Here is a 144,179-nt window from a genome sequence, read left to right on the forward strand (position 1 = left end):
TTGTTGAAACGCCTGAGTCCCAGAGAATCCATTGTTTGATTGATGGTTCTGGCTTTTGATCTCTGCTGTCAATTACACAATGTTTATTTATGCAAGTTTAAGTGGTTTTAACTGCTTGCATTCTATTATTTATACTTTAAAGGGCTTGGATGATTGACACTTTTATTTTCTCGTCCTGAAGTGACTTTTTTTTAACATTGTGAAAAGAAATGAATGAGTGGCTGCTTTCTTAAAGGTTTTTTTTTTGCACATCCTCCTGTCACTACAGTGATCATTGGTTCTGTACAGTGTGTAGTGGGTCAACGGGCATGGAAGTGCCACAGATTGGCATAGGGGGTATGAGTAGCCATGGGCATGGGTAGAAGGGTGGATCTTAACATTGGGGGTTTGAAGGGTGGATAGAGTGGCATAGCTTGGCATGCAAGGGCATCTGGGGCTACATTGTTGGGTGGGGGAACCTTACCTTGTCATAGGGGGCTTGAGGAGGACCTTTTGAACTCACATTTTAAAAGGTCCCCTCATGCAGACTAGGGTCCATGACTCTTCTGAGGTGCATGGCACCTCAATTCTTTAAAACCCCCTGGCCAAACACCATGAAAATTGCAGAGGACTAGGACATGCCTATCTCTGCAATGGAGCTGGCCAGATAAGAAGTTCAGGGTGTGGGCTTTTGAACAAAACCGGTGTGCACCCTTTATAGGCACTCTCGAAATTCAGACAGGCTGGGAGTGGGGTCGTGAATCCCAGACTCAGGACCTGCTCGTTTCTTTAAAGGGCTCCTGAATCATCCTGACTGGGTGAAAATCCAGCCCACTGTCCCAAACATATTTGTCACTGTGAAATTGGACACATCACAACAACTTAAAATAACTTTCCTCGATTATTGAGGAGTTAATAACAAGTAAATGCAGTATAAGGGTGTAGCACATATAGAGTTAATGTGGGACTGAGTACAGTATTGCCCACACAGTGACGTAAAAGAACACATGACCCGCACCTAGGGGTCAGTCTAGTGTTGAACAGAGCCGTGTGTACAAGGAAGCATGGAGACAGCTCCTAGCTTGAACGCTTTACGTATACAAATAGTTCTTACAGTTAATAAATACTTACAGTTAACCTACTTAAGATTATAAAGCCTTCATTAAGACCTACCGAATGGTACCCAACACCCTACAACAGTAACAGCTTAGTCAATAAGAGCTCTGCTAAACTGATATATACTGCTTTCAATGCTGATGAATAATTACAATTTGCATCAATTAAAGTAATACAGGGAGACGATTTCCTCTGGTCTCCATAGGATCATAAATATAGCAGAACTGCTTCCACCAATTGGTCTTTCCAGGGGAAATGCTCTATCTGAAAGTGATTACAAATTCAGTTGAAGCAGCTGAAAGGAGAAAGCTCCCCGTGTAATGCTTTAAGTCTGTCCATGGTTCAGCACTATTTCATCATAAGGTCATGGATTCAAGTCTCACTCCGGAGACTTGAGCATCTGTTCTGATATTTTGATGTAGTATTGAGGGAGAGTCGCACTATCACTAGGGGCTGTCTTTCAGGTGAGGTATTAAACTGAGACCGTGGTGCTCATAAAAGATCACATGGCACTGTAGGAAGAGAGGAACAGGAGTAAATCCTCCATCCCATTGAGCCTGTTCCACCCTTCAATTAGATCTTGGTTGATCTATATTTCAATTCCATCTACCAGCCTTGGTTCAGTAACCCTTAATACCCTTGCAAAGTAAAAATCTATCAATCTCAATTTTAAAATTTTCAATTGACAACCAATGCCCCACCCCCCACCAACCTTGCCCCCTAGTCTTAACAGCTCTCTGAAGAGAAAAGCTCCAAAGCTACTATTTCGAAGAAGAGCATATGAGATCTGATAATATTTATCCCTCAGCAAACATCACTGTTTGGTCATTATCGCATTGCTGTTTCTTGGACCTTGCTGTGTGCAAACTGGCTGCTACATTTCCTACATTACAATGGCTGGGGCCTTCTGTCCCCTCCTCTCAGCTGAAGCGAATGGAAGTTTGAATGGCCCACCGCACAGGGACTGGAAAATCCTGGCCAATGACTACACTTCAAAAATGCTTTGTTGACCATAATGAATTTTGGGTTTTCCTGAGGTGGTGAAAGGTGTCATATAGCTAACTACAAGTCTTTCTTTATCTACAAGAATGATCTGCACAGGTGTCACTTGTGACATTGTCAACCTTATAAGGGTTTGCCAAGTTTCCATAGGAGGCAAAGGAATGTGTCTTTGGCTCCTCATAGGTGACAAAAATTAAGAATTCCTGCTTTTGTAAAGTTTACATAACTGATCTTTAAAATAGGACCTGCTCCTTCTAGAAATGCAGAACAGAGGGCAGGCTGTCAGGAACAAATTATTGAAGGTTAAGGTGCTTTGATTGTACCATGAATTGGAACTTCTACTGTAAGAATCATAGCCAGTAATAGATGCTTGAGTCTCCGCATGGTCCTAAGATTCCTTTTAACGCCTTGAGAGTTGTGGCAGAGCAAATTTTCTACCTGTCCACCGATTCTAACATTAACTGGACAAAATCCAAGGGTCATGCCAATTGGCATTAGCTGCACTCCCTGGTGTCACTGGGGAATCCTGAGAGGGAGCTGGCAGACAGAGAAAATTGGCTATCGCACCTTGCCACAGTGTTAGCCAGGTCACGGGGTTTTGGTAAAGCCTCATACTTTAATTTTCTCCAGGTTTCCATAGTGTGAAACCAGCTTTGAAATTTCCTAACTCAGCCCACCCTACTCAACCCCTCCCCTCTTCAAGATACAGGTAATGATGGGAGCCAGGAACTTATGACACCCCAACGTTCCAGCATTGCCCAGGGCAGGGTTAAGGAAAATGCATTGTGTGAATTATTTTCCTTAGTTAAGTTGGACTGTAATATATCCCCTCATTTATGGATTGGCACATACATGCTCACATCCCAACTGCATTACAATAGCCATTGGGGCTGATAAAAGAGGTGGACCTCTGCTGGATCTGAGTTCCAACATGAATTCTGGGTTCCCATTGCATGATGCGATGCAGATTTATCCTTCCCAATCAGTACATTTTGGGATTTTTCTGCTTAATCTCTCATTAACATTCCTGTAGTTGTTTTCCTGGCATTGTCTGTTTATGAACAGCAATGTCATTACAGAAAAAAGTTGTGATATGAATTCTTTAGTCACCATTGGTCCTGAGGACACACCAGGAGCTGTGGCTGTATGGAGGCTTAGGCATTCAACCTGCACCATCTTAGCCCAGAAGGTGGACAAGAAACTGTGCACTGTGCTCTAAGGAACAAGAGCTGAAGGCAGCATTCTGAAAAAGGGAATATTTAGCCATATAGGCTAGTTATCTGACAAGTATTGTGCTATTTAGTGTTTTTTCTTGCTTCTATGAATTTTTTTTATTATAAATAAATTTGACACGTCACTTAGCCTGGACAATGTGATATGACGTAATGACTTTTTTCACCAAATATATCCACGGTAGATCAAGAGGGTGGCCTACCTGCTCCCCTGAAAACTATTTACTGTGGTTGGGGTTAATTGTTAGATCTGGGTTATACAAAATAAGGACATAGGTTTCGCTTTAATGGCAGACATGGCCTGCATATAGAAGATGCCATTAATCAAATTACACAAGAACATTTGTTATGGAAAGGTTTTTCTTATGCCTGATATTGTCAAAAAAACAACACATTTGAATAAATATAAAGACATATCAAGAACAGAAACGTTTACATACATATTTTCATTCTTACATAGTGAATTTCAGTAATACAGTACAAGCTCCCAGTTCTCAGGTGGATACACCTCCTTGTTCTAAACTAAGTAATTATTAGTAGCCTCACAACAATACTCTCCTTTTGTCTCTTGGTTATTGTTTATATTTATATTGAGGCAATTTTAATCTAACCCATGCAGTGGGAAGCTGAAGGGCTCCAAAGCAACATTGATTTTAGACCCTGTCCAATTTAACTCCCCATTGAGGTCAAGAAGAACGGTAACATTGGCTGCGGTGTAAAACCAGAACCCACATAATCCTGTAGGTTTCTTGCCTGGGGATTTAAATTAGAATGAGCCCCCGTGCCTCTCTTTCTCCACTTCAGCGTCTCCTACCCATCTTCCAGCTGGTGAGAGTCCCAACTGTTATAAACAGGTAAAGAAAAAGGTAACTATAATTACTCAGCATTAAGCATCACCAGAAAGAAACCCATGCTCGTAATCTCAGGCATGGAGAGCTGTTGCAAGTTAACTACAATTTCTCGAACACGATACGAAATCTAACTTGCTGAGGTAAGCAGGCTGGTGCATCATTTTTCTTGCTTGAGTGTTTCAGGAAGTATACACTGCAACTTGAGTATATATCCATCAAGTTTGTTTATTAACTGCAGTCTCATAATATATTGTACGTTCTCACAGAAGAGAGATGAGTACAATTTTAGTTGACTTTCTTTATCAATTTAAAGTCGCTCCAATGCCAGTGGAAGCTAGTTGTGCTGCCACAGTAAACAAATCCCTGATGTTGATGCACATTAAAGAAAGAGCAAAAGTGGATGAAAGCAATGTTTTTCCATGTCCCCATATCATTTGGCGAACAATTCTTCTGAACAGGTTGAGCCTAACATAAAAGCCTTTGCTCCTTTCTGTTTCCAGGCTCGATAATGGAACTGAAATGGTTCAAAAAACATCTGTAATAATAGAGGTTTGGCATCAAAAGAGGTGAGGCGACTTCAAAAAACAGCAAAAGTTTTGTGTGGGAGTGCTACTCAAGGGGCTGCTGTTCAGCTTTTAGTTGTCACTTTGAAGGGCTGAAAGGGAACAAACAAGCATGATCACTGTTGAACTCTGTAGTCAGAGTTACATGACAGCGAAGATGAAAAGAAGGCAGTTTGGGCTCTGTTGTAAAATATAAAAAGAGAGCGGTACCTCTACATTCACTAATTCTAGCTACAAGGTGCTTCAGACAGCACTTTCACTAATGGCAATAGAGACCTTAAGGCCACAAGACAAAACTTCTTGAAAAAACTGAGCCTACCAACAAGCAAGGAGCAAATGTTTTATGCTAGGTTCAACCTGTTAAGAAGAACTGCTCACCTAATGATGAAGGAGCACAGAAACACATTTTTTTTTTTCATTCACTTTTGCTTCTCCATTTTAATGTGTTTCCATATCAGAGGCTTGTCAATTAGAGGCTAGTTCTCCACCGCCACTGCAGCCTCTTTACGTGTGCAGAATCGCCATCCACAGAGTGATTCATCTTTGTCCTGCAAAAGAATACAGAAAATGACTGTATAAGTCAGAAGTGCTCTGAACATACAAGATACCTCACGCGCATGAAGATAGCTGACTGGAGTTACATTAACAGAATTGTTTTATTTTTGATCATGCTTGTTCTCTGGTATGGCGATGAGTTGATACCGAGGACTGGATTATTAACTAAACTGCGCTCCAATGGACTGCTGAGGGAGTGCTTCACAGTCAGAGCTGCTGCCTTTCAATTAAGATATTAAACTGAGGCCCCGTCTGCCCTCTCAGATGGACATAAAAGACCCTACAACACTATTATGAATAAGAAGCTAAGCGAATATTTATTCCTCAGCCAACATTATTAAAACACAACTATCTGGTCAACTATTATATTGCTGCTTATGGGATCTTGTTATGCACAAAATGGCTGCTGCATTTCCAACATTACAATGGTGACTACACCTCAAAAGTATTTCATTGGCCTTAAAGCACTTTAGGATGTCCTGAGGTTGTTTAAGGTGAAAATTCTTTCCTTGTTTTCATTGTACAGGCTGTCATTTGCTTATATCTCCATTAGTACAGGTTGGCATTAGAAAAAAATCCTGATGACTAGAATTCAGATACGTGCGAATGCATTTTGTGATCTTAAATCCAGTTTCTCATCGAATTTGTCTGCTGCACGAACTGATCATCTGGTTAATCCTTTTGAATCAACCCTGTTAACCATTTTCCCCCAGCTATGTGGAAAGCAGCAAGTCTTGGTACCTTTCTACAAGAAGGGTCAAAGTTAGACACTGATAAATAAACAGCCATCCAGCACAGTGCACTATTGGAGGTGCTGCCTATTGGTTGAGACATCTAGCATCACTACAGCCAAAACTTGTGGAAACTGTCACGAACAAAAGGCTATTAAACTACAACAAAGACATATTTAATTTGGAGCCAGGGTAAAACAGTTGCCTTCTAACACTATTAATCGGATAGCTCAGAATCTCTCAGTGCCTAACACTCCTAAAGTTGGACAAAAACAAAAAACTGCGGATGCTGGAAATCCAAAACAAAAACAGAACTACCTGGAAAAACTCAGCAGGTCTGGCAGCATCGGCGGAGAAGAGCACAGTTGACGTTTCGAGTCCTCATGACCCTTGAAGGGTCATGAGGACTCGAAACGTCAACTTTGCTCTTGAAGGGTCATGAGGACTCGAAACATCAACTTTGCTCTTGAAGGGTCTTGAGGACTCGAAATGTCAACTTTGCTCTTCTCCGCCGATGCTGCCAGACCTGCTGAGTTTTTCCAGGTATTTCTGTTTTTGTTTTGTCTCCTAAAGTTAGAGTTTGTTCGAAGCTTTAATAGGATCTGGCAGGCAGATTCACTGAGTGACTGTTGGCAGATATCGACCGTATCTGAGTGACTGTCGGCAGAAAACGAGCCTATAATTCTATGGAAAAAAAAAAATCAGGAACACTGCAGAAAATCATTTTATGTTTCACGGAGGGCCTGATCTTTAAAAGGGATCAAGGTTTTTGAGAGCATGAAGTCACATTTAAACTTGGATGCCAAATAAAGAATATTAAAGTCATTGTCAGCAGAAGAAAATGAGAAAACTCCTTTCCACAGTTAATCTGATTTTAAGCGACCTTGATACAATACCACAATAATCTAAAATTCACTCATAGATCAATGCTCAATTTTGAAGATTGTTGTCATCAGGAAATGGAGATGTCAGTCTCCAATAGAGGGCGCCCCTACCAGATACTCAGCAGGTCCGCTGACTGACATAAGGAGCAAATACAACTTTGATAAAGCCAGAAGTTGTGACAAATATAGGAAGTAGGGAAGAGTGCAGGTGGGCCAAGTCAAGTTACACAATCAAAAGAGCCACAGATCTGGAATGCAGCATTATTTTTCTTTCCACAACCTACCTCAGAGAAAACAATGCTAAACAACACAACCTTGTGGTGGAAAATCTCTCCAAATACTTCATAGTGTTAGATTGTTAATTGAAAATGCACAGAGCATTATTATGACAAACACCACTGAGATCAAATTGCTTATCTTTGCTCTTGCAGATTTAACTCTTTCATTTCTTGATTACTGGATGTTTTAAGAACAACTTTCAAGCTGTTAAAACAGCTAAGCAGTTTAAAGTTATTGCAGATAATATCACCACCCTTCCACACCTCTTTGTCCTTTTGTCCATGACATCTTTTGGCTATCTCCACCTATCACTGGCCCTCTATCCAGCTCTACCCACCACCCCCTCCCCCCCCACCAAACCAGCTTATATTTCACCTCTTTTCTATTTTTACTTAGTTCTGTTGAAGAGTCATACGGACTCGAAACGTTAACTGTGTTCCTCTCCGCAGATGCTGCCAGACCTGCTGAGTTTTTCCAGGTATTTTTATTTTTGTTTTACAGTTATTGCATATGGGTTTAAAAAGCAATCAGAAGGTTTCTTATTGAAATATACTCAGTTCTCAGCTCAAATACTGTGACACTGAAATTAAACCTAAACTTGTAGGGCTATGGGGTAAGAATAGGGGAGTGGAACTAATTAGATAGCTCTCTCAGAGTGTCGACCAGGCAAGATGGGTTGAATGGCCTCCTTCTGCACACAATGACTTAAGCAATATTGCCAATCAAACAGCAGGAACTGCAGGGTTGTAAGATAAATCCAGCAGTAGAAAAATCCCCTAAAATCAAAAATACTTTACTTCTATCTACACGTTTTATTTTTCCTTCATATTTGCTACCCCTGTTTTATATTATTTTTAACTTATATTAAATAGAAAGGACATAAAAATATTGAACTATATCACATTGCAAAGTGAGTTTTCTATTTCCTTTGCTTCCCAGTCCTGCTGTTCAATTTGGAGCAATGAGCAACATTGACAATTTGCCTCTGCATGTGACCAGAAGCTGGGCTCTTAAATTGAAACTCATATCATAGATACTTCAGTGTAACCTTTTGTATTGAATTAAACTACATTACCGAATACATTCCTTGCCTTGCATAACTGGTAGCTTGTCCATACATAGACATACTAACTTGTCTTTGATCTGCATTTTAGTTTTTAATACAGAATTCTCAGCATTGTCATGTTTTTCAAATTTTCTGGCCTAGTTTCCATTGGAATGGAACCAATGCAGAGTTGGATTCATTTTCAACACACAATTCTCAGGAAATTGTGGTGTAAGTGAATTGCACGATGATTCATCCTGCACCATAATTTGATTGGACTTTTCAAAAGGAAGAAGAAAACCTTGCATTTGGATAGCACCTTTCACAACCACTGGGCATCCCAAAGTATTTTGCAGCCTATGAAAACACCGTTGTAACACGGCAGCCAATTTGTGCACAGTAAGCTCCCACAAATAGTAATGTATAACCAAGCAGATGTTGATTGAGGAAGGGCCAGGACACCAGAGATAACTCGTTTGCAAAATAGTGTCAAAGAATCTATTACTTTCATCTGAGGGATATGTAAGGCCTTAATTTAATGCCTCTTCTGAAAGACAGCATCTCCAACAGTGCAGCACTCAGTGCCGCACTGGACTGTCAGCCTTGATTTTTGTTCTCAAGTCCTAGAGTGAGGCTGGAACCAACAACCTATTACAACAATACCCACGCCAAAATCCAGAGAAGTTCACCCATAACTCTGTATCCACAGGGTTTCTTACTGCTGCCACTTAGACTGGAAACTAATAGCGCAAATGAACAGTATTAAATTCCTCAGTTCAAAATCATTGTTTAAAGTAAAATAAGAGGCCGGATTTTCATCTCTTCATGGAGGCGGAAATTGGCTCGCAAAACACAGAACATCGTTTTTTTGTGACAGGAGAAACAATTTCCCTCTGCCTTTCAGACTCATGATATTTCCATGTGGCCTTTCTGCAGGTTGGAAATCTCTTAGGTACAAAAAGCAAACATACTTCTCGCAAGGTCAGCATCCCCATTGTGAGGACCACAGAATGGGTAATCTGAAGGGATTATGGAGAGGCAAAGAGGGTGGATGCGGGGGGAGGGAGGGTGGCAGGTGAATGGGATGAAGTAGGGGGTTCAGCTACCCTGTAAATAATGTTGAGAATTGGGCTATTGCGCTCAAGAACCAAGCTAGGACTTTGAACCAACATGCCTCCTCCCACACTCCACTATGGTAATCAAACTGCACTGTGAGCCAGCAAAGAGACTAGGGCCATTGACAAGGGGTGGTATCAAGGAACCTTAGCAAAACTGGAGTCAATAGGAATCTGGGCAAAACTCTCCGCTGGTTGGAGTCATACCCAGCACAAAGGAAGGTGGCTGTAGTTGTTGGAGGTCAATCATCTCAGCCCTGGGGCATCACTGCAGGAGTTCCTCAGGGTAGTGTCTTCGGCTTAACCATCTTTAGCTCCTTCATCAGTGACCTTCACTCCAAAATAAGGTCAGAAGTGGGGAAGCTCACTGACGATTTCACAATGTTCAGCACCATTCGTGACTCCTCAGATACTGAAGCAGTCCATGTCCAAATGCAGCAAGACCTGGACACTATTCAGGTTTTGGCTGACAAGTGGCAAGTTACATTCGCACCACACAAGTGCCAGGCAATGACCGTCTCCAACGAGAGAGAATCTAACCATCTCCCTTGACATTCGATGGCATTACCATGAATCCACTGCTATCAACATCCTGGGGGTTACCATTAACCAGAAACTGAACTGGTCCAGCCATATACATACTGTGGCTACAACAACAGGTCAGAGGCTGGGAATTCTGCAGAGAGTAACTCACCTCCTGAACTCCCCAAAGCCTGCCCATCATCTACAAGGCACAAGTCAGGAGTGTGATGGAATACTCTCCGCTTGCCTGGATGAGTGCAGCTCCAACTACACTCAAGAAGCTCGACACCATCCAGGACAAAGCAGTCCGCTTGACTGGCACCCATTCACCACCTTCAACGTTCACTCCCTGGGGTCCCAGTGTGGCAGCGGCACAAGTTATGCTTGTAGAACCCAGAGGAGCATTCCCTGGTCCAAATAATATTATATAGAACTTACTTTTTTGGAATACCTTTGGCTGTGCCACCAGTAAATCTGGTCCAAGGGTTCGTGAAACATGTTTTGACCAATGCTTTCTTAAAGTGACATTCAGAGTATGTTGTTGGACCTTGATTTTCATATCAAAAGAAGTTTACTACCAGAAGCAGCCTGTGCCTTTGTACACCCAGTGATAGCCCCTTGTAAAAAATTGGCAACATCCAGACCATCAGCATTAATTGGATGGTAATCCTAACAGCCCTATTTTGAGGTAATTAGCACCCATTAAAATCAATTTGACTAGTTAAAACTGCCCCAGATAGGTCTTGCTTTGGCTGATTTAGACAATAAAGCAATATGACATTGGCGAATTAGGGATATTTGTTTTTTTTGGGGGGTGGGGTTAGGGTTGAGGCCTTTTTTTGGGCAAAGTTTACCCCTATGCACACTACATCAAACTCGCCAGTGCTTGGTATAGGCTCCAAGCGCCAGGAATGGGAAGTATATTGTTTCTTAGCATTTACATCCTTTTGATGAGCACATAATTCACTTTTTAAGAAAGAGTCTCTCAAGATGAAGCCTAAAGCCCGCAGCTATCCTTCAAGACTTACTTCATCAAATACTATTTCAAATCACAAATTTAACTACATTGTTATTTTCTGGAGTTTTTTTGTACTTGTAATTGACCTTGCCTTCCACCCAGGGAAGATCTTACCATTGTAAGAGGATGAAGACACAACTACTATTCAAAGAATATGTTTAGTTTGTCCATAATGGTGCCTAAACATGGTTGAAACTTCTACATTATGGTAAAGTGGAGCGCTATGTACCTTGAAGAGAATGTAGTTAGTTGACCATGTGACTGTATTGACCAATCACTACACAGCACAGGCTTCTTGGGTAACTGTAAGTCCAGAGCTGGAGGTGATTGAAGAAGCACATATGGGTCTGCACCTTCCGGTCGGTGAGTGGGGGGCGGAGCCTACTCGCCGACGTGTAAAATGACGCCAGGTGAAGTCGGGCGGGCGTACCCACATCACCCCATGACATTTACTTTCTCAGGTCGCGCCCGCCGACCTGTCAGGGGCCTATTAAGGCCATTAAAAAAGTAATTAACATCATCAATGGACCTTAAGGTTGGCGGGCAGGCCGGGAGCCCTGGCGGGCTTCTGAAAAAACATGAGACCTCATCCACAGGCGGGATGAGGTTTCATGAGGGATTTAAAAATTTCAGAATATTTTAAAATTAAAGTTATGTCCCAACACATGTCCCAACACATGTGACAGTGTCACATGAGGGGACATGGCAGCAAAATTTTTTTCTCATCTTTATTTAATGTTTCAAACCTGCGCCGATCTCCCAATCTTGGCACAGTTTTACCATCGCCACTGTGGTATAGTTCTTCTGAGACACAGTTCAACGTAACATCACTTCAGAGGCAGAAGAAGAGAGGCTTAACCTGTGCTGGCTGCACTCGAGGAATCCTAGGGCCTTGAGGGATAAGAACTTTCCATGTTGTCTTCACTGCTTTTGTTGAGTATATGTAACATCTTGCTGAATAAATTCTGCTTGGCTCATGAATACTAATTATTCGTACCTTGTTAGCTCAGGCAGAACTGAGGACCCCATTGTTATAAATTAAGAATTTGAAACTTAGATATTTTAACCTCAAAACCCCTGAAGCTTACACCTCACCACCCAGGGCTGGCAGAAGCAGGCTGGGGAGGAGGGATGTTGAGGAGGGAGTGGCGGGGGGAGTGGTGCAGAGCACTTCCTGCCTGTTTTGGGCACCACAGGGAAACCTTGGACTACACCTTATGTCACTTCAATCCTCATAATCAGACTTTTCCTCACAGACATTCATACCTCAAACAACATATTGACCGCTGCCAAAATAGCATGGGGAAATCTATCAGAAAAAATCTAAAGCTGGACAGCAAGGCTGCAATCTTTACAAATCACATTTAGATGACAACTCTGCTTACTACTAATTGTCCATTGTCCTCTGTTACTTGTATGCAGATTATTCCTCAATAGGTAATATGGTCACGTTTCAAAGCAGATGGAATGCACAGCACAGAAACAGCCCAACTGGCCCATTTTTGTTGCTACATGCGCCACCCCCCCCACATTCATCTTTGTTTAACCTTATCAGTCTATCCTCCTATTCCTTTTTTCCTCATAAGTTTATCTACTTTCTCCCAAAATGCACGGATGCTATTCTCAGTGTGGTAGGAAATTTCACATTCTTTGGGTAAAGATATGTTTCTTGAATTCTTTATTGGATTTATTAATGACGATCTTATATTTTGACCACTCGTTTTGGTTTTGGCCACAAGTAGCACAAAAGAATGATGTAATGGTAGCATTCCACAAGTCAGACGGTAAAGAGTTTGAGTCCCGCTGCAGACAGCCTCAGTGGGTGGAGACTTATACTAATCTGGTGTGTAATATATTTTTAAGACGAATGTTGTAATCGAAAATCACATGATCTTGGTGTCCAATAGCAGAGTAGCACGGGCTACCTCTGTGGTCAGTAGTCTTGAGTTAGAGTCTAACGTGTAAAGACAAAGTTTTGAGTTGTAAGCCCACAAGTGTAGCTGCTGAGTTCCTTTTGTAAATAAACAGAATGTATTTTTTCTAAGAATGGTTGACTGATCTTCTCTGTCTTGGTACCAACTCGATCATCTCGAAACAAGTGTGCAACCCAGATCCTTAAGTCCCAACAAACCAGGGTACAGAATCCAACAAGACAACAATAGGATTCCTGATGATCAAAAGGGGGACTTGTGTCCGGAAAGAGTGAGCACTGGCTCAATGGTGGTATTCCTGCCTCTAAATCAGAAGCATTAGGTTTGGACCCCACCCCAGATAGCACCCCATCAAAAAGGATAAGTTGGGTCTTTAGCCTCAGTTGCAGCCCACAGAGGAAGAGGTACTCCAAAGATCAAAACTGGAAGGAAGACAACAGGAAGCCACCTCTGCTACTCTACTCTACTCTATTAACCGGTTCAAGAATTCACCTGCAAAACTCAAGTTAGGACTTGCCCAAGTCCAGAATACAAAGGATGGACTACAACTTTTAAGGTATTATGGAAAATGGTGGATATATTCAATTAGTTAAATCACTACTTTGATGATTTTTTTATTCACTGGCTGGGCCAGTGCTGATCCCTAATTGCCCTTCAGAACAGATTGGCTTGCTAGGCCATTTCAGAGGGTATTTAAGAGTCAACCACATTATTGTGGGTCTGAAGTCACATGTAGGCCAGACCAGGTAAGGACAGTAGATTTCCCTTCCCTAAAAGACATTAGAGAACCAGATGGGTTTTTTATTAGACACTTAATTCCGGATTTTTTCATTAAATTCAAATTTCACCATGTGCCGCGGTGGGATTTGAACCTGGGAAGTACTATTCCAATGACAATCCCACTACCCCACCACCTCCCCTAATGCAGTAGCATTAGTAATACAAATGGCCTTGCAGTATATTTTGTTCAAATCAACATATGGGTCTGTGCCGCTGTAGGGGTTTAGATATTCGGTGGTGAAATAATCTACATTTATCTACATTAACTTGTGAACTTCTGTACGGTGTTGCAATATTTATTTGAACATGGAATGAAGGCTGCAAACAGATTCTTTTGGACTCTACAGTTGATTAGATTTTAATGGAAAATGTGTGAAGGTACAAAACAATATAGGAGTACTTTTTTAACCTTCGGCAATAATCTCTCTTTCTTTAATATCCAGTTGCTAGGACACCAAAGCACTATTTTGTGATTTAACCTCCTGCAGCATCAATGTGCTCCACTTTTGCTAAAACGTTTAAGTAGCTGAATGAGGTCAACACGAGGAGATAGCTCCACGAATTGCGAGAATTATTGTTTAATGTGGCTTACACAACTAGAATTCAGACATGCCAGCTTTAATTATGATTCATTTACAAACATACAAAAGACGAAAAGCCCAGACTCATTTTCTTTTGAAACCCCAATATTCTTTGCTTACTATCATTCTCCAGGATAAATTATCCTTTTCAAATGCTCATTAACTGACAGAAATGTGCACTGTCGCACGCAGTGCGTGAAAAGAGCCCCATCCATGATATCTTCTGATCTAATAACCTCCAATTTAGAAATAATTTGATATCATTCACACCACTGTACTTTGTTTCATAAGTTGCCAATAGATGAGAAGGTAACCAAACTTACTAGGCCTCACTGGAGTGCGCAATTATAACATTATATTATAAAATTACAGTATACATTTCATTTCCCAAACCAAAGGTTTCATTTTTTTAAATAGTGTGGTCACCGACCATGTGAAATTAGCCTGTGTGACTGCACCAGGTTGCCTTGCCCCGAACTGCCACATTATAAGAAATGAACTAAATGGCATAAACCTATTGCTCTTGTCAATCTACAAACATAGAGGAATCCTTGGGTCACTCCTCATCAAGCAATATCAGCAGTTGCTGGAGGAGGGCTTGTAAATTGCTGAGATTGGTGTGCAAATGAAAGTTAAAAGAAAAAAATCAGAATGAGCAGTCCTTTGTTGAAGGGACAGAACATTCTGTTACCTGGCAACTGGGTTCAACTTGAATTAATTGAATAACCACGGTGGGGATGGGAGGGCAGTTGGGTTTTTTATGATATTTATGATTTTTCAGCACATGAGCAGCCTCAGACGATTAGAGTACAGAAGGTTAGTAGGAGGATAGTGTGTAATGAGATTACTAATATCCAGTAATCTCTGCCACAGAATTCAAGCAGTACTTTGATTTGGACTTGTTTCCTCGTGGGCAGCTCAAGAGCAAGATTTGTAGAAGTGTGGAGTTCATTGCCTGCCACCTTTTTGATCAGGCAATGGTAGCTGATGCATGGAATCTACAAAAGGAAAGGATATGCCAAAATACTTCTGTTTTTAAATGAACACTACCCAGGCAATTTATACTTTTATTTGTTCTTAGTTTGTATGGAGAAGCCAGCATTTGTTGCCCATCCCTAATTGCCCTTGAACTAAGTGGCTTGCTAGGCCATTGCAGAGGGCAGTTAAGAGTCAACCACATTGCTGTGGGGTCTGAAGTCACATGTAGGCCAGATAGGTAAAGACAGCAGATTTCAGTAGGCAGCCAAATATGTTTTTACAATTGATGATAGCAGTTGCATGACAACCATTACTGAGACTACCTTTCAATTCAAGGTTTATTAATTGAATTTAAATTCCACCAGCTGGTGGGACTTGAACCCATACTCCCACAGCCTCAGCCTGGGGCCTCTTGATTACCAGTCTAGCGATATTACCACTACGCCATCTTCGCCCCTCAAGTATGATAAGCTGAGTAGAAACAGGCTCTCAAGTAGCTTCTGGCCCTGTGCATTGAGCTGTAGCTGGGCAAAGTCATGAGAGTGTCCAAAAGAAAGCTGGTCTCCACAGAACAGCAGCGTTCACAGAATCACAGAATTGTTACTGTGTAGAAGGAGGCCATTCAGCCCATTGTGTCTGCACTGGCTCTCTGAACATTTTAACTTAGTGGCAATCTCCTGCCTTTTCCCCGTAGCCCTGCACATTGTTTCTATTTAAATAATCATCCAATGCCCTCTTGCATGCCTCAATTGAACCTGCCTCCAGCACACTTCCAGGCAGTGCATTCCAAACCCAAGCCACTCGCTGTGTGAAAAAGTTTTTCTAACCTCGCATTTGCTTCTTTTGCCAAACACTTTAAAGCTGTGCCCTCTGGTTCTCGATCCGTTTACGAGCAGGGACAGTTTCTCCCTCTCTCCTCTGTCCAGACCCCTCATGATTTTGAAAACTTCTATCAAGTCTCCTCTTAGCCTTCTCCTCTCCAAGGAAAACAGTCCCAAATTCTCTAGTCTTTCCTCATAACTGAAGTGTCTCATCCCTGAAGCCATTCTCGTAAACCTCTTCTGCACTCTCTCTAATGCGTTGACATCCTCCCTGTCAAGTATTGGGGCAAACCCCCAGCTGAATCACAAGCTGATTCAGGAACACTCTGAACCTGCTCCCAACCATTAGTACATCAGATAGGGGTAATAAGACGGAACGACCATGCACTTTAATATCAAACACCCTGAATGCACATTAGGTTCAACAAATGCTACAGCGTCCTTGTTATCCTCTAGAACAAAACCTGGGCAGTTTATTTACTTTCAAAATTTATGACTTTGAACCTAATCACACAAAGAATGAATGATTATTTATCACAAAAACTCAATGAAATATAAAAAGTCTCAAGGATACATTTAATCAGAACTCGGTGTACTCCTCCTTGCACTGAATGTTGAGCAGCAGCTAGCTCATTACTATCATTCTCAACCTTTTTCTCCTGTACCCAAACTTGTTGTGAGGGATTGGAAAACAGTCTTGTTTGTAATAAAAAATTTACTCGAGACATGTTATAGTTATGCCATTTTGGTAGCTAGCCAGCTGTATTTGTGTGCCTCTGGAATATACTTTACGTGTTTTAATGTCACTTCAACACAGGCAGAGGAGTCACCCCTGTCTCAACGTACTGCCTAACAAGTTTTAGTTGCCAAGTGCACACACATGACAGAATCACTTAATATTAATGAGCTGGCTACAAGGAGACAGAGCTAACTGCATGGGATTGCCAGCCCACCATTAAGGGAAATGTAGCAGCACTCTATAACAAGAATTGCATTGTCCCATAGGTGTAAATACTGCACCAGGAAATCCTGTCAAGTTGACTGTTTTTGACAGCTTTTGCAATTGGGAAGGTAGGATTTTTTGATCTTACTTTATTCCAAACTGGCTTTCTAAGCAATGAAGATCTAAAACTGGGACTCTGCCTCACAGGTTTTTTTTAGTTAGTTGCCAGGCAGTTGATGTGCTGGCACGCACGGAGACACTTCATGAACATCTGATTTCATATGGAACTTTTACATCGCCAGTAGGCGTTTCAAGCTATGAGAATAATGGAAGTTTTGAGCCTTTTCTTGTCTTGGAGCAGATTTGAGCCATATTGTATTTTTTCTATATGCGGACATTTGGCTTTTGCTTCAGCTAACTGTTTCTAAAAAAAAACCTGATTTGTCCTTTGTAGAGGGGATATGCGATATCTGAAAGTGTTATACATCCCGTTGGTCAGACAGGCGAGGGGAGTACAAGGTATCCTGTACTATTTACAAGCAGTTTATCAAGAGATTATGATGTTTATTGATCAACTGAGGATTCCCACACTAGAAGTTTGGATGAATCAAGGAGCAGAATTTTACACCGGCAGAATTTTACTCTCCCACCGAAGTCAATTGACATTTGAATAGCTCGCCCCAATTTATCGACACCACCCATGCCATGACTTGGTCATAAAACTCCGCTCAAGGGCTTGCCTGCGGGAATAATGCTTTGCCCACAGTGCCCATAGGAAAGTGTCTGCTGACTGCAGCCCAAATGATAGCCATTTTCCACCAGCTTCTCCAATGCCACCTCCCAGAAAGATAGATATGTCTTTTTCAAGGGCTTTGCTGCATGGTATGCAGAGCACCATTACTATTCTCCAGAGTCATGCTCTTGACTTGTAATCCCTAGAGAATAGAAGATTGAAGGAGGAGAAATGGATAGCAGGAGTCTGGAATTCTCTGCTCCAAAAGGATGCTGGAGACAAATGAAGCTTTCAAGACTGCAATCTATCGATTTTTATTAGGGGTGGAGCTAAGGTGTGTAAATGGAGTTAAGGTACAAATCAACAATGATGTCATGTTCCAGCATATTATGGGCTTTCAGTCAATACTTTATATTTTTAAACGCCACCAAAGGCACAAAAAGATGGCCGCCTGAGGATCACTTGACTTCTCTTGTAGATTGGAACCCTCCCCTGTCTCAAGAGGGAACAAAAGGACCTTTCCAGACTGATGTTGACTCAATGGGCAGAATTGGCTCAGATTTGCACTAAGTGCGGTAGCAGGCGGGAAAATGAACATTTTGCATGTTGGCCGCAATGGCAGCTTTTCACGCCATTTCATCCCGATCCTGCCTTATTAATCATGTATTCCCGGGAAACATGCCATTTCACTGATGGGCGGCCTCCGATTTGCCCACCACACTGTCACCTTGTCGCTACCTCACACCAGGCACCATAGTTAAAATGCAGCAATTATGCACACCTTTCAGTGCTTCCAGCCCAGGACAGCTGCACAGGAAGACGTGGCCATGAAAGGCAAGAAGACTACAGCCCCCAATTCAGTGACATATCCCTGGAAAAGTCTTTGTATGCCATGGAGGCCCGCCATGATGTCCTCTGTCCCTCCTTTGGCCACAGAAGAGGCAGCAACTTTACCAATCTGGCTTGGAAGGCAGTGGCTGCAGTGGTCAGTGCCAATGCCCTGCAAAAGAGGACAACCACCCAGTGCCAAAAGAGGATGAATGATCTCTTCAGTTCCACCAGGGTAAGAGTCTTCTCATCACTCTCAGCTCACACACTCACAAACCCATCAGACATCCAAAGGGATTTCACTCACTGCCAGTTCAAGGGACAACAATATTCACTCTCTCACACATACCTTCATTTTCCTCATCCCGTTCATGGGACCATTCACCACACGCACATGCCAGGCATACTTATCATCTGGCCTGGCAGGTGTTCTGCTTACACCCTCTCCATCTGTCTTCATGCAGGACAAGCTGGCACACAACAAAAGGCAGAGGTTGCAGACTGGATAGAGGAATGTCTGAATTCCAGGTCCTCACAGACTTTGAAAACAGAGCCATCCAGCTGGCTGGCGAGGATCTGGACTGGTCCTGTGCTGATGGTGAGGTCGGCGCTGCTCTACCAAGTGAGGATCCAGCAGTGAAACAGTCATCAGGCAACCATGCTGTGAGTGATGTGTCCTCCTTCACGGGCCACTACCATGCTAATTACCTCTCCTTGCTTTCACAGGCACATCTGGGAAACAGCCGAGGGAGCCCATAACCCAGGTCCTTGACTCAAGCCTCAAAGGCACCTCAGAAGAAGAATCTTTTGATATCCTCATTGAAAACCCATTACAGCACTAACCCACACCCTCCACCAATGCAGAGACACACACCTCGGTGGGACCAAGCTTTAAAGTTGTCTCAGGGTCACAATCTGGTGAGCACATCGTGCTGCCTGATGCACTGCAGGCGGCGGTAGGGACTTCCCAGTTGTTCGGCACTTGGAGGAACGCTGGAGGCCAGACATCTGCTGAGTCTGAGTCAGATGAGGAGCCTCTGGACTCGGTCCTACCTCAAAGGCAAACACGGAAACATCCGGAAGGGATGTCTGCTACACTCCTCAGATTGAATGATGCGATGGAGGAGTCCGTCCGCCTTCAGCCTGAGGTGATAGCGCCGGCATGCCAACATATCGAGGTCAGCACTGGTAGGATGGCAGTCGCCATGGAGACCTTGGCCCAGGACATTGGTCCTGCACTGCTGTGTGGGCTGAACTCCTTCGCTGACTCTATAGCTGGTCTCCAACAGTGGCAATGCGAGAGGGGTGCAGGGCAGCTCAATCTCACTCCAGCTTCCCCTTGTCCTCAAGGAGTCAACCAGGGGCCCTCGAGCACCCGTAGGGAGGAAGATCAGCAGGTGCACACCCTGGGGCCATCCACCCAGGTGAGTCCGGAAGTTTCCAACCCATCCGAATCCCCTCTTCCTGTGACCCCAGCAAATCCAGCTCCACAGGCCAAGGAGAGTGCCAGACCCACACAGCAGGACCCCAAAAAGGGGCCGGGGCCTGACAGGTCTCAGCCTTCCAGAGAACGCTCGTCAAGGTCATCACATAGAGGCCATAGCAGTCAGCAGGCTGCCTCCACCTCCGCTGTGGATGTCGAGGAAGCGCCAAGACATAGTGGCAGGGACAGGAAGGCTAAGAAGATATTGTTACACAGCGTGGGCACAGGTGTTAATCACTTGTACATAATGTTCTCTTTGTTAATAAAGACTGTCTTCTTGCCTTTGGCTTCTGGTTCTGATGAGCAGTGTTTATATCATTCAGATGTGAAACCTTAGGCCCTGCACAAGAGAAAGGCAAGTGTTTCAGTCCAGACCCTCACCCCTGTGCCTTGTGCAACCTTCCCAGCCCACTGATGGCGTGTCTTCACTGTCACTGGACACATCAGTCATGCCTGCACCTCGATGGGGCTTATCATTGCTGCCAGAATGTCCTGAGCCAGCGGCACAGAGTTCCATCATTCTCTCTGTGTGCTCTCAGCACCTTTGAGGTGTGGCTGGTCCCCCATCTCTTCAGCACCTGCGTCTGATAACCGGTGTGGACCTGAAGAGTTCAGCTCACGAAGGATGCCATAGGATCAGGAGAAGTTAAAGCTTCCCTGCTGCATCTCCATGATATGGTCCTGTTCACAGAGTGCAAGCGATCTGCTACCAGACAGACAGGAGTCAGACATTCATTTAAGGTGTGTGACGATCTATGGAGTGTCCCCAATGCATGTCGTCATCATCCTCCTGGAATATAGGGACTATGGGCATCTGCTGCATCTCCATGACAGGAGCCTTATCACAGAGAGTATTTGCACTGCCATCAGCCAGAAAGGAGCTAAACGTTCATAGATACAATGTGAGGATCTATGGTGTCTCCTCACTGCATGTCGTCATCATTCTCCACCAATCTAGCAGCTGAGAGGGCCTCACGAGCACAGCTGCCTTGTCTGACCAGTGTCATCACTGTCATCCTCGTCTTCGAGGACCTCCTCACCCTCATCACCTTCAGCATCCTCCTCATCAGAGGAGATGTGCAGCTCCTCCATCTCCTCCTCAGCCAGCTCCTCTCCCTGTTGCAGCGCCAGGTTGTAAAGGGCCCAGCAGGCGATGATGATGCGTGACACCCTCTGTGGACTGTATTGCAGGGCTCCACCAGACCGATCCAGGCACTGGAACCTCATTTTCAACATCCCGAAGGTTTGCTCCACCAAGGTGCAAGTTGCAGCATGAGCCTCATTGTACCTTCACTCTGCTGCAGTCTGAGGCCACAGCAGAGGTGTCATCAGCCACGTCCTCTGCAGGTAGCCCTTGTCCCCAAGGAGCCAATTCTGCAGCCTCTTTTAGCCCTGGAAGAGGTCTGGGACCTGAAACCTACTGAGAATGTAAGAGTCGTGGATGCTCCCTGGGAACCATGCGCAGGCCTGCAGGATGCGTTTGTGGTGGTCGCGCACCAGCTGCACATTCAGCGAATGGAAGCCCTTGAGAGTGACATAGTTGACCGTTTGTTGCGACGAAGATCTGAGTGCCACGTGAGTACAGTCAATGGCAGCCTGAACCTTTGGGAAACCTGTGATCTGGGCAAATCCCAGTGCTCTTGCTTCCTGGCTTTCCTGGTCCCGGGCGAAATGGGCCAAGTTGTGTACCTTCACGACGATGACGTCCGTGAACTCATGGATGCGTTTGTGGGTGGATGCTTTTGATATCCCACAGAGGTCACCTGTGGAGCCCTGAAAGGAGCCACTTGCATAAAAATTGAGCGCCATGGCTGCCACTGGCAGTGCATGTCTTCCATATCCCCGTGGTGCCAAATCCTGCAGCAGGTGGCAGATATGACTGACCAGTTTCCTGATCTTCGGTGACACTGGTTCCCACTCATCTGCAGGAATGACAAGTGCCATCTATAGACCCTGGGTCTAGCTAAGCACCAACAACAACGGCTCACTGTGGCTCTTCAGCAGTATGAGTGGCAGTCCCAGCCGCCCCCTTATTCCTGAGGGTGCTGCTCCTCCCTCTGCCCAGCCAGGCGCCTTCGTCGCTCTCTTCTCCTTCAACTCCGCTCTCTGTAAGCCATGAGGCACACAGCTAGTTCACCAGGCTCCATCCTCCTGATGTACTCCTCCTGCAGGATGAAAGAGAGAGACGCATGGGTTAGCTTGGGTATACTAAGAACCTCTCTTGGTTAAGTCTGAAGGCCCCTTAACATATCCCAGAGAGAGCTTGGCTGGCCAGAATTTAGTGTGCTGCATGGCTGCTTAAACCTCATCCACCTCCACCCTACTCCACCTGGCAGATTGGTGGCAGCTTTGCCCACTGGACTGCATACTATGCTCTCAGCTCAGGCACAGGCATTCTCCTAGCCCAGACTGCAAGGCTGCGCTGTTAGCTTGAACCTTGGTGTAGACTGGTCCAAATCTGAATGATAACATTGTAAAGGACTCTGGGCACCTGCACCAATGACTGCTCCATGGTCAACTTCCGCAAGGAGATTGTACAACTTCCCAGTCGTCCGACTGTTCTGCAGTCCACTAAAACTCATTAGTTTGCAGTCTGCGCCTGTGTGGTGAAAAGCTCTGGAGCATTTAGTGGCACTTTCAGCCCTCTGCCTTGCTTGAGTGGGCAGATAAACTCTAAGAATGTCAGCGTGACTGCACCTGAACTGTCTCAGCTGTGGAGGAATGGTCACTTCATACAGGGTTTCCCTAATAAGTGGCTGCTTCCCTCCCCGCACCCCACCCCCACACCTGTTTGTGCACTACCATGAACCGCAGTGCTGCCCTTGCCCTCCACCCCCCACTCCCCCAACTGGCCTCAGCTGTAGTGCCATCTCTTGCCCTGGCACCGCACTGTCAGCCAGTTAGGCAAATGCGACTTGCCTGTGCCCTTGCCTGAATGCACGGCGCCCAAACCTTGAGGCCCAACAGGTGACCCTCGTGAGCACTGCGCAACATTACTGTGCACTCACCTCCGAGTTCCCCATGGAGTTCAGCCCGTCAGGTGCAGGCCTTATAAACGCTGTTGTGAAACACGCTGACGTGCAATCACACCAACGTGCTTCGGTGCACTGACACTGTGTAAAAGTTTTATTAAAAATCAATAAAAGATAGAACAACCCTCCAGCCCTCACCCCTCACACCCCCACAAACTCCTCATATCCATTTATGCTAACCCATGCCACCTCATGTCCCCTTACCCACCCACCCTTATGGTCTCTCATACCCTCTAAGCCAACCTATACCTCACCCACCTCCCATGGCCCCTCATACACCCCATGTCAACCTATAACCCCCAACCTCCCCAATGGCCTCGTGGACACGTAGACTGATAGACATTTACAGTGTGGGAGGAGGCCATTGGTTCCATCATGTCCGCGCCAGTCAACAAAGATCTGACTGCATTAATCTCATTTTCCAGTGCTTGGCCCTTAGCCCTGGAGGCCATGGCCATGCAAGTGAACATCTAAATACTTATTAAATGTTATGAGAGTTTCTGACTCAACCACCCTTTCAAGCAGTGAGTTCCAGACTCCCACCACCCTCTGGGTGAAAAAAGTTCTCCTCAACTCCCCTCTTAGCCTTCTACCTCTTACCTTAAATCTATACCCCCTGGTTATTGACCCTCTACTAATGGAAAAAGTGCCTTGCTATCCACCCTATCTATGCCGCTCATAATCAAATAAAGGCAAGTATCCCATATGTCTTCTTAGCCACCTTACCTACCTGCCCTGCTACCTTCAGGGACCTGTGGATATGCACACCAAGGTCCCCCGAATCTTCAGTGCTTTCCAGGGTCCTACCATTCATAGTGTAATCCCTTGCCTTGTTAGCCTTCTCCAAGTGTATTACCTCACACTTTTCCGTGTTGAATTCCATTTGCCACTGCTCTGCCCACCTGACCAGTCCATTGATATCCTCCTGTAGTTTATGGCTATTCTCCTCACTATTTCCCATCCTTACAATTTTCGTGTCATCTGCAAACTTCTTGATCACACCCCCTACATTACGTCCAAATCATTTATGTACACTACAAACAGCAAGGGACCCTGCAGAACCCCACAGGAAATAGACTTCCAGTCACAGAAACATCCCTCTACCATCACCCTCTACTTCCTGCCTCTCAGCCAACTTTGGATCCAATGTTTCACTTTGCATTAGATCCCATGGGCTCTTACTTTCTTGACCAGTCTGCCATGAGGGGCCTTATCAAAAGCCTTGCTAAAATCCATGTAGACCACATCAAATGCATTACCCTCATCAACACTCCTGGTTACCTCCTCATACCCTCCATGCAAACCCATTTCCCCATCCACTTCCCATGGTCTCTTATCCGTCCATTCCAACATATGCCTCTCTAACCATCTCCATCACCCTTTATAGCCCCTATGCCAACTTAGTGCCAACTCATGCCAACAGATGCTCTGAAACCACGACCCTTTGCTCTTACATCTACAATGCCAACTCCCCCAGTATCCACCATGGACAGACCTCAGGATCCATGCTGAGGTTAAATAAAGTTATTAAGTGTCTATGGAGGAATTCAGTATTTCAATAAAACACTCTTTAATAAAAGCAATTTCACTACATTTAACTTCTTCATGAAAACAAGCGTTGGAATTCATAGCTCTACTTCAAAGTGCCTATAACCACTCTGAGCTGTCAATCAAACTGTGAACTGCAAGGCACCCCACTGTGATAATAGAAGGTTGTGAAATCAGTTGTACCGCACCAATGATAGCCCTCAGCCTTATGCCAATAGGCAGAGTGAAATAGCAAGCACTGATTTTTATTTTGAACATTGCAGGCAGTTTTTCTCAAATATTTCAAGGACAAGAGTTAACTGCCTTGATAGTTTGACAGTTGCTTTTCACAGTTGCTTTTGATAGCTTTCTTGACAGTTCCAATGGGTTTGTGGACTTCTATGCACATTCATGCTAACTTTTAAAAATCCAAAATGGCACCTTACCTCTCCCAATGGTGTCCCTGGATCATGTCCAAAAGGGTACCTTATCTCTTTGAAAGAGTGCCCCATCTAACCAAGCAACTCTGCAATGTTTAGACCTGCTCCTACCAGATCTAATCTGCACATGTCGTTTTCCCACTCCTAGCTGGCAAAAATCTGACATGACTGGAGGCAGCTGCTATTTTATATGGGCAGCTGCCTCCTTGAATCATGTATATGCAACTTAGAACCCATGCCCGTCTCCTCCCCCTCCCATCCCTGCCACAGAAACGTTAGGTGCCATGTTCAGGGGCGGGACCTCTGGACACAGGCCTCCACAGCCACTTTTGTAATGATGGAGAAGCTCTCTATCTTTACAAAAATTTAGGCCTATGTTTCTATGTATCTATACTCAGCACTAGCCAAGCAAATGGTGAGGCGTTATTCAAGCACATCCCATGTCTGGTTATTCTCCTCATGTCGTCTCTAATGTCCCTGCTACCCTGTGCTCCTCGCCCTATTCTTCAAGCATGTCCACCATAACAAGGCTCCCTGAAGTTGCTGTGCGGACTGAAACAGTTCAGTTGCTCTTTACAATGCCTCTTGCACCATTCCATGCTGAGCCTTGCCAGCTTCCTTGTAGCACTACCTGCAATGCAGGTTTCATTATGTGATGTGAGCTGGAAGACAGATATGCGCAAATCTGAATGTCAGTCTTTTTAGTTCATGCTTAAGAAGTCTTTAAGAAGTAAAAAAAAAATTGCTTAGTGCATTATATATTCATGTGTGCTAAACCAGTCCAGTTGTGGAAGGAATTTTAGAATGGTTCATTAGCTCTAACATGCACGGTAGTTTTTCAACTTAATTATGCATTTTTGCACATGTTTAGGTGCATTTTTTTAAGAAACATCATTAATGGAATGCTGCATGATTATATAATCTGAAAGGTGAGGTTAGTTATTAGGCCAAATTATCAAAATGTTATGGCATTAAGGTGCAGCTGTAATAACAGAAATTAAACTAAATTAAAAGTTAAGAGGGCAATTTTGTCATTTTTTTTAACAATAATAGATTGAGAGGATGTATATGCATTATGGACTTAAACACATGAAGCAGAATGTTTTCATATGAAATGACCCTGTGGCAGTAAGATCCAGATAAATACTCATGTTCCAGTTAATCATTACCACTGGTGTGTATATGCTTTTATTTTTAATTGCTGTCTCTGATTTTCCTGAATGCACAGTAGTAGCCCTCAAACAAAATAACCAAAAAAAACAAAAAAGAAAGTTGGAGGCTCAATTTAGCTCTGTTAATTGGAGTTTTAAAAACGGTGTTCAGCCAATTAAGCCCTTCTTTCTTCCTGCCCATAAAATAAGTAACTAATTGATAACAATCAATCAATTGTATATTACTGTGCACTTAGAATGCGTATAATGAATAACAATATGCTGGGCTATGTTCTGTGGAAATCAAAGCTAAAAATTAAGAGACAAAGCAGAATGGAGCTTGCAGGCTTCTCTGCTAGCTTTATTTCGTCTTATCCTTATATTAAGCATTTATCTGAAAGAATGGACTATAATAATTTTTAATCTTTAATGGTTAAAGACCCTACGTTAATATTTCACACCATTGAAAATACAGCCTTTACACATTTGTAAAAATATAAAGTATTGGCTCATATCACTCCCCCATCCCGCCAATCTGAAGTGAACAATTAAGGAATGATTGAATTGTGCATGCCCAGCATCTGGGCGGGAGTGTGGTTAACATCCCCCCCCCTGGGGTGCACACACCGACATCCCTCATCACTCCCTCAGGCGAGGATTTGAACCTGCTCTTCTATGCAGGAAGGAAAGAGATCATCAACATGAATAGGGAAGGGAGAACTGTCAACATAGACTGGGGGATAGGGGATGGAGTGTCATCCTGAGGCAGAGGAGATGGAGAAGGATGCCATTTTAATTGGTGACATGTGTTGGACAAAGAAAGGGTTGCCAATTTGAACTGGGGAATGTGGGGCAAGAGTGTAAACTTGGATTGACGGGGGAGCAGAGAATAACTTCAGTTTGGATAGGGGATGGAAAGGGAGATGTGCCTCACCATGCATTGGAAGTAAGTGATTGAAAGATAAGAGATTGTGCCACCAAGGCAAAGGGTAAGGGTACAGAGTTCAGAAGGAGTAGAGTGTATCTGTAAATAGGAGGAGAGGATTGAAGATGGAGATATGTTTTGTGAAGGCGGGTGGTTGAAATGGCTTTTGAGGTTGCTTTATGGCAAGTGAATGTCTTGATTGGTCTGTTGCAAGCACAGGTGTCACTATTTCCTATGTGTTTTGATTAATAATCCATAAGTTACAAAGTCTAAGAGTGTATGGGTACATCATTTTTCTGTAAAATTCAATTATCCTTACAGGAACATCCTTCCAAACCCTTTTCCCACCAGTTCATGCCAAGGATGAGACAGCATTTGGAAGAAGTGTAGGCAAATGTTCATTTGCTGTCTACAGCCCTGACTGGAATCATCTGACAGTCAGTAACATTAGGTTTAAATTCTCTATTTCCTGTGAGACAATTTTTTTAAAAAGAAAATTAATTGATTCTTTTTTTACCTAGTAATAGTAATCTGCTACTGCTGATGTTATGACATGGCAGATGATATGAGTCAGGTGGACCAAATCCACAAGGGAAACTTGGCCACGCTATCACAATAGTTTTACAATTTGTACTTATCGCAAGAAGGTTTGTGCACTGAATTCAGAAGTAATGAGCCCACTAACAACTTTAGAGATTTTAAAAATTAAATGAAAACATTTATTAACAAAAGAAAAGAATTCAAATATAGGCATAAGATTACAGTTACTTGATATTATAACAAATCCCAAAATTCCTAATCAACCTGACTCCCAACTACACATCCCCTTCAAGGCAACAGTCCAAAATAGATTTTAAATTTAAATAAGCAATCCAGGAAGGTTACCACAGCACCCACTCAACAGTGGAATTCCAAAGGCTTTGTACACAAACTTAGTTACTGGACACAGAAGACGTCTGTAACAGTGGCTAGAGGCTTTCCCCCCAAGACTGCTTTACACGGTATGCCTTTCAAGATGTTACAAAGCCACCCACCCACATAGCCTTCCATCGTTCTTTACATGTGTTTTTTCTCTATAATGTATAAAATCCCATTGTTCTACATGTCTTTGGAAATTTCTTTTTCCCATAATAAAAATCTTTAATGTTGCCAATATAGTCAGTACCTTTGGGAAAAATAAACATACTGCTTGGCCTTGTTACCTTGTTAGTCACAAACATCCTACCATCCCTTTGAAACCCAAACAACCCCTTCACTTATCTAAAAATGCATATTTCATTCACACCTTATTTATAGAATCCTCATCCTTGCTTGTCCATCTCCATTTCAAAAGTTTGCTTTACACCTTTGATAATTTTAACCTTGAAGTCTACCTGACTCTAATTCAATTAAAACAGTCACACAGACAGAACCATCCACACTCACACCCATCGGCATACAATAATATTATGAACAATATTATAGTTTCATGACAAAGATTTGAAATATAAAGTGAAATAATTAATTCCCAAATGGCAACAGACAGTACTTTTCAACAACACTGAGGAAGTACCCTTTCTTGTTTAGATAAAGCATAATTTCCATGCTCAACTCCAATATATTGGCATGCACCAAATAATGTACCAAAAAGGTATTTACTTTCCTGTGTAGGCAGACTCTCTTAGAAAATAAATCTTTAAGACTTTAGGAATTGGATCTCCTCAGGCCTTAATGTATTTATGATTTATTTCCACCAATATGAATGCAGAAGTGTGGGGCAGACCTAGAGCTTAAGCTATGAGCCCATATCCCACTGCACTTTCAGTATAATTACTTATTTTTATATGTCATCTCTTTACATTAAAGGCCTTTTTGAGTTGTCATCTATTCAGGGCCACGTCAGCTATTTTAGAGCTGTTGTTCGGCTTGTGCTAATTATGCAAGTTGACATGTTTTTTTCCACATAGATCATGAGAGTAGCATGATTTTGGCATGAATCAGGCTGCTGCTTCTGAGCATGATACAATATCCTTCCTTCCAACTCTCATCTCAAATTATACAATTTACAACAGAATGTGGGTAGGACAAGGCACTCACTACAGCACAGACATGGCACATATAGGGTCATCTAGTGATCCAGCAAATGGAGGCATAATACCACTTCAATCCCAAAACGTCAGCACTGACACACACCAGCTACCGCCAATGCTCTCTCTAAGCTATGCGGCAGGAAAGCAATCTGGAATGTACCTTCCATTGAATCAAACTGGCCACTCATTACTTCATCAGTTCATTGGGAGAAATTCCCAGCATAATGTAAGTCATGACTTTTAAAAGGCAGACTGCCCACAGTCAAAAATGTGATGCTCAAAGGAAAATGCAGAGGGAACTTTAGCTACCACCTCTATTACCCCGTCACTCCAACAGAATTTTTAGCGCAGCATGCAGGAGTGCAGCCGACTCGCTCGAGTGTAAAATAATGCATGCTGAGATCAGGGAAGCATCCTGACACCATCCCACACTCGTGCAATATTGCGGTCGGCGGGCGTGCGGGCAAGTCGGAAGCACTCCCGCCAACCATTAAGAGGGCAATTAAGCCCATTAAAGTTCCAACTGACTCTGATTTTTCATGGTCCGGCCAACCTTACAGTTGGCGGACAGGCAAATCTGCCAGACGGACTTTGCATTTTTGATGAAACCTCATCCAAGGGCAGGATGAGGTTTCCGGTATTAATTTTAATAAAAAGCAAAAAATGTTTGGACAGTATTCTCACCATCTATATGTTCAGGTGACTGATTCTGATGTGTGGACATTTATTTTCTGCATTTTAAAATCTTTATTACAAACCAAAAACAAAAATAACTGGAAAAACTCAGCAAGTCTGGCAGCATCTGCGGAGAGGAGCATAGTTAACGTTTCGAGTCCGAATGACCCTTCAACAGAACTAAGTAAAAATAGGTGAAATATAAGCTGGTTTAAGGGTGGGTGGGACAAGTAGAGCCAGTGATAGATGGAGATAACCAAAAGATATCACAGACAAAAGGGCAAAGAGGTGTTGAAGGTGGTGATATTAGCTAAAGAATGTGCTAATTAAGGGTAGACAGCAGGACAAGCAAGGTACAGATAGCCCTAGTGGGGGTGGGGTGGGGGGAAGGAATCGAAAAAGGCTAAAAGGTAGAGATAAAACAATGGATGGAAATACACTTAAAAATAATGGAAATAGGTGGGAAAAGAAAAATCTATATCAATTATTGGCAAAAAAAGGGGGGGATCAGAAAGGGGCTGGGGATGGAGGAGAGAGTTCATGATCTAAAATTGTTGAACTCAATATTCAGTCCGGAAGGCTGTAAAGTGCCTAGTCGAAGATGAGGTGCTGTTCCTCCAGTTTGCATTGAGCTTCACTGGAACAATGCAGCAAGCCAAGGATGGACATGTGGGCATGAGAGCAGGGTGGAGTGTTGAAATGGCAAGCAACAGGGAGGTCTGGGTAATGCTTGCGGACAGACCGAAGGTGTTATGCAAAGCGGTCACCCAGTCTGCGTTTGGTCTCTCCAATGTAGAGGGAACCTCATTGGAAGCACGAATGCAGTAGACTAAATTGAGAGAAGTGCAAGTGAAATACTGCTTCACTTGAAAGGAGTGCTTGGGCCTTTGGACGGTGAGGAGAGGGGAAGTGAAGGGGCAGGTGTTGCACCTTCTGCGGTTGCATGGGAAGGTGCCGTGGGAGGGGGTTGAGGTGTAGGGGTGATGGAGGAGTGGACCAGGGTGTCCCGGAGGGAACGATCCCTGCGGAATGCCACCGGAGGGGGGGTGAAGGGAAGATGTGTTTGGTGGTGGCATCATGCTGGAGTTGGCGGAAATGGCGGAGGATGATCCTTTGAATGCGGAGGCTGGTGGGGTGATAAGTGAGGACAAGGGGGACCCTATCATGTTTCTGGGAGGGAGAGGAAGGTATGAGGGTGGATGTGCGGGAGATGGGCCGGACACGGTTGAGGGCCCTGTCAACTACCGTGGGTGGGAAACCTCGGTTAAGGAAGAAGGAGGACATGTCAGAGGAACTGTTTTTGAAAGTGGCATCGTCAGAACAGATGCGACGGAGGAGAAGGAACTGAGAGAATGGGATGGAGTCCTTACAGGAAGCGGGGTGTGAGGAGCTGTAGTCGAGGTAGCTGTGGGAGTCGGTAGGCTTGTAATGGATATTGGTGGACAGTCTATCACCAGAAATTGAGACAGAGAGGTCAAGGAAGGGAAGGGAAGTGTCAGAGATAATGAATCTTTATTCATTGATTTTAAATTCTTCAGCTCCCTGAGGCAGCTCTCTGCCTTCAGGGAGCTTTCATTCCGCGCTCCCCCGCACCTGCGCTTACGTCAGCACCCGCCCCCACCCCGGCAGCACTGAGCATTTCTGTGTGCCTTTCATGCTGGCTGGCCAAAATGGAAAATCCTGACAGGTGTGTCTCTCTAGCATTGGATCTTTCATTATATATGGACATGGGACTAGCATAACGATGTCACCTGACAGAATGCCATCGAGTCGAACTAAAAGTCCTGCCCTGTGTATAATTCAGGCTCCAAACTACAAGTGAGGTTTATTAAGCAGTAAAATTAAACAGAAGCAAAAATAATTCAAAAGAATCATAAAGCTGGATTACACTGGGTCGCTTAACTTCGAAAATTTATTGCAAAATTGCAAAAATCAAGAACGCTTTTCAATTCTCTGTAAGATTTTAGACATCTTGGATCCTTGAACAGAATGGAATGTTCATGAGTCCCTTTGTTTGTCTCTGCCAGTGTAGCACTCGAACAAAAATGAATTGGTGAACCAGTCAAATGTTTATTCCTCCCACAGGTGAACTATAAGAATGCAGCTGTCAATAAGCACCATCTTAGGTCAACATGGCCAAAATATCCACAATAAGTGTTGACCTCCTGGTGCACCAAAAATCTGAAAAGTTTAAATCGGTCTCCTTTTTATGGAACTTAATCAATATTAGTTGTTTTTAGCATCTGGGTGAACTTTGCACCCTGTTCCACATTTGAAGTGGCATTGACACTTAAGACAGATAATGTGAATTCCATATATACACACAGATGGTCACAGGCTAGACAGCTACCAAAGCCCCATCGAGAAATATTAAAGACCCCAAGATTTCACAATGCTCCTTCATTGCAAAATTATCCCAGAGTGGGATATGGGATCCACTGGAGATAAGCATGTCCAATCCTGCTGGATATTTCAAGGTTAGACAATTTTCATATTGTTTGACCGGTGCTCATATCTAAATTGGCGCAACTGGCTCACTCACAACATAGAGGGCTCCAGAAAATGTGCCAGTGAAGTGCCACTTCAGGAAAAAGGCAGCAGCTCTGACTGAGACTTGATCAGAAACTTTGAATTGACTCCTTTATAGGATGACACAATTCACACAGCCAACTCGGTTGTCTTTGTGTGCTCTAGGTCATGAGGCCTGCACGAAGGGTTCTGGTGAACTCCACTTCTACTTTAGAAATGTACTGTACATATTCATCTTGAAAAAAGAGGCAGGACAAGAAGGCATTCTGTCAGGTGACACCGTCATGCCAGTCCCATGTCCATTTATAATGAAAGACCCAATGCTAGAGAGACACTCCTGGCAGGATTTTCCATTTTGGGTTGGGAGTCCAACATCAGGATCAAATTCAGGTTCCCACCATGTATCATGTTGGAAGCAATAACCTGACTCGATTTATGCTGGATTGGCCAATTAATGGCCAGAGGGCACACTATCAGTCCAATTAAGGATGGCAGGCAGGCTTTTGAAGTTGGAGGGCCAATAGGAGGCCTTTCAGCACTGAAGCAGCTACAGCCTGTCACTGCAGGTAAGGGAGAGAGAGGTCACCTCCATCTTGAGGTGCCCTGTCAACACTTTTAACATGTTTGAAGTTAAAAATGACCATAGCTACTGGACCGCCATTGCAAAGGGGAAACGTGGCAACATGCGGGCACAGCTGTAACTGGGGACTTAAGGGTGTGGTGGTAGGGATGGCTCAAAGTGACCCTGGAGCATTGGCCTGCGGTTCTGCTGCTAAAAGGCCACCTCCCAGCATCTGCTGTACTCCTAACTCTACAGGAGGCCTTGGAGGCCAGCTGGGAAATTCAGATAACCATTCCTCACCCAGTCTAGCCTCTAGGTAAACGGCTGAAGGAACAAGCTCGCCAGCAGGTGTCAGGAAATTCCGCATCTTCACATCTCTGTTCCTGCCCAGAAATGGGGGCCAAAAATCTACACCCATCTCAGGTTGTCCCCAAAGCTACAGATCTTCATGGCTATGATCTTTTAGAATTTGAAACAATGCAGATCTCCAGGTTGATTCGGAGTTTATTTTGGGGGTTTTTTTTGAGGTTGATGCCATGTAACCTGTGACTTTACTGCTTTCAGTTGTGTACATCAGCAGAGCTGGGATGTCCACTGCTAAATCTAGGAAAACATGGAAGGAATGTAGTTTACACTTCAATCCGCGATTGAATGGATAACAACTCATGTGCATCAACGGCAGAGCCCTCAGTAGCACAGGACATACAGTGTGGGCACAGCTCACAAACACTGCTGTGGAGGGACCTTGGGCATGCAGTCCTGGTTAGGATCAACATGCTTGTAATGCTAACAGTATGTTAATTTTGTTATTAGGATATACAGATAATGGACATTGTTTAACTAAGGGCATGGAGCACATATTAAAAAGGGATAGCTAGGATACTAGGTGTGTGGGAGGAGAGCTGTGAGGCTGAACAAAGTTAACAAACTCTCTAAATAAAAAAAAAGCTCTGTGTGTCTTGGTTTCGAATTCATCAAGTGGCTTGGATCCTGTTAACATGTAGACTGCATTAAACCAATCCTGAAGTATAGATTCACAGACCTACAGAGATCACAGCATGCGGAGGGAGCGCCCAGTAAGAGGAGGATACCTGGAAGTGGCGCAGATTGGATGACTGCCTTTTAAGGCAACATGTGGTTCATCAACCATTTCTGAATAAATAAATACTCTAGAGGCATATAAATAGTGAAAAAGGTGGTGAAGAATGGGTGGGACCGATAACGTGTCAAATAAGGGGATCTATGCTTGGAGGCAGAGGGCATGGCTAAGGTTCTAAATAAGTATTTTGTATCTGTTTTTACCAAGGAAGAAGATGCTGCCAACATGATAATGAAGGAAGAGGTAATTGGCATACTGGAGAGGCTTAAAGTTAATAAAGATGAAGTATTAGATTGGCTGTACTTAAAGTAGCCAAGTCAGCGGGGCTGGATGGGATGCATTGAGCATGCTGAGGGAAATAAGGCTGGAAATTGCAGAGGCGCTGACCATAATATTCCAATCCTCCATAGACTCAGGGGTGGTGCCAGAGGACTGGAGAATTGTAAACATTATTCCCTTGTTCAATAAAGACTGCAAGGCTAAGCCCGGCAACCACCCATGTGGGCGGTGGGAAAACATTTAGAAACAATAACCTGATACAAAATTAGCAGCCACATGGGCAAGAGTGGATCAACAAAGGAATGATTCTGTGATTCTGTGAAAGCCGCATGGATTTCTTAAAGGCAAAATTATGTTCAACTAACATGATTGAGTTTCTTTGATGAGGTAACAGAGAGGTTGCAAGTTTGATTAGCTCAGATGGTTAGAGTGGGGTGCTTAATAACACTGATGATGCAGGTCAGTCCCGGTATCAGTTGAGATAGTTCTTGCCTTTTGTACTTGCCCCACTGTGATATCGTGGCAACATGGAAAGACTGCTAGAGATAGAGATGTGTGGAGAGCCATGATTAGAAACCTCAGACAACCAATGATGTTAAATGAAGAGAGAGAACAGAGGGTTGATGAGGGTAATGCAGTTCATGTGATGTGTATGGACTTCCAAAAGACATGTAATGAAGTGCCACACAATGGACATGTCAGCAAAGCTCAGGCTCATGGGATAAAATGCATAGTGGTGGCATGGATATGAAGTTGGTTGAGTGACAGGAAACAGTTAATTTTCAGACTGGAGGAGGGTACACCATGATGCTCCCTAGGGGTCAGTACTAGGACGACTGCTTTTCTGGATATATATCAATGACTTAAACTTGAGTATACAAGGGCACAATTTCAAAATTTGCAGATGACACAAAACTTGGAAATATTGTGCATAGTGAGGAGTGCTCGACTTCAAGAGAACATAGAATGGTGGAATGGACACGTGAAGGTGAAATATATTACAGAGAAATGTGAAGTGATAGACTTTGGTAGGAAGAACAAGGACAGGCAATATGAACTAAAGGGTAAAATCCTAAAGGGGGTGCAAGAAAGAACAGAGAGACCTGGTAGTATATGTACACAAATCATTGATTGTGGCAGAACATGTTGAGAAAGTGGCTATATGGGATCTTGAGGTTTATAAATTGAGGCATAGAATATAAAAACAAGGAAGTTATGATGAACCTTTTTTAAAACTCTGGTTTGGCCTCAACTGTAGTTTCTTAGTAGCACACTTTAGGAAGGATGTGAGAGCTTTAGAAATGGTCCAGAAAAGGTTTACAAGAATGGTTCTAGGGATGAGGGACTTCAGATACAGAATAGATTGGAGAAACTGGAGGGGGTGCAGAGGAGATTCACCAGGATGTTGCGTGGGATGAAACATTTAAGTTATGAAGAGAGGTTGGATAGACTTGGGTTGTTTTCGTTGGAGCAGAGACGACTGAGGGGCGACCTGATCGAGGTGTACAAGATTATGAGGAGCGTGGACAGGGTGGATGGGAGCAGCTGTTCCCCTTAGTTGAAGGGTCAGTCACAAGGGGACATAAGTTCAAGGTGAGGGGCAGGGGGTTTAGGGGGGATGTGAGGAAAAACTTTTTTACCCAGAGGCACTGCCTGGGAGGGTGGTGGAGGCGGGTTGCCTCACATTCTTTAAAAAGTACCAGGATGAGCACTTGGCACATCAAAACATTCAGGGCTATGGGCCAAGTGCTGGTAAATGGGGTTATGTAGGTAGGTCAGGTGTTTCTCACATGTTGGTGCAGACCCAATGGGCTGAAGGGCCTCTTCTGCACTGTGTGATTCTGCAAACTGCAGTGTTCTCCTTGGGGAAGAAGGGATTTCCTTTATTTCCACAAGCTCTTGTGGCTTGTTAGATCATTTCAGAGGGTGGTTAAGAGTCAACCATATTGCTGTAGGTCTGGAGTCACATGTCCTTTCTTGAAGGACATAAGTGAACCAGATAGGTTTTTACAATTGATGACAGCTTCATGTTCACTAGTTATTAATTCCAGATTTGATTAATTGAACTTTTAAATTTCACCAGTTATGGTGGGATTTGAACCCATAGCCCTACAGCATTAACCTAGCCCAGTGACATTACCACTATACCACCACCTCCCCTAGATACAAGTATTCAAAATCATGTGTTACCTAGGCAGAGTATACAGAGATAAACTGTTCCCTTAGTTATAGGGATCGAAAACCAGATTCAGGGTGACTGGCAGAGGAACCAAAGGCGACATGAGAAAACCTCATTTTACACAGCAAGTGGTATAGGGTCTAAAATGCACCATCTGAAAGTGTGGGGCAAATTCAATCATGGCTTGTAAAAGGAACTGGATAAGCACCTGAAGATAAAAAAAAAAGGAGGGCTATAGGGAAAGGGAAGTGGGGCTAACTGAATTTCTTTTGCAGAGAGCCAGCATGGACTCAACTGGCCAAATGTCTCCATAATTCTATCATTCTATGCAACAGTAGATGTAGCGGAAAGCAAGCAAAACAGGTCAGCCTGATGACAACTGGGGACAATTCATTTCAAATCCAGGGCTATCAAAATGCCTGCCTCAGGGCAGACAGAGGTGACCAGCTTTCCAATAGGCTGCAAGTGAAACCCAGTAGCCACGAAGAGAATCACTTAGGAGAAGTACAAGGCACAATGTCACATGTCAAAACCAAAGGGGAAATCACACTTAGCAGCACTGGTACACAATGGGTTAAATAGATGCAGCACATTAGATGTGAAGATTGCACTCACCAGTAATTATTATTTAATAAAGCCCAGTGAAAGAAGGGAGATGGTTTACATAGAGGAACCACACGGAACATCATAGTTTCGAGAAAGGTTATTTTTCTTTAATGAAGTGCAGCTTTTTGAAATGCTGTCATAAACAACTCTCCAATATTACAGCAATTATCAGGCTTATAACTTTAATTGCATATTCCTCGTCTCTTATCTGCTATTCATGAATGGAATTTCCATCCTAAAATCCTCTGTGCAATTCAACAAATTAACTTGGGGCCAGATTTTCGCTACCAGGGCAGGCAGCTCGAGTCGGGAAATCTCCCAACTTGGCAGATCCGTTTCAGTTCAAAGGGCCACATTACACCCAACGTTCACACCTTGAGCTGTGGGCGGGATAGACTTGGGTTCACTCGCCCAGGGAACAGATCATAGGGAGCCACGGGTGTCAGCAAGTGCCAAGGAGGGGTGGTTTGATGGTCCGCCTCAGTTCTCTGGGACTTTGTCCCAATTGCCTTGGATGCTGTTAGAACCTCTAGCCTTTGGCCCAGACACTCCCTCATCCCCCGACCCACTCCCCATGGGTGCCTCCATGCCACACCATGTCCCTACTCGACCCCCCCCATGCCACCTTATACACCCGTGCCACCTCCATAGCCACTCAGCCAGTGTCCACCAGTGGCAGACTTCAGGACCCACGTGGAGATGAAAAAAAAAACTTCTAACAATCAAATATAGTTCTCATCCCTACACACTTCATACTCTAAAAAACTCCAATTCATGAAACCCATTCAAATGTTTCAGCACGTACTGACAAAAGTAGCCAAATCTGTGAAATTTGGCAAACCTTATAAAGTAATCCAACCCAGTTTGTGTCCTTACTTTGGGCCTTATTGCCCGTTCAGCCCAAAATCAGCCCAGGCCTAATTCTAAGATCCATCAATCAGGGAGGGAGTCAGTCAAATGACATGTCTGGACCCAGGTGAAAAGGTTAGTCAGTCTGTGACCTATGCTGACTGAAATTTTTACCCGGGTCCAGATATAACACAATCCTTGCAGCTCGCAATGGGTTACACTGATTAAAATCAGACATCCAAGAGCCTAACAAGGATCTCTGCACTTTCTCCTGGTATTGCGTCAGGTCATCTGATAGCTGATGTCAACAACATTTTCCCCTGAAATGCCTATTTTTATGATGTATTTTTGATGGATCAAAAAAGGCAGGCAAATGTTCTGCAAAATATCGGAAGTAAATAAATGCATTGCTTGTCTCTAAACGTGTGCTAATACTTAAATAGACTAATTATCCTTTGGAATTACATTCTGCATGAATAGATGGTTTTTATCTGAAACTCCCATAGAAAGAAAATAGCTGAAACAAAGCTATTCTGCTTGGATTGGTCTATGAAAACTACCCTCAAAAATCTGATCAAAAAATGGAACCTGTTGTAAAAGACTTTTAAGTGCTCTGCTTTTTTTTAATGTTGGAGTGTCTTAGAACAGCAAAAAAACACAAATTTGAAACAATGAAATAAAATGGTGAATGAAGCCCTCCTGATGTGGGAATTCTGAAAACTCAGCAAACTACTGCGGCTTGAGGGAGTACAGAGAAACTCCCACTGCCCCCATTTATTCTCCAGTTTAGTTGTGGAGTCTCTTTGATCTAGCATTGGCATCTGTTCGGATTTCTTCACTGCTTTGATTGTTCAGGCTCAGTCCTCTTGTGTTTGCTTTTCAGGACTAGAGTCACATGTTCCCGCTTCTTCCGCAGGTAATTTGGAACAATGACAAGAAATAGGGCCCTGTTTCCACATCATGAATCTAAATCTTCCAAGCTGCCCACCCTCCCCTTTAAAGTTTGCTAAGAGGTCAGTGATGAATTTGGTTCTTTTTAAATGAACAATTTACCTTGCACCACAGAATGCTTAGCCCTTAGAAAGGGGAAAAAAAGCAGCATAGAGAAACCAGATATGTTAGATGGTTAGAAATATTATCTACATATTACACATAATAATACTTGATAAAGTTAAACCAACTTCAGGTTTCAGGTTATTATAGTTGATTATTATGACTTTGTTTCTTTGAATGTGTTTTTATGTCACTGTTTGGTTTTATTGATTTGTATTTGCAGTTGGTATATTACATGCTAGAAGATCAGGGCAGAATATTACAGTTGGCATGCGGGCACACGCCTGAACCTACCAAGCATAAAATGACGTGTGATGACATCGGGCGTGCGTCCAGACATCATCACCCAGTCTCGCGATATTTCGTTCGGCGGGCACGCGCCAGAGTTGGCTGCACGGCCGCTGATAATTAAAAGGCCTATTAAGGCCATTAGCAATCTAATTAAATTCAAATTTATGCTGCTCACCCAACCTGATGGTTGACCAAGCGGCCTTTACATTTTTTAGGAAGCCTCATCCACGAGCGGGATGAGGTTTCCTAAAGCAAATAAACAATAAATAAAAACTTAATTTTTGAATTAAAAACATGTCCCAGCTCATGTGACAGAGTCATATGAGGGGACATGTTTATGCCAAGGCACTCTAGAATGACTTCCTATGGGCAGGATTTCGCTCTTGACGGGTGTGCTTGGCGGGAATGGGCCGGGGTTGTCGGGAAGCCGACTGCCGCCCGCAATCGGCTCCGCACCACAATTTCACGTGGGCGGGCCAATTAAGGCGTGGATCGCGAGCGGCAGCACTAAGCCCTGCCTGTACAGGCGGAGGGAGGAGGGAGAGCCGGGCCTGGTGCGCGCGAGAAAGAGTGCTTCAATCTCCCTGAGGCACGGAGCTGCCTCAGGGAGATTGAAGAGTTGAGTAAAAAAAAATAATGAAGAGAATATGCTGTGGTGTAATAGGGAAGTAGATAGGATCAAATGCCAAAATGGAATACTATCAGGTGTGGGCATTGATAATGTTGTCCCTGGATAATGCTTGGCTATTGAGATGTAGATTTGTTCAAGTCATTAGTTAGAGCACAGTCAAAGTATTCAACACAGTTGTGGGTAGACCATTATATGAGGTGCTCTGGAACCATAAGTAGCATAAAGCAAAGATGGACACAAATGATACCAAGAATTATGGATTATAGTTATAGTTATAGAGAAAGGCTGAAACAAAGGGCTTTTTTCACTAGAAGATTAAAGGTCGATCTAATAGAAGTTTGAAAAAATGTTTTTAAATAATCGTTTGGGAGTCCAGGACTTGAGTATTGCTGAAAAAAGACATGCTTTCAAAACTTTTCATCAGGGGTAGCATGCAAGAAATTTTCAACAGGGGGAACAACAATTTGTACTGCATGCAAAGGGAGCGCTGATTGGTTGGCAAGTGGACTCTGATTGGTGGAGGCATTGCCCTGGAGAATGCAGCATGGAACAGTTAACTGCCCAGCTTTGTTCAAATTCAAACCAGGCCGGTCGACTTTGATTGATCAAAGCATTGCCCTGGGGAATAGATAACGAGGAGACTGTCATAGAACAATGAATGGCAAAAAGGCATATATACAAAAGGGCAAAGTTGGAAGATTGTCTTATACAGAGTGTCATTGCACAGAGTATGGACATAAGAATAAGGATTGTGAAAATACCAACTGTCCGTTGAGTTTGTCTCATACTGATAATGAGTGAAATTTACATAATATCACACCCATTCCTCACACCACTGCCTGATATATGCACACACACACACATCCACCCACCCACACATACACACACATACCTAAACATACATATACACAAGCACACACACACACGGCCATGCAATTTCCGTGGAGAGGGTGAAAAAAGAGATTAAAAACTTAGGCCAATTTAGGAAAAAAACAGCAAAGTTCATCTCTGGTCACTGAAAGTGATGAAGAAAGTCCAGAAGAGCACAGTGACTGGATGATATAATCCCAAAATTTCACATACGTCTGCGTGAAGATATATTAATCATTGCCAATAACTTGGCCAGTTACCTTCTGAATTTTTGTGAAGAGTGCAAACTCACTGCACATGCTAGAAGCATATTCCAGAAGTCATTGACCCTGGGGAAAGAATCACCTTCTAGTACTGTTTTTGTAATTTATGTCCGCCATCTAGCTCAAATACTCCATCCACTTGGACAGGGTCAAATCCTTTTAAAGACCTCAGCCATGACTCATTGAAATCGACACCTTTCCAGAAGAAAAAGCCTCAATTTTCTTAGACTGTCCCGATAAATGAGGGTCCTCAAACTTGGTATCAATCCAACATCTCACCTTTGAACACATTTCAGGACCTATGTACACTCCAACATATCAGGACACCAAAGCTGGATTCAATGTTCTAGATGAGGTCTGACCAAGGCTTATTAATTTTGTTACAAATTCTGCATGCATTCAGTTAAAGGCTCTGTATCTGAATGCGCACAACATTCATAACAAAATGGATGAATTATTAGCACAGATAGAAATAAATATATATGACCTGATAGCCATTATAAAGACATGGTTGCAGGGTGACCAAGGCCGGGACCTAAATATTGAAAGTTATTTGACATTTCAAAAAGATAGGAAGCTAGGAAAAGATGGTGGGATAGCTCTGTTAATTCAGGATGACATTAGTACAATAGTGAGAGATTACCTTAGCTCGAAGGAGCAAGATGTAGAATCAGAGATAAGAAACAGTAAATCTAAGGGGTCACTTGTGGGAATAGTTTATAAGCCCTTTAACAGTAGTTACAATGTAGGACAGGTATACAGGAAGAAATAAATGGGGCATGTAAGAAAGGTACCACAATAATAATGGGTGACGTTAATCTACACATCGATTGGGTGAATCAAATTGGCAAAGGTAGCCTAGAACATGGGTTCACAGATTTAGGACAGTTCCTCAGAGCAGTACGTTCCAGAGCCAAACAGGGAGCAGGCTATTCTGAACCTTGTAATGAGTAATGAGACAGGTTTAACCAATAGCCTCATGGTAAAGGAGCCCCTAAGTGACAGCGGCAGTAAAAGTTTCTACAAGTATTTAAATAGGAAAAGAGTAACTACAGCTAGTGTTTGTCCTTGAGAGTGAGTCTGGGGAATTGATAATGGAAAACAAGGAAATGGCAGAGACTTTGAGCTGGTGTTTTGTGTTTGCCTTCACTGTAGAAGACTTAGAAAACTTCCCAAATATACTTAAAAATCAAGAGGTGAACAGGAGGAAGGAACTTAAGACAATCGCCATCACTAGGGAAAAGGTTCTGGGAAAGCTAATGACTGACAAGTTCCCAGGAGCAGATAGCCTGCATCGTAGGGGCTTAAAAGAAGTGGCTGCAGAGACAGTAGACACTTTGGTTATAATCTTCCAAAATTCCTTAGATACTGGAAGGATCCCAGCGGATTGAAAAATAGCTAATGTAACACATTTATTCAAGAAAGGAGTGAGACAGAGCGCAGGAATTACAGGCCATTTAGCCTAACATCTGTCATAGGGAAATTGCTAGAATCCATTATCAAAGAGGTTATAGCAGGATACTTAGAACATGCTAATTTGATAAGGCAGCGACAACATGGCTTTGTGAAAGGGAAATCATGTTTAACTAATTTGTTAGCGTTTTTTGAGGAAGTAACATGCAAGGTGAAAAAGAGGAACCTGTAGATATTGTCTACTTGGATTTCCAGAAGGTATTTGATAAGGTGCCACATCAAAATTATTAAGATTAAGATAAGATTACATGGTGAAAGGGGTTACATATTAACATGGATAAAGGATTGATTAGCTAACAGGAGGCAGACAGTAGGGATAAATTGTTCTTTATCGGGTTGGTCAGCTGCAACTAGTGGAGTGCCGCAGAGATCAGTTCGGGGGCCTCAGATATTTACAATCTACATCAATGATTTGGAAGAAGGGACTCAATACATGGCAGCTAAATTTGTCCATGACACCAAAATAGGTAGAAAAATGAGTTGTCAAGAGGAGATAGAGAGTCTACAAAAGAATATAGACAGGTGAAGTGAGTGGGCAAAAAATATGGCAGGGAGTATAACGTGAGAAAATGTGAACTTGTCCACTTTGGCAGGAAGAATAGAAAAGCAGCAGATTATTTAAATGGAGAGAGATTGCAGAACTCGGAGGTACAGATGGATCTGGGTGTCCTGGTACATGAATCACAAGAAGTTGGTATGCAGGTGCAGCAAGTGATTAGGGAGGCAAATAGAATGTTGGTATTTATTGCAAGAGGGGGGTGGAATATGACATTGGGACATTTTACTGCAGCTGTACAGGGTATTGGCGAGACCACATCTGGAATACTGTGCACACTTTTGGTTTCTTTATTTGTAAAAAGATATAATTGCGTTAGAAGCAACTCAGAGAAAGTTTATTCAACTCTTTCCTGGGGTGAGGGGCTTATCCATTGGAGAAAGATTGAACAGGTTGAGTCTACATCAATTGGAGTTTAGAAGAATGAGAGGTGATCTTATTGGAACATAGATCCTGAGGGGATTTGATAAGGTGGATACCGGGAGGATGTTTCCCCTTGTGGGAGAGACTAGAACCTGGCAACACAGTTTAAGAATAAGATGGCTCCCTTTTAAGAGAGGTGAGGAGAATTTTTTTCTCACAGAGGGTTATTAGTCTGTGGAATTCTCTTCCCTAAAAAGCAATGGAGGTTGGGTCACTGAACTTATTCAAGGCTGAGTTAGACAAATTATAGATAGACAAGGGAGTCAAAGGTTATTGGGGGCAGACAGCAAAGTGGAGTTGAGACCACAACCAGATCAGCCATGACCTTATTGAATGGCAGAGCAGGCTCAAAGGGCTGAATAGCCTACTCCAACTCCAAAGTCCTCTATTCCTATGGGCAGAATCATCCCAGATTTGCACTAAGTGTGGTAGCAGATGGGGAAAACAGCGTTTTACCCTCTGGCTGCAATGGCAGCTTCTCATGCCATATCATCCCAAACCCACTGTATTAATTATGCAATCCTGGGAAACAGACTGTTTCAATGGCGGGCAGGCTCTCATTCACCCGCCACGCCAACACCTCAACGCTTCAAATTGCCGGGCGCTATATTTGAAGTGCAGCTGTGCGCACACACCTCAGTGCTTCCAGCCCAGGACTGCTACATATAAGACAGGATTGCCCCAAAAGACTAAAGCCTGCAGCCACCTGGTTTAGTGACGGATCCCTTGAGCGCCTTTTGAATACCATGGAGGCTCTCCGTGATGTCCTCTACCCCTGCTCTGGCCGCAAGAGGGGCAGCGGCATTACCAATCCAGCATGGGAGGTGGTGGCAGCAGTGGTCAGCACCATTGCCCTGCAAAAGAGGACAGCCACCCAGTGCCACTACAGGATGAATGGTCTCATCCGTTCTGCCAGGGTAAGTCTGATCACCCTCAACTCACACACTCACAAGCCCATCACACATCCACAGGGATCTCACATCTCAAGGGACAACACCACTAACTCTCACACACCCTCACCTCCATCAGGCTCATATCCTCTGGAGTTCACGTCCTCATCCTGTCCATGGCTCCGCTCAGCACACAAACATTCCCCGCAGTGCCATGTGTCCTGCTCACACTCTCCCCATCTGTTTTCATGCAGGAGAAGCTGGCTCACATCAGCAGGGAGAAGTCCCAGACAAGGGGTGGATAGGCCCACATTGGGCACCTCACTCACTTTGAGGAGTGTGCCATTGCGCTGACTGATGAGGACATGAACTTTGTCTGCAGTGACAGTGAGGTCGATTGTGAACACCCTCGTGAGGATCCTGCACCACATCATCCCTCTCTCAACGCAACTGTGAGTGCTCTGTCTCCTGCTTTTGACTCTGCGGCCATGCACTAATTATCTCTACATTGGTTTATAGGGAATTCTGCCAAGTGACCAACACCCTCAGCCAGCCAGTCCCTCAGCTCCATCTAGGTCCTCATCTCCAGCCAAGAGGACACCTCCTCCATTGAAGAGCTGGAAATAAGCAGCCTGGAAGACCCATCACAGTGCATACCCACACCCTCCACCAGCGCAGAGAGACAGACCTCGGTGCGACCTAGATCTAGAGCAGGCTCGGGTTCTGATGGTCACCGCACGGACACGTGTCCGCAGCAGGAGGAGGCAGGTTCAGCCGAGCTCCCCGGTACTCGGAGGACTGCTGGGGAAGAGGCATCTGTGAGATACAAGTCAGATGTCGAACCTCTGGATTCGGCCTTCCAACTCATCCAGAAGAGTCAGCAGAAGGCAAGGGGAACATCACACACAGCTATTGGAAGCCTTCAACAGAGTGGCTCGTGAGTAGGAGGAGTACCTCTGCCTACTCTCTGATGAAGTGGTGTCTACATGTGTACCCATGTAGGTCTCCATGGGGACAATGGCAGATGCCAGACTTTGGTCCAGCAGAACATGGAGATGTGTGCAGACCTGCACTCCATCACGGGAGCCATGGGTGAGTTTCTGCAGTGGCAACGCGAGAGGGAAACGGGGCACCTCGACATCCCTCCAGGTGCTCCTTCCCCTCAAAGAGCCAGGCCAGGCCTCCAGCACCGAAGAGAGAAGCAATGACAGCTGGACATCCGTGGGTCATTCACTCAGTAACCTCAGAGGTTGTCCTCTCCTTCCAAGTCCTCTTTGCCTGTGAACCCCTCAACCTCATCCCCTGTCACCACAGAGGGAGCAGCTGGCCAACGAGTGATTCTGGAGGGAAAAATGTATGTGTGTGACAGGGTCTTTCAGACCCTCATGCAAGCCTCTCCCACACATGCGAATCGTTCCCGTATCACACTCACCCCAACGTCCTGAGCATTTTCAATGCTGTCTGCTGGGGTTCACTTTCAGTTGTCCATCTGAGCTGAGCTCCATCTCCGCCCATCCACTGATCACACCCCCATGCAGCACCTGATCTCACCCACCATGGCTCTCGTTTCATTTCACAACATGGTGGTGATTCAGTTCTTCATTTGCTCCCCCATCCTTTCCCCTCCCCCAGTCACCCATTTCCTTTCTCCCAACACTGTTGACTCCCTTGGCATCACCTTCCACCTCTCCTCTGTGATCTGCCAACCACAACTCTTTTCCTTCAGGGATGTCCAGGTGAACATGCACATTCCCTTTCTTCCCAAAAATCCCACCCCCATCCACGTTCACCTCCCCGATCTCTTCCTTCCCACCCCGGGGGTCCATATCTGCCTCCAAGTCCCCACCAACCATCCTCACCATCCCTTCTACCGCTACTGTCAAACTCTCACCCTCCCACCCCACTACCTCACTCTGCCCTCGCTCATTCGCACCATTCCCTCATGCCACGCATGCCCTCAGTTCGCTGTCCAGGAGACAGTCATGGATTCATCAGAGCCCTCTCTTGCATGTTCACCTGGACACCTACCCTCTGGACCCCTTCCCCCTCTGGATGCCTTCCCCTCTTGGAACCCCTTCCTCTCTTGGAACACCTTCCACCCCCAGGACCACCCCCCAACCCCGGCTTAGACTTCCCCTCCCCCACCGGACTCCCTCCCCTCTTAGTCCTTCCCCCTCCCTTACTCCTTCCAACACCCTTACGTCTTATGCCACCCTTAGTCCTTCCGCCCTCCTGACTCTTTTCTCAAACCTTACTTCTTCCTCCAGCCTTACTCCTTCCCCCTTCCCAACTCCTCCTCCACTCTCACTTCTTCCTCCACACCTTACTCCTTCCCCTCTCCGCACTCCTTCCCCGCTCCCAATTCCTTCCTTTACACCTTCCACCCCCCCTAACACCTACCTCCACAGTTGTCATCTTCTCCCCCGTTACCTTCTCTTCCCCCAATACTCCCTCCCCATCAACCTCCCCGCCGATACCTTTGTTTTCCCCTTCCCAACCTCACCAACCCTGAGACTTCTGTTTCTCCCCCTCCCAACCTCACCCCCCCAACACTTTCTTTCCCTCCCTCCCAACCCCACTCCCCTTAACACCTTTGTTACACCCTCCCAACTTCAACCCCCCCAACACCTCTTCCTACCCCAGTCGCTCCTAGACCTTCCCCCACCCCCCAGTACATCTTCCTCCTCTCCCAAACAGAGTTGGACCTTCCTCTCCCCTCACCCCTGACCATCACCTGCAGTTAGCACACCATAAACAGTGATTTTCCAACATTACTTCACAGCTTCACAGCAGAGTCATGTCCAGTTGAATCTACCCAGCATGCCATGAACGTTCTTTCGATGTGCTGTTGCTGTCGGGCTCCAGCATCTTCTGCTCCTCAGATGTCCGCAATACGGGCAAGGCCCTGGCAGTAAGTCCCGACTTCTGTACATCACACTCGTCAAGATGTGTTCTGCACCGGTATGTTTTCCTGTCGATGTGGGCAGACGATCCTGCGTGGGGGGGGCGGGGGTGATGATTCCGGTGGACTGGCCTTATTATGATATACAGATGTTTTACAATGAGGTTCCTGATGTCTAATGGCGTGAAACTGATTTTTTGACCTTCTCGCCTTATTGTCCGCTCACGCCACCGAACATGCCCGACATCAGCGGGCACGGGAAATTCCGCCTTATGTTATACAAAGAAAGGCTAGCATTTCCGGTCTTCATAAAATCATGGGGTAGAATTTTCGCCCCATTGGTGTTGGGATGGGGGATGGGTGGACTGGGGGGGTGGGGGGGTGGTTGTGAGGAGGCAGGCACGGACCCGATCGGCGCCCCTGATCTGGTCCACGATGCCATTTTACGTGTGCGCTCCCTGTACGGGCGGTGGGGGGAGAGGGTTCCCTGAGTTGGGAGTGCTCTCTTCCACGCATGCGCGCAAAAGAGTGCAGAAATCTCCCTGAGGCAAAGATTAGTTTAAAGTTTCTAAAGTTTAATAAAGGAGATAAAAATCTTTAGACCATGTCCCCTCAAGCGAAACTGTTACATGAGCTGGGAAATGCATATTAATTTTATTAAAAATTTTTCCAAGATTTCAAAAACATTCATGAAACCTCATCCTGCCCGCGGATGAGGTTCCACGAAAAATGCAAAGGCCGCCTGGGCTCCTCGCCTGCCAGACAACCTTAAGGTTGGGTGGGCAACTCCGTTAATTATTTTAATTGTTAGTTAAATGGCCTTAATGAGGCCTTTGACAGTTCGGCAGGCGTGCAGCGGAGTCAGGTGTGCGCCCGCCGAACTGAAAAACTAAATGACGCGCAGTGACGTCGGGACGCACGCCCGACATCTCCCCGCATCAGCAGGCCCCGCCCCTGCTCACCGAGCCCAAAATTCTCCCCGTAGAATCATACAACACAGGAGGAGATTACTTGGCCCATGGTTCCTGTGCTGACCCTCTGAAAGAGTTCCTAATGAACCCCATTCTCCTGCTCTTCCTGCTTTATAACAACCAGGTTTTGCTGATGTTCAACACCCTTTTGTATGCAGCCCTGCACGCCGTGTACATGCTTAGATTGGCCTCTATTCAAGTGCATCATGCTGCGTTTGACCACATTGAAAGCAAATTACAAGACATGGGATACTTTTCCCAACTTACCTGAATCCACCATCAATCTACTTTTCATCTGAGCTTCTTACACCCAGTTGTACTTTCATGCAATTTTCATCCTCATGAACTTGTGGATAGTTCCCTTTGCACCTTCATCATATTGGTCAAATAGATAATGAAAAGCAACAGCCCTAATACTGATTCTTGTGGGACTCTGCAGTTCATAACTACCTTCTGTTCATGTGAATACAGCCAGCCCTTATCCAATCTGAAGCCTGACTGATCATCCAAAAAATGTTGTATCACAAATGTCTATTGAGGCAGATGATAGTGTCACTTCAAAGAGAATCGGATAAGTATGTGATTGGAAAGAATACAAACCAGTAACAGGACATTTTCAAGCTTGAGATCAATGGATTTTTGTTAGGTACAGGTATTAAGGGATATGGCTCAAAAGCAGTTCAATGGAGTTGATGTACAGATCAGCCATGATCTGAATGGCGGTACAGGCTTGAAATGCTGTATGGCCCCTTTGTGTTCCTATGTAGGAAAATGGCAAGGAAATGGGATTGGAGTCTCCAAATGTTAGTACAGGTACAAGCACATTGGGCTGAGTGACTTCCTTCTGTGTTTCAAATGATCTCATTCTCTGTGCCCTTTGGGTGTTGCACATTGTGGGCAGCAAAAACGGTTTCACTGTTTATTAAGGTGCATGGTGGGATCTGAGAAAATAACCAAGGGATACAGCAAACACGTTACCGAGTAACAACATCAATTTTATGCTTTCCACAATCACTTACTTTTGTATTGGATTGCACTGGAGGGAGTGCAGAGGAGATTCACCAGGATGTTGCGTGGGATGAAACATTTAAGTTATGAAGAGAGGTTGGATAGATTTGGGTTGTTTTCGTTGGAGCAGAGAAGACTGAGGGGTGACCTGATCGAGGCGTACAAGATTATGAGGGGCATGGGCAGGGTGGATAGGGAGCAGCTGTTCCCCTTAGTTGAAGGGTCAGCCACAAGGGGACATAAGTTCAAGGTGAGGGGCTGGAGGTTTAGGGGGGATGTGAGGAAAAACTTTTTTACAGAGGGTGGTGACAGTCTGGAATGCGCTGCCTGGGAGGGTGGTGGAGGCAGGTTGCCTCACATCCTTTAAAAAGTACTTGGATCAGCACTTGGCACGTCATAACATTCAGGGCTATGGGCCAAGTGCTGGTAAATGGGATTAAGTAGGTAGGTCAGGTGTTTTTCACGTGTCAGTGCAGCCTCGATGGGCCGAAGGGCCTCTTCTGCACTGTGTGATTCTGTGATTCTATATACTTATAACACTAAGCTTTTAATCTGATTGGACAACTCACTTTCACAATCTGCAAACAAAACAAGTCAATTTTATGCTTAAAAATTAAGGTGTTGCAGTAATTGTAACTTTAAAGAATGTAATGACTTTAATGCTTATTGTGTTGTATAGTATCATGTGACAGTGTGAACAAATCAGCTCTAAGCGCGGAGAACCTTAGAGCGGGAGTTCTTCTTCTAGTTGTGGAGCTTGATGGAAGCATGTAACTGCTGCAGCAGCCTGTAAATAAAGTTTGATGTTTCTAATGAGAAACCTATGTGGAAAATCAAGGCGATGAGAATAAATCAGGTCCGGCATTGTCTCTTGCCCAGTGACTGTGAATATCCTGTTTAAACAGAAGAAAAGGAAGATGTACTCACAAGATACGCTACTTTTGGCAGGATTGACCACTTCAAACCATCCACAGAGGATTATTATCAATATGTAGAACGCCTTGGGTTCTATTCCCAGACAAGCAAGGGGAAGGAAAAGAGGAGAGAAATTGTTCTAAGCATTTGCGGGAGTAAAGCTATAATTTAATCCAAAATTGGACGGTCTCGAACGCCCTGAATTCGAAGACCTTTGGTGAGTTGGTAGACCTCATTAAGAGACACTTTTAACTCAAACCCTCAGTCACCATGCAGAGGCTCAGGTTTAATTCAAGGGTTAAAGTCCCAGGGGGAGACCGTTGCCATATACGTGGAGAAATTGAAACGACTGACTTAACACTGTGATTTTGGGGACACCCTAAGCAATATGCACAAGGATCGTTTGGTCTGTGGTGTGCAAAATGATGCCATTCAACGATGATTATTAGCTGAAGTAAACATCAATTTTAAAAAAGCCTTGGAAATAGTGCTCACGATGGAAAACACCAAACAGGGTGCGCAGACTATACCAGGTTCCCAAATGGTGCCATTTTCCACTTGGGGCAGGAACGGATAGCTGGGGCTCTGCCACAAAGCGGGAGACAGCCCCTCTACCGGAAAACTTAAATAAATACAGGAAACAGCTCAGCAGCAAATCTGAAAATGAATGGTTACCGATGTGGAAGCAATCGTACTCCTGAAACTTGCCGTTTTAAAGAGGTGGAGTGCTATTTTTGCCATACTGAAGCATTGTAAAGCAAGATTGAGACCCACTCCCAGGCAGCAAACTAAGTTAATCAAAGTACATAATGCGGAAGAACCAGGAACCACCAATTTACTCCCTATTTAATGTAAAAATAGGGAAGACAGAGCCAATCACTGTCACTCTGCAGGTAAATGGAAAGCCTTTAATAATGGAAACGGACACCGATGCTTCAACCACTGGAGTGGGAGACACACCTTCAAATATTTAAACAAGGGTACTCAACAATTGAATTTGAAGCAGACTTCAGCCAAAGTGAAAACTTATACTGGCGAAGCTATCCAAGTGAAGGGTTTTACCAATGTACCTGTTTATTAAAAGCAACAAGCAACACAACTCCCAGTGATGGTAGTAGGAGGCGAAGGACCAAGCCTTCTAGGTCAAGACTGGCTGAAAGAAATTAAACGAAACTGAAACGTTCCAGCTACAAGTAGGAGACTGCCAGAACTGCTAAAGAAACATGACAAGGTTTTCAGATGAACTGGGGAGAATCAAAGGCCTACAGGCTAAGACCTACTTTGACTCAGAAGCAACTCCTCGTTTCTTTAAAGCAAGGCCGGTGTCATATACCCCGAGGGAGAAGGTTGACATCAAATTGAACTGTTTAGAGAGGCTGGGGGGGCGTCATACAGCTGGTTCAATTCTCAGAGTGGGCAGCACCTATAGCCCCTGCCTTAAAACCGGGTCAGACCATCCGGGTCTGTGGGGACTATAAGCTAACAGTAAACAAAGCTGCCAAGTTGGACAATTATCCTATCCCCAAGATTGAGGATCTCTATGCTAAATTAGCAGGAGGAACAACTTGCAGTAAACTAGATATGAGTCGCCCGTGTCAGCAGCTGCATCTGGATGATACCTCCAGAGGGTTTGTGACCATAAACACCCACAAAGGGTTATATCAATACACATGTTTTCCCTTTGGTGTTTTTTCAACCTGCGCGATTTTCCTGAGGACGATGGAAAGTTTGCTACAAGCGCTACCTCGAGTCATGGTCTACCTGGAAGACATCCTAATAACGGGGCTCACAGAAGCTCAACACTTGGCTAATTTGGAGGAACTCTTGAAACGATTTTTAGAAGCAGGGGTGTACTTAAAAAAATAAAAGTGTACCTATCAGGCAAGCAAAGTCATTTATTTGGGTCATTGGGTGGATGCCCAAGGGTTACGCCCGGTAGAAAAGGTTAAAGCTATTAAGGAGGCACCTTTGCCTAAAAATGTCTCTGAACTCAAGTCATTCTTAAGTATGGCTAATTTTTATGGTCAATTCCTACCTAACTTATCAATAGTCTTAGCCCCTCTGCACTCAGTATTGAAGAAAAACCAACGTTGGGTTTGGAGGTCACCTCAAGAAGAGGCCTTCACGAAACTTAAACAACTCTTGCACTCTTCAAACTTGTTAGTACACTACAACCTGACAAAGGAACTGGTACTAACCTGCAATACGTCCCCGACATGGCGTGGGAGCGGTACCATCGCACAAGGCAGAAAGGCCAATGGGCTACACGTCCGGGACCCTTTCCACGGTCGATAAAGGGTATTCACAAATCGAGAAAGAAGGATTATCGATTATTTTCGGAGTTAATATATTCCATTAATACGTACATGGCCGACTCTTTATGACAGTGTCTGACCACAAACCGCTCTTGGGTCAGTTCAGTGAAGAGAAAGTTATCCCTCCCATAGCTTCTGCACAAATTCAAAGATAGGCTCTAATTTTATCTGCATATGAATACACTTTTGTGTGCAGACCAGGGATACATATAACCAATGCTGATGCCCTATGTCGCCTTCCTTTGCAGGAGAGCAATGAACATGCCCAATTCCCCAAGAGGTCATAATAGTGGTGAATTTTCTGGATTCCTCACCAGTCTAGGCCAGGCAGATAAGAAACTGGATGACTCGTGATCCATGCCCTGTCTAAAGTGAGAGACCAAGTGTTGAAAGGGTGGGCCGAGGAACCAGTCCCTGACGAATTGAAGCCATCCTTCACTCAAAGTGAACTGAGCAGTCCAAATGGTATCCTGCTATGGGGTGCGTGAGTAGTTGTTCCTTCACAAGGAAGGGAGCCACTCTTAGCAGAGTTGCACAGCGCACATCCAGGAATCTCAAGAATGAAGATGATCCTGCAAAATTACATTTGGTGGCCGGGCATGGACGGTGATATCAAGAAGGTGGTTAAACACTGTATTCAATGCCAACAACTACAGACGTTACCTGTTGTGGCCCCACTATACCCGTGGGAATGGTCTGGTAGGCCCTGGGTGAGACTTCACATAGATTACATCAGTCCTATTAATAACTGACCCACATTCCAAATGGCTAGACGTGTATGAGGTTAGGTTGCCAACATCAGGTGCGACTATAGAAGAGTTATGCCAAAGCTTTTCTATACATGTATTGCCAGAAGTAATCATCTCAGACAATGGTACTGTGTTTACTAGCATTAAATTATTAAATTTCAAAGATTTGTGAGCCTAAATGGTATCAAACATGTAAAGACGGCACCATATCATCCATCGTCTAACGGATTAGCTGAGAGAGCAGTACAGGCTTTTAAAGATGGGATGAAAAAATTATCAGGAGGATCATTGGAGACTAAACTTTTATGTTTCCTGCTTCATTATAGAACAACTCCCCCCATTACTACAGGTTCAACACCTTCAGAGTTACTTATCAAGCAACGCCTTTGAACGAGATTAAGCCTGGTACTTCCCAATTTGGAGGGGAAGGTGGAGAAAAGTCAAAGGGATCAAAAAGTAACTCATGTTTTGCATAGTCGTGAGCGAGAATTTCCTGTTGGTGAAGCAGTATACGTACAAAACTTCAGTGGTGGGTCGAGTTGGTTACCCGATGTAATAGGTTCTGTAACCGGACCCTTGTCGTACCACATGGAAATGGAGGGCTGGATCACCCGCAAACACGTGGACCTTTTGAGAAGAAGGGAGATACCCCAACAAAATAATGTTCCACATGTAACCATTGTAGAACCTGTGGTCCCTGTTGAAAATGTTTAACCAAGTATAGAGATACCAGATGTTTCTGTCGAAGTAGATAACAACGAACTGCCTGTGCCTAAAGAGGCACCTGATGTTGCTACAGTTCCAGATAATGTGGACCCTGTAGGAGGTATGAAAGTCATGGAGCTACAATGTTCCATCCAGATCAGGAAACCACCTGAGAGACTGAACTTACAATTCCATGACCCATGTATATATTTGTAGTGTCATGAAGGTAGATGTTCTTGTAAATATAAACTGTACAAAAAATTTAAAGGGGGAGTAATGTAGTATTGTAGCTTTAAGGAATGCAGTGACTGTAGCTTTAAGACTTATTGTGTTGTATAGTATCATGTGACAGTGTGAACGAATCAGCTCTAAGCATGGGGTATCTTAGAGTGGGAGGTTCTTCTTCTAGTTGTGGAGCTTGATGGAAGCATGTAACTGCTGCAGCAGCCTGTAAATAAAGGTCGATGTTTCTAATGAGAAACCTGTCTGGAAAATCAAGTCTATAACAGGTGTCCAACACAAATCAATATCGTGCACCACCATCAACATCATTTCTGGCTTTAAATTTGCCTATACATGCACTTCAGACCACATGTGAAGCATAAATTTCATTACAACTTAAAAGTTAAGGGAGAGTTTGAGTTTGAATAAAATGTATTCAACAGGACACTGGACCTGGGCAAAACATATTTCAGAAAAGAAAACATGATTAATGATCATGCCTCAACATCTTTATAAGATGGTTTCCTCTTTTTAAAAAATCATAACATGTTGGCATCTATGTTAGTTGAATAAAAGTTAGGAATAAAGCAAAATGTTAAGTTTACCTATGCTTTATTGTGTACTTTTTGCATCCATACCATATTATCATAGCATTCCTGCAATAAATAGTGCATTCCATGATATGATATCATAGTTACCTACCAGAGTCAATGGACAGGCGATGTCCTCTCCTCCTCACTAGCTGGGTAAATTGGTATGGTTCTTTCTTTCTGCTGACAAAATGTTCTCGTGTTAAACCAGCTCCTTGCTTCATAGTCGGCACAGACATGATGGGCCTAATGGTCTCTTCTGGCATAAATTTTCTACGTTTCTATAATCATTTTCACAAGGACCATTTCTCCATTGGCATTCATTTAGGTGTCAACTTGGCTCAGTGGTAGCACTCTTCAGATCAGAAGGTTGTGGGCTCAAACCTCACTATAGACTTAAACACATGATCTAAACTGACATTTAAGGTAGAATTTGATGCCTCCCCTAAACCAGGTTTGGTAGCAGGGTGGCATTTAATCGGACAGGAGGGTGGTGGGTACACACTTAAGGGCCTCACCCCACTGCCGGGTTTACTTGCAGAGAGGGTCCTTTGTTCAAAGGCGCTTAGTGCCTGATCGAGGGATCCAGCATCGGGAAGGTGGCGGACAGGGCGTCCACTGACAGCCACGCCACTGCCCTTGCTGCTGTGCCCCTCTCCACCCCACAACCCCCTTCTCACCATCATTCACCTGTGGTGTGGGGGTCCCTCGGCGATCCTGGGCCTCAGTGGGTACACTGCAGCAGTAGTTACCACTCCCAATGGGCTACTGAGCCATGCACAGCTGCTGGCCTCTGATTGGCCAGCAGCTTTCAGGGGAGGTTGAGATTTCTGGTCCCAGGGTCCTTGATCCCAGGAAAGGCACAATGCTACCCAGTTAAGTATTGGCACTTAATTCGGCGAGTCTCCCTGAAAGGAAGTGACACGGGGCTCTCACCAGTTCTCCAGCCGGTAAGCAAGACTCCCATCACCTCCATTAAACACTGCCCTTAAAGTGCCGCACTCCCATCTTTTGGATGGGATTTAAATCAAATCCCTTAAGAGGAACATGATGCCCACAGCCCTTCTCGAGAACAAGGAGTTCTACTGGTAGCTTGACCTGCATCCATCGCTTAAGCTGCAACTTAACACAATCCCTGGGATCTTGCTTTCCACAAATTTAGCTATTTCATCAGCTGTGAAAATCCATGGGAAATCCTCAGAAAATAAAAGGCACTATATAAGTGTAGATGTAAACATTTCTTTTCTTTCTTCAAGATGCTTTCTGCAGTCTATTTCAATCCAATTTTGACATAAACATTTGGCACATTCGGTAAAGCAGTATAACATTTTAATGCCATAACCGCCTATTTAACTTCGCTAAGTAGTTTGCCAAAAGGATCATGCTGTCTGAAACACAGTCTTAGAATTTTAGAGTTTTAGACTATTACTGCCGAGTACCTCACACTTCATTCATTACAAAAGATTAAATGGCTCATTTACTGCTCTCCAGTATAGTTTGCATGATCACACTTGATGTTCCAGCGGTTGGCTTACCTTGCTGTGAATGGCAAATTAAGGCATACAAAGCTAACACTTCACATTTATGCTCCTATACTTTTAATTATTGCACCCAGGAAGGCCCCAACTCAATTTTCACAATCAGTTTTTTTATAATATACTTCCGAATCTGGTGAACTGATTAAGATAAACAACCACTAAACTCCCTGCTCAGAAACAAAGAGTAAACCATCAACTGGCAAAAAAAAAAATGGACCTTCTTAAACAATTGATGTTTAATTGATCACCCAACTGTGGCACAACAACGATCTGTCTGATATAATGAAGCATTAACTATAATCAATTAAATGCTGATGCTGGTAGTATTAGACGGCAATGGAAATGAAGTATCTACTCTAAACTATGCAAATACTAAATGGATGCGTCTTCTAATATACCAAATGCCCTCTGTCAGTTATCAGCATGGTCCAATTGTATTATTTATGCTGATATTATGCTTTTGTAACAACAATGTGACATTATAAAACCACATACCTTCCAGAAGACCAACTCTATCAAATAATCCTCAATAGATCAAATTACATTTTCAAACATATTAATCATATAAAGATGGCACTCATAATTGCATAATGCTACATTCAAATTATGCAATTAAAATACAAAGGTCATTCAAATTATTAGTCTAAGGAAAGAAATCTTCAGATACAAATAAACAACTTAAATCACAAATTTCCACTAATAAAGGTAATTAATAACCTATTTTTCTTTGCCCTGTTAACATTATAATGTAGAAATTTTAACTGATTATTTGAACTGGGTGAACAGGGGCCAGAAAAGAGGCATGTTACAGAACACATTGGCTCTTCTCCTGCATTGCATGATGTGCAAGATTATTGAACTGATATCTGCCAATGATACTCTTTCTTCCACTGGGCTTTGTTTGGTGGTTAAATCTGTTCAATTCAAAGATTAATGAAGAAGCCCAAAATGCCTCTATTTTTTTCCCTGTTTCCCTGTTTTGAATACACTTTAAGAGAAAGGATCTCTTAAAGATGCAACTGGATTTTATTTCCTGCCATTCCTTGACTTCTTCTTCTTATCGTGTCTACAGACAGTCTATACATGGCCCAGCCAGAACTGGACACATTTTTGCACCTTGTTGTTGAAATCGGCAAGATCTGCAACAGCGCAGGGTTCCTCTAGCGATAGACATTGCAGGAGATGTTGCATAGTCTGTGGCTCAGTTCCACATTCACAAGTTGTCGGGCTGGTTGTATTTCCCCATTTGCTTAGTGACACCTTTGAATGACCTACACCAGTCCTAAGCTTGTTAAGGCACTTCCAGGTTGCCCAGTTGCAATTAGCTCCTGGGGGAAGGCTTTCATCCAGTAGAATTTCCATTGCTGGGGGTTGTTCGAGACTGGCGAGCCAGTCTTTCCACAAGGCGATGCGGGCTTCAGATGGGGTTGATTGTAATGGAACAACACTGTTCATGAAGCTCTTCCTTGACTTTAGGTGGCTGGGTGTAGGTGTATGACCATGTAGAGGGTGCCTCTCATCTGATGTTTGACTGAGTCGCTCTTTCTTGCTGGCTACCATTCTTCTTATATCAGGGGGAGCAATACCCACCAGGATATATAGACTGTTGGCGTTTGTTGGTTTTAAACAACCTGTGATAAGCTGGCAGCTTGCATTCAGAACGGCATCCATCTTCTTAGCATGAGTAGATCTTTCCCATGCAGGGCAGGAGTTTTCGGCAGTGGAATAGCAAAGAGCAAGTGCACTGGTTCGCAATGTTTTCGAGCTTGCTCCCCATTTTGTGTTAGTGAGCTTATTCAGGATGTTGTTCTGTGCACCCTATTGACAAAATGTTGGGATTACTGTCAATGTTTCCCATCACAGGATTTCATGCAAAAGGATGACACTAGAGTCACAATTCCCACTCTCAGTGTTATGCCAGCAACTGTATCTCCAGGCCCAGGCACAGGACTACAGCATCATCAGTCAGGATCACAGTGTGGCACATTTGCGTGCAGTGGAAGCTACATATATTAATACCCAAGGCCCTGTTCTTTGCAGACAGGAAGAACATGTAAACACAGTGTGCCTGTTTCAACTAAACAAAATAAGTGATAGCAATTTGCTGGTTCTTTCCTCAGGGCAATGCCTTGACCAATCAGAGTCAAGCTGCCTGGTTTAAATTTCAAACAATGCTTGACAGTTAACTGTCAATCACCACTAACTGGTGCATTCTCCATGGAAACACCTCTACCAATCAGAGTCCACTTGCCAACGAATCAGCACTCTCTTCTCATACAGTATAAAGTTGTTGCTTCTCCTGACATTGATATTCTTGTGACTGTCCTGATGAGTGCAAGATGAAAAGTTTTGACAAAATGTCTTTTTTCAGCAATATTCACATTTTTATTTTCTTGGTGATAGGTGCTACAACGAATAGCCTACTCGTACATTATAAGCCCCTTACTGATACATCAATATTAATATTATGCTCATCAGTGCCTCTTTGAAAAGCTTAAAGCAGAGCTCAAACCACATCTGTGCAACTTTATATGAGAACAGCTCAGGCAGTTCATTGAGAATTGAACGAAAAATTAAAAGATGCCTTTCTTGAATCACAGCCTTACATTATGATGGGAAAAGATTCCTTGCAGTGAAATGCAACACTTGCAGGGATTTTCCCACTCCATAACCCCTTGAAGAATCGAACCTTGTTGCTAATTAAATAACCAGCAGTCATTAAGTTCAACAATATTATCACAAGTGTGACCCAAGCATGATTTTAGTTGGGTAGGCTAATTTGACAAAGGATCAAATAAAAACTAGGATGGGTTGCAGCATGTATTTTTTTTTTTAATTTGGAATGTTGAAATGCCCAGTTTTAATCTCATCACAACTCATACATGGACCTGGTCCTGATTTTCTTTTTTGAAGGTAAAGCCAAACATTGGCACTTCTTTTTCAACCTTTGCCAATATAATAGATCCATTTGACATGAAAAATAAATATTTTACTTTGTTACATCCACTTTAGGTGAAAAGGTCCCTGCACTTTTTTTTCCAAGACAAGTTTATCTTTTATTGGTTGCACAATTAACTTTGATTTCCTCACACTGAACTGAAACACTTAAGCAGCTAACCAACAGGATATAGTGCGGCTTCTCCCTCGAGGCTTATGGTATTTTTCTAAAGTGTTTCCAAATGCTGTTCTGGAGGTAACCCTTGGCTGAAAAATGCTTGGTGTTCAAACAGGTGGAAACACTTAATCACAGCATTTCTCCGCTGTGAGGCTGGGAGAAGGGATTGTTCTGTAGCAGGCAAATCATTGCTGTAGTCAAGTGAAGATAAAAAAACAATGAGATTTTTCTCCAATGGCTGAGCATGAAAAGCCAACAAAGGGATGATGTCCAGCTCCTTTTATAATATTGCAGTTAGGAAGTGTAATAGAAAGCATTAGGAACTGGATTAGGGGGCTATAAATAGGGGACGAATTACAAGATGATAAATGGGGATGGATTGCAAAAACTGTAAATGGAAAGTTTATTGCAAAACCAGAAGCAGGCAGTGGGTTACAACCCTGTAAACAGGATGCAGATTAGAAAACAGTAACACAATCTTGTCATAAACTGCAAAAGCAAACCTCAAATAGTTTACAAACACTGTCTGAGTGCATTCTGCCTTTCACATACGAACATACAAATTAGGAGCAGGAGTATGCCACTCGGCCCCTCAAGCCTGCTCCGCCATTCGATAAAACCATGGCTAATCTGATTGTGACCTCAACCTCACATTCCCGCCTTCCCTCAATAACTTTTCACCCCCTTGTTAATCAAGAATCTATCTGGCTCTGCCTTAAAAGTATTCAAAGACCCTGCTTCCAACGCCTTTTTAAGGGAAAGAGTTCCAAAGTCTTGCAACCCTCTGAGAGAAAAAAATTCTCCTCATCTCTATCTTAAATGGGTGACCTCTTATTTTTAAACAATGACCCCTAGTCCTAGATTCACCCGGAAAAGGGTTTCCCTAAAATCTTAATTTGTACGAGTTCTGTATTTCCCACACACTCGTGGGGCAGATTTTATTGTAGCAGAAGTCAGTGTCAGCTGACTGAGGGATGCACACTTTGAATCATACTGTGTTATGTTTCTATGGCAACTTTCATACCTATGTATTCTGTGATGGATTCCAATACTCCAAAAAATGTTTGCATTGAAGCAGAGTGGATATTGCACTGCTTAATTCCAGAAGGTGTAATTTGTTTATATGTATTTATTAAATTCATAGATTATGCATGTGAGGCCCTTTCATTTGGCTGTTGGCTGGTTTCTCTCTCTGAAACTATTCCTGAAAAGAAAGGTGCTCATTGACGTGTTTGAGAGTCTGACCCTTGTTCCCCTCTACCTGCTAAGACCGGGCAGGATATGCTCGGCAATTTTAATATCTGACATGGAAAAATAAAAAGGCATTTTTAATATCAAGGTGCTAGAAAAACTGCTGCAATGTTGCATTGGTGAAAAGGTTACAGGAGTTCACAGTGAGCACCTGAAAGGCAAAGAGAAACCATTTTGTGGTGCTTTGAAGAACATGTCCTTTGCTGTGACAAGCACTTCTGCTCACTTGAAACTTATCTTGCCACTAGCAATGCATATAAACATGTCAAAATCGTGAATAGCTTGAGAGAGTAAATAGGTCGAATCTGTTTCCAGTGGTAGAATGGTTGGTAACCAGAGGGCACAGGCTGAGGTGATGGGCCAAAGAATTGGAGGCAACATGAGGAAACATTTTTTTACTCAGCGTGTTGTTGTGATCTGGAATGCACTACCAGAAAGGATGGTGAAAGCAGATTCAATGGTAACTTTCAAAAGAGAATTGGATAAATATTTAATGGGAAAATATTTATAATGCTATGGGGAAAAGCAGCAAAATTATTTTGGATAGCTCCACCAAAGAAACAGCACAGGCACATAGGGCTTCTGCACTGTATCATACTACAATTTTATATTAAATGAGAACCCAACCTCTTAGAGCAGTGCAAACCCCACTCAAAAACTAAAATCATAAAATGAATACATTCTGAGGAAAAATTCCCCCTTGAAATGTATTCATTTTAGTTTTTGAGTGCAGTTTGCATTGCGCTAAGATATAGCATTCTCATTTACCTGAGAAACCTCTGATATGGCCAAGTATCAAGTAAAAGAGATTTAGCTTGCCTTTAGCACAAGACGCCACCTGGTAAAGGAGTTCAAGTCCGCACTAGAAACGGCCTTCTCAAGAGTCATTAAGATGTTGATTGACAATTAAATTTCCTGCTAGTGCTCATTAAAGAGGCTGTATGCCATTTTGCTGGCTAGCGACCAGCTGAAAATGAAGAACCAAGTTGGTGTCGAAGATTTCTAGCACTGTTTAAAGCCATGCTTCACTTTCATTCGTTACTTGCTGCTGGAGATGGACTGACTACACCATGTTTGAACATAACTTTTGAAACACATTTGAGAGACTTTCTGGGACATTTTGTCATGCCCTCACCAGCACTCTATCAACATATTTCCTGGATATCCACTGAGGATTAAGGAGAGTGAGTGCTGTACTACGAAACAATACTGGAGACCTTATAGGAATCCCGAGGAGAATGGGCATGCTTGGTAATGGAAATCTTACTATCCTGTTTGGTCTGGAGAACATTGGGAGGAGGACATGAGGCCAGGCAGAACAGTACTAGCTGTTGCAAAGAAATGGGACAGGAGGGTAAGGTGGGCTTCTTAACTCCTGCAGACAGAGGACATCCCTCCTCCTCTGGACCTCCTCCACCAGGATCTCCAGTGCCATGTCTGTGTGCCCTGCCCCCAAGTCCCTGAGCCATCCAGAAACATCATGTTGTGTGTCAGCCAGTGTACTCCACATCTTCAGTGGACGTGAGTATATGAAGGTTACATAGAGGTAATATCATCAAGGAAAGCTACAGGAAAATTGCTCCTAATCAGTCCTTGGGTACTAAACCTGCAGATGTCTTCAAACACATTTAGTTCATGGAAATCACCAATTAGTCCCAAACTGTGAGCTAAAATTCAGGTTTTTAAACAGGCATGTCTTAATAACACAACCCTCAGCATCTTCCCCAACATAACCCCCTTACATTTGACAACATCAATGAATTTGTATTTTTTCTTATATAACCTGAGTACAGATATTCTAGCTCTTAGATATCTGCAGGGTATATTGAGCTCTTTGTATAAATTTCCTCAACTAAATGCTTGGTGACATTATTCACAGTCATGAGATCAGCTGTGACATGTACACTGGTGATACCAAACACTATCTCTCCATCATCTGCCTTGATTCAGCCATTGCATCTATGCATGCCTGGCTTGGGTGAACTGTAATTTTCTACAGATAAAGACCAAAGCCCTTGTCTTCAGCCCACACCATAAACTCTACCATTGTCACAAACTGCACGCTCTCACCATTGACTCCAACCCCCACCCCTCCACCCCCTACACACCGCCTCCCCCCCACCCCCCAACTCCTGAATCAGACCACCTGAGGAACCAAGAGCACTTCATATTTTAAGTGGAAGAGTTCATCCATAACTTACTCTCATGCCAACAATTTTGTCAAGGTGTCATCAATTCAGCTTAGATCAGTCCAATGTTTGAAATGTACAGTAAAATTGAGGTTTGGCATTCAGGTCACAAATGTAGGGGGGTTTGATTTCCTCCACAAGCTTGGTATGAACTTCCTTGACAATAATAGTTATTCAGTGAACTTTATTCACGCCTTAATCCTCTTCCCTTTCCAGGAAAAACCCCAGGAGACTGTATCAAGAGAATCTTTTGAAAAGAGCCTCGACAAGACTATTAAGTTTTGGGACAACTCCAAAAAATATGATGTATGAATCCCATTTCTCCACATTCCCTAAAATATAAAGGGAAGAGATGGGTCCAGATGCTACTCAGAAGCTCAAAAGAAACTGTGACGAGTTTTAAGCTGTGCACTGTTTTCTGGAACAAAAACAGAATTACCTGGAAAAACTCAGCAGGTCTGGCAGCATCGGCGGAGAAGAAAAGAGTTGACGTTTCGAGTCCTCATGACCCTTCAGCAGAACTGAGTGAAGTTAGGAGAGGGGTGAAATATAAGCTAGTTTAAGGTGGGGGGTGGGGTGGGGGGAGAGAAGTTGAGGGGGGCGGGGTGGTAGTAGGGACAAGCAAGCAGTGATAGGAGCAGATAATCAAAAGATGTCACAGACAAAGGAACAAAGACGTGTTAAAGGTGGTGATATTATCTAAGATAATGTGCTAATTAAGAATGGATGGCAGGACACTCAAGGTAAATCCATTCCATTCTTAAATCCCATCCATTCTTAATTAGCACATTCTCTTAGATAATATCACCACCTTTTACAGGTCTTTGTTCCTTTGTCTGTGACATCTTTTGATTATCTGCTCCTATCACTGCTTGCTTGTCCCTACTACCACTCCCCCCACCACCCTCAACTTCTCTCCCCCCACCCCACCCCCCACCTTAAACCAGCTTATATTTCACCCCTCTCCTAACTTCACAGTTCTGCTGAAGGATCATGAGGACTCGAAACGTCAACTCTTTTCTTCTCCGCCGATGCTGCCAGACCTGCTGAGTTTTTCCAGATAATTCTGTTTTTGTTTTGGATTTCCAGCATCCGCAGTAGTTTTTTGTTTTTATCACTGTTTTCTGGAGCATATTAATATTCAATCTCTTCGTCCTTACTAGACTGAGATCAGCAATTTTGATCTTGTGACCCATTCTAAGGTATCACTGATATACACACAGAGCAATTTAAAACAGTTTTTATGGTTCGGTATTTAAAAGGATTTTCAAATTTTGTTTTGATGTTCAACATCACTTAAGGGTTTTTGATGTTGTTGGTGCTATATAAACATCACATGACTGGCAGAGGTCTGCGATGAAAGGAAATGTTTTTTATATTAGTATTTGTCAGACCAGAGGGTGATACAATAACACTTTGACAAATTTTGACTGTATTCTATACATTACATTCATTACATATTTTACTTTAAATAAAGATTTTATTTTAGTTTTAGGAAACCAGCACTAGTATCGTATCTCGTAGCATTAAATCACCTTGTGTGTCTAGATGTTTGTTTGATAATGCCCCTGTGACATGACTTGAAACATGGTATTACACTAAATACTCTTTGGCCCAAAGCTTGTGGTCCCTGAGATGTTTCAACTTCCAGTGGGCAAGTCCCCTGCTCCCCAGGACCCCTTGCAAATGTCTGAGTTAGAGTCAGAGACTTGGGACAATTCTGATGTACTTACCTGGATATTTACCCTGGAAATGTCAGATTATAACCTAGTCCAACTCCTGGGTAACTACACAACTGATTCCGCAATCACTGATCCACCTCCCCCTCCTACCACCTCACCCTCTTACCACCTCACCCACCTGCCACCTCACCCTCCTACCACCTCACCCACCTGCCACTTCACCCTCTTACCACCTCACCCTCTTATCACCTCACCCACCTGCCACCTCACCCTCCTACCACCTCACCCTCTTACCACCTCACCCACCTGCCACTTCACCCTCTTACCATCTCACCCACCTGCCACTTCACCCTCTTACCACCTCACCCACCTGCCACTTCACCCTCTTACCACCTCACCCACCTGCCACTTCACCCTCTTACCACCTCACCCACCTGCCACTTCACCCTCTTACCACCTCACCCACCTACCACTTCACCCACCTGCCACTTCACCCTCTTACCACCTCACCCACCTGTCACTTCACCCTCCTACCACCTCACCCACCTACCACCTCACCCACTTGCCACTTCACCCTCTTACCACCTCACCCACCTGCCACTTCACCCTCTTACCACCTCACCCACCTGCTACTTCACCCTCTTACCACCTCACCCACCTGCCACTTCACCCTCTTACCATCTCACCCACCTGCCACTTCACCCTCTTACCATCTCACCCTCCTACCACCTCACCTTCCTGCCATGTCATCCATCTGCCACCTTAACGTCCCACTTCATCCACCTACCACCTCACCCACCCTCCACACTACCCTCCTTACACCCTACCCACCTACCACCTCACTAACCTGCCACCCTACCATCTCATCCACCTGCCACTTCAACCATCTACTACCTATCAGCCTACACACTTACCACCTCAATCACCTGGCACCTCATCAACCCATGCCATTTCCACTTACCTACCTCATCCACCCTACCCACCTACCCATCTTACCACCCTACCATTCACTCGTTTATCTACTCACCCATTCACTAACATTCAAACTGGACCTTTAAACTTACCTGAGGCAGCTAGTGCCATAAAAAGGGGGCATGACTGCAACTCTACCCTGTCGCGGCGAAGCTCTCTGAGCAACGCTGCGCTCGTCATTTCTGGGAAAGCTGGGCTCAGAATGTCCCAGAAGAAATGTGGAAAAGCGTTGAGTCAGGGGAATGTTTGAGTGAAGCAGCAATCCGATGACGATTTCCGCTCTGCGGAAGATCCGGTCCTATATAGATGCAATTTGGTGTTGTTGTTGCCTGTCATCATTGTCAACCAACAAGTGATACAGCAGGGGGCCAAAAACTGCCTTCTACTGACAAAGGTGCCTGGGAGCACATTAGCACCGTTACATAGCTGCAGGAAAGCCGGTTTAATTTCAATAGAAGCAAAGAAGATCCCAATGATAAGATGGGAAATTAAAGCAGGCAGGTTGGAAAGCCGCCAAATGATAAAATAAAACCTGTCATTGCGAGGAAGCCTGGCAACTTGCCCCAAAATTTCCTTGGGACTGGCAACCTTTGATATACAAGAGGAAGAGAACTGGCACAGTCCTGGTCCCCATGGATCGAAGATACCGTTTGTTAGAGGGAGCCTCCTGAGGTGACGTACAATGATGTGCCTATGTGACTATACTTCATAGAAACAACGGTTGTTGTGTGTGAACTTTATTTTTTACAGTTGTGTGTGTTACAAGAGATACAGCCAAATTGCCTTTATTGCAATAACACAGGCAGTTTCTGTTGCCTATTTAGTTGTGCTATATGGCCTAACACTTGACTGATTTGCTAATTGTCACTAATACTCTGACAGTTTTCTCTTCATTGGTCAGAAAGCATCCTCCGGGGACCTTCTGGCTACAGTTTTACATGCAATATGGCCACTCAGCCTTTTAAACATGGATGCAAGCATCATTTGCATCTGTTGTCGGTGTTCAGCACACACTGGTATCTGCTTCCGATATGATTGTCACATTTTTCACGCGTTGCTCAGAATAAGTTCACAAATCCGTAGCAATTTGGCTTAAAATGCAACGGATGCAAGGGAAAAAAATGCCATCCTTTGGCACCTTAGGAGAATGCAGTGAAACCCAAACCTGCGTACAGCCAGGTTAATGCATTACCTTTCAGATGTCCGTACTCGCATATTAATACAACTGCATAAGATTCCTCCAGTCAATTTTTTTTCAATTTGAAATGGGTTAACACCTTCATTAAACAGCTGTTAGAGAAATTTTATACAAACGCCATCATCATGTAGCGTATCACAACTTCACTTCACATACCTCTATAGAGATGTAAGTTATCCGATGAAATATTGTCAAACATGCAGCAATAATGTGAGCTTGTTAGCATTGACTTCACGCAGCCAAAACCACAAAACATTCAGCAGGGGTTGTTTTTTATTGATGGGTGTGGTTTGCAGGGTATCACAAGGCCACTTGTACTTCTAAATTGATCCTAGAAAGTCGCCAAAGGTTTGCCGGTAGGGAAGGAAAAGAAACTCTTAAATTCCACTGATAATGAGCTATCATTACTCAAATTACTCAGAACACTGATTAGGTTTTAAGTAATGAAGAGGCTAACATAATCAATCATAATCTAGGCCCATCTTGTCAATATGCACTGAAAGGTGAGGGAGTGCATGCAGATCTAGGCGACGTCAGCAGAAATAAGTCTTTCTGTCTGCACGGTTGCAGGGCAATGCAGAACTCTCTGCACTCCACGATCGATCCCATAAGGTCCCTAAAGGTTGACGAGTAGGAGAACATAAAAAAACTCTTAAACGCGGCAAATGCCGATAATGAGCTTTCATTACTTAAATTGCTGTGAACACTGATTAGGTTTTATCAGGCGAAGAAGGCGACAATGATCAATCATAATCCAGCCTCAGGTTGTCGATGTACATCTAGAGGTTAGCCAATTCTTACAAGCACTGGCGACGTCAGCAAAAATTAATCAAACTGATCATCGGCTGGTAATAGACCGGAGAGAAAATTAGCGAGTGATTAAAATGCCAATGCCCAGGAACCAATAATTAAATTAAATCACCTAGGTGCTATCAGGATGGCTTTGTACATTTGAAACAATAAATTCAGAATGTCTATTTGCAGCTTAGGTGGGGAGCAGCCGTCCAGTCATGAATTGGGGTCGCTTGCAAGAATGCCGGCGTGCAAGCCAAAATGATTTTAAAGCTTGTCATTGCTCATTCCTCCAAGCCCGACTATTTTTTTTTTTAAATAGCCTTTCATTTTTGTACACGAGCCGTCATTTCAATTAAAACCAGATCATTTCATGCCCTCTCTGTCCTTGAGCGATGAAAATGTAAACTTATTTTCATTTCAGGAAAGCAGACTCAATCTCCTCTTTGTGCACTGTCCATTTGAATAAGGAGATGGAGCTGAGGTACCTCTATCTAGTTTTATTGTTTGACTTGACAGTAATATTACTTGAGCTGAAATTGTACATGCATTCACTAATTTAGTGATTATTTACATGGCAGCGGGAAGAAGTGTTAGCAAACAGATGCTCCATAAAACAGAAATGGAATGAAAGGCATTCATATCATTGCTGAATAATATTTTATACCTTTGCGTATCATAAACGGGCCCATTGCACCATTTCCATTTCCCTGCACATTTATAATTCATGCTCTGTAATAGCTCCAAATATTTTTTTGGGAGAAACTCAATGTTTGCCAGTTTGATCTGACAAAAGGTTCAGCACGTAATGCACACATGATAAGGTGACACGAAGCTGACCCTAGACTTGTGTGCAGGAGAATTGACACCCTCTTCTAGTTCTGAAAACAAATTCCTATCTGTGCTTCACTCTAAGATTCCATCAAGCCTGCCTTTTTGAAGAAACATTTAGCAAGCATTACGATCCTCATCATTTCATTGCTGCGATGATTTCGAATACCCAGTTAAACAGGCTCCCTCCAGCCATTACTTTTGGACAGTCAAATCCTCTCTTCCACCAGCTCTTGGGACCCCCTGGCCCTCTTCAGGCACTATTTCCACAAGCAAACTGTGGGAGTCAACTATCAAGCAAATAACTCTTCGATCCAATGTGTTCTCCCTCAATGAAATAATAAAAATGACAATAAATAGAATTTCTAATCCTTCTAAATAATAAAGTAGGTGCAGCTGTTAGTCACTGGCTGAACTCTGCATCTATTCCCTTTTGTCTTTTCCCCATAGCAGTAACATTTTTAAAAGAGCATTTAAGATACAATTTACAGGAAGTAAGGGAGGACGAACGTTGGTACATATTTGAAGCTGAGGAAGGTACAGGGACAGGACAAGGAAGCAAGGCCGTGGGCTTCACCTTGAATCTCGCTGGCAAAGAGCCAACAGGGACACAATGGGCACAACAGCCTCCGACGATGCCGCAAACTTCAAAATGGAAAGGCAAACATCCTCTCATGAGCACAGGAGCAAAATACTGCAGATGCTGGAAATCAAATACAACCAGAAAATGCTCAGCGGGTCTGGCAACACCTGTGGAGAGAGAAACAGAGTTAACGTTTCAGGTCCACCTTTCGTCGGTCGCAATGCCTGAAACATGAGGCAGTATTTTACAGCCCCTCCCGCCAACGGGATCTTCCAGTCCCGCTGTAGTCAATGGATCTTTGAACGGCTCGCTGCATTTCCCGGCCCCGCCCTCACTGCAACGGGGGCCATAAAATTCGTCCCGTTGTCCGAAATTTCCGGGTCCTTACTGCCGCGGAAATCGTAGCAGGCAGGACGGATAACTTGACGGGCCAGCAAACATTTTGTTGGCTTCGGGCAGGAATTTCCAGTCCCACGGTGGGCGAGTCCCAGAAATCCCGCCCATTATCTCTGCTTCTCTCCCAGATGTTGCCAGGCCTGCTGAGTATTTCCAGAATTTTCCGTTTTTATGTCCTTTTGCAGGATATGCCAAAATGCTTTACTCTCAATTAAGCACTTTTCAAGTGTAGTCACTATTGCCATGTAGGCCAATGAGGCTGATCATTTGCACGCAGCAATGTCCCTCAGACTGCAAAGAGATACATGATCAGATGACCTGTCTTAGTGATGTTGGTAGAGGGATGAATATTGGCCAGGACAAAGGGGAAACTTTCCATCCACCTGAGGAGGCCAATGGGGCCTCCGATTAGCACATGATCCAAACAACTGCACCTCCTCCAATTAGCACCCCCTCAGTATTGCACTGAAATTTCAGCCTAGATTATGTGCGCTAGCCTCTGGGATAGGCCTTGAACACACAACCATCTGACTCAGAGACAAGTGTTTCGAAGAGATTTTAGTTAGTCTACAATTGACTGGAGATAGGTGGTATAGGTTAGCTAAAACTATTTAGCTACGCTATTTACAAGGCATAATAAGCGAATGGTATTCAGGACACAGACTGTTCTACCCCTACTTCGCTTTGAGCCTCTCAGTCATCTGACTACTGATGGGGCAATTACATCAATAATACAGTCATAATCTCATTAACATAACCATTAACCCTTTACCCTACATCTCCCCCCAAGTATAATTCAAAACTGTCTTTTGTTAAACTATTTACAAAACTATTTACATTCCCACCATCTCCCCCGTAAAGTCATGACATCACAGGTTAAGCCTGTCAGGTGCTTTGACAGCTCTCCCTGATCTCGTCTTGAGTCTCCTCGGTTGGTTCCTATTCTTAGACCTGAGCACATTTCTGGGGGTGTTTTTCGTAGAGGCCTTGTCATCGGTGTGGTCATTATGAAACTGGAACGATTGGCTCCTTGTCATATCCAGGGCAATCAGGGCCTTTCTGTTCCATTTACAATTCCGAGTGTTGTGTCGACAAGGTATGACCGGGGTTGCTGGGTTTGGTGGATGACCGTATCTTGCGCTTAAAGTTCCCTGATCCAGATCTTCTGTCCTTGTGCGAGTTTGGACAATGCTCGTGCACTATATCAGCGGTTATACCAAGTGGACTGCCTCTATTTGCACATTTGCTCATGGCACCTTACTCAGTTATCGTCTTGTAAAGTGATGTTGGGTCTGAGTTGGTGTTGGAGCAAAGGAAGTTGGGTTTTCAGTCTCCTGCCCACCAATAATTCGGCTGGCAAAAAGCCAATCACCAAAGGTGTGGCTGCGAGGCGAGCTCTAGGTCCTTGTTCTTTTTCATCAACATCTTGATGGTTTTGACCCTGTATTCTGCTTCAGCATTTGCCTGTGGATAGTGTGGCAAACTGGTAATGTGGTGGAATCCATATTCTGCTGCGAATAGATTGAAATGGTCATTCAAAAACTGTGGACCTTTGTCTAACACTGCATCGTCTGGGATGCCATGGGTAGGGTAGCTGCGTTTCCAAGCTTTTAACACCACTTCTGTGTTATGGTATGGAATCTGCATAACTGAATAATAGTCAATGACTAGAAAATAGACTTTTCCTCAAATTCAGAGAGGCCCATGCCAAGCCTTTGCCGGGGCCTGGAGTGGAATGGCGAAGGTAACAATGGTTAGTTGGTTTTTGGCCATGAATAGCACCAAGTATGGCATACAGTAATAAACACTTCAATAGATTGCAAAATTCCCAGCCACCACACTGATTGTTGTGCCCATGCTCGACATTTGGCAATGCCCAAATGACCAGCGTGGAGTTTATGAAGGATCTCTTCTCTCATCACTCACAAGATTACAAACCTTTCATTAAAGACAAGGAGGCCGTCTACAATCATGGGATGCCTTTGAGGTATAGTCTCAGTTCCTGTTTGCTAGGGGCATATTTAGACCAACCACCATGGCAGTACTTTCGGACCTGGCTGCGTTCTGTGTCTCTCAGCTGGGTGTTCCTGATCTCCCAGAGTTTGCTTTCCTAGGCTGGTTGGGTGCCTGTAACCAATGAGGAATATGCTTCCACCTTGGAGTTTGGTGTCAAGTGATACTCTGTGGCCTGGTTGACTGTAGGTCTCGACAGCATGTCTGCTGTAATCTGACTTTTGCCTTGCACATACTCCGTGGTATAGTTGTAGCTCATGAGCTTTAACTGTACCCTTGGTGGCATCTTAACAGTCTCTGTAGAGGCTAGAAGAGTGACCAGAGTTTTATGGTCCACATCCATCTTAAATTGCAAGCCCCTGAAGTAACCGGAGAACTTTTTGCAAGCTCATGTCACAGTCAGTGCCTCCTTTTTGATTGCTGCACACTGCTGTCCTGTTTCTGTTAATGATCGAGAAGCATAGTACACTGGTTTTCTCCTCCCCTCTTCCTGGGTCTGCAGTAAAACTGCTCCAAGCCCCATCACTGATGAATTGGCCGCTACTATTGTTGGCTGTTTTGGGTCGTAATATGCGAGTCCTGTGGAAGAGACTTGCAACTCCTTAATCTTGAGAAAGGCATTCTTCTACTTGACTCCACAATACCGCTGCTGACCTTTTGACAACAGGTCCCTTAGAGGTTAATTAATGGCGGACAGGTGTGGGATAAAGTTCCCCACTGGGTTGACCATGCCTAAAAATCGCTGGATGACCACAATACTCTTAGGCTGCAGAAACTCTTTAATTGCCTTGGTCTTCTGGGCATCTACCCTTGTCCCATGTTGGTGGATGATATGACCTAGAAATGTAATGGTGGTCTTCCTAAATTCAGACTTATCATTCATGGTGGGGCCGGTTTGTTGAAGCACCCTTAAAACCTCCTGGGCTCTATAGTCGTGTTATTCCATAGTAGCACCATGGATGAGTAAATCAGCTATGTGGCAAATAATGCCTTCTTTGCCTCTGATTATGTCGGACATATTGCATTGCAAGATTTCTGGTGCAGAGGACGTACTAAAAGGAAGATGATTGAAACAAAAACGATCAAAGGGAGTGATAAAGGTAGTTAACAACCTTGATTCTTGGTCAACGGGAGTTTACCAAAACCCACTGTTGGCATCCAGCTCCATAAAAGGGACATATTTGGACAACTTCACCAAACTGTCATCAATAGAGGACATTGGGTGTATCTCCCTTTGGACAGCCTTATTTAGCTATGTCAGGTCAACACAGAGCTTAATGTCGCTGCTAGGTTTAGGGACCGTAACTAACCTGGAACATCACTTTGTAGGGGCTATAACAGGACAGATCATTCCTTGATGCGGTACCCTGTCAATTTGCTCTTTAACTTTTCCAATCAGTTGGTTTGGTACCCTCCTAGGGGTAAATAAACACATAGGTTTGCCATCTGGGAGTAGAGCATTAAGAGCTTTCCCAGACCCCGCAACAACCGAGGAAATTTATTCCTAAAAATGTCTCCACAGTCCTGCCATGTTACCTCTTTGACCCTTTGAACAAGACCAAGACCTGAACACATGGCCCTGCTGAGTAGGGAATGTTGCTGATTCTGCAGAATATAAAGAGTTTAATTAATTACTTAATTACTTTATATTTAAGGGCTGTAGTAATCTGGTCCTTCACTTTAAGGTCCTTCACTTTATTTTTAACAGCTGGATCGCCACATTATTCTGCCAGTGTGCAGTTTGCCTGATAAGACTGCGACTGCAGTCCATGTGTCCAGCTTAAATTCTGTTCTTTAACCTTTGGCATCCAGCACTACAGACCAAGACTGCTTACTCCTTTATTTCCCCCAGGAATTCTTCATCACGAATGCGCCTATTTTCCACTGGCTGTAATTCAGAGATTGAAAAGCTGGCTCCTTCTCTGTTCCTTTCAATTATGCTTTAAGTCTGTGGAATCATTTTAAATGTCCGGTCCTGCCACAGCGAAAGCGTTCAGCTCCCCTTCCTGGGCATGTTCTGCGACAGTTTTAGCACCGCATCCGGAATATTTCAAAATGGGTTGGAGGGTACTTCCCGCCCCTTTGGAGAGTTTTGGCGGGCTTTATCGTGGGATTTTTGTTGGACAGGGCTCCAAACTTTGGGCCTACATACAGGATTGATCCCTCCCGAGCCTCAACGTGACCCAGGATTGTGAGTCTGCTGTCGGTGCTCTGCCTGCCACTCTAAAGTCGAATTGTCTATGGATTGCCAAAGACTCGACAGCTTTGTCGCCAAGCCCACTAGCCACAATGCGATCGTGAATAAACCTATGTTTTGAGGCTCCTTAACTGCAAGTACTCGGGGATTGATATAACTCCTTGAGAGAGGAATCAATGACTGTGCCAACATTGGTTTCCCTGGTCAACTCTTGCACCTTCCATAACCCAATTATTTTTTGGACTGCAGTGCTTATCAGAGGCGCCCATAAGCTCATCGCATGATGCCGAGGTCTCTTCAAGCCTCGCTGGCCCAGGGCCTCATCAGCTATGGCCTCTACTGCATATAAAAGTGTACAGACCTGGTGTTGCCGCTTGGTATCTTTTGAACTGTCACTTCTAGAGCTCGCATTGATGTCCTTGCTGTGGACCTTTAATGTGTTGGAAAGGTTGTGGAGGGGGTAGTGGCTGTTCAGTGGCTATTGACATCATGTGTCCTTCACAGTCACTATACCACGGTGCTTTTCGGGCCTGATCTTCGTCACTGCAAAGTCAATTTCCTTCTTTCACCGGTCGTCACTCATGGGTCGCCCAATCTGCGGCTGCAGTTTGCTAGACTGTGGCCTCCAGCACTGCCACCATGTTTCAGAGAGGTTTTATTTAGTCTACAAATGACTGGAGATAGGCGATATAGTTTATTTACGCTATTTACAAGGCATTATAATAAGCACATGGTATTTAAGACACAGACTGTTCTACACCTAGCTCCCTTGGAGTGTCTCAGTCATCTGATTATCGATGTCTGGGTTACATCATTAATATCATTACAGTCTCACTAACATAACCATTAACCCATTACTTTACAACTAGAGTGCTACCATTGAACCAAGGCTGAGGTGCAAATGATTCTAAGGAACTAATTCATGTATCATGGCCACAATGAGCATGCCATTAGTTTCAGAAATTAATAACTATTTTAATGATAAAATCCAAGGCTTTTTCCATTTACTAAGACAGCTCCAGAAGGTCAAAGTTTTCCAAGATCTTGTGCCAATGGCTGGGCTTAGCACTGAAACTTATAGGTACATAATGACTATAATCAGATTCATTGGCAGAATTGCAAATGCAGTCAGCTGAATACTGACAAAGTTCAGCTCTGCAGGGCAAGCTCTTTGCATTGACTTATAAAATTGCTAATTAAATACTCATGTAAGTATGCAGTTCAACACTGAAAAGCTAGGCTTATTCTTTCCTGCTTAGCACAGTTGAACTATTCCTGTTGTGGGAGTGATGCCGATAGTGATGTTAATGTGATTGGAAGCCTACCTGGTATTTCAGCACTGTTACATGTATGCTCACACCAGGAACCAAAGGATTTCTGAAAATATAAGAGCAATTAGAATTTAGGCTTGTTATCATTTTGCACATTTGCTTATGCAAGGATAAGAGAACCCTGATTTTAAGGCTAGACCCAATGCAAAATCATCCCCTTATCTCATTGCAATGGAATGAGAGGTTGGCACTTTGTCTACTTACACAGAGATGAACCAAAAGTAGTACATGCACAGCCCTGTGTGAGGCCAGATCTGTATTATACAGGGCTCTGAACAATTATTGTTTGCAGTAATTGGCTTTTTTGAGTTTGAATTCAGACTAATGTCAAGTGGACTCGACACTGCTCCTTCCTGGCACCATAGATCAGGTCATTTTGCAAGAACACAGCAAACGTTACCTTAATTGCAAGTGAAAACCTTGCTTGGCTTCATTCAGTGGCAGTTTTCTGACATAACCAATATTTCAGTAATTTGATAAGGCTGTAATCCAGACAACCTGGTCATGTGTCAAGAAAAAAAATTGATCAAGAATGCTCAGGCAATCTTTCTTTTGACAGTCAATGTCCCTGACATCAACCTGAGGGAATGAATTTAACAAGGATAAGGAATAAAGCAGGTTAGCTGTTTTTATGCTTCAGTCATTCGCTAGTTTCTTTTGCGGCCAATATGCCGAAGGACTTCTTTTGAAACAAAAGCAGCGATTTTGAGGAGACAATGGCCCAAATCTTCCGGTCAGAGTTGAAACACCTGCATCCGGTGCTGATCAGACAGAAAACTATCCACTTAACTGCATACATCGTAAAGGCTCTGACTTCTGATAGAGGATCCTGCAGAACTCCCTCAGCACAGGAATCCACAGAGACAGCAGCGAAGAGAATCTGCGCAGAAGCCATGCCCCCTTTTTATGGCACTCGCTGCCATATTGTGGGAAGTGTTCAAAGCTCGCCGAGCTTCTCAGTATGTTCGTGAATGTGTGAGTGAATGTGTGAGTGAATGGATGAGTGAATGTGTGAATGAATGGGTGAGTGAATGTGTGAGTGAATGAGTGAGTGAATGTGTGAGTGAATGAGAGAGTGAACATGTGAGTGAATGTGTGAGTGAATGAGTGAGTGAATGTGTGAGTGAATGTGTGAGTGAATGGGTGAGTGAATGAGTGAGTGAATGTGTGAGTGAATGGGTGAGTGAATGGGTGAGTGAATGGGTGAGTGAATGTGTGAGTGAATGTGTGAGTGAATGTGTGAGTGAATGAGTGAGTGAATGAGTGAGTGAATGTGTGAGTGAATGAGTGAGTGAATGTGTGAGTGAATGAGTGAGTGAATGTGTGAGTGAATGTGTGAGTGAATGAGTGAGTGAATGTGTGAGTGAATGAGTGAGTGAATGTGTGAGTGAATGAGTGAGTGAATGTGTGAGTGAATGTGTGAGTGAATGGGTGAGTGAATGTGCGAATGAATGTGTGAGTCAATGTGTGAGTGAATGGGTGAATGAATGTGTGAGTGAATGTGTGAGTGAATGAGTGTGTGAATGTGCGAATGAATGGGTGAGCATGTAGGTATGTAAGTGGGTAGGTGGGTAGCGTAGCAGCTGGGTTGGATGGGTTGGAAGATGGGTATGGTGGCAGCTGAGTAGGTGGGGCAGGGGAGTTGGGGGTCAGGGGCCTAGTCAAGGAATCGAGGGGGAAGTTGAGGTGCGGGGATGGGGTTAGTGTGAGTGATTGAGGGTCAGTTGTATAGTTACCCAGGAGTAAGACTAGGATTTTTCTGTCTAACACATCCTGGGTAACTCTTCAGGTAAGTAAGTCAGAACTATCCAAAGTTTCCACCTTTAACTCAGATTTAGAGTTTGATGGAAGGTCCCGGGAAGCAGAGGAATTTCCAATTGGAAGTTCAAACTTCTTGGGCAATTCCCACGGAGTCAGTGCGTTGGGGACGTCTGAAGGGCCCCGGCGCAGATCTAGCATCGCACATCCAGTCTCTGACGGTCCGGAGACTGGGCGATCTGGACCAATAACCCCGGAAATCCACAGAGACTTATGACTGGACAATTCCTCAGAATTGCTCCCATTCAGGCAACATTAATTCAACAGACATGACATGAAAATCCATTATGTACACAGAAGGTCTCTGTCACATTTCCAATGAAGTAGCGTTTGTGGAGCGGGAATGGCACCAAGGAAACTTTAACCTACAATTGACCCGAAAAGCATTCATTTTAACCTGATCAAGCTACTTAACCATTTGAAACATTCAACTTTAAAGAAGGAGTGGGTGAACAATTGACCATAGATGGTTTTAAGCCATCTGTATTGTTTTAGGAATGTAGGGACAGGACTAGGACAATTAGCTCCTCCAGCCTATTCCACCATGTAATTAGATCATGGCTGATTTACGTCATACCTCCAGCCTTTGATCCCTATCCCTTATTAACCTTGCCTAACAAAAATCTATCAATCTCAGTTTTGAAGTTTTCAGTTGACTCCCAGGGTAGGATTATGGGTTTTCGGTTGGATCTCCAATGACAGGATCCTGATTTGCACCATGAGGGGAAACGTCCCCCGCCATTGATTTCCCCTGAATTAGTGGCCAGAGAGCCCGCCTACCATCCAATCACAGATGAGGACAGGCCCTTGAACCTGGAGGTCCAAGAAACCCTCCAACCTGATAGGATCTGCAGGCTGCCATTATTAGGTAAGAGCGAGAGAGAGAGAAAGAGCGGCTCGATCTTGAGCCACCCTCTGAGCAACTTTAAAAATATTCAAATTGAAAATGGCTACAGCCACTGAGCCACAAGCTCTCCACAGGGTGACCTGTGGCTGCAGTTGCACCCAAGCAGACAGGGAGGGCCTCAAAGGCTGCCTGGAGTGCTGGCCCCTCAGTCTGCCAGGGGGTCACCTCTCAGAAACTAATCTAATCCCAATGCTGCAGGGGTTCCACAGGCCGACTGGAAAATTCCAATCAGCCTCTGAGAATTGGCCTTAATTGGCCTGTAGCCTACCTTAATAGGCTACCCAGCATAGACTCATAGACTCATAGACGTTTACAGCACAGAAGGAGGCCACTCAGCCCATCGTGTCCACGCCGGTCAACAAAGATCTGACTACACTAATCCCATTTTCCATCGCTTGGCCCATAGCCCTCGAGGCTATGGTAACACAAGTGAATATCTAAATACTTAAATGTTATGACAGATTCTGTCTCAACCACCCTTTCAGACAGTGAGTTCCAGACTCCCACTGCCCTCTGGGTGAAAAAATTTCTCCTCAACTCTCCTCTTAGCCTTCTATCTCTTACCATAAATTTATACCCCCTCTACTAATGGAGAAAGTGACTTCCTATCCACCCGATCTATATATCCCTCATAATCTGAAACACCTCTATCTGGTCCCCTTTTAACCTTCACTGCTCCAAGGAAAACAACCCCAGCCTATCCAATCGTTCCTCATAGCTCAGACCCACCAGCCCAGGCAGCATTCTGGTAAATCTCCTCTGCAACCTCTCCAATGCAATCACATCCTTCCCATAATGCGGTGACCAGAACTGAATGCACTACTCCAGTTGTGGCCTAACCAGCGTTACAAACAGTTCCAGCATAACCTTCGTGCTTATAGGCAACAAGCCCTTCAGCCACCAATCCCATGTCTGGTAAAGTGGCACAGAGGCAGCATGGTGCAGGCAAAGGTCAACAGCACAAATTTTTCCACCTCTGTTCTTACCCCAACCTCAACAGTTTTTTGTGGAGAATGTTCTAGATATCCATTGTCCTTTGTGAAAAGTGACTCTGAACCACAACCCGAATAGCCCAGCTCTAATGTTAAGATTATGCCGGCTTGTTCTGGACTTCCCCACCACAGGAAATAGTTTCTACCCACCCGAACAAATCCTTTGATCACCTTAACCGTCTTAATTTTGATCACCCTTTTTTTTATACTCAGCAGAATAAGCTGAATCTATGCAACCTGTCTTCATAATTTAACACTCTTAGTCCTGACATCAAGGCAGCATTTGACCGAGTGTGGCATCACAGAGCCCTAGCAAAACTGGAGTCAAGGGGAAGCAGCGGGAAAACTCTCCACTCATATCTAGCACAAAAGAAGATGGTTGTGGTTGCAGGAGGTCAATCATCTCAGCTCCAGGACATTACTGCAGGAGTTCCTCAGGGTAGTGTCCTAGGTCCAACTATCTTCAGCTGCTTCATCAATGACCTTCTATCCATCATAAGGTCAGAAGTGGGGATGTTAACTGATGATTGCACAATGTTCAGCACCATTCGCGACTCCTCAGATACTGAAGTAGTCCATGTCCAAATGCAGCAAGACCTGGACAATATCCAGGCTTGGGCTGACAGGAGGCAAGTAATATTCACGCCACACAAGTGCCCCAGGCAGTGACCATCTCTAACAAGAGAGAATCTAACCATCGCCACTTGACATTCAATGTCATTACCATCACCGAACCCCCAAGTATCAGTATCTTGAGGTTACTATTGACCAGAAACTGATCTGGACTAGCCATATAAATATTGTGGCTACAAATGCAGGGCAGAGAGTAGGAATCCTGTGACAAGTAACACTCCAAAGCCTGTCCATAATCTACAAGGCACGAGTCAGGAGTGTGATGGAATACTCTCCACTTGCCTGGATTAGTGCAGTACTAACAACACTCAAGAAGCTTGACACCATCCAGGACAAAGCAGCCCGCTTGATTGGCACCCCTTCCACAAACATTCACTCCTTCCATCACCGACGAACAGTGGCAACAGTGTGTACCATCTATAAGATGCACTGCGGAAACTCACCAAGGCTCCTTAGACAGCACCTTCCAAACCCACTACCATCAAGAAAGACAAGGGCAGCAGGTACATGGGAACACCACCAACTGGAAGTTCCCCTCCAAGCCACTCACCGTCCTGACTTGGAAGTATATCGTTGTTTCTTCACTGGCACTGGGTTAAAATCCTGGAACTTCCTCCCTAACAGCACTGTGGGTGTACTTACACAAAAGGGACTGTAGTGGTTCAAGAAGGCAGATCATCACCACCTTCTCAAGGGCAATTATCGATGGGAAATAAATGCTGGCCTAGTCAGTGATGCCCAGATCCTGTAAATGAATAAAATAAATCATTGTAGTGAATCTGTGCCACATCCTCTCGAAGGCCAATATATCCTTCCTAAGATGGCCAGAAGTGAACACTATATCCCACATGTAGTCTAACCAGAGATTTTTGCAATTCTAGCATATTTAGGCTCCTTTGTGTTCAAACCACGGTTGTACAAGGCATAGTGTAATGTACAATGAGTAAATATTTTGTCCTAATGTCAATTGAGGCGTAGATAAGATGATCAACATTCATCCTTGATAGAAGAATATATCGGCTTTGGAATTATGTTGGCATGACATTTACTGTGTTCAACTTAGTACAACTCAATTCAGTTCAGAATTAACAGTGTTACGGCCCTGGCTGAATGCAGTTTAGTATTCAGTGTTCAAGGATTACACTATGTACTTGGCTATATCACTTTAGATAGTGAAGCAGCAGATAACAATTGTCTACTTCATAATTAAGCTAGTCTATATCTTAGACAACTGCTATAGAAAACACAGGACCTCAATAGGACCAAGTAACAGTTGATCTGCTATATTGACACAGTTCTCTCTTCCTTCATGTTATGACTTCATGACTCATCTGTAGTCTTTAGCTAGCACCTTGCATGCACTTACACATGCTAATAATCTACACCCCTATTTTCGGAATTCTTTCTTAACATCTCTGAATTTCTGTCGTTAAGACCATAAGACTATAAGACATAGGAGCAGAAATTAGGCCAATCGGCCCATCGAGTCTGCTCCGCCATTCAATCATGGCTGATAAGTTTCTCAACCCCATTCTCCCGCCTTCTCCCCGTAACCTTTGATCCCCTTACCAATCAAGAACCTATCTATCTCGGTCTTAAATACACTCAATGACCTGGCCTCCACAGCCTTCTGTGGCAATGAATTCCATAGATTCACCACTCTCTGGCTAAAGAGTTAAACTTTTGACTTTCTGAAATGTAGGATGAGATCCTCACTTTTTATCTTATCAAGACTATAACGTGACAACAGGAAATCTGACATTATTAATCAAGATTGTCATTTCTGCCAAAACTCTACAGAGTGTCCAAATAACTTTAACACTTCTCATGGAAAATAAACACTTCGCATGTTTTAGCCAATAAATTCTGCTCCAAGCTTCTGACCCTGCAAACTATTATTAACCAACTGAACATAGAAAACATGCAAAGTATCCTTAATAGGATTGAATTTTTGGTTTTGAGGATCTTTAAATCTTACAATTTAACAAAGTGATTGACCTCTTTGAGCTCTTACAGACACATAGCTCCTATAATTCAGGGCTTTCCAAACCTTGTGCCAGACACTCCCAGGATGCTGCCACTTTCTCATTGGTAGTGTACCTTTGGTGTACCTTTCAAGAAAATGATGCTTGGGACACAGAAATAAATTATCAAAGAGATTACATAGACAAGTTTAATACTATGATAGCTGCAAGTGCTGGTTCTACCTCCTTCAGATATGTAAGCGCGTACATGTACTTTTAATTAATTTTTGTGATGCTGATATCAGCAGCAAGGGTGGCATTTATTCCTAGCTGCTCTTGAAAAGATGGTGGTGAGTGGTCTTCTAAGTCATTTAGCACGCCCTCAGAAATATGGTGGGATTTCTCCATAGTCAGTGAAGTCTACTGCACATGACCCTTATTCAATTTTGGTATGCATTTTGGCAAGCTTGTCCTGCCATAGGTTAGACAACTTGCTTCTCAGTCAAGGGCAAAGGAGATCATGATTGACAGAAGAATGGTTTTGAAGACATTGGGCAGAATTTTGCCGTCGGTGAGCAGGGGGGGCGGGGCCCGCTCGCCGACGCGTAAAATGACACGGGATGACATTAGGGGGAACCGCCGACTTCATCCCGCCCTATTTAAATTTTCAGGGAGGCGGGGGCGCGCAAAATCAGTTGTGGGCCTGCCGACCTGTCAATGGCCATTTGAGGCCATTGACAGGATCATTTAAACAATTAAAGGACCTGCCCGTCCAACCTTAAGGCTGGCGGGCAGGCCAGGAGCCCCGGCGGCAAATAGAAAAAAACATGAAACCTCATCCACCGGCGGGATGAGGTTTCATGCAGGGTGTTAAAAATTTTAATAAAGTTATTATGTAAATTATGAACATGTCCCACCTCATTTGACATTGCCACATGTTAGGGGGACATGTTAGGGAATTTATTTTTTCTATTTTTAATATTTTTCAAAGTGGAAGCAATCTCCCTGAGGCTGCACTTAGCCTCAGGGAGATGTGCGCTCTGTCGTGCGCATGCGCGAAAGAGCGCACTCTCACTTTTGGGGAATCCCCCCCCCCCCGCCCACACAGGGAGCGCATAGCGCTTCCCGCCGGACGTCACGCTGGGAGGGCCTTAATTGGCCCGCCCACGTAAAATGGCGGCACGGCCCGCTTCTCCGGCGGGGATCGGCTCCCTGCCCGCCAGAGATTGGGTCGGGCCCGCCCGCCCGACAGGCAGAACATTCTGCCCATTATTGCATGGTCCTTTCGAGAGGGAGAATGCCCTGAAACTTTTCAATACATAGCAATAAAAAAAATCTAATATAAGAATGTGCTTAGTCTGAAAGCAGATATGAATTGTCAGGTAAGAAAAGTGCACCATAGGGAAACAACCTACACAAATGATCATCAGCATTGCACCCTTCATATTGTAATTTCAAGCTGATGCCCTCCCTCCTTTCTGTCACCTCATTAACTTGTGATCTGAGCAAAGAGACAGGGTTAAGCTATTTCTGAGTTTGTACAACTTCTTGAATTCACGTTAAAAATGCTGACAGTTTCCAAGAAGCCACAGGCTCCAATTTGCAAACCACTGCCATCATAATGGGCTTACTGTAATTTTAACTATGGCCCAAGTACTCATGCCTCAGAGTTGAGGAACCTGTTGCATATGGAGTGCTGGTGCCTCTGTACTTCTTTTTGTATTCATTCACGGGATGTGGGCTTCGCGGGCTGGGCCAGCATTTATTGCCCATCCCTAGTTGCCCTTGAGAAGGTGGTGGTGAGCTGCTTTCTTGAACTGCTGCAAGGGAATGCGTTGAAACTGCATTGAAACGTTCCTCATGACTAGTCAATAAGGGTGGAAATGAAGGAGCTGGATATGTTGGCTAAAGGATCAGTGATGAGATTCACACATGTTAGGCTTGAAGAAGGCAAAGGTGAAAAAAAAAAACTCTCTACTCTAACATTGCCTACCAATGATCCCATCATGAAGGCTGGTTTTGTGTCTCCTTACAGCAGGTCGAACCAATCCAAAGGTGACTCCATGTCGGTGCATACTGTGTGGAGCCAGTTCTCCCTGATCCTTCGCAGGTACATGTGCTCAGGCACGTATGCTGAATGGTGTCAAGACACGTGTTGCAATCTGACTCTGAAACCTACCGATCTGCCGAGTGTGGCTTCTTTCTTCCAGTATCATTTAATGCTTGAAGTTATAATGATTGAGGTATTTTCAAAGCAATTCCCAGCATTCAGATAAACTTGACTTTGGACCAATAGTGTACAACACAAAACTAGGAAGAGGAAAAAAATCATTGAAGTTGATGGAAATTAAAATCAGGAGAGATATAGAATAGGTGGTCGATCTGAAATGCCCCATTTTAAGCTATCACCCAAAGTCAAAATTATTCCCTGCACATTGCCAAAGGTCACTGCACTTGGCATAGCTTCCAATTAATTAATAACCCTCCCTGAGATGATATTGTGGGAGACACTTTAGAGATACTGACTTTGTTAAGGCTCTTCCTGTTGTACAGAGGACTTGGAAAAAGGTACTATATAGTCTGTTTCTCTCTGGCATTGGGAAATAAAAAATGATTCTGCTGCTTTTCTCATTTTGCAAACTTCCCTTCCACGGCCCAACAGGAAAACCTAGGAAAGATATATTAAGATAAAAGCAAAATACTGCGGATGCCGGAAATCCAAAACAAAACAAAAATAGCTGGAAAAACTCAGCAGGTCTGACAGCATCTACGGAGAGGAACACAGTTAATGCTTCGAGTCCATATCACTCTTCATCAGACTCTTCATACTAAGCTTTGACTGGATACCGAGCTAAATACATTAACTAAACTGTTAATGCACAAAAACATTAGCTGAAAAATTGAACGGCCAATTGTTTCCTTCGGTCCCTTTAAATTGGAGCTCTAGTCAGCTTCACTTTAATGGCTGTTGAACCAGAAGTGGGAATGGGCCTGATGAAGGCTGTCATTAGCATGCTGAAAGCATGCATAATGAATCTCCTGCTTACAATGAGTGGGAGTGAATCCTGTGGGTGTGCAGCACATAATGGAGTCACTGCAGGGTGTGTTTGAATTGGGGACAAGGTGCAAGCAACGTGCCTAATTTCTCAATCCTTGCTCGCACTGAATTTTACAGTGGAATCTACGCCACTGAGCACTTAATTGACACTGTTACTTTTTTGAAAAAAATACTGATTGACTCAATTTCAGTTTGTAAGGTGCCAAAACACTTTGCAAATATATGCTATTTTTCCCACTTAAATTGTTAAGTATTTAGCCCTTGCTATTTCCCAAAATCTCACTTTTTTACAGAAAGGACGAGGTCAAGTCACAAGTTATTTTAGAAACAGGTACGGATGTATATTAAATATCTTTAAAAGGAAGAGTATGTAGGCAGCTGGAAAGAGGGATGCACCTGATCTAATAAGCTCGATAAACAATTGTCGATTTTAAATCACAAACCCAAATGAAGCTACAAGTTTAAAACTCCTGGTGAGAAACTTAAACTGGCAACCAACATGCAACCACTGCATGGCCTCAAGTTCTGGTTTAACACCAATACAAGACTGCAGTAGACGCTGATGGTGAATCCTGAAAAATCTCAAATGCTTGTCCTCATTATCAGTACTCCTCAGTGACTTTAATAGAAAGAAGATTGCATGTCATCAGATTATCAATAACTTCAAATGGGTATAAATTACATGTGCATAGATGCAAGATAACCTATTATTTTAAGCTTTAAAAAGACTTTGGATAATTGTAATCCTTAAGGAAATTTCAGCTCTTAGAGACCTGTGAGTTGCAAGACAATTACACTATTTAATCTAGGATTCTTTTTTTTTTTGGCTGAAGTCTTAATATAGCATTAGAGTGTTCAAGATGCATACTGATGCTGATGGCCTGCAGTACTGGATGGTTAGTGTAGTCACTTGATCCTCTGGGGGCGAGTAGTGTTTAATTCACCAGCCTCAAGCCACTTCTTAACTCTAATGAGCACAAAGATAGAGGCCTGACTGATTTAAGAGATAGCAAAAAAAAAAAAGCACACCATGTTTTCTCAGAACAATTAAGGGATTTCAATCAAAACCTTGCACTCTGCCATTGCGTTGATATCAACTTGGGAGTTCATTTGTGTATTGCGTTTGCATTTCAGTCAAAAAACGTAAATCAGTTGCATAAATATGTAAAACACAATCAGATTAATTTTATTCTAATAGAGTAAAATGGTCATTTTTCCCATTTAAATTACCACTCCAAAATGTATCACAAGAAACTTATAGCTCTATCTCTGCACAACGACACTTGTCATGCTGAGAAGGCATGAAAAAAACTTTAAAATTTGTTGCTCTTGTTTAAATTCTATTTTTTTAAAATGGAATTGCTGGGCTTATAAAATGGCCGCAGCTGGTCACATATGAACATGCGGACAAGGAGCAGGAGTAGGCTATTCAGCCCCTCGAGCTTGCTCTGCCATTTAATAAGATCATGGCTGATCTGATAGTAACCTGAAATCTGTATCCCACCTAACCCCGATAACCTATCACCCCCTTGCTTACCAAGGGGTAAGTTTCCATGCCGGTAGTCCTGGAAGATTCTAAGCTGTTCCAATGGACAAAGGCTAACTCATCATCCTCCTGGAATGTGACACCCACTTTATATTGTATGAACATTCCAGCCAAGCCAACACAAAAGATTAGTAGACAAGGTGTCTGCCCAGCCAGCTCTGGACAAAGGCAGAACTATTTGTGACTCCTCATCTCCAATATTGTGCTAATGGTTCCACAGCAACCTGCTCAAAATTCGGTGGGCAGGATTCTCCCTCGGCAATTTGGGGGTGGGGCCCGCTCACCGATGGGAAAATGACGCGGCATGACATTTGGAGGAATCCCCGACGTCATCCAGGTCCCTTTAAATTTTTAGGAAGGCGGGCGGACAGCGAAATCAGCTGTCCACCCACCGACCTGTCAATGGCCAATTGAGGCCATTGACAGAGTAATTAAGATAATTAAAGGCCTGCCCGTCCAACCTTAAGGCTGGCGGGCAGGCCAGGAGCCCCAGCAGGCTCCTGATAATACATGAAACCTCATCCACTGGCGGGATGGGGTTTCATGTCCGTTTTTTAAACATTTAATAAATTTTATATGTTTATTATTAACATGTCCCATCTCGTGTGACATTGTCACATGAGGGGGACATGTTAATAATTTCAATATTTATCTATTTTTATACGTTACTTACCTGTCACGAATCTCCCTGAGACAGGACTTTGCCTCAGGGAGCAGTGTGCATTTTGACAGTTGGGGATTCCCTCCACCCCCGGAACAGGAAGCGCATAGCACTTCCCGTCGGGCAGGCCGCAGGGCGGGCCTTAATTGGCCCACCCACTTAAAATGGCGGCGGGCTCCATTTCGGTGACAGAGGTCAGCTGTCCGCCCACCGCCGAGCCGGTGGGGCCCGCATGCCCACCGAGGGCAAAATTCTGCCCTGTGTGTTTTAACGAGGCTCCTGAAAGTATATCCTTAGCGGAATGGCTCATCCCAAAAACACCCTGTCACATGACCGAGACTTGACCTGTTTGAACTGCTTTAATTACACAGCTTTTGGATTCTCTCTTCAGTTGCGGTTTAAGCCCAGAAGAGAAAACCGGACTGCAGGCTAGGAACCTACCTCTGACCTCCATCGCGCTCAAAGTTGCATCTCCAGAAAGAATAATGTATTTCGTCTACAGAGTGAACTAATTCCCAGAATACAAGAACACTTTGCTGCATCTTCAACAACCTAAACTGAGTTCCTAGGACAAAGACCAGGAACTCTGCCAGACAAAGCCATCTGAAAGCATTTTCGTTCACATTGACTTACTGGACTCTTCACACGTGAATTAACGGCAATAAGTTTTTGATCTTTTTAAGTAACTCGCAATTTGCAACTTCTTTTCCTTTTTTTCTCTGTCTCTCTACCTTGTCTGTTTGTGAGTGTGAATATGTGTTGTGGGCTATCCCTCGGGTTTTGAATGTGTTAAAAAATCCTAATCTTGTTTCACCTTAAGGAATTTGCTGTGGGGTTGTTTTTAGTGTTGGATCTCATAAACCGGCGTTTGAGAAACACACCACGGCCCATTTCAACAAGGGAAAGGCTACTAAGGGGAATAAATTAGATTAGAAATTAAAACTATCACTGTTAGGGACAGGAGAGGGGAACAGTAATAATAATTCAATCCACCTCACCCTCGTGCCCGTAACACATTAAATAAAAGAACAACTTGTGTTGATACAATGTCCTCCCATCCACACGATGTCCTATAATGCTTTACAGCCAATAAATTACTTTTGAAGGGCAGTACAAGGACAGTAGCCATTTTGTGCACAGAAAGATCCCACAAACAGCAACTGAGATAAATGGCTAGTTAATCATCTTTTCTAGTCCTGTTGGTTGAGAAAGGAATGTTGGCCAGGAAGCCAGGTGAACTCCTTGCTCTTTTTCAAATATGACCAATTGAACATGCAAAATTGATTGGAGTTTCCGGTCTTATCTAGAGGGCAGTGCCTCTGACAGTGCAACTCTCCAGCAGTACCCCACTAAAGTGCCAGCCTAGGTGAAGTTGTGCTTTTGGAGCCTGAACCTACAACCTTTGTCTGAGAGGATAGAGTGCGACCAGCAGAGCCAAATTGACACTGATGTGGTGAGAAAATAAAGGAGGAGTCCAAACAGATATTGCAATGTTAATCTTAAATGCGCTTATACATTAAAATGCACGAAAAATACATAAAATGCAGCAAAGTAATTAGATGAAGCATGACAGATAGCCTTGAAGTGTGAAAAGTTCAAGAAGTAGATAGTCAACATACTTGTCAAAAAAGATATTTTAAAAATGACAACCGTATGCCAGGAAATAAAATGGAAACTTGTATTGATAAAGTCAACATAATCAATAGATTAAAAATGGTTGCTATGTTGACATGATGGGATAACTTTCCAACAGTGAACTTCCAATTGTTACCCCAAACAGCTGAGAGCACGCACTGAAAACTCACTACATGCCGAGTAGGATTTCCTGATGGCTTGAAATTTGGTAAAGTTTGCTCACCAAGTGACCAAATTTCCAGTGCACAAGGTTGCTTCTTGGAAACGAAGTTCCCCTGTGATGCAGCAGGTACTTTTCCAACACTTTCACGAGATGTAACAACTTAAGGGTTAGGATGATGAAGGACCATCCATCCGATTGAACCACGCCCCTGGAAATCAAAGCTCATTTCTCGGCCGGTCTTTTAGAATAAACTATTCCTTGGCGCGTAAATTTGCAAAATAAGAAATAATACCTTGGAATGGATAGACAAGTTTGCGTGTCACAAAATATATCTAGATGCGGCTACACTAATGTGAGCTTCTGTGGAATGTTCTGAATGTGCTTCTATATGGAATAAGAATGTTCAATGCACTCTCCCGTGTGAAACTGAGTAAAGTAGATCAGGAAGATCCCATTTGATCCTTGGTGAATTAGATGTTCTCGGCCAAAAAGCAGTAGAAGTATGTCACTAATAACCTCAACAAGTCCACGCAAATGGTGGTCGTTGGGGAAGGAAATCAGCAACTGGATGTGGAAGGCCAGAAACACTCCTTCCCCTCTCATTTTACAACACATCCATCAGGTTTGGGCCTATCCAGAAGTAAAAACCAGTTAAAAATTTTGAAATCCCAGTAAAAATCAGTAACACTGGCGCCAGGAATACTGGAGTTCTATTTTAAGGCACACAAGACCAATTCACACAAGTTTTACTGGTACTCTTCCAACTTTTAGTGTTTTTTTTTCCTTTTGGGATTGCAAGAGCAGAAAATGCTGCATGCACATCACAAAAGCAATGCAGGGAAAAATTTTCCACCCCGTTGTTGGGGGGGGAGGTGCGGGAGCGGGCGCCAGCAGGCGCGCCTCCGATCGGCGCCCCCAATCGAGGGCGCGCCGCCATTTTACGTGGGCGGGCCAATTAAGGCCCACCCAGTGTGACGTCCACCAGGAAACGCTATGCGCTCCCTGTGCGGACAAGGAGGGGAGGATTCCCTCAGCCGGGAGTGTGCTCTTTCACTTATGCGCGTGAAAGAGCGCACAGATCTCCCTGAGGCTAAGTGCTGCCTCAGAGAGATCGATTCGGACTTCAAATTTTTACTAAAAACCATCCTAACATTTCCCTTCCATGTCCCCTCATGTGACAATGTTATTAAAACTCAATGTGCAGATTTTAAATCACTCATGCAGCCTCACCCCGCCCGTGGATGAGATTTTATGCTTTTTCTGATGCCCACCAGGGCTCCCGGCCTGCCCGCCAACCTTAAGATTGGACGGGCAGGCCCACCAATTATGTAAATTGGTTTTTAAATGGCCTCAATAGGCTGTTGACAGGTCGGCGGGCGCACAGCTGACTTGGCTGCGCCCCCGCTGGCCTGTAAATGGGAAATGACGCGGGATGACATTGGGAGTTCCACCCGACGTCATCCCGTGTCATTTTACGCGTCTCGAGCGGGCCCGCCCCCCCCCCCCCCCCCCCCCACCCACTCGCCAACCGGAAGATCCTACCCGGTGTATTGAGGGAGTGCTGCACTGTTAGAGGTGCGGGCTTTCAGGTGAAATACGAAACTGAGGCCATGTACGCACTCTTAGGTGAAAAATCCCTCAGCATACTCAAAGGAGAAGAGGTGCTGTGCCAGTGTGTTGACTAACATTTATCACTCAGCCCAGATGGACATCTTATCCAAAAGGCAGCACATCTGAGAGTTTGATTGGATGGATGAAAGTAATCTTTACAAATGATAGGTGTGAATTAGGCTCTGGGTTGAAATCATTGAAGAAATGTCATAATTGACTAGTTTAACACATGGGTCCAAGTGTTTAAAGTGTTGACATTTGCTCCCACATAGAAACGACTTTGAGTTTCAAGGCTTGCTCCTGTACAATTTATTCCCGAACTTTCTGGTGATTCTACACAGATGTATTTCTTAATCAGCTTGCAACATTGTTTAGCAGGGAGGTCAGTGGTCAGAATTCACTTTATCAAAGTTGCTGAATCAGGGGCTGGATAATAACAGATAATCCAGTTTGGAAAGAATGAAGTGGAATCTATTCAGCCAACTTGGCTTCGCAGCAGGGGAGCAAAGCCAAAGGACAGCAGGCCTCATCTGATGGTTGCTGGACTGCCGTGTAATATGTTATTCTGGAGAAGTTCCAACTGATGTCACATTGACCACCATTGACCGAGCAGATTGCATTTTTTTTTTTCATTATTTGCCTGAGATTCATATTGCAATTTGTAAAGAGATCACAAAGCTAACGCTAGCTTAGTTAGGCAGAACGTGCTCTCAAAAGTGATCATGGAAAGCGCTGCCACTTTTAGAAATCAACCTGCTTTGCCTAAATCAGGAACACAATCCAGGTCATTTCACAGAGGGGTTCAAATCTGGTCGCCACTTGCAAAAATCAACAGCATCTTCAGCACTTAGCCTCATAGCAGAGCGGAGCAACCTTGAGCCAGCCAAGCGATCATGGATAATTTTAACCCTTCCACACAGCATTCCCACCTGATGGGTGGAGAAGGGGGTTCAATTCAACCTCAGCACCTCTGAAACTCTGGATTGCACTGTGGTATCAGTCTAAATTGTGTGCTCCGTTGCCTCTGGAGGTGGGGTTTGAACCCGCAACTTTCAGACTCAGAAGTAAGAGTGCCACCACTGAACCCAGGTTAGACCTATAGTGTGCACTGAGAAGGGTTTAAAACAGACAGGGAGCTCTCAGGTTGTCCCACCTCTGCAGTTGAAATTAGCATTTATTACACCTTAGATCTTGAACACAAATGTGTCAACAATCGTGTGCAACTGTGAACGTGTTAAAGCATACCAGTGCAGAGTGTCAAATAGATCATTCCCATGAGAGTATTAAAATGCTGCAGGTCCATACTCACTCTGGTGCCTTAAGTAAAGGAAGAACCAGACTGGCCTTTCTTATTTCACTTTAGGGCAGCAATTGGTTGATCCAACTCAGTCAGAATTTTTATGAAGCTGGGAAAGTTCAATTTGTCAAAGCCTCACAAGGTGAGAAATGGTCATTTGCCACCCTCCAAATGACACAGTTGGGAAACATCTTCCAAGATGAGTCAATTCAGGGTCGTAAGCATTGAAAGGCCACATGATTATTGCATGGTCAGTAAATTTTGCTTTCTTGATTGACTGCACTGTAAAGTGACACCTTTCAGTACTCCAAGGGAACCAGGAGGAGAGAAAACAGTTTTGTTGACAAGAAAGGATTCCACTGATCTTTATGCTCCATCAAAGTTCAGGATTTGGATTTTCAATTCTAGATCGAGGGCCCCACCACTAGGTCATCGCTGAGTTCTGGCCTTCTGTTGTGTCAGCATCACTGACGCAGTGATATTTTCAAATGGAAGTGAACTAATTGGCCAGGAGGAGGATTCGACACCCAATCAGCAGCGTCGAAAGCAGCCCTGAAGGCAGGTCACAGATACGGAGGGGCCTTTGAAAAGGTGAGCAGCAGTCATGACTGGGCCTGCCACTGGCTGCCCCGGTGGGGGAGGAATAGGATTGGGCTGGCGCTGCCAGTGGGCACCAGCAGCCCCCAGATTTTTGGAAGCCTCCCTGGTGATCCTCACCGAGGCTGTGGCTGGAGGTGCAACCTGCACCTGGCCGTGGGGGAAATAAAACACCCAGGAGATGATCAGGGCATGGCTGGAGATGGGGGAAGAGGACAGCAGTCACAGCGTGACCAGGGGGACATGAGCCCAGTGCCAGAAGCGCTTCAATAACCTCATGGGATCTGGGACAATGAGTGGCAATCGGCACCTGGATGACAGGCCCCAAACTCTGTACTCAGCAACACTCAGCAGATTCTGTGTTCACAGTGCCCCAGAGCATTGTCATAGTATATGATCAGCCACATCATTCAGAGCACAGAATGGTTACAGCACAGAAGGAGGCCATTTGGCCCATTGTGCCTGTGCTGGCTGTCCAAAGGAACAAATCACCTAGTAACACCCCCCCCTCCTTCTCCCCGAAGCCCTGCATATTCTTCCTTTTCAGATAATAATCCAATTCCCCCTTGAATGCCTCGATTGAATGTGCCTCCCCCACTCTCTCAGGCAAATGTCAGCCAACCTCACATGTGGGCCACTCGTGAACAGGGAGTGTTACCGAGGAGCAGAGAAGCTCAAGTCCATGTTCTGCTGTGCAGTTGAGGGAGGACAGCCTACTTATACATCGCTCTCTCCTGTTGGAGAAACACATGGACAACACAGGGGTCGTGGCGTGGACAGGAGCCGGAGTGCCGGACCTGTGCCAATTGACGGCCATGGACATTGCTGTGGTGTCATCGCAGCAGGCCATCAGCAATGGCGAGGCTGGAAGGTGAGAAGTGCAGGGTCATTTGATAGCTCTCCTCAGCTGAAGAGCATGGTGGAGACTCCTGCCCAATGTGCGCTGCGGCCTGTCAACCATTGTCACCAATGGGTTTAGTTTTGATGATGCACCTGCTGAGTTTTCTGAATTCTCATCAACACCTTCTTCACGTGTCTCCTCTTGGGCCTGCAGCCTGGGTCAGGCAAAGGAGCCTTCACAATCGTCACTGGCCTCCTGGACAGGGCGAGACTTCACAGAACCAGCCACAGATCCTAACTCCACAACATCCACCAGCACAAACACTCTCACCTTGATGGGGTCACATTCGAGGTGAGAGCGGAAAGCACTGGGCGAGCATCACATGGCCAGTGAGCAGGAGGAGGAGAGTGAGGTGGAGCAGAATGTGGGCAGCTCCCTTTACAGGACAGAGGACAAACACATCCATGCTTCACTGGGTGAAGATGCTGGAACTTTGATGTCACAAACAAGGTCTTCCTGGAGCACCAGAGGCAGGTGAGTTCCCAATTGTCAGAGAGATCCGTGAGGAATCGCAGAACCATTGGCAGATCATGGAGGAGTCCATACAGTTCATGTGCACTTTCATGGCTCAGGGAGCTGAGCAAATGCATTCATCAATTGACAGAGTGGCTACTCTATTGGGGGAGCCAAATGCAGCAGCACTCTGAGTGGATGCAGGAGCAGCACGCTGACACACACAGAAAGAGTGACACTGTCTGTTGCATGGAATACTCAGTGTCACTGATGGTGCCGGGATGTGAGGAGCAGATGCCAGCTGCATCTCAGCCGGTGATCTTATCCAGAATGCATGTGCGCCATGAAAAGGCTAAGGCAGTCGACGAGGTTGATGGGTGGGGAGGTCACCCCTCAAGGGGCATTGGTGTCATCCCTCATCTCCTCAACCCCTCTGACTCAGCAACCACCCCTGCTGCAAGACTGTAGTAATCTGAGGTGTAATACACCTTTAAGAGACTGTAAGCAGATTGACCACATGACTGTAAGACCCAATAGCTGTGTAGCGCAGGCTACCATATAAATGTTAGTCTAAAGTAGGGTCTGGAGAAGCACACATCATGCTAATGCTCAGCTGTTTGTGTAAATAAGTATTATGTGCTTCATTTCATATTGGTCTCTGTATCTGCTGTATATTGTAATCGACTCGCCTGCTGACAGATAAACCTGCAACCGGTTCACGAGCAAAGCGACCCCATAGTCAAAACATAACAACTGGTGACGAGGCAAAACACCACCAGTCAACGACAGCAAGGAAAGCCATGAAAACTCAACTGTACTGAAGTAACCGTGCCTGCAGGCCATTGTAAACCCTCACTGTAGTTCTCAAAGCCATTGCACTCTAATATGCCACAATTTGGCCGCATCGAACCATTTGATCAGGCCACCGGTGACCGGTCACATTATACTGAATGCCTCATGCTTTTCCTTTTGGCCAATGACATATCGGGGGAGGAGAAGACGCGGACGATCCTCTTGTCGACATGTGGCAATAAAACTAACGGCCTAATTCGTAGTCTATCGGCACCCAACGCCCCAGATCCCAAACACTTTGGTGAGTTGGTGAATCTAGTGAAAGGCCATTTCCAACCGAAACCTTCGGTAACAACGCAGTGTTTTAAATTCAATTCGAGGTGTCGCACCCCTGGAGAGACAGTCACTTGCTATGTAGCAGCCTTAAAACAATTGATAGAGCACTGAGAGTTCGGGATGTCGATTAATGACATGTTAAGAGACCGATTAGTGTGTGGGATTAACGAGGGCACCAGTCAAAAAAGATTGCTGTCTGAGACAAATTTGGATTTCAGCAAAGCCCTGGAGTTGACACTCGCAATGGAGAGTGCATCTTCTCTATTTGCTTTGATCTTTCAAACCTCCTCCAATTCCCCTGTAGGTGCCTATAAAGGCCGTGTTGTTTAATTTGATAATGTTTACAGCTACCCTGCTTCATGACTCACATTTTCAATTCATCTACATTTCAGTTCCCTATTTCATAAGTTGCTTCCAGTTTGATTATTTACCTCTATTATCTTTACCTACGTAACATTGGTAATGGGAATTCAAAAGTAAATGGATGTCAAGCGCTTTTGGAAGATTCTGAGAATTTGATGAAGCATCGTCTAAACACAAGTTCCTTCCTTCTACCTTCCTTTATTACCTATCTTCTCCTTTATTCCTTTCCATCCAGCTTATAGTTATACCAAAAACACAACCAACAAAATAGAACTTGATACCACTTGACTGTTTGGGTCCATTATTGTTGCCAAGGCTGTTGAAGCCTGATGGCTCAGGGGGTCCAGTGAGTCACTGAGCTATACAGGCCAGGGAGCCTCTTTGCTATGATTTTTGTTCTGTGCTGAGTTTCAAAGTTGTGAGGGGTCTGAACAGAATAGATACCAAGAAGCTACTCCCACTGGCGGAAGGATCGAGAACAGGAGGGCACAGATTTAAGGTAATCGGCAAAAGAAGCAATGGCGACATGGGGAGAAACTTTTTCACACAGCAGGTGGTTGGAATCTGGAATGAACTGCCTAAGGGTGTGGTGGAGGCAGGGTTAAATTAAGCTTTCAAAATGAAATATCTGAAAAGGAAAAATTTGCCTGGCTACAGCAAAAAGTCAGGGGAGTGACACTAGACAAATGTTTTATTAAATTCTTTCAGGGGGTGTAGGCGTTGCTGGATAGGCCAGCATTTATTGTCCATCCCTCATTGCCCTTGAGAATTGCCCTTGGTGAAGCTTCAGATTGCTCCTTCAGAAGGGCCAGAACATCATGACAGGCCAAAAGGCCTCCTCCTGTGTTGCAACCATTCTAAGATGAGAGTTGATCACAATGGTGAGGGTGCTAGAATTGGCACAGTACCCCATGGTTAGAGAGGGGAAAACTATTCACTTTGCTCACTCGTTATGATTGTCCAGTCACCCCTGCTGGAAATGCTGTACAGAATGTCTGGTGGGGATAGGATTAAGGTCAGCTGTAATGCCCCATTACTGTCAAATAGTCTACCAAAATTCACTGTCGCTACAGGTGAGTAATAATCACTGATTACGAGCAGCCAATATTTTCTTGAGTCATATTCCCCCAAGGAGCCTATATATTCAGCATAGTGGCAGAAGGGAGAAAATTCACAACATCGCTGGTCTTCACCTTAATAGTCCATTTGTTTCTGAGTAAGAAGCAATAATTTTCCTGAAACAGTTCTGAGCTGATTCTTCTTTAGCTAGGAAACTATGTCAAGGTCATTTAACAGTGTTGTTCCATAGCTTGGACCTCAACGCCTGGAGAAGAAAAGTAGAATCTATTAAATAATGCATACTCTGAAAATTTACTTAACTACAGAAAGCTCTATAGTTTATGGAGTGTACTATTGAATAATCTCCCTATGTTTATATCGGGTAAATTTTCCAATTCAAGCATGGAGTAGTAGCTTGATGCTCACCAGGGTTGCACTGGAATAATTTCTCCTGTTTGGTCCCGATCGCTTAAGCATTGTGAGCTACCAAGGTCCATATTAAGCCTGGTGCTGGGTCAAGCATTTTCCTCGCTACCTGTTCCACTAGGTTGTGACTGCATTCTTAGCCAGGCTTGGCTTTTTAAAAGGTTGCATTCTAATTTCAAACACGATTAGCAAAGCACTGCTTTTTTACATGGGATTTGCAAAAGAGAGTTATACGTAAATACTTAAAAGAGCTCAAACCATGAACGATGGCAGGTTCAACACTGCAGGACAGCAATTGCAGCAAGTTCCAGCTCATCACTGAAAATTCAGTCTTAATTCATCATGTGAAATTTTGAGGCTGTTAACTTTCAAATTACCTAAAATTATAATTGTGGTTAAAGGCTTTAGTGTTTACGAAAAATCTCCACTGACAGTAGGTCTATTTTTAATGCTGCCTGTAGCTTGCTTGGCAAATTAAATTCCAACTGGAACACCTTCGCCGTTTTCTCTTGGTGATGTATCTTTGCAATGATATTGGCTGCACACGTTAAGGTCTCAGCCAATTGAGTACATCATTATAAGGTTTAGCAATTATCTTACCACATTATCACATTGCATTGTTTGCAAACTCAGTTTGCCTCTGAAAGTCATTAAAAGGGAACCAGGTATCTGCAGGCAGGCTTATGGCAGAAGAAGCCTTTTGGAGATTCCTGAAGAAGTAAAAACAATGGCCAAGATGTCCCTTGAAACTGCTCCTATTTCGCCGCACCCCCTTCAAAGTTACGGTAACAAAGTTGGAGCAGCTCCAAGGAATTGCACATTGTGAAGGTGTCTTCTTCTCATGCTCCTTCACTCCATTCTTATAGTACAGTCTACTTTATGTCACTTGCAATATGTTGTCTTTCACAATTAAACAGCGTATGTGTTTGGAATGCCAAGTTAAGTGATGCTGGAGATTCCCTTTGAAGTGTAAGCCTCGTGGGAAAGTCATTATTAATAGAGAAATTTCATGGTATGAAATGCTAAATTGACAGAAGCAAGATATTGTAGTCTCAGTCTCTCTAGGCAAGTAGTCCTTATAATAAGATATGACTTCCTGTGCCTGTGTTGTGTTTTTGCTGATGTCAGTCACGATATCATTATTTTATCACATCACTACCCATAGATCTGAAATTTCAGCTAAATTAGCAATCACAGTGTCACAGTATCTTTACAGTGCAGAAGGAGGCCATTCAGCCCATCGAGTCTGCACTGGCTCTCTACAAGAGCATTCCACCTAGTCCCATTCCCCTGCCTTATCCCCGTAACCTTGCACATTCTCTATATTTTGGACACTGCATGACCCTGTATTAAAATGCACCTGCAGTATTGTAGAACAAGCAAATGTTACTTTTGGTTTAATGTTTATAATACTATAACAAAATTATTTAAGCAGTATATTAGACAGCAGAAAAATTCTACTTAATTCAAAGATGAAATGTTCAACCTCACACCATCGACAACCCTTCACCAGAGCTTGGAAATTACTGTGGTTTCATTGGCCAGAATTTTTCGTTCAGCCGAGGCATAAAATGACACCGGGTGACATCGGGCATGCGTCCTGATGCCACCGCACGTCATTTAGATTTTCAGTTCGGCGCGCGCGCAGCCAACTTGGCTGCGCACCCGCCGAACTGTCAAAGGCCTATTAAAGCCTGTTAAAAACTAATTAAACTAATAAACTGAGCTGCCTGTCCAACCTTAAGGTCGGTGGGCAGGCGAAGAGCCCAGGCGGCCTTCGCATTTTTCATGGAACCTCATCCACGGGCGGGATGAGGTTTCATGAAGCTTTTAAAAATCGAATAAAATTTTTTAAAAAAATTCATTGACACTGTCACATGAGGGGACGAGTCTTCAATTTTTTTAATTTCCATATTTAGATGTTTAAAACTTAAACTAATCTCCCTAAGGCACCTCTGCGATGCGTGCCCGGAAGCACTGAGCGTTCCCTCTGCGGGTGAGAGGGGGGTGGTTCCCTGAGTCGGGGCCTGTGCTCTTTCATGCGCCCACCCACCACTCCCCACACACCCACACAGGGAACGCTCAGCCCTTCTGGGCACACATCACGCTGGGCAGGCCTTAATTGGCCCACCCACATAAAATGGCACTGCGGATCCATTTGGGGGCACTGATCGGGTTCACGCCCGCTCCCGCCTGCTCCCCACCCCGCACAACCCACCCCCACCCCCCCCACAACCCCCCCCACAACGGGGACGAAAATTCTCCCCATTGTTTCACACTTAGATCAAATTCTTCTTTAACTCTTTTTTTAAACAGAGATGTTAAACCTCTTTATTTCAAATAGGTTAACTGCTCTGTTAAAACAATGCACAGAAAGAATAATGGGGTTGTGTTGTATGGTATCACTAACATCGCTGCCAGAAATTGCTGCCCTCTCGGTTATGCATCAATGTTTAATATTTTAGAGAATCATCCCTCTCAGTACAGCTTATGTTGGGGAACATTAGATAAACATCACTAAACTGCTTTTTGTTTTCATATATTTTTATTTTTAAGTTTTAAGATTCTTGAATAAACATCTGTAGTTATAAGGGCGAAACACATTTAGTCGGATTTAATAGTCAGCGACAAACAAGCATCACTTGCATTTACCCAAAGATCTTCTGAAATGATGACACCGCACTTTCCCACATTAAATGCCATTTGCCACAGTTTTGCCCACTCACTTAATGAATCAATAACCCTTTGCAACATATTGTTCCCAAAGTGTTGTCTCCAATTCCAGGCGCTCTCATTTTTGTTAACTGTTTCTTGTGTGAACCCTTATTGAGTGCCTTCTGGATGTTGTTATGAATGTGGGACTACACAAGACAATTATGTTTTAAAATGTCTCCTTGAATGTAAGGTGGAGCAGGATGTTTTGGAAAGGTGGGTGTGGTGACCATACTAAACCTCTTCTCAGAGACAGGCACGTGTGATCTGGTTGTCATGGAAAAGAAATTCAAACCAAAACCCATTGAAAATCAAGTGGCAGTTTTCACACCTTGAGGCATAAAAGGGACAGCTGCTTTTTAGATACAGAGATACAGAGGCAAAGGGAGAGACAATGGAGCTACTGTGAAGAGCATAAAAAATCTGTGGTGCTACTGGATGTTAGTGAGAGCTGGTTCTTTGTTTGAAAAGAAGAAAATGGAACTTTGAGATTTAAGGAACAAGGGGTGACCGAGGTGGGCTTTGCCGATGGAGTGGACATTGGAAGATTCATCTCGACATAGCAGGGAGATGTAAACCTTCTGAAAGCTGGGAGTATCTTGGCACTAGATCTTATAACACTATATATCTGCCAGAATTGCCGTGCACAGTGAAAGGAGTGGTAAGATATATCTCAATTGTGTTAGTTAGTCAGTGTGAAAGTACCCTTTGTTCAGTTCAATGTATTAATTGCCTGTGAAGGAACATTTGATTTATGTTGATTTTAGTTTCAGTAAAAGTCTTAAAATGTGAAATCTTATTGTTACAATATCTCATAGATATTGATAACTTTAAAAAAAGAGATTTGAATTTCCCAGTAACTTACACAGAGTCACATGACAAGATTTCATGTGGTAGGAATTTTGCTGCAACGAACACACAAAAATCAACAGGCTAAACATTACTTAGTAGGCAACTAATACACTAAACTACAGAAAAGGTAGTCTCCTTTAACTTTTTAACACAACCAGAAATCCAATGCCATATCGAAACATTGCACTGTATTCTCAGCAGAAATGGGCTTCGGATAAGCCCCTCCTTGCTTTAGCAGGGTGTCCTCTCCCTGTCCCACCAGGGTGAATCTTCCAGTGTCCTTTTAAACAAAGTCCTCTTCACTCAATCTTCTGAGCAGTATATTAGGGATGGGCAATAAGTGCTGGCCTAGCCAGCGATGCCCACATCCAATGAAAGAATATAAATAAAAATCAAATGGACTTCCAGTAGCAAAGTGGCCCCTGGTGATTTCATGGTCATTTAACTCTCCAAAGTCTTTATTTCTTTGAACAGGGGTTCTGCCCTCACCAGCACTCTGCTTGGGTTAACCCAAAAGCAGTTCTTTTCTTCTGCCTGGCAAAGCAACACCTGTTTTCAATCTCCTTCCCCAAAACTCTGACTAGCCCCAGGAGTCTGAGGGCCTGGGCAACAGCAAGGTTAGCTGCCTCCTGCTGTGTGTCCTGGTGTTAAAGTTTGCATCTCATTCTGAATAGGTTTTAATTTGAGTTCCGATCTCCATAACAAGCAGGTCACATGGGTTTGCCTCCAAGCAGATTTAGTATGAGGTCTTCAAACTCCATTTTATATTGAATTTCAGGAGATAGTTTAAAATATAGCCATCTCATAAAGTCCAGTGGACATAGCACTGTCCTTTGATTTATTAATTTTGATTGCTGGGGAAATCTTTTTTTTAAAGTCTCAACAGGGATCGTAACAATGTGTATAAACATTCCCTTATCTATCACATTAGTTACCTCCTCAATTAATTCAACATGTTTTATCCTTTACAAATTCACCTGGCTCTCTTTGATCAGCTCACATTTCTCCATTTGCTCAGCCACTCTATCCCTGATAAGTATCTCTGGTAACTTCCCCACAACTGACTATGGACAGATATGCCGGTAATTTCCTAGTCTATCTCTCCTACGCTCCTTAAATAACGGAGTGACATTGGCAATTTTGCAATTCAAGGGGACAATAGCCGAGTCAAGAGATTTCTGGGAGATCATGACTAACATAGCAACAATATAACAATATCCTCACCAATTTATTCTATTACCCTGGACTGGAAACAACTGAGCTCTGAAGATTTCTGTATCTTTAATCTCATTAATATCTCTATCACCTTTTTTTACTTACATTGAATCTGAAGAGTTCCTTCCCTTGGTGTATTTTTATTTTCATAATATCTCTTGAACTTTACCCTTTACTGTGAACACAAATACAAAGTACTATTTATCATGAATTATTGTAGTAAAACCTTCTAAGATGCTTCCCAGGAACATTATCAAAGTTTGGCACCGAGATACATAATGAGGAATTAGTACAGATGACCCAGAGCCTGGTTTAAGAGGCGGCTGTTAAGGAGGGTCGTTTAAAATGAGAGATTGGTAAAGAGGGTTAGGTAGTCCATTCCACTGTATCGGGCCTGGGCAGCTGAAAGCACAGCCAGCTTTGGTGGGCTGGTGAAAACTGAGATTGTGCAAGAGGCAAGAACTGGACAAAGGCACAGTTCTTGAGTTATAGGTTTGGAAGAAGCTAGAGAGATAGGGAGGGGGGTCAAGGACACGGAGGGATTTGAGAATTTTAATTGAAGCAGTTAGATAGGGAGACAATTTAGGTTAGGCACAATGGGGTGATAGGTAAATGGATCTTGGTGAGAGTTGGGATATAGGTAGCAGAGCTTTCATTAAGCTGAAGTTTGCAGCAGGTGAGAGGTGGAAGGCAGCCAGAGAGCATTGGCTGAGAGAGCATATATCAACAACATCCCTTGGGGAACTCCATCGGAGCGGAGTAGAGTCGGGGGAAGACGGAACACCAGCCCCGCACTATTCTGCATCCCCCTCCCTTTTTACAGCACTAGTTGTCATATGTTGTTTATCGATTCAGTCTTTGAATGTTAGTGAATGGATGAATGAATGGGTGAGTGATTGTAAGTGATTGAGTGAGTGAGGAGGGATTGTTTATCTTTGTCACAGTCATGTAGAATGCCTTTTGTGACTTTAATAAGAGGTGTTTCAGTACTGGGGTAGTGGTGAAAACCTAATTGGAGGCACTCAAGCAAATATTATTAGAAATCCATCATTTATAATGTATGGTGCCACAGTATAAACTCTGTTTGTGGGAAAATAGTATATTTGTCTCTCCTACATTACTGACTTGTAGATTAGAAAAGTTTAGTAAATACTCCAGAATTAATTTGCAATTCACGCACAAATATGGATGATTAGAAAGCAATGTCAGCTCTCATGCTGTGGAGAGGGATGTGCAGCTGAAGGTAAGTGAAGTGACTTTCAAGAAGTTAGCAATCACCTGTCAAGCAGTGAAAGGGCTGTCTGTGAGGGAGTGCTTTGAACAGGAACCTCTCACCTGGCTATGTCTGGAGCCCTTCAGTTTCATTGTTCAAAGGCTTCCCAGCCTGTCAGTTTCACTGAAGAAGCAGTGGCCACTGTTGCATTTGCCTCATCTGCTGACAGCTCAGGAAACTGATGCCCTGGTTGTTAAAGCCAGAACTGAGCATTAAAACAGTACTTAAGACAAATGGAATGTTGACATTTATTACAAAGGGTGGCTGAATACAGAAGTAGGGAAGTTGTGCTACAGTTGTACAGGGGTTAGTGAGACCATATCTGGAGCACATTTTGGTCTCCTTACTTAAGAAAGGGTATAATTGCATTAGAAGTAGTTCAGAGAAGGTTCACTCAACTGATTCCTGAGATGAGGAAAGGTTGGGCAGGTTGGGCCTGTACCCATTGGAGTTTAGAAGAATGAGCGGCGACCTTACTGAAACAAATATGATCCTGAGGGGAGTTGACAGGGTGGATGCTGTCTGGGTGTTTCCCCTTGTGGGAGGGACTAGAACTAGAGGACACGGTTTAAAAATAAGGGGTCTCCCATTTAAAATGAAAATGAGGAGAATTTTTTTCTCCAAGAAGGTCATTCGTCTGTGGAATTCTCTTCTGCAGAGAGCAGTGGAGGCTGGGTCATTGAATATTTTTAAGGCTGAGTTAGATAGATTCTTGACTGACAAGGGAATCAAAGGCTCTAGGGGGTAGATAGGAAAGTGGAGTTGAGGCCACAATCAGATCAGTCATGATCTTATCAAATGGTGGAGCAGGCTCGAGGGGCCTCATGGCCTACTACTGCTCCTAATTTGCATGTTTGAATGTTAATGAACTTTTTGATTATTTTAATTCCTTCCTTGAAAGTTGCATGGGAGTTCCCCGCGTCCCTTCAAACCTGCACGGGTGAAGTCTGAAGAAGGTGGGGACGATGTTGGAATCCTAACTTGATGTCACTGTTAGGGGATTTAACTCCCTCCATGCATCCAACCCCACCTCACCTTGTCTGGGAAAACTCCCTTTCTCTGTCATATCTTTTCCATAACAGTCTTACTGTTCTGACTCTCCATGATCAATGCCACAGGAGCTTTGCTATGATAAGTAAAAATAGAACAGATTTATTTAACTCTTCAGGTATAAATATAGTATATATTTTTTTTCCTTTTTGTGGGATTATTCCAGCATTGCATAATGAACTCGCTTGAAGTCACCTCTCCCAAAACACTACTAGGTGACTGGTCAGCATTATCCAAGCCGTCTCACAGTTAAGTATTGCCTGAATGTGAGATTCACCGGTGTCTCATTTACACGGCTCTCTCTCAGCTGAAAATCCACTTCAAATCACTTGCACGGAGTTGGCAAGCTCTTGTAATGGACATCTGTTTTTGGCAGTTCTTGCTGATTTGCCTGAGCAATACCCTCTGCCAGTGCAGGAGCAAGCATTTCATATTCAAAAACTGGTACCAACAAGACATGTAAATTTACACATGAATCAGCTGTCAGAAACGCCGACACATGTGCAGTGACAGCTTTGGAATGTGGGGGGAAATTTTGTTGGCTTCTTTTTCTAAAAGAAAAGCGTCGGTTTCCTGAAATGCACAGTAAAAGCTTTTGCTATCTGATTGCCTTCTCACAATATCTGATTACTATTTTGGCATCTCCGTCCCCACAAAATCAGCAAGGATTTCGCTTTGAAACCTCAAGCTTCGGGAGAGAAAAAATTAGCCAGCTTGTCTCCGCATATATTGTCCTTATTTCCTAGTTTTTATGCCTTTCTAGTAGCATTTCAACAGCAGATGTCCCACTGATTTTTAGAAAGAGACCAGAGCACCTGGGTCATGAGGACTCGAAACGTCAACTCTTTTCTTCTCCGCCGATGCTGCCAGACCTGCTGAGTTTTTCCAGGTAATTCTGTTTTTGTTTTACCTTCAAAAGTAGGTAGTTCTAGCATGGAGATTTTTTGATTGGCTAGCTGTTAATCAAGAACACATCCCTCCACAGAGTAGGGCTTTCCTTCACAGTCGGCAGTTTTAGCAACAGTGAGAGCCCATGGGCCTGGCAGTGGTTGACCATAATTAACTGATCAGTTTGGCAGACTCAACTGGTGTATGGTCCCTCATGAACCACGTAGAAATGTCTACAGTTGAAAGTGAAAGGTTTTCCTCGCATGTTTCATGCATACAATGTTCGCATGCCTCGCTCCTTTCCCGCCATGCACGCAGGATGTTTACCTCACACCTCGAAGAAAAACAATTCTACAAAATTAACAATATTGTCAGATGCTGGACGTGCTACAAAAATCTGTACTTGGTGTAGGAAGGTTCATGATACAAACCTTATACTGGTTCGATGCTATTTAAGGCATGTGGTTCAAATCCATAATCAAACAAAGTAAAAGAGACTGTTGATCAGTTCTCTATAATACAAATGATCACTGCACAAATTAAGAACTTTTAATTCCTTCCCATCATTTATTCAGTGTGAAACAAAAAGATACAGGGAATTTATGGACTCACTAATATTTAATTTCAAGACATTTAAGTGTATAACACTTTCTCAGCTAACCGGCAATTGTAAACTGAGAAATATTTAAATTGTGCTCATTCTATACAGCTTTGAAATATTTAAATATAGGGAACACGTAGTCTACACTGGGAGTCTATAGATAAATAAGAAGATTAGATCACACTGAAAGAACAAAAAAATAAGTATCGACCACATGCAGGGCAGAAGAATGAAATGAAAGTAAAGGTAAATATACAGGAAAGCTATAAAAAAGGTAATTAGTATTACTGCGAGGAATATGAATACAACAAAAAGATTAAGGGAAATGATAAGATTTTCTAGGGTTACGTTTGTTGCAATAAGATACTGAATGTAAGATAGGACTGGGAAAAGAAGAAACTGGAAAGCTTGTGGTGGTGAGTGAGGAGATGGTAGGTATACTAGATAAGCATATCAGGCCGGATTTTTACTGTTGAACCAGGTAACTCGAGTCAGGAGGTTTCCTCACTCAGCAGACCCACCTCCATTTAGAGGGCCCCATTAGACCCAATTTTTGCTCTGGAGAGGCAGAGGCAAGATAGACTCTGGCCCAATGACCCTGGAAGCAGACTCTAGGCAACCATGGGGCAGGTGAGTACTGAGGCAAGCTGCTTAGAAGGCATGCCTCAGTTCCCTGAGACTTTGTCCCAATTGTTTTAGACGTTATTAGGCCCTCACATCCTCACCCCTCACATCCCCTCACACCACCGCCCCCCACCCAAGCTCATGGCGCCTCCATGTCAACTTATCTCCCAGTCATTGCCCATGCCTCATGATAACCTCCATGCCAACACCATGCTAATTCATGTCCCGCCACCTTCTATGTGTCCTCCGCAGTCAGTCACCCAGTATACACCATGGTCAGACCGCCAAGCTATGTGGAGAGGAAAAAGATAGACTTCTAACAGTCTAATATAGCACTCGCTCATACACACTTGATAATGAATAAACTCCCATTCGTGAAAGCCAATCAAACCTTAAGGGCAGAATTTTTCCCTTGGCATGCGGGCTCGGCAAGGGTGGGCGGGGGTGGTATGGAAGCCGACTGCCACCCGCAATCTGGCCTGGAAGGCAATTTCATGCTGGTGGGCCAATTAAGGCCTGCCCAGCATGAAATGCGAGCGGCAATGCTCAGCACTGCCTGTGCGGGCGGGGTGGAGGAGTGCTAGCCGGCCAAGTGCGACCTTCACGCATGCGTGCAAGGGTGCACTACATAACCTCCCGAAGGCAGAGAGCTACCTCAGGGGGATGAACTGATCTCAAAAAAAATTCAAGATTTCATAAATGTTATGAAACTTGCCCCCTCATGTGACTCTGTCACAAGAGCAGGAACATGTTATGAATGAAAAAAATAAAGTTTTTATTTGATTTTTGTTTGCTTTTGGAATCCTCATCCCGCTCGTGGATGAGCTTTCCAAAAAAATGCAAAGGCAGCTTGGCCTTTTCGCCTGCTCGCCAGCCATAAGGTTGGACTGGCAGTGAAAATTTTATTTTAATTAACTTGCTAATGGCCTTAATTGGCCTTTTAATTGTGGGCAGGCGCGCTGCCAACTCCGGCGAGCACTCGCCGACCGAAATATTGCCCAAGTGCGCAATGACATCAGGACACATGCCCGACTTTATCGCATGTAATTTTATGCTCGGTCGAGTCGGGCGCGCGCTCACCCATCAAGCTAAAAATGTTACCCTATAATTTCCCTCAAGTGGTTCAACTCTTTTAAAAACAAACTTCAATCCAAGCCCCACATCAAAGATAACTAATCCTTCAATAGCATCTGTAAATTATCAATCAAGCTGTGAACTCAGAACCCCTGCTGAGATGACTAAACCTTTTGAAACTCAGCCAAGCATCCATAACAACATAATAATAATAACCCTTGGGAAATTTCAACAAAGGCCTCTATTGCAATTGCACCAAAAATGATCATTTTATTTCCTAACCTGCAACAGAATGCCTGTCAATCAAAGCAGCCCAGTGAAGATTTTTTTTAACTTTCACCAGCAACTTCAGCCTGTTATTTTCATGTTCAAAGAGTGGCGGGTTTAAAAATCTTTAGATCATGACACTTACACAGACCTTATCCACCCTTCAAGAGCATTTATGTCTACTCCATCAACTTGCAACACCCATACTGTAGATTCAGGCCCTTAGACCAGTCAAAAAGGGGTCTGAACACAGCACTAAGTTCAAATAGCCCTGCTGAGTTCAGATTTCCCTCTAGTGTGAGTCACGCCTGGTCCTTCCCCATTGCTGGCAAAAATGGGATCCACTTCCAGGTCTTGTCTGCCATTTTTAAAGGTTCACGGAGTCTTCCTGGCTCTGCAAAAATCCAGCCTAATTGCTTCTGTTTTCACAAAGAAGATGAATGTTGGGACCATTGAACACCAGCAGTGAATATCGAACAGAGATTATTATTCCAAGACATAGTATTAAAGGGCATGTAATTAATCTACTCAAAAAAAATTAAAGGTGGTTAGGAAAATATTTTTGTGGAGAGTAATTAAAATGCACAATTCTCCATCACAAACCATTGCCGAAGCAATTAATAAATTCTTTGAAATAGTGCTTGAAAAAGAAGATTGTTGTAGGGACCAAGCAGAAGGGTAGAGATAATGGCTCATATGGAGAAAAACACTGATGCAGAGGCAATGTGTAAAATGGTTAGAATCTGTGTCACATTCTATGAAATACTGATTCAGATCATTTTTGTTAAGGGTCAGCAATATTTGCAATAATCTATCAACATCCAGAAATAGCAGTATATCTATTAGATCAGGCATCCATTACCAGTGTCTGAGATCAAAAACAGACTTAAAAACCTGCTGCAAAAATATCAATTAAGCTCAATGAGTGTGGACTTGATCCAAACAAAATAGGCTATGTTGCAGTTTTTAATGATTTAGAGGCTTGTATCCTTGTTACCCATAAACCTAGCTTGCAGTGATCAGAAATTCATACATAGGACTAACAGAGAAACATGTTCCTCAGCTACTGAACTACAACAAAGTTCAGTCTTGACTATTTCAAAGTTCTCCTGGTCGGCCTCCCATCTTCTAACCTCCATGAACTTGAACTCATGCAAAACTCTGCTGCCCACAACCAAACTCAAACCGAGTCCCATTCACCCTGTGCTCGCCAACCGACATTGGTTCCTTCTTCGGCACACCTCAATTTTAACATTCTCATCCTTGTTTTCAAATCCCTGAATGGCATTTCACCTTCCTATCTCTGTAGCATCCTGCAGCCTGAGAAAATTGCAGCACTCTTCCTGTCCTAGGCTCTTGAGCATCCCCAACTTTAATCACTCCACCATTGACATTGTGCTTTCAGTTACCTAGGCCTTAAGCTTTTTTTATTAATTCTTTCACAGGATGTGGGCATCGCTGGCTTGGAGAGCCTTTATTGCCCATTCCTAGTTGCCCTTGAGAAGGTGCTGGTGAGCTGCCTTCTTGAACTGCGGCAGTCCATGTGGTGTAGGTACACCCACAGTGCTTTTAGGGAGGGAGTTCCAGGATTTTGTCCCAGTCACAGTAAAGGAATGATGATATATTTCCACATCAGAATGGTGAGTGGAACTTCCAGATGGTGGTGTTCCCATGCATCTGTTGCCTTTGTCCTTCAAGGTAATAGAGGTCACGGGTTTGGAAGATGTTGCCTAAGGAGCCTTGGTGAATTCCTGCAGTGCATCTTGTAGATGGTACACACTGTGCTGCTACTGTGCACCGGTGGTGGAGGGAGTGAACGTTTGTGGATGTGGTGCCAATCAAGAGAGTTGCTTTGTCCTGGATGGTGTCGAGCTTCCTGAGTGTTTTTGGAGCTGCACTCATCCTGCCAAGTAAAGAGTATTCCATCACACTCCTGGTTTAAGACTTGTAGATGGTGGACAGACTTTAGGGAATCAGGAGGTGACTTACTCACTGCAGAATTCCTTGCCTCAGATCCGCTCTTGTAGCCACTGTATTTATATGGCTGGTCCACGCTCTGGAAATTCCTCCCTAAATCTTTCCATCTTTCGCTCTCAGCCATTAAGACATTCCTAACGCTCTTTGATCAAGTATTTTGTCATATATCCTTATATCTCCTCATGCAGTTTGGTGTCAAAGTTTGCTTCATTTGCTCCTGATGATTGCCTTGGGACATTTCACTACATTAATTGTGCTACATAAATGCAAGTCATTGTTGCTGGGTAGCTGATAGTTTGAGTTTGTCCCCGGTACAGGAACTGAAGATCACAGCTGCTCTGGGTGTTTTGCTACTGGCTTTCTCCAATCATCTGGCAGTGATTTAGTTCCATTAACCAGTGTATAATCTCCACCTGCATTCAATATGTGACTGCCTTCAGTATAATGCAGAAGAGTTCCTGTCTCATCCTTCCCTACTGAGATACAAAGCAACAGCTCTGAAGGCAGTGTCATGCTTTGATGTGATGTGTGAAGACTTCCATTCTATTAATATCAATGAGAGGATCTCATAGTGAATGTACCCAGGAACAATATATCACTCAGTCATCCTCAGCCATTTAATCTCTGGGTACAGTAGTTTGAACGCAATATCTAGTTGTCAGAGAATTTTGACCATGGTGTGAAAAGGTGACCTCTTTTCCCCTTTCCACAAGCCGCAGATGTTTGCAGAGCAATGGGCATGCAGAAAATGCATTCCATCACTGAGCACGCTGCCCTCAAGGGTCAATAGCACATGTCTACAGGTGGAGTTTACAGTGTACAGCAAATCAAGTCACAAAAAGATTTTGCTGTGTGGCATAGCCGTATCAACAAGCAAGGCACCACTGTTGGCCGAATGAGAAATGCATGCATGCTTCGAGAATGAATCACAAAGAACTGGAGCTGGACACGCCAGAATATTGCATTAAAAATGCTATATCAATGTAAATTGTTGCTGCCATCATTTCACCTTACTACATTTCTCCTGGATGGGATTAGGAATGTATTTTGTACACAGTTGTGGTTGGGGTGGATCTCTCATTTCTATGCTAAGGAATTTGAAACCATTGACATTAATTCCTGGGGCTTATGGACCAAGGGCAAAACGTTCTGTTAGCAGGGAGCATTGCTTGACAGGAGCAGGGACTGTGAGATCAGGCATGGAGATAATGCTTAGGAAATCAGGTATGCCATAGAATGGATGCACAGCCCTCTATAGAAAGACTCTGTAGTGGGGGCATAGCTTTCGCCAAGACCTCTTTAAGGTATATATCTATTTCAACTCGAGCTGAATAAAGTAAAGAATCTCAGTCGTTTAAAGCAGGTGTGTTTAGAGTTGTCTGTCAGTCACTGCAGATTCTTTACAGCTACTGTTGATGTTCATGCCCTCACCATATGCATATCTATAAATAGTATGATTGAATGACACAACAGTCTTTAGATTCTTTGTAGATTCCATGATTTTCTTCTCCCATTGAGGCCTACAGGAGGGTATAGCGTGGTGGAACAGTGTCCTTTCTGTATTTACGGACTCTATACTGTCACAAGGACTCTTTTAAGGCTGTCAGGCTGTCATCACGTTATCAAGCAACCAAGTCATGCATAAAGTGAAAAGCAGGTGTTTTACTTATCATGGAAAGTACATTCACGCTTTCTGGCATACCTTATTAGCTCTCTCCGCATAAGTGAGTTTTGGAACCGTACTATGCAAAGAAATGTGAAGGATAACAGCTAATACAATACATAATCCTTTCAAAAACTGTTTGTGGACGGTATCAATATCAGCACCATGATGATCCTATTATGATTTAAGATGCTTTGCACAAAGAATGACGAGAATTTAATGACTCTTTTGATAGGCTCCTGGTCCATTTCACTCAACAGCAACTCTCTGCAATTTGATCGCCTCATGTTTTTAGCCCTTTCAAGAGGGTGTGTTTAATGACCTGAACTCTGACTGGCTTCTAAAAGCTCCAGCCTGATTGATGCTTCACTCTTTCTCTATTACCAAGAGCAAAAGGGCTGCTCCAAGGAGATAATCATCAGAATCAGTGTAAAAACACCTTGTTTACTCAAGTTAATCTGCTTCTATCTCAAAAGTAACTCACTGTCAGTTAACAGTTAACTAGATGGAACTCATTCCTGACTGCAGGCAACCTTTATGGAGAGTGCGCTGAATCAATCAGGGATCAATACTAATGGCTGATGCTTTTGCTCATCATCAATAGGTGTTCCCAATTGGTTTTAACAAGGTAACAGTCTTGTTCTTCTGTACTGCAGAGGTTTACAGTGGGTCAGTAATTTCCAATCAATTTGTTTCAACTTCATCAAAATTGTTACAAGGGTCAGATTTGCAGACTTAATCAATTGCAAACACAATTGCGTAAGGCAGACAAAATTAAATATTTCTGATTCTGGGAGCCTATGATTTAAACTTGGTCTGCCACTGAGGAACCAACAAGTTCTGTGCAATATCACATTTCAATCATCATGGATGTTATGCAGAACCAAGGGATAAAAGCTGCAGGATAATATTTGTGACAGTAACTATTTCTCTGTTTCGATTTTCTACAATTGATCCATTGACAGTCCCAATACACAGTGTGGTATTGAATGGCGAATAATAACAGAAATAAAATCAGATCATTATCTGGTGTGTAAACAGAGGACACAGATTTAAGATAATTGGGAAAAAAGCCGGCGTGGAGATGAGAAGGATTTTTTTTGCTCAGTGAGTTATTGTGATCTAGAATGCATTTCCTGACATTGTGGTAGATGCAGAATCCATCATAACTTTGTGAAGGGAAAGGGATATATGTTTGCAAAGGAAAGATTTACAGGGCTATGTGGAAACAGCAGGGAAGTTGAACTAATTGGATCCTCTAGTGCATAAAAAGGGTAATGTTAGAAATGACTCTATGATTTCACCAGTCATAAACTTATACTTACACTTAATTCCAAAAAAGTCCTTGAGCTACAGTTCCGGCAGTTATGTTGGGATTGGGTCCTCTGGTATTGAGCATGCCAGAATATGCAGGATCAATGGGAGACAACTCACTTTCATGGAACCAACAAGTCCAGGTTGACTCCCAGCCCCAATATCTTATGCTACCACCCATTTCCTGCGGCTGGCATAGACCAATTTCATCCACTTAATCTCCCCTGCCTTCCACCCTAATATAGACCTTCCCTTCCCTTTTGTATTTTATTCCTCCCCTCCCCATTTTCCTGTCTCGGTACTGGACTAAATCTTGTTAAGTTTCTAACATTTTCCAATTCTGATGAAAGGCTGTCAACCTGAAACATTAACTTTCAGCAGAATTGAATTGGAAAGTTGCGGCCCAGGAGTGGGCACCACTTCTGCTGATGTGCCGGGAGCCACGACACACACAATTATGATGCAAGTGATAAATGCGTGCAGTAGGCATCTACTGCGCATTCAATTGCATGGCTGGGTGGGCAGGAAGTGTCCGCCAACATCATCAACTGCTTCAATTTCAGATTGGGGCGAGCTATAAAAGACCCACCTCTGCAAGTATCCATTCTCTGCAGACATGGAAAACTGGTGCCAAGTTTGAATACAGATTCTCAACCTGGGAGGACCATTTAGATAGTTTCTTTCTGACTCACAATCTCCATCTCTCTTAATACCTTCCATCAATTATCCACCGTCACTCCCCACTTTCATTTAGCAAATCATCCTCTTGGACCACCATTACTTCCCCCCATTCAGCAACATGTCTGTATACACACAAAGAGGGCCCCACAGTTCAAACGATGCCTCCCTGTAGGTTCTCCTCCAGGCCGTCCAGGAATGGCGGGGGATGCTCTTTCCCCTGGGATGCCAATAGGAGACCCTCCCGCTTGACCAAGGTGGCCTAGGCGGAGATCACAGAGGAAGTGAGCAGCTGTTGGGTCCAGCCATGAATTTGGTTCAAGTACCACAAAGAGATAAATGGCCTCCTCTGATCAGCCAGGCTCAGTGGCAATGCAGCATCGCATGAAAGGGCCTCTCAAAGGTTATCAAGCCAAAGAACGTTGCAAATGGGGAGAGAAGCCAGGCTGGAGAATGTGTGTTCATCATTGGTACCACATGGCCAAAGAGGCCAGACCGTGTGACAGTTGCGCATGATAAGTTGATTGGGTACCAGTTAGAATGTGGGACCTGTTTGTGGGTGATGGGCATGCATGGGAACAAAGAAGTTAGCTGTCTCTTGACACGGCACTAAGTCACCACTTTATCACGCAGGATAAGGAGGACTGTCAATGCCAGGGAGAGGGTCAATATCGGAGGAGGGTGGCTGAGCTCAAAGTAATAACGCCTTGGAGATTGAGGGCAAGCAGGTAGCCCAGTCTGTTGCAGACAGTGAGACTGGCCTAGCCAGCCAGCAGAGGGAGAATGCCTCCACCTGGTGTTTAGACATCAGCACCTTATAAACACTACAGCCACATGTGAAACTATTGTTTCCTGATGGATTAAGCTTCTCTTTAATGTCTTTCTTGTTGTTCTCCGCTGCAGGTCAAAACATAGGCTGAGAAGGCCAAAGCCTATAGTGAAAACCAACACTCCACCTCTGATGAAGACCAAGAACGCCCAGAAGATGCACCGTCATCGGCCTCTCCCTCATCCTCCACCAGCGCAATTGTGCTGTGATGGGTTTCTGAGGGTTTGTGTATAGAATCGGGGACACGTGCTGGTGATCACTTCATGGACATGTACCAGCAGCTGAGGGAGGCTGTGTCAGCCTCGGTCCCTGACAGTGGGAGAAGTGTGGGGATCAGGGCCAAGCTGAGCCCCAGGCTGATGACGGACCTCTGGTCTTAGTCACAATAATCCTGCTGTAGGTGCAGAGACTGGCAGGACAAGGGCCAGAGATTATAGGGAACCTTGAGCAGATATTGGAGGGGTCCAACCATGCCCTGCGTTTTTTTAATCCTTTTGATGGAGTGTGGGTGTTGCTGGCAAGGCCAGCATTTGTTACCCATCCCTCATTGCTCTCACAAGGCCATTTCAGATTCAGCCACATTGCCTGTGGATCTGGAGTCACATGGAGGCCAGGCCAGATAAGCAAGGCTGATTTCCTTCCCCGAAAGACATTAGTGAACCAGATGGGTTTTTCCAACAATCAATGTTAGTTTCGTGGTCACCATTACTCTAGTTTTCAATTCCAGATTTTATTAAATGAAGTTAAATTCCACCAGCTGACATGGAGGGATTTGAACGTATGTCCCCAGAGTATTAGCCTAGATCTCTGGATTACTAGTGCAGTGATGTTACCATAATTCCACCCTCTCCCGAGGAAGTTGGCTGAAGTTACATATGAGCATGTGAAGTGATGTGCCACCCAATCAACGCAGGCAAGGAAAGATGACCAGGCATAGCTTCAGTGACATATGTGCCAGTGTGAAGCCGCTATTCTCGTCGACAGTCATCTCTGATCACCCTGTGTGATAAGGGTCCTCTCCCCTTGGCCTTCTAGGGGGTAAAGGACACAGGTAGTGAGGTAGCTCCAGATGGAGTCTGACAGAGATGGGCGCACATTCAGAGCAGGCAAAGGTTTGCAGGCGAGGTACTGATGGTCATGTAGGCTCCTCATTCCTGAATAAGCTGTTTGAAGATGAGGTTGTCCCTGAAAGCCCTGGCACATCCCTGCATAGGAGAGGTGCAGCGATATCGGTGTCCTCTTCCTCACATTACTCTGAGCCATGCCCTGATGGGATTGCCCTTGCCACTTGGGCACGGGATGGAAATAGCTGTGGCAACTGTGAGTTCCTTAAGATGTTCGAGTCACGAGAGCATCCAGAGATACAAGTGCACACCTGCATAATTCTTTTCCAGTGGTCACAAATAACTTGAACATTAAGGGCGGGAAACCCCTTCCAATGGACAAATGCAGCTGGCTGTTCTCAGGAGCTCTGATGGCCACGTGAGTGCAGTAAGCTACACCCTGCGGCTGTGGGGACCACAAGAAGCCAACTGCCCGAGTGGCATGGATATCAGCATCTGTTGGCCCTTCTGAACAGAACATTGGTCACTTCCCCTATGTGTCAATGTATTGCAGCCTGGGAAATGCCACACATGTCCCCCAGGGACCCCTGAAACAGTAGGCATGAGTTTCCTGTGCGCCGCTGACTTAACCTTGAAGGTAGGACAGAATTTAAGGTTAAGTTCCCATTTAATGAGCATATGGTATGCAAATACATGTCCCTGCTCCACCACTGACATGCCGCTGAGTTTCTCACACTCAACCTGAAGTCGGGAAACTGATATTTTGACTCCCACCTAATTAAATCCCCCCACCCACCTTGTTTCCCGCTCTTACAGACTCTATCAAATACCTTCCTTTGTTTGTCTTTCCACACATCCTGCAGAGTATTTCCAGTATTTCTGTTTTTATTTCAGGTTTCTAGCATCTGCAGTATTTTGCTCTGGCCACTCTATGTTATTGTTCTTGATATCTTCAATGAATACATCTTTACATTTGGTCAGGAGTACTTCATTGTTGTGTTTCTTTGGCATTTCTGTCCATACAAGCAAACTGAGTTCAAAGCCTCAGCAATGTACATAGTTTTTCCTTTTTTCCTTGATTGTACTTCATTCGCAGAGTGTTCTTCTGAAATGCAATAACATGCTTTGTAATCATTTAGTTCTGAGCAAGAAAGGTTTCTCAACAATGCTCTTCAAGGACTCATGGTCAATCTGATTTGCAATTTCTTTTCCACATACACAATGTTTGATCCACGTATAGCCAGTCACTTTCTCAGTTGGTCCATGATTGCTTTTTTTTTGGAGTGGGTAATCATAAGGCACAGGCCATTCACTATCATTTTTGCACTAGATTTTCATCAAGACTTGATTTCCTGCGCTGACTGTTACAATCCCACATCTTTGTCCTTTGGAGTCCTCCAGTTTCACCAAATATAAACCTCTACTCCCTCACAAGTCCCACACATTTTTCACCCCTATTTTTGCCAGATTCTGCTGGTTCTCTATCCCCCAACTCATCGACTTTAAAGTCCTCATTTTGAGATACTCCACGTAATCGATTTCTGTAACTTTTTCCCAGTGCCTCGCTCTCAGCTTTGTCAACTCTGCTGTATTGTTTGCTCTCTCCTCCATCTGCCCCATCAACAGAGGCACAAACTTCTGCTGTTATGTCCTTGCTGCCTGGAATTCTCTTTCTAAATCCCTTCACTTTGCCACCTCACACTCCACCTTCAGAAGTGTCTACATCTTCAATCTCACCTTGTTTGGTCTCCTTGAATTTCCTGCAAAGTACTTGAGATGGTTTTATATGGAAAGCACTAAATGTAGGTTATTTATCCTTTCAAGAGAAATGGGCATCACTTGCAAGGCTAGCATTTGTTGCCTATTCCAAATTGCCCTTGAACTGAACATTTCAAAGAGCAGTTTGCTGTGGGTCTGGAGTCACACATAGGCCAGACCAAGTAAGGTGACAGATTTCCCACTCTGAAGGACATCAGTGAACCAGATGGGTTTTTACAACAATCAATGATGGTTTCATGGTCACTAATACTGAGACTAGCATTTTATGTTACAGATTTATTTTTATTTGGCACCAGGCAATGACCATCACCAACAAGAGAGAATCAAACCATTGCCCCCTTAATGGCATTACCATCACTAAACCTTCCATCATCAACGTCCTGGGGGTTATCATTGACCAGAAACTGAACTGGTCCAGCCATATAAATACTGTGGCTACAAGAGAAGGTCAGGGGCTAGGAATTCTGAGGGGAATAACTCACCTCCTTACTCCCCAAAGCCTGTCTACCATCTACAAGGTACAAGTCAGGAGCATGGTGGAATACTCTCCACTTATCTGGAAGAGTGTAGCTCCAACAACACGCGAGAAGCTTGACACCATCCAGGACAAAGCAGCCAGATTGATCGGCACCCCATTCACAATCTTAAGCATTCACTCAATCCATCACTAGCGTAGTGACAGCAGTATGTACCATCTACAAGATGCATTGCAGCAACTCACCAAGGCTCCTTCAACAGAACCTTCCAAGCTGTGATCTCTACCACCTAGAAGAACAAGGGCAGCAGACACATGAGAACACCACCACCTACAAGGCCCCCTCCAAGTCACACAGCAGCGGTTCAAGGAGGCAGCTCACTACCACCTTCTCGAGGTCAATGAGGGATGGGCAACAAATTATGGCCTTGCCTGTGAAGCTCACATCCATGAACGAATAAAAAAAAAACCTACCTCTTTGAGTCACTTTGGTCATCTGCCCTAATATGTGCCTTGGTGTCAAATTTTGTTCGATAACATTCTTGTGGAGCACTTTGTCACGATTTACTACTTTAAAGGGGCTATATAAATATAAGTTGTTCATGTTCTTGTTGGGTCTTGATTTTTGCTGGGTTTTGTGACAATACCCGGGTATCGGCCTTTAAACTATTCAGGTGAAATCCTAAGGAAATATGCAGATGTTCAACTGCACAACTGCCACTCCTTTTGAGGCACAATCTGTGGGTTCACTCAAAGTAATAAGCACCTTTATTCGCAGCAGGAAGTTTATAAATTAATTTCCTTACAGGCGTCTTCAAAAACACATGGATTGTCTCAAACGGTTCCACGTTCCGCTTTGCCTCAATGCGGTTTGTTCCCTGTAGGCAACACAGAGCTTAAAACAATGGCAGAAAACCAATTTGTACCTTTTTTCTTTAGTCTGGGAATGTGGAATCACTATGGGTGGAGCTAATAAATAACAACGGCTAGAAAACACTGGTGAGAGTAGTTTATTGGCCCCTTAAGAGTAATCATAGTGTGGATAGAATATAAATCAGGAAATTAGAGGAGGATGCAGCAATCCAATAATGGAATAATCCTGGGGGATTTGTATAGACTGGGTAAACCAAAGTGGCAAACGTAACTTGGAGCGCGAGCTCTCAAGGACTGAATTTGAGAGAGTTTCTAGAACAATATGTTGAGGAATACATTAGGGAACAGGCTATTTTAGATCAAGTATCGCATAATGAAACATGGCCAATTAGTAATCTTATTGTAAAGGATCCTCTGCTAAAGAGTGGTCAGGATTTGATCAAATGTCATGTTAAGATTGTAAACAATGTGGCTAAGTCTGAATCAAGGATCTTTAATTTAAATAAAGTCTATTACAGAAGAATGAGGTGTGAGTTGGTTGAAGTAGATTGAGAAATTATATTAAAAGATATTATGATAGATAAACAATAGCAGATATTTCAAGAAATAATCCTTAATTCACAACAGATATAGGAAGGAATAAACACTCCACTGGAAAAGTGGTACAGTCATGGCTGACTGAAGAAGTTAAGGATAGTATTCATATTCAGAGCTTGTACAAGTATATAAAAAGGAAGAGATTAGCTAAAGTAAACTGGGTCCCTTATAGACAGAGACAGGGGAAATTATAACAGGGAATAAGGAAATGGCAGACATTAAACAAATACTTAAGAATTTTCAGGTCTCACTGAGTTTAGAAGCAGACGGGACCAAAAATTACGAGGCTGACCAGCACGCTAGTTTCCTGAAGCCAGCCATTTTGGCTGATGTAGATTCAGGGCCGAGTGAGGCAATCCAGCCTCATGAAGCAGGCAGGCAATTAGGCTCGTTAAGAGTTTTGTTAACTAAGGATTAAAGAGACCACCTGAGATTTTCCAGTCAACCTCCGGCTTCCCGAGGTGCCGGGTGGCAGTGGCAGGCCGAGGTGCCAGCACTCCAGGTGGGCCTGTACAACATCCTTGCCAAGCTGGTTGGGGGTGCAGCCAAAGGCCACCCAGTACAGGGACTCACCCTGCCACAAGACCATAAGACGTAGGAGCAGAAGTAGGCCATTCGGCCCATCAAGTCTGCGCCACCATTCAGTGAGATCATGGCTGATCTGATAATCCTCAATTCCACATTCCTGCCTTTTCCCCATAACCCTTGATTCCCTTACTGATTAAAAGTTTGTCTATCTCAGCCTTGAATATACTTAACGACCCAGCCTCTTCTTTACCCTCTGTGGTAAAGAATTCCACAGATTCGTTCCCCACTGAAAGAAGAAATTCCTCCTCATCCCTGTCTTAAATGGGCGGCACCTTACTCTGAAATCATGCCCTCTGGTCCTAGACTCTCCCACAAGGGGAAACAACAGCATCTACCCTGTCAAACCCCCTAAGAACCATATATGTTTCAATAAGGTCGCCATTCATTCTTCTAAACTTCAAAGAGTACAGGCCCAACCTACTCAACCTCTCCTCATAAGAATATCCCTCCACACCCGGGATCAACCTAGTGAACCTTGTCTGGACTGCCTCCAATGCCAGTATATCTTTCCTTAGGTAAGGAGACAAAAACCATTCACAATATTCTAGCTGTTGTCTAACTAGTGCCTTGTATAGTTTTAGTAAGACTTCCATATTTTTATATTTCATTCCCTTTGAAATAAAGGCCAACATTCCATTTTCCTTCTCTATTACCTGTTGAACTTGTATTCTAGCTTTTTGCGATTCATGCACGAGGACCCCCAAATCCTTCTGTGCTGCAGCTTTCTGCAGTCTTTCTCCTTTTAAATAATATTCAGCTCCTCTATTCTTCCTGCCAAAGTGCATAACCTCACATTTTCCCACATCATATTCCATCTGCCAAGTTTTTGCCCACTCACTTAACCTGTCTATGTCCCTCTGCAGACTCTTTGTGTCATCCTCACCACTTGCCGTCCCCCCCACCTATTTTTGTGTCATCTGCAAACTTGGTGATAGTACATTCACTTCCCTCATCCAAGTCATTAATATATATTGTAAATAATTGTTGCCCCACCACTGATCCTTGTGGCACTCTATAGTTACAGGTTGCCACCCTGAAAATGCCCCCCTTATCCAAACTCTCTGTCTTCTATTAGTTAGCCCCGCACAGTGGTGGCCTGGCTACTTTCTGCATGTTCTAATAAAAAAATTTTTTAAAGTGGCTGAGATGACACCTTCTTGTTGGAGTGGTCTCTGATTATCTCTCCAGCTTTGAGAGCCCACCCACTGCTATTGATTGGACGGGGAACCTGTCTCCATGCCACTTAAGAATAAGAGCCGATTCCCTTGAAAGGTATAAAATTCTGAACGGCCTTGGCAGGGTGGACATACAACACACATACAAACACATGGCCAAGAAAAGAGTAGCTGATCTATCAAGCCTACCCCATACTCTTGTGCAGAGAATCAAGGCTGAACACTTTCTTCCTTCCAGTTATCCTCACAGCTCTGTAATCTCCTGAGAGAAGGGAATAAAAACGAAGTAATGCTTCAGAGCTGATCTGTAATTTTCCTTCCTCTGGAACATTTACAACTAACACATAATACGACCAACTTTAAATAAACTTCGTCCCGTTTCACTTTGAGTTTCTAGTTTAGAGTTGAAATTGTTCTGATGAGAAACCCTGCTCTGTTATTTTCATACCCCTTACTTTCTATTCAGCTTCTTTGAGTTGTTTTTGCTCTTCTGGCAACATTTAATGTTGTCTCCAATTACAACAGACATGGAATGTTCTTTGCTACCTGGTAGCTTCTTTCTGCTTCACAAAGCACACAACTTAAACATTGTTTCTGAGAATACTTTGAATCCAGTTGCGTACTTAGCTAAGGTATGTAGTCACCTACTCAACATCAGCAGCTGCAAGGAACATGATGACCTCAGGTGCATTGTACAGATCTCATTACGCCAACTAACAATGTGGGCCTAATGCTTGCCAATGAGAGATTATGTCTCTCAACAATACTCCTCACACCACCTCTTACTTCCAACAATTCCTTGATTGGTTTAGTGTGGGGTCATTGTTACAATCCCCGTAGAGAAAGAGATATCTTCGGAAAAAATAAATTTGAACTTCCAGTTGATAGCTGAAAAAAATGGCACAACAAGATTTCATATTTTAAGACTTTTAATGTAACAAACAGGCTAACAGCACTTATCATGAAACACTATTTTTGTAGGCAACTTATAAATCAAACTACAGAACAGAACTTTCCGCTTTTACTTTTAACACAATCAAAAAACTCACTTTACGGACATACTTTACTCTGTCCCTTAAGTTATCACTCTATTTTCCCGGTCAAATGCAAAGTGATTCTTAGTTCCCTCGGGTTTACTTCCATGCTTTTCCTTTTCCAATCTGGTAATTTATAACCTCTGAACTGTCTTTCATGGAGAGGGTTTTTCCTGGCAATTCGTCCTCCAACCCAAGACTGGCATATCTTCCAGCCCCTCTTCCAATCCTCATAAACTTGCACTTTTCGATCTAAGTGTGAGCTACGATCTGCATTCCTGCATGGCGAATCATAGAGATTCTCAGCCTCTGGCTGCTCCCTCTCTCCCAGATCCTGGCAGACTAACTTGTCTATGCATTTTCAGGGTTATTTTAGAACCTATTCACCTCATGGGCCTTATATCCAGGTAGAAATGCTGATTAGCTATTCTTTAAACCCCAACTCTATTCTATTTTGGAAGTAAATGGACAGTTTAAAGTATAATTGTTTACAACCTGGCATTCTCAACAACTTCCTGGGAGTTTGGAGACTAGCAGTCTAACCACTGTGAACACAGCTGCTGCTGCCATCTTCTTTAAAAGTGGACACCTTACACAGCCTTTCCAGCCAAACAACCTGGGCCTCCCTTTAATCTTTAACAGCCACATCACCCAGGTCAGGGAGACCGCAGAACAGATCACAGAACCGCCTTCATTTTACCCTAAATTTAAGACACAATCCCATAACATAATAATCTTATAGGCCTCATATCTGTAACAGCAACAGAATAAAATTTATATCATTTGTTGCATGCAACTTCAATGTGCATGGTATACAAATGCTTAAAGTCAAGATCCTAAGTTGGATGTTTCTAAATTTATTTTGATTTGTTGCAGTCTCTATTGGCACTAGTTTAGAAGTGACTTTTTTTTTATTCAGCATGTGTAGTATTTAATGTTATCTCACCCACATATTAATTTCCGTTTCGTGGGATTCCAGAAGATTGCAGCTTTATCCTTATTTTTGCTCTCACATTAGGCTGGGAAAAACTTTCCTGGGCCTCTGCCCAGTCCATGTCAGAATACACAGATGTACTATTTGATCCGAATGATGCAAGCTGGAGCGAAGGTAAAGCCAAGAGAGATTAGGACTTCCTTCATACCACACATTAATCTTCATTGAGTAAAAGCTTACGATGACAGAGAAGCAGAGGAAGAATCAAGTGAAAACAAGCTTGGGGTTGCATTTCACTCAATGCCATTCAGACAAAAGACAAACAACAGATATTTTTTTCCCTCCTGCTCCTCTCATACTTTCCTGATTACCCACTAGAAGGTGAATCCTGTGAGGGTTACTCAGGACACTCAGGAATATTGGCAGACAATTTGGTGACTACTTTTGACTTGGCAGGTTAAAAAAAAAAAGTTATGTTAAATTTGATTAATGAGTGATATTTGCATATAGATTAGCATAGTGATACACCACAAAATCATCAAAAGCCACTGACAAGGATACAGTAAGATTCTTAATGTTTTTCACCAGAAGTGCCTTTCGAGCTTGATCAGTTAACCCTTTAAGGGTTACATTTATTTTGAACTCGGTCAGCTTTTCAGGTTTTAGCTCTTAATGATAGCATTATAAAAAACAACGTAAAAAAAAATGACCTGAAGCCAATGGCGGTGAAAATGGGAGTGGCAGGGTCAGGGTTCCTGAAGGGGCCAGGCTGTGGAAGAATGGCTTCAGTATCCCTACTCAATGGGATTTTTGGTGGCAACATGGCTCTCATTGTAGGCTAGATCTGTGTCTGTGCCTAGCTTTGACAGCTGCAGTCATGAGCCATGTCTAGAGAGGTTATCCCCTGTTGCCAAGTAGCCAGCTTGTGACCTGATGGGCAAAGACTTTAGGCCTCACAGAGGACTCACACGCCATGAATAAATCATGACTGCTAGCAGGAAATTGGGCACAGACATGAATGATATGCTGCCTGTGTTTGCAAACAAGCTGCACATTGAGGGAATAGAGTCCCTTTTTATTGAGAATGATGCCCAGCTGGTAATGGGTGGAAAAACAGGGCAATGTGGATGCACTCCAGAAAAGCCTGCAATGTGGGTGCCACCTATTGCTCCATTGCCCTACTTGGCTCTGTCCATGGGGAATGTACTTGTTCCTCCTGGTTTATAGATCCTCAGTCACCTCTCTAAAACATTGTTGTACAGAAAGCTGTGATATGGAATGAGCCTATGGCATAAACATTTAGGGTCACAGTGATCTTGACAACCACATGCACTGCTGTCCATGCCCTGGTTTGAGGCTCCTGTGGTGCTTGGGGCAGGTGACATATCTTGGTCACAACTCCCTTGGTGAAGTATAGGCATCCGACGCATTCCTCCTCAATAATGTTGAGATATGAGGAGCGTTCCCTGTGAGCTTGGCCTCCAATGCAGTGTCCTTCACCTCCATCTTCTCTCAGCTGCTCCTGTTTTCTACTGCCTTTGTTGGTCCTTCTCCTCTCCAGCTCCAAAAAGCAGACCGACTAGACCACCATAGCTAGAATAAACTTTCTAAAGGAGAGAAAGACATTTCTGCACCTGCACAATTTTTTCACAGAATTTGGAGTTCACTTGTGGAAAGGGTCAGAGATTAACTAGTAGCGTAACAGGAGAAACCAGCAACTAATCTATATGAAGGTGATGAACCCTTTAAATAAACCTCCTGCAGGGCCCTTACAGGCTGATAGCACCATGAATTGCTGGCCAGCTTTATCACATTGTGAGTCAGACACTGGGTCAGATCAATTTTACAAAGAGATTCCACAACCAGCATAGGACCCTTGTTTATACGTCATCATGAACTTTCTGAATTGTTTCATGTGCACGCTGGGCATTTACAGAGCAGTTTGATTGATCACTGCAGGCGGTGCCCTTCCAGTGTGGAATATGGGTGTGTTCACACCGCCCACCTGATTGGAGCCCTAAGTGCCTGTTTTACTCCTGAAAAACCGACACAGTACAATTGAGTTTCTCAGTCCTTATGTTTCTAATTCTCTCTCTTTTTAATAATAAAGATTATGATGTTATTGCATTTTTAAGACACATTGGAATGATTAAGTGAAAAGCAAGAATTTACAACACATAATGCTTATGGAATTCAGTTGGGTTGAATGAAAATTATACCATCTGATTAGACTGTTGATAAAACCACTTCATTCACATTTTAACTAGTGTTTGTGAGGGAACGTGCATTGATGACTGCCTTTATTCTACGTTTTTGCAGAACTGAATCTGCCCGGACTTTCTTTATTTTAATTAACCAACATTTTTTTGTAAATGGTGCTTGCATGTCACTGAACGCTAATAATAGCCTGTTATAATTACGATTACCATCTCTCACAAAGTAATTCTCCGTTTGGTTTTGTTCAAATACATCAATATGCACTGGATAACTTTGGCCGGATTCTGGTCAATTTGAAGCTGATTGTCAAATTTTAATCTCTGCTTATTATGCATGAAAATTCCAGCCATTTCGGAATGAAGCGAATATTATTTTAAAATTCATAGGCTCTTCAGTCTAACAAACACTTCGCATGAACAAGCAACAAACAGCCTCATCCTATACGCTTGGAAAGATGCAAACATTAAGTTTCTCTTTCTGAATTTGCAGCCCATTTGAACTTGTCATCATTGTGACAGGAGCACCTGAACTGTTTCTAATTAGGGTGTGCAGTATGATACAAAACTGCAATAAGACCAGTACCCTGAGTCTTCAGCAATGAGATGAGGTGATTCAAGACTGTTGATTAAGATATTGATAGATGCTTGTTCCACTGGTATCGTTTCTGGCATGAATGATATCCTGTAGAGGTCGAGGCTGAGGTAGTGCTGAGAGGCTCTCTGCAGACAAATATGTTTTTAATTTTTAATACTTTTCTTCACACAATGCCTGAGGGTAATAATTAGAAGAAATCAGATGACCCAAGTTCCACATTTATTCCCTTCAATGCATAAACAGGTATCTTCTTTTCCACAGATATTTGAGAAGTTGGGTTTGTACCATAAAACCACATAGGTTTATTAATAAAACATAAGACAGGCTTATCCATTCTTTCACATAAAGATGGATATGGAATCCCTCTCTGGGGTATAAGGGGATAACAAATTAATTTAGTCTTCTTCATTGGCTTACTCTGGTTAAATTTGGCCAAACTGTCAGCTCCACTACAAAATCAGTAAAACTGGCGTTGTTGACAACGTTAAGGCATATTATTAGTTTCAGAACACGTACGTTGGACTGAAACTAGTTTCTATTTTCTGGTATATATGGATTTGAGTTCCTCAGTTAGATCATAGAGGCAAATATTGGACCAAGTCCACTGTTCAGTCCCATTTGAACTTGGCAGATGTGATTGGGTCTGGCTAGATTAATTTTTACCCCCAAAGGTTAGGTGATGTCTACTTTAATCCACTTCTATGCCAGTTGAAATTATCTGGTGACGATGATGGGCACAGAGCTACTGTTGTGCTGCCAGCTATCAGATAGGAAGAAGGTATCCCAAGCTAGCAGCTGTGAGCTGTACAGTTTGTGACATGGGAAGCTTTTAGTGTCAATCTGGGAAATTTATAAATGTCTGGAAATACTCAACTATAGCCTAGAAATGGTGGTGTAACATTAACCAGCTCAGCTGGAGTATTGTGTTCAATTCTGGGGACAATGCTTGAAGAAGGATGTCAAGACCTTGGGGAGGGCGCAAAGGAGATTTACTGGAATGAAAACAGAATGAGGCGTTCGAGTGATGTGGAAAGAGTGGATCAACTGGAATTGCCCTTGGAGCAAAGACAGTTATGCGGGGTTTTGATGGAGTACACAGGGAGGAAATACTCATTGAAACATCTGTGAAAAGAGAAACAGAGTTAACAGGCAGAATGTTACTGCTGAGGCTGATAGCCTGACATTGGCAGGAAATGGGGGGCACTGGCATGGCCTTCCCCCGGAATTTTATGGGTGGCATCCAATTAAATGGCTCTGAGAGTTGCCAGCACAATCAAAGGCCAGCAGCTCAGCAGCTTCAGCTGTGCCACCAGGAGCAGTGTGCAATGCGGGGGCAGACTGGAGATCTGCTGCTATCAGCAAGAATAACAAAGGAAATAGGAACAAGAGTAGGCCAATCTGCCAATCGAGCCTGCTCCACCATTCAAACAGATCATGGCTGATCATCCACCTCTATGCCATTTTTCCTTTCTGTCCCCATATCCCTTGATGTCAGTGGTATCCAGAAATCTACTAATTTCTGTCTTGAACATGCTCAATGATTGAGCTTCCACAGCCTCAGGGGAAGAGAATTCCAAAGATTTGCCAACCTTTTAGTGAAGAAATTCCTCCTCATCTCAGTCTCAAATGACCTGCCCCTTATTCTAAGAGTGTGTCCCCTGATACTAGATTAAGCAGCCAGGGGGAATCATCCTATCTACCCTCTCAAGCCCTGCATGGATTTTCTCAGTTTCAATGAGATCACCAGGTAAGGACAAAAAATTGAAATTTGAGAGGCTGAGGGGAAATCACTGGGACCGCAAGGGGCTGCCTCCCCTTCCGTGGCCCCATCTTTGCTTTAAAAAACCTTCACCCCCGCCAATCCTGATTTGCCTCTGGGATGCTGCCTCCATTTAGCTGGCAGCCTCCCCTCAACAACAGGCCATTGGTGATTGGGAAAAGTGGCTCATAATAGTGCCTTTACAAATGCAAATTGGCTGTCCAGCTCCTTGGGGTGGGCAACCTATTCTATTCCAGTCTCACTCTCGGTAAAATCCTGACATGGGCCCTCCCGATTTTATCAGCTCACCCGCCCCCTGAAGTTTGGCAAAAATCAGCCCAGGTCAATGGCTTTCCAAGACCTGAGCCATTACCCCAATTTCTCTGTCCACAAATCCTGCCAGGCCTCTTGAGTATTTGCAGCATTTCCTGCTTATATTTCACCTTTCCAGCATCTGCAGTATTTTGCTTTCACACATCGGGAAAAACTGTGTGGGACGGAGGTCAGTAACCAGAGGGTGCAAATTTAAGCTACAGTAATAACGTAAGCAAGGGACCGGGTGAACAGTTCGGCCCCTCGAGCCTGCTCCACCATTTAATTAGATCATGACTGATCTGATTGTGGCTGCAACTCCGCATTCCGCCTACTCCGCATAACCCTTGGCTCCCTTGTAGATCAAAAATCTGTCCAACGCACCCTTGAATATATTCAATGACCCAGTCTCCGCTGTTCTCAGTGGAAGAGAATTCCAAAGACTAACGACCCTCTGACAGAAAGAAATCTCCATCTCCATCTTAAATGGGAGACGTCTTATTTTGAAACTGTGACTCCCTAGTTCTAGATTCTCCCTCAAGGGAAACATACACTCAGCAACTACTGTGAAAGCCCCCTCAGGATCTTACATCTTTCAATAAGATCACCTCTCATTCCTTTAAATTTCAATGAGTATAGGCCCAACCTGCTTAACCTTTCCTCATAAGCCAACCCCTCCATCCCAGGAATCGGCCTAGTGAACCTTCTCTGAACCATTTCCAATGCACGTATATCCCTCTTTAAGTAAGGAGACCAAAACTATGCACAGTACTCTAGGTGTGGTCTCACCAATGCCCTGTACAGTTGCGGTAAGACTTCACTACTTTGATACTCCATCCCCTTGCAATAAAGGCCAGCATTCTATTTTCCTTCCTAAATACTTGCTTTACATGCATACTAACTATTTATGATTCATGTACCAGGAAATCCCAGGGCCCTGTACTTCAGCATTCTGCAGTCTCTATTTAAATATTGCGTTCCGACCCAAACGCTCGTAAAATTGCGGAAAAGACATTGGGCATGTGTCCCGACATCATCGCGCACACACACGTGTGATATTGAGGTCGGCGGGCGCGCACGTGAGTCGAAGCAGCGCCCACCGAGAATTAAAGGGTCAATTCAGGTCATTAAAAAGCCTATTGACCACAATTTTATGTTGCCCGTGCAATTTTTAAATCATCGCACGGGCAAAACGGGTGGATGGAATTCACGTTTTAATCATTTCCTCAGCCACGGGTGGGATGAGAGTCCCCCGGAGCAGCAGCATTTTCTCTGTCATTGCCAGTTCGTTGCCGTGTGGGTACAGAGTTACCCCAGAGTTTCTTGGCATCTTGTTTGATTGTCAGGCCTGCCTTTCAGCATCTCAGGTCCTCATCTTCCCTGGAAAGTTCCTCTGAGTATCGCAGCACAGAGCTCCTTCATTTTCAAGGCACTGCTCCTCTGCATCCCATCTAATGGGGCAAGAGGGAGAGGAGGCCAGGTGGGCACGGGCAGCATCCCAGGGACAGGCCTTTAAGAGGAGAGGCACGGGCTCAGTTGGTGCAGGGCCAATAGGGAGGCCAGGTTGGCCGATGATGGCACTACCCAGCATCTAGAGTGTTCAGGCAGCACTCCAACTACCTCCAGATGGCCGAGTGCTGAAGGAGACTCTGCCTCTTCAGGGACACAGTGACAGCAGTAAGGTCCAGAAATTGCCTCCAACTACATGGGCGGACACCCCATGCCGGTGGCTTTGAAGGTCACAGTGGTCCTCAACTTCTCTACCTCCGGTTCTTTTCAGGACTCAGTGGGGGATCTGTGCGGTGTTTCTCAATCAGCTGTACACAGTTGCATCAAGCTCGTGACTGGTGCTATCTTTAGACACATCCACACGTTCATCCACTTCCGGACAGACAAGGCGAGCAAGGTGAAGAGATCACAAGGCTTCGCTGCAATGACTGGGTTCCCCTGTGTCCAGGGTGTAATAGATTACACTCATGTAGCCATCAAGGCACCAGCAGGTGAGCTTGGAGCTTTGTAAACAGAAAGGAGGTCCACTCAATGAATGTTCAGATCGTCTGTGACACAGGACACAAATTCTCCAAGTTTATACCCGTTACTTGGAAGCTCACAAGATGCTTACATCTTGCAGCACTCACAGGTACCAAGACTGTTCATGGCCCCTGCACGAGTGGATGGATGGCTCCTGGGTGACAAGGGCTATCCTTGAAGATGTGGCAGATGACCCTATGCCATCAAACAAGGACTGATATGAGGAGAGATATAACAGGAGTCATGCTTCCACAGGGGTGATGGTGGAGAGGACCATCGGGCTGCTGAAGATGCGCTTCAGATGCCCGGACCAGTCAGGGGGAGCATTGCAGTATCCCCCAGAGCGTGTCTCCCTCATAGTCATCACATACTGTGCCCTGCACACTCTGGCTCTGGCAAGGGTGGCCCACTGGGGGCTGAGGAAAGTGAGGCAGCTCCACAGGCCAGGGGAGATGACTCAAGTGATGGCTCAGAGGAAGAGTCTGAGGAGGCGCAGGGTGAGGACATGGAGGCAGAGGACAGGAATCTTCATGGAGGCAGGAACTCCGGGGATGCCTTGATGCAGCGAGCCTTCTGCTAGGCATCCAAGGCATCAATACCTCATCAAGCCAATGGCACTGTCTCCTTTGCTAACAATCAATAAATGAGAATCCAACCCAGTACGCCAGCACCACACAATGCCATACTTATACAAGCCTGTGCTGCATCTGGCACCTATTAAAACCATCCAGCCAACTCAGCCCATTTAGATCAAATAAATGTTTACGTTACTTCATATGAACAAACAAAGAACAAACTAAGTGTCCATCCATAACACTAGAGTCAAAATAATTAACGCAAAAATGTCACCTACGACATGCCCCTGATGTGCTCAAGGTGCCTTCAATTTACGTCTGTGGGCGCTGTGTCTTGGTGCCATCTCCTCGCTGACAGTGGTGTTGGGGGCAGCCTGCTGACACTGCTGTCCTGGTGGCCCTGATTACCTTGGTGGTCGTCCTCTGGCCGCCGGAGCCTGGGCAGACTCCACCTGGGAGGGTGCATCCAGCCCTATTGCTGGGCACTCCTCAGTTATCGTGGCATCATCAGATACAGCGGCCACTGGCAGAGGGGTGGACGAGCTGGTGCCCTCATCCAGAGTGCCCTGAGAGAAGCCCACGGAGACAACAGGCAACTCATCTGCCAGTGTGAGGTGTGTTTGCACCTCCCTGCTCACCATTGATGGATGAGGTCCTAGCAGGGAGACTAGGTGCCTCATCCATCTCTCACACTGGCAGTGACCTCCTGAGGTCTTGCAGGTCTAAGTGCAACCCCAGGTACCCCTGGGTCTGTTCCTGAAGCTGCCTCTCCGTGAGAGCCACCATTCTCTCAATGCAAGACAGAGTGCGCTCGGAGTTAAGGATCAACGCAGAGCTCATGCCCCACATGGACTCCTCCATGACGGAGACCATGGCATGCAGACCCTCCTGGGTCACCGCCAGTTCTCCCCACGCATCCCGCTTGGGCATCCAGCATCTCCTGCCTGATGGACAATTCTAGAGGCTTGTCCTCTGCCTCGGATGCAGCATGGTCCTGGTCTCCAGCTGTGCTCCTACTGTTGGCTCCCTGGGACCTCTCTGCCTCTTCCAGCTCCTCAACACTGTGCATTACCCACGGAGCCAAATAACTAATGCCCATTGACGTGTGAGGATCTGCACTGGTGCCTGGTGCAGAGTGGCGGTGTGACGCTGGTGCGGGTGTGATGTCTTCCTCGGAGCTCAATAGGGGTGTCCTCAGGATCTCCAACGGCTCCTGCGAATGGAGCATCTGTGAGAGGAAGGCAAAAGATCAGTACATTCAATCACCATAGTCACTATGCATGCTAGGCAGGCTGAGGACAGTAGAGACCTGTTGCATGGTGCCATCTGCATTGGAGCTTCAATGTGCTCTCTGGCTACGACAGTTCAGTTCATGATAAGAGGAGCCAGTTATGTTTCCAGTAGTACCCATCACACATGCATCTGTCACCTACACTCTTACCTTCATCCGAGATCCCGCCTCACTGTGACCAGAGGAGTGAGCTGGCCGGTGACATTCCAGCTCCAGAGCATCACTCTCGTGCTTCATGAGGATGCACAGGTTTGGCACTCCTCCACCCGTTCCGTGGCACACCACAGCATTATGACTGCTCTTCACCTGACGGGGACAAATAGTGTCATTATTGCTCCATCTCCCACAATGTCTTTCCTTGGTTCCCACCCGCCCTCCCAACTGGGCATTAGGCGGGCGGTGTCACTGTGGCACATCTCACCCTACAATGCACTGACGCCAGTCGTGCTGACATCCTAGCCTTGGCAGGACAGACTTACATGCCAGACCCCTGAACGTTCTGAGCAATGGGCACCCGACTAAAGTTCTCCGCACAGGTCCATGCCATTTCTGAACTTACCTTTGTTGACCGCAACAGATCATTGAACTTTTTGCAGCACCGAAGCCACGTGTTGGGCACCATGTGGTGCCCACTGACCTGGTTAGTGACCTTTGTCAAGGCCTTCTTGGTCATGTGGGGCAGCCTTCTCTTGCCACCCCTATGGATTTGGATATGCTGCCTGGCACTGACCTCCTCGACCAGCACACCCAGGCACTCACCTGAAAAACGGGGTTGGGTGGGGTGACAGAGTGCCCGCCCGACTTGCCCTCCCACCTTCCATGACCACCAGGTGCTGACGCCATGCCTGTACATCAGGACACTTCTTGGGTAGCTTCCAGACAGCTCCCTCAGCCTCCCCTACAACCCCTGGCAGCTTTTAGGGAGTTCCCTCTTCTGTTTTTTGAACACCCCGCTGGGTCCCGATTGGGCCCGACGCCCGACATGTTCCCACCCCCACGCACGGAAAACACATCCAGCGGTTGCGTTTCACGCTGGGCGAGCCTTAGCTGGCCACCCAGCGTAAGATTGCGTTCACAGCCTGAGCGAGACCAGGAGCAGGTTTTACATCTGCTTCCAGTCACGCCGACTCCGGGCGCACCCTGGGGGTAGAATTCAGGCCTTTGTATCCTCCCCACAACTTGCTTGGCTGCCTATCTTTGTATCGTAAGCAGATTTGGCTGCAATAAAGTTGGTCCTTTCATCCAAGTCATTAATATAGACCACAAATAGTTGATGCTCCAGCAATGTTCTCATGACACTTCATTTGTTTCAGTTTGCCAACCTGAAAATGATGCACTTTTCCTAACTCTGTTTTCTGTTAGTGGGCTAATGCTTTATCCCCGCTAATATATTTACCCCCAACACCATGAGCTCCCATCTTGTGCAATAATCCTTATGTTGCATCTTAACAAATGCCTCTTGGAAATCCAAACACACTGCATTCACTGGTACCCCTTTATCCATCCTGTTTGTTACTTCCTCAAAGAACTCTAATACATTTGTCAAACACGATTTCCATTTCAAAATACCATGTTCACTCTGCCTGAATTTTTTATGATTTTCTTATTGCCTTGCTACTATCTCCTTAATAATGGATTCTTATAGTGATTGACAAAGGAACCAGAGGGTAGGTAAGAAGATTTTTAGCACAGCACTGCCTTACAGGGTGGTCAAAGCAAATTCAACAGTAACTTTCAGTACAAATACTGAATGCCGGCATGCTATAGTAGCACTTTTAGCATTTGTGCTGCTCAGCAACCAAAGTAAATCTAAAATATTAGTCTGGGACCCTTGGACATCCAATGTTTCTCTCTTCACATGTTCCTGTGTTTCTATGAGTATTTCTTAGACAAAGAGTTAAGTTCTGATTTAGAAGCCTCGCCTTAACAAGAGAGGGTAATAATGTAAAAGCTAATTACTGTGGATGCTGGGAATCTGAAACAAAAACAAAAAATGCTGGAAAAACTCAGCAGGTCTGACAGCACCTGTGGAGAAAAAGACAGAGTTAACGTTTCAAGTCCGTATGACTCTTCTTCAGGGGTAATGTCCTGGCCTGTATTTTAAGGCTATGAGTATTGATACATAGCAAATGTTCTTGGCAGTTTCAACAATAGGAAAGAGGTTGGACTCAGAATTGATTTGATTGGTTTTGATTTCAACTGGATCAGGTCCTTAGTTATCTCATTCTGATTGGACTTAACCAGTATGTTTATAAATGGCAGTTCATAAGCTACTTAGGTATATGTTACCATCTCAAAACCATTATTTGAACCCCTACATGAAAAGATTCTGTTTGACCCTTCCATTGTGAAATATAATTTGTAACTGAAAGAAAGTTGACAATTTGACCATTCAAAGAGATTTGTTAGGTGGTGATCATTGGGTTACAGTACAGAGAAAGCATTCCTAGCCCTGAATCAGATTTTTGTGGGTTGAAGCCCAACTTCACAAATAAAGCACATAGTTTAGAATGAAACTTTATTGGAAAGCTGAACAATTACCACATTATCAAAAGTGTTAACTTTCAGATGACATCATAAACCATGACCTAACTGCCAATTCTGGTAAAAGTTCCCAACACTCTTTAACCAACCACACCAAGACAGAGTATCAGGTCATTCAACTCATCTGTTGTTTGTGCAATCTTGTTGTACGCAAATTGGCTGCCATGTTTATATAAAGAAAACAGTAGCTACACTAGTAAAGTGTAATTCATCGACTGTGAAATGCTTTGGGACATTCTTATAATGTGAAAGGTATTGCATAAGTGCAAGTTTATACTGGTTGTGGGGTATCGGACTAGAAGGCATCGAGCCAACTCCAGAGGCCTTTACAAATGGCGGGTGGGACCCGATGCGGAAGTGCCACCCCCATTTCTGGCAGGACCCATTTTCGCCAGCAGGTGGAAAGGGGCGAGGCATGAATCATACAGGCGGGGCACCAAACTCAGCAGGGCCCTCTGAAGTTGCCACTGAGTTCAAACAGATCCCGTTTTGGCTGTTCCAAGGGCTTTAACCCGCAACATGGGAATCACAAATTGATGGAGGGGATGTAAACACTCTTGAAAGGTGGATAAGTGTCATGACCTGAAATTATTTAAATCTGCAGCCCTTAATCATGAAGAAAGCTGTCAGTTAGAGTAAAAAAAATCAAACACATGTTGCTGGAGCACACTGAGTGACCGGCTTTGAAAAAAAGCCTGACTGACTGACTGACTGAGTAGGGGTAGCAGGGGCTGAGTTCACATGTTGATTGACAGTTTTAAGAGGCTATTAAAAGATTAGCAGTCTTTGATGTGGTTACTGAATAGAAGCTTGCTTGTTTTTATAACAGATTGATCACTTCTGGGGATTTAAAATCTTTGGAAGGGTTTTGTGAGTTAGAGTTCGTTTTCTGTATCAAGTGTGTATGAGTGAGAGTTCTATTAGGTTGTTAGAAATGTTGTATTTTTTTTCACAGCTCCTGAGGTCTGCCCATGGTGGATACTGCATGAGTGGCTATGGAGGTGGCATGGGGAGATATGAGGTGGCATGGAGGAAGCGTGCAGAGTATGAGGTGGCATTTTGTTTTATTTATTCATGGGATATAGGCCAGCATTTGTTGCTCATCCCTAATTGCCTTTGAGAAGGTGGTGAGCTGCCTTCTTGAACTGCTGCAGTCCATGTGTTGTAGGAACACCCACAGTGCATTAAGGTGTCATGGGGGTATGAGATGGCATGGAGGTGGCGTGGGTGATGTGAGAGGATATGACATAGATGGGGTTATGAGGGGCTATGAGGTTAGAGGGCCTAACAGCCTTTTATAAAACTAGGCCAAAGACTCAGAGAAGTGAGTTGGGCCTTTGAACCAGCTCACCTCAGCACTCGTTCACTTCCAGGGCCACCTCCAAACTGCACCCAGAGAAAGCAGGCCTGACTTGATCATGTCCCCTCCCCACAGCAAAAACCATGCAGGCGGAGGGGGTCATTTCCATGGAGATGGGTCTGCCGGGTCAGGAGATTTGGAGCTCTTTTTACAAATTATGCTAGATCAATTGTTAACTCCAACTCTGAAATTGATAGATTTTTGTTGAAAGCATTAAGGGATATGGGGCAATATGGAGTTAGGTCGGAGATCAGCCATAACCTCCTCAAATGGCAGAACAGGCCTGAGGGGCTTTATGCCTGTTCCTCTTCCTATATTCCTTTATTTTCATCTCTTTCAAAGGAATTAATTCATTGGTAAGTAAATAAACAACATAAATCATAGTCAATGTGGTTTCCTGGACTAACTTGGACAGACTTCAGGGGCTGTGGAGGAATTTTTGAGATTTTTTTCTCTTCATCTTTTAGCTGTTTATTTTTTGCCTCTCCCAGAAGGTATCATGGCTGTTGCTAAGTGAGGGTCCCATGAATCACATTTTGAATATGTGGCCATGCTCAATGAGCCAGCTGGCCTTTCCCTTTTTAAAAATATATGTGGTTGTAATTTGTCAGCCTTGACTCAGTTGATAAAACTCCTGCCTTTGAATCAAATAGTTGTGGATTCAAGACCCATTCCATCGGCTTTGCACATAACTTGTGCTATCACATCAGCACAGTACTGAGGGAGTGCTGCATTATTAGAGGAGGCATCTGACAGAGTGACCCAAGATACCGTCCTCCTCTCAGATCCGAAGGTGCTATTTAATGAAGAACAGGGGAGTTCACTTTGTATCCTGGCCAATCTTTACCCATCAGACAATATCATCAAAAACAAATTAATTGCGTTCTGTTTTGTTGGACCGTGTAATGTGCCAACTGGCTGACATGTTTACCTATAGGACAATCGTGACAACAATTCATTGATCGTAAAACCCTTTGGGAAACCCTGAAAACATGAAAAACACTGTTTAAATGAAAGTTCTTTTTAATTAGTTTGCATTAGCACATACCTTTTTAAAAAGAATTCCCTCATTCTCCCCCACTCCTAATTTCCTGAAGATGCTCTTTCCTTGTTCAGGTATGATACTATGGGCACCAGGCACCCTCTAGTGACACCCTCAAGGGCTACGATTCATTTATTGAGACTTAATGGAGCATTTTGACATGTTACTTAACCGTCCAACCTTATGGTTGGCGGGCAGGCGAAAACGCCAAGTGGCCTTTGCACTTTTTAGGAAACCTCATCCACGGGCGGGATGAGATTTCCTAAAGCAAATAAAAGTAAAATAAAAATTTCACACTTCAGTTATAAACATGTCCTCTCATGTGACTCTTTATGACATTTTTTATTCTGTTCATTTTTTTTTTTAAACAGCGTTTCACCTCCCTGAGGCGGTTCTGCGCCTCAGGGAGATTGAAGCCCTCTTTCACGCGCATGCACAATGTTTGCGCTAGACCCACTTGCCCTCCTCCCCCTGCCTGTACTTGCAGTGCTGAGCACTGCTGCTCATGCTCCATGCTGGGCGGGCCTTAATTGGCCCACCCGCGTAAAATCGCGGTGTGGTGCCAATCGTGGGCAGCGGCCGGTTTCCCACCCCCCCGCCCCCCCACCCACCCCAGCCGAGCACCTCGACCAAGCTCAAAATTCTGCCCCTCTTGTCCTAATTAACCGTTGCTTGGCCATGGATGCTGAGGGCAATTGCAGCACTCATTCTCTGCCCTAGCCAAATGAGGACAAGCCAAGGAACCAATAGAACCAGTGATTAAACCTCTGCCGGTTTGTATGGCTAAGCTATTTGCAGTTTAAACTCGTTGAGCCGTGGTCCACGATATTTGTCCATGTGTAAAAATGTGATAATAATTATTTAGCAAAAACTATTATTGGGCCTAAGGGACTGAGCAACCTGTCACCATGAATAATGTCACAGCATTCAATTTTCAGCAATAATTTAATGATTTTTATCTTTGTTTTAGGGGATAGGGCCTCAGAAATCTATGACTATTATGGAGTTTTTTAATGACTGACAGTTTTGAATCCGTATCCAGGAGTAAAAAAAAGATGTCAGTCCCTGTTGAGTCAAAGCAGGTGGTCACTGATGGAGTCCTTTGATTGACAACAAACTGAGTGTGAATCAAAAGCTCTGCTCAACGTGAAATGTTAGCCTCCTCAGTGGTATGGTGGAGCAATGTTAATAATGATTTCCCCGAGCACGTAGGAGATTTTTGATCAATTATATAGCTGAGATGTAAAAGGAAGAAGTGTTTCACATTCAAAGTACCTCCCTGTAGAGTCTCTATTGCTTTCGAGAGCAGGTTTGGCAGAAAAGTCAAATTGCTATTGAGTCTAATAAGAATCCACTGTACACAGTTCTTGCTCCAGAATTCAAATATCGCTGCATGATTACACAGTATACTGTGCATGTATATTCATTTCATTCATTTTCCAGGCTAAGCTACTGATTTCTTATTTACAGTGAGTCTCTGGGTGTGCTATTACAATGTATGTATCATTATTTCTCTAACACTTGTGTTCCTTTGCAATTCACAAGCACTAGTTTTGTTTACATTTCCACGTACTGAGGTAAAAGGGATTTTATATAAACTCACTGAGCCGCACTGAAATATATTTCAATTGTATTATGATTTGCATGCAATCTGTCCACTGTGATTGATAAAGGACAGCTGAATTCCTTGGTTTTTGGCCTGGTTATTGTTGTTAAGTGATGTAGCGAGGAATATATGGAAGACAGCTGTAGCAGAGTCGTTGCATAAAATGGATGACTGAGCAGATAAAAGACTCCACCACTTCCATGAGCAAACCGTGCAGAACACCTGTGTTTACCTGCACCTGACAGAGAACTTCCCACTGCTTTAGTCTGTTAACCTAAAGATGTCTGTGACATGCCCTGAGGGACAATAAATATGCTTTGTGTTTATCTAATAGCTTTTAGGGAATTTTGCAGCTGACAGTGATTGCTCTAATTATTGAATTATTCAATGTATCTCAACAGCATGAGACATATTTATTCATCACTCTAAACAGTGCATTTTCATTTTCTTATCTCGTGTGGGAATAGTTTCTGTGGTGTCTATGATAGATCATATACATAGGACAGGTCTCAGTCAGATCGATACTGATACATCGCCGAACTTCTCTTGGTACAAATATATTCGAAAGTTCAGCAAAACAGAACACACTGTTACTATTGGAAGCTGCACGATGTGGTGCACAGGATTGAAAGTACACAATCTCAAGGACAATTAGAGATGGGCAATAAATGCTGGCCTAGCCAGCGGTGCCCACAAATAAATTTTTAAAAATTGGCAGAACTTTAACTGATGCTGCTCAACAGGCAGATAGAGAAGTGCAGTTTTGCAAAGAATCAAAAGCTCCCAATTCAGTACAGCGGCAAATAAACTCTCGCAGGTTCTAACCAAATCCTCTTGCCCTTTGAATCCTCTCTGACCTAAACCACCCTGGAACAGTAAAACCAATATTCAAAGCCAGAAAATGCTGGAAACAGTCAGTGGGTCTGGCAGAACCTCTGGAGAGAAAAATACAATTAATGTTTCAGGTCTATGACCTTTCACCAAAACTGGAAAAAAATTAGCAATGTAAGAGATTTTAAGCAAGTAAAGAGGCAGGGAAATTGGGGAATGGGTGATGGGGGTGAGGGGGGAGGGTAGATGGATAGTGAAGGTAAAGGACAGATCTGTGATAGGGTGGAATGGGGAGGAGTGATTGAAGTTTTTCTATTCATTTCTGGGATATGGGCTTTGCTGGCTAGGCTAGCTTTAAAATGACAAAAAGGTGAAAGGCGATGGTAATGCAACAAGAAAGTAAAGAAAAGATGAGTCTAAAGGAGGCGTAAATGAGAATAGCAAAATGATTACCAACAACAGCAGCAAGGCTTACTTACTTTAATACTGCAAACCCCCTACAGTAAAGGCTGTCGAGCCATTTGCCTTCCTAACTGCTTGCTGTAATTGCATGTTTTTTTTGTGAGAGATTCATAGACCAGCGCCCTCAAAACTCTACACGTACCAACATTTATTAGTCTTTCACTTTTTAAAAACATTCTGCTTTTCCATTTGTACCAAAATGGATACTTTCACATTTCCCCACATTATACTTTATCTGAACCTGCTTGCCCAATTGCTTGACTAGTCGGGGTCCCCTTGCAGCCTCTTTGCATCCTCCTCACAGTTTACTTTCCCTCCCAGCCTTATATCAGCAGCAAACCTGGATACATTACACTTGGTTCCCTCATCTAAGATATAGATTGTAAACAGCCGAGGCTGAATGACACCAGTTATGATATGGCAGGTGGTGTGTGCCAGGCTAACCAAATCCACAAGGGAAACTTGTCTACGTTATCACAACGATTTTGCAATTTGTATTTATATGAGAAGGCTTGTGCACTGAAGTCAGGAGTAATGAGTCCACAATAACCTTTGGGGATTTTAAAGATTAAATTAAAACATGCACTAACAAAAGAAGAATAAACGTAAACACACACACAAGATTATAGTTACACAGTTATAACAGTTCCCAAAATTTCTACTTAACCAGACTCCCAACTATACACCCACTTTAAGGCAACAGTCCAAATAGATTCCAAATTTATAAAGTCATCCAGCAAAATTACCACAAGTACCCATTGGACAATGGAATTCCAAAGGCTTTTAACACAGCTTTGGTTACTGGAACAGCAAACTCCTGCAGGGTGGCTAAAAGCTTTTTCCCCCAAGTCTGTTTCACACAGTGACCTTTCAATATTTCACACAGTGACACCTCACATAGCCTTCCACCCTTCTTTAAATATATTTCTCCCTTTTTAGACCTGTAAATCCCATTGTTTCAACTTGCCTTTAGAAGTTACTTTTCCCAGAATATAAAAATCTTTCATGCTATCATTATGGCCAGAACTTTTGGGGAAAACCAACGTAATAACCTTGCCTTATTTATCTTGCCAGTTGTAAACATTTCCCATGTCCCTTTGAAAATCAAACAATTCTCCACTTATCTAAAAATACAAATTTCATTCACATCGTATCTGCTGAGGCTTCACCCTAGTTTTATTCATCTCCATTTCAAATGCCTGTTTTACGCCTACCCCATTTGATAATTTAAACCTTGCTGCCTAATTGTCTCTAGTTTAATTAAATTAACCACATACACAGAACCACACACACACACACACCAACATAACTATGCTTTAAAGTATCCCACAGTAATATCAGGAAAAATATGATAGTTCCTTGACACACCCAACTACTTACACAGCACCATACCATCCTAAAAATGACCTGTTTATTCCTACATTCTGTTTGCTGTCCATTAACTAATACTCAATCCACGTAAATACATATTACCCCAATCCAATGATCCCTAATCTCAAATGAATGTAAAACAAACACAGAAAATGCTGGAAAAACTCAGCAGGCCTGGCAGCATCTGTGGAGAGAGAAACAGAGTTGACGTTTCGAGTCCGTATGACCCTTCTTCTGGCCTGAAGAAGAAGCTCTGAAGGAGGGTCATACGGACTCGAAATGTTAACTCTGTTTCTCTCTCCACAGATGCTGTCAGACCCGCTGAGTTTTTTCCAGCATTTTCTGTGTTTGTTTCAGATTTCCAGCTTCCTCAGGATTTTGCTTTTATCTCAAATGAATGTGGTCTGGGTGGGGGACATCAATGTCCATCACCAAGAATGGCACCACTACTGACCAGGCTGGCCGAGTTCTAAAGAAGAAAGCTCCTAAACTGTCTTCACAGGGAAAAAACAAGAGGAAAGAACATACTTGACCTCGTCTTCACCAATCTACCTGTTGCAGATGCATCTGTCCATGACAGTATTGGTAGGAGTGACCACCATACAGTCCTTGCAGAAACAAAGTCCCATCTTTACATTGAGGATGCTCTCCATTGTGTTGTGTGGCACTACCACCATGCTAAATGGAGTAGATTTTGAACAGATATAGCAACTCAAAACTAGGCACCCATGAGGCACCGTGGGCCATCAGCATCAGTAGAATTGTACACAACCACAACCTGTAAACTCATGGCCCGGCATATCACCCACTCTACCATTACCAACAAGCCAGGGGTTGAATCCTGGTTCAGTGAAGAGTGCAGGGTGGCATGCCAGGAGCAGTACTAGGCATACCTAAAAATTAGATGTCAACCTGGTGAAGCTACAACACAGGACTAGTTTCATGCCAAACAATGGAAGCAGCATGCAATAGACAGAGCTAAGCAATCGCACAACCAACAGATCATATCTAAGCTCTGCAGTCTTGCCACATCCAGTCATGAATAGTAGTGGACAATTAAACAGTTAACAGGAGAAGGAGGCTTCACAAATATCCCCATCCTCAATGATGGGAAAGTCCAGCACATCAGTGCAAAAGACAAGGATGAAGTATTTGCCGCCATCTTCAGCCAGGTCAGAGGCTAGGAATTCTGTGGAGAGTAACTCACCTCTTGACTCCCCAAAGTCTGCCCACCATCTACAAGGCACACGTCAGGAGTATGATGGAATACTCTCCACTTGCCTGGATGGTTGCAGCTCCAACAAAATTAAGAAGCTTGACACCTAGAACTCCCTTTCTAACAGCACTGTGGGTATTCCTCATGGACTGTAGTGGTTGAAGAAGGTAGCTCACCATCACCTTCTCAAGGGCAATTAGTGATGTAGTCAGTGACACCCACATCCCATGAACAAATTAAAAAAAACAATAATTTCTTTGCATAAGGAAATCTCTTTGAATTAAATTAAATGGTTCCACATGGATCAGGCTTGAGCATACTGTCCAATTGGGTCAGACACCAATAGCGTAATAACTATTACAGTTATATAGTGGACTCAGCCAACTTTGTTTCCTGCAGAACCAAGGTGATCAAAGTTTGGCTTCAATGGGTGTTAGACATCTAAATGTCCTGTGAGCTCTACCAAAAAGACACTTGATATACGCTCTTCTATATGCTTCGTTACCCATCTGTGACATATCCAAAGACTTTCCTTGCATTGTTAAAGAGCATTCTCCTACAATGTGAATCATATCACATGATTCCCAAACTTTATAATGAGAGGTTCCTTTTTATCAAACCTCTGGACTTTGACATATTGCCTATCTTGATGGCTTAACCACTGATCAATTTATCCTGATGTTTGTTGTTTGACATTGCATTAGAAGAAGAGATGCCCTGAGCCATCCCATTCATCAATTTTCTGCCCCCATTGCTCCAGCTAACCTTTGATATTAATAAATATTCTATCTGACAATAATGTCCAATGTTCCAGTTAACCTTTGATATTAATATATATCCTTAGGTGACACTGATCATGAATGGAAAATTGACTACAAAGCAAATTCTAACATTGTGCCACCTTGAATGCCTTCTGAAAATCCAAATTTTCTACATATATATTCTACAAATACGCCCCCAAAAAATTCTAATTGATTTGTCAAGCATGATTACCCTTTCCTAAAACCTTGCTTCCCCTGACTAGTTTTATTGTGATTTTCCAAGTGCCCTGTTGCCATGTTCTTAATAATTGATTGTGGTGTTTTATCTATTACGGATGTCAGGTTAACTGGCCTAGAGTCCACTGCTTTCTCTCTCCCTACTTTCTTGGTGCATTTGCTACCTTACAATCCATAAAGACTATTCTAGAATTTAGAGAATTCTGGACAATCAAAACCTGCTTCCACTATCTCGGCAATTACCTCCTTTCAAATCCTAGGGTAAGTCATCGATGCAGGGGCTTTTTTTGGCTTTCAGTGCCATTAATTTCTCAGTACTTTTCCTTTACTAACATTAATTATTTTAAGTTCTTCACTCTCATTCGGCCTTTGGTTCCCCACAATTTCTGGGGTATTCTCCTAGGTGTTTTAAAGCAGAATATTGAAGCTGAATGATACAAATAAAGAATGCTGTGCAGTCCATGAATGTTGTAGCCCACACTGTTCCCTGCCCTCGAGGAATCGACATATGTCTGTGTGGTATCATTGGAAGCGGTGTTACAGGAAAAAAGACCTCCCCATAAAGGCTGCAAAGGAAGAAGTTGAGCCTATTAAGGACCATTTAAAGACAGAGGGCATGGCGAGGGTATTAAGTGAATTTGTGTGCTATTATTTCAGTCATGAGCTGCATTATCAGTCTCCTAATGGTTTGGCCTCAAACTGTACGACCAACAAAAATAACTTATTTTCACACAATTCATTTTTTGCAGGGCTTCTGTGTGAAGTTGCCTGGTAAGTTTAACTGCAGAGTAACAGTGATTATGTTTCAAAATTAAGTCCTGATTTGTGAAGTATTTTGGGATTCCCTAAGGTTGTGATAAGGCATTAGGTAAACATATTTCACTTGCTGATCCAAACCACCTACACTGTAGGAAAAGCAAACAGTTTATCTTAGAGTTGCCTTGTAATGATTTCTGAGTTCACAGTAACTCTGTTTATCTTACAGGCCCAGGCTTAACTTCTTATTTGTGAGGGACAACAATCCTGTGACACATATTCCACACACAAGAAAACCAGACCTAGGCTGTGATTTTAATTTGTGAGACAGTCAAATATCTGAGCCATTGCCTTGTACCAAAAACGTGGCTGATATCTACATTCATCAGATGGAGCCAGCCTGGTGCAATGTTGAGTTTATTCTCTTTTACTGCTGATTTAACTGCCCCAACCTACTTTAATTACCATGTGAATAATAGAGACATGTTACCTGGTGTCTATAGGTTTATTAGTTGGTCTACAAAACAAGTGAATACAGTTCAGAATAGTTCAGTGAATGTGAAATGCTTCGAAATATTTTAACCATTTTAATCATTCGACTCCGCACTGGTGGTGGAGGCTTATAAGCAATATTCCTTCCCAATCACAAGAATGGCATCTGTATTTATCTAGCATCTTTAATGCATAATACTCACCATCAGAAACATAAAACAGATAAGAATGAACACTGACCCACAGAAGGAGATATTAGGATGAGGTTACTAAAGGTTGGTCAAAGAGGTTGGTCTTAGAAAACATTCTTAAAGGAGGCAAATGTGAAAAGAAGAACATTTAGAGAAGGAGTGCAGGTGCTAGCCACCGGTGATTGGGTGAAAGGATTGGGGAAACACAGGGTTCTTGGAGTGCTGCAGGGTTGGAGGAAGTTACAGAAATAGAGAGGTGAGGTCATGAAGGGATTTTTAGATATGAGGGCGAGAATTTGGATTCTGGATTTCAATGTAGTCCAGTGAGAACATGGACAACGGGAGAATGGGAAGTGTTATGAATTAGGATATTGGCTTTGTTGGATGAGTTCAAGTTCTTGGACAGTACAGGATGGGAAACCGGCCTCCGGACCACAGGATTTGTCAACTCTGGAGGCGACAAAGGTATGGCTGAGAACATCATATGGGTTGACACAGCAAGGGCAGGGACAGACAATGTTTCTAGCTGGAAATAGGCAGTCTCTATGATGGAGAAGACACAGGATTAATGTGCCCTCTAAGCTACGTAGCCACACAGCAAATCAAAATCCCCTGCATAGGCATGCCCCTTTAAATTATCATGCATGCATGGCTGTGCAAAAAAATTAAAGGGGGCACACAGGTAAAGAAATCACCCACGCACTGGAAAATAAATTAGAGGGAATATTGCACAGGATATGAAAATATGACTCCCATTTACCTTGCCATATGAAAGGCCCAATACTGCACCTTGCTCTATAGTGTAAAAATGGTATGAATATATTTGACTCTCCTTCTCTTTTTATCTGTTTTTCTATCCCTCAAATAAAAACTGTGAAGCCAGAAAGTATTATCACAATATAAGTGGGTGAACCCAGTCCCTCCGGTGAGATGAGATTGTCATTTGATGTGTACAACCACCAAATGTGACCCAATT

The 144,179-nt window shown here is 43.8% G+C and overlaps 1 long non-coding RNA gene across 1 annotated transcript; it reads right to left on the bottom strand.

Moving 5' to 3' along the window:
• Positions 1 to 4,400: 4,400 nt before the first annotated feature.
• Positions 4,401 to 121,225, bottom strand: LOC144668189 (uncharacterized). The gene is made up of 4 exons (XR_013573450.1): positions 121,117 to 121,225; positions 119,777 to 119,849; positions 74,802 to 74,853; positions 4,401 to 5,291 (listed from the first exon to the last, which is right to left on the bottom strand). It is a non-coding gene; the product is annotated as an uncharacterized LOC144668189 (long non-coding RNA).
• Positions 121,226 to 144,179: the final 22,954 nt, after the last annotated feature.

Source organism: Cetorhinus maximus, chromosome 26, assembly GCF_964194155.1.
Source record: "Cetorhinus maximus chromosome 26, sCetMax3.hap1.1, whole genome shotgun sequence".
In the NCBI taxonomy this organism is placed as follows: Eukaryota; Metazoa; Chordata; class Chondrichthyes; order Lamniformes; family Cetorhinidae; genus Cetorhinus; species Cetorhinus maximus.